General features: G+C 39.9%; 2 protein-coding genes across 5 annotated transcripts; both read right to left on the bottom strand.

Annotated features, from left to right (window-relative positions):
* Window positions 1–4,832: 4,832 nt before the first annotated feature.
* Window positions 4,833–53,471, bottom strand: LOC135089528 (uncharacterized). 2 transcript variants are annotated; one of them, XM_063985171.1, is made up of 6 exons: window positions 53,142–53,471; window positions 39,379–39,523; window positions 21,061–24,616; window positions 16,371–16,442; window positions 15,446–15,527; window positions 4,833–5,833 (listed from the first exon to the last, which is right to left on the bottom strand). In XM_063985171.1, exons 2-6 carry the CDS (start codon window positions 39,519–39,521, stop codon window positions 5,730–5,732), a joined length of 3,957 nt encoding a protein of 1,318 aa, XP_063841241.1. In that variant the 5' UTR covers window positions 39,522–39,523; window positions 53,142–53,471; the 3' UTR covers window positions 4,833–5,729. The 2 variants fall into 2 exon arrangements, with proteins under 2 accessions (XP_063841241.1, XP_063841243.1); XM_063985173.1 differs by lacking the exon at window positions 53,142–53,471 and adding an exon at window positions 34,178–34,363 and having other exon boundaries at window positions 39,379–39,512.
* A 39,960-nt stretch (window positions 53,472–93,431) lies between these two features.
* Window positions 93,432–139,668, bottom strand: LOC135089529 (uncharacterized). 3 transcript variants are annotated; one of them, XM_063985176.1, is made up of 7 exons: window positions 139,616–139,661; window positions 139,074–139,221; window positions 128,234–131,044; window positions 123,587–123,747; window positions 122,545–122,707; window positions 96,754–96,948; window positions 93,432–96,631 (listed from the first exon to the last, which is right to left on the bottom strand). In XM_063985176.1, the coding sequence occupies exons 3-7, from the start codon at window positions 130,948–130,950 to the stop codon at window positions 96,601–96,603; spliced, it is 3,267 nt and encodes a 1,088-aa protein (XP_063841246.1). In that variant the 5' UTR covers window positions 130,951–131,044; window positions 139,074–139,221; window positions 139,616–139,661; the 3' UTR covers window positions 93,432–96,600. The 3 variants fall into 3 exon arrangements, with proteins under 3 accessions (XP_063841246.1, XP_063841244.1, XP_063841245.1); XM_063985174.1 differs by lacking the exons at window positions 93,432–96,631; window positions 96,754–96,948 and adding an exon at window positions 101,648–104,331 and having other exon boundaries at window positions 139,616–139,668; XM_063985175.1 differs by lacking the exons at window positions 93,432–96,631; window positions 96,754–96,948; window positions 139,616–139,661 and adding an exon at window positions 101,648–104,331 and having other exon boundaries at window positions 139,074–139,253.
* Between the last annotated feature and the right edge of the window lie 4,511 nt (window positions 139,669–144,179).

Genomic DNA, 144,179 nt, shown 5'->3' on the forward strand with positions numbered 1-144,179 from the left:
ACATGCACATGCTTATATTTTTTCATGTGTATTGAGTACATACACTATCTTTTGGCAAGAATGGAATTCAAGTAAAATTTCTAATAACAAAAATACAAATACTGCTTATGTTTACATGCTTTGAAAAAAGAATCCAGCAGTGTAAGGGTTAAAGGGGACGTTATACCCAAAATTCAGTTAACAGAGGTTTGCTATATCAACAGTTTACTGTATTAAAAAATATGTAACAAGTAAGTTGTGGCAGTTTTCTAGGAACTGTAACGGATTAATGGCATTTAAATTAATTTCAATGGTCAAAATTTATTTAACATACGAGCAAATTAAGTTACGAGCTCTTTCATGGAGCAAATCAAACTCTACAGTCAAAGTAATACACACACACACACATATATATATAATGTATGTGTGTGTAATTGGTACCTTGACCACATACTGTACTTTCATTTCCTTAACCCATCTCAGTCTGATGTGCAAAGCTTCATACACTGGTTAACACCAAACAAATCAATATATATATATATATATATATATATATATATATATATATATATATATATATATATATATATATATATATATATATATATATATATATATATTGATGTTTTGTCAGATTTCATTCCCAATATATATATATATATATATATATATATATATATATATATATATATATATATATATATATATATATATATATATATATATATATATATATATATATATATATATTGGGAATGAAATCTGACAATACATCAAGTGCATATCACATATGTAGAGCCAATAGAACTGTATATTTGCTGCTATATATATATATATATATATATATATATATATATATATATATATATATATATATATATATATATATATATATATATATATATATATATATATATATATATATATATATATATATATATATATATATATATATATATATATATATATATATGATGTGCACCTGATGTATTGTCAGATTTCATTCCCAGCCTCATCCTCTTAGTCATCTTAATATAAATGTATCCTAAGCATTTCCAACACCAAAAAATCCTGGAAATCCAACATTGTGAACTCAAGAACAAGCCATATCATGGTACATTTGTATAAAAGCTTGCTGTGGTATGAAAAAGATGGGAAAAGAACATTGACTGCTGTCAGTAGCTGTACTGCCTCAGTTTATATTACAAGTACAAAGAAGGAATGAATGAACTTAATTTTTTAATTGGATTCATTGATAAGGTAGTCTTTTTTTTTTTTTTTTTTTTTTTTTTTTTTTATGTAGGAAGGATACTGGCCAAGGGCAACAAAAATCTAATAAAAAAAATGCCCACTGAAATGCCAGTCCCTAAAAGGGTCAAAGCAGTGGTCAAAAATTGGTGGATAAGTGTCTTGAAACCTCCCTCTTGAAGGAATTCAAGTCATAGGAAGGTGGAAATACAGAAGCAGGCAAGGAGTTCCAGAGTTTACCAGAGAAAGGGATGAATGATTGAGAATACTGGTTAACTCTTGCGTTAGAGAGGTGGACAGAATAGGAGTGAGAGAAAGAAGAAAGTCTTGTGCAGCGAGGCCGCGGAAGAAGGGGAGGCATGCAGTTAGCAAGATCAGAAGAGCAGTTAGCATGAAAATAGCGGTAGAAGACAGCAAGAGATGCAACATTGCGGCGGTGAGAGAGAGGCTGAAGACAGTCAGTTAGAGGAGAGGAGTTGATGAGACGAAAAGCTTTTGATTCCACCCTGTCTAGAACAGCAGTATGAGTGGAACCCCCCCAGACATGTGAAGCATACTCCATACATGGACGGATAAGGCCCTTGTACAGAGTTAGCAGCTGGGGGGGTGAGAAAAACTGGCGGAGACGTCTCAGAACACCTAACTTCATAGAAGCCGTTTTAGCTAGAGATGAGATGTGAAGTTTCCAGTTCAGATTATAAGTAAAGGACAGACCGAGGATGTTCAGTGTAGAAGAGGGGGACAGTTGAGTGTCATTGAAGAAGAGGGGATAGTTGTCTGGAAGATTGTGTCGAGTTGATAGATGGAGGAATTGAGTTTTTGAGGCATTGAACAATACCAAGTTTGCTCTGCCCCAATCAGAAATTTTAGAAAGATCAGAAGTCAGGCGTTCTGTGGCTTCCCTGCGTGATATGTTTACCTCCTGAAGGGTTGGACGTCTATGAAAAGACGTGGAAAAGTGCAGGGTGGTATCATCAGCATAGGAGTGGATAGGACAAGAAGTTTGGTTTAGAAGATCATTAATGAATAATAAGAAGAGAGTGGGTGACAGGACAGAACCCTGAGGAACACCACAGTTAATAGATTTAGGAGAAGAACAGTGACCGTCTACCACAGCAGCAATAGAACGGTCAGAAAGGAAACTTGAGATGAAGTTACAGAGAGAAGGATAGAAACCGTAGGAGGGTAGTTTGGAAATCAAAGCTTTGTGCCAGACTCTATCAAAGGCTTTTGATATGTCCAAGGCAACAGCAAAAGTTTCACCAAAGTCTCTAAAAGAGGATGACCAAGACTCAGTAAGGAAAGCCAGAAGATCACCAGTAGAGCGTCCTTGACGGAACCCATACTGGCGATCAGATAGAAGGTTGTGAAGTGATAGATGTTTAAGAATCTTCCTGTTGAGGATAGATTCAAAAACTTTAGATAAGCAGGAAATTAAAGCAATAGGACGGTAGTTTGAGGGATTAGAGCGGTCACCCTTTTTAGGAACAGGTTGAATGTAGGCAAACTTCCAGCAAGAAGGAAAGGTAGATGTTGACAGACAGAGCTGAAAGAGTTTGACTAGGCAAGGTGCAAGCACGGAGGCACAGTTTCGGAGAACAATAGGAGGGACCCCATCAGGTCCATAAGCCTTCTGAGGGTTTAGGCCAGCGAGGGCATGGAAAACATCATTACGAAGAATTTTAATATGAGGCATGAAGTAGTCAGAGGGTGGAGGAGAGGGAGGAACAAGCCCAGAATCGTCCAAGGTAGAGTTTTTAGCAAAGGTTTGAGCAAAGAGTTCAGCTTTAGAAATAGATGTGATAGCAGTGGTGCCATCTGGTTGAAGTAGAGGAGGGAAAGAAGAAGAAGCAAAGTTATTGGAGATATTTTTGGCTAGATGCCAGAAATCACGAGGGGAGTTAGATCTTGAAAGGTTTTGACATTTTCTGTTAATGAAGGAGTTTTTGGCTAGTTGGAGAACAAACTTGGCATGGTTCCGGGCAGAAATATAAAGTGCATGAGATTCTGGTGAAGGAAGGCTTAAGTACCTTTTGTGGGCCACCTCTCTATCATGTATAGCACGAGAACAAGCTGTGTTAAACCAAGGTTTAGAAGGTTTAGGACGAGAAAAAGAGTGAGGAATGTACGCCTCCATGCCAGACACTATCACCTCTGTTATGCGCTCAGCACACAAAGACGGGTCTCTGACACGGAAGCAGTAGTCATTCCAAGGAAAATCAGCAAAATACCGCCTCAGGTCCCCCCAACTAGCAGAGGCAAAACGCCAGAGGCACCTTCGCTTAGGGGGATCCTGAGGAGGGATTGGAGTGATAGGACAAGATAAAGATATGAGATTGTGATCAGAGGAGCCCAACGGAGAAGAAAGGGTGACAGCATAAGCAGAAGGATTAGAGGTCAGGAAAAGGTCAAGAATGTTGGGCGTATCTCCAAGACGGTCAGGAATACGAGTAGGGTGTTGCACCAATTGCTCTAGGTCATGGAGGATAGCAAAGTTGTAGGCTAGTTCACCAGGATGGTCAGTGAAGGGAGAGGAAAGCCAAAGCTGGTGGTGAACATTGAAGTCTCCAAGAATGGAGATCTCTGCAAAAGGGAAGAGGGTCAGAATGTGCTCCACTTTGGAAGTTAAGTAGTCAAAGAATTTCTTATAGTCAGAGGAGTTAGGAGAGAGGTATACAGCACAGATAAATTTAGTATGAGAATGACTCTGTAGTCGAAGCCAGATGGTGGAAAACTCGGAAGATTCAAGAGCGTGGGCACGAGAGCAGGTTAAGTCATTGCGCACATAAACGCAGCATCCAGCTTTGGATCGAAAATGAGGATAGAGAAAGTAGGAGGGAACAGAAAAGGGGCTACTGTCAGTTGCCTCAGACACCTGAGTTTCAGTGAGGAAAAGAAGATGAGGTTTAGAAGAGGAGAGGTGGTGTTCTACAGATTGAAAATTAGATCTTAGACCGCGAATGTTGCAGAAGTTAATGAAGAAAAAGTTGAGGGGGGTGTCAAGACACTTACGGTCGTCGACGGAAAGGCAGTCTGACCTGGGGACATTTATGGTCCCCTCCCCAGATGGGGACTCCGAGGCTGGTGTAGGAGTCGCCATGATTTTAAAATTTTTTGAGTGAAGGGTGTGTGTGTTATTAGGTGCTTGTAGTTTTGTGTGGAGGAAGAGAGTTGTCTTTAGTGCCTTCCTGTCTTGAATCTTCCTCAAAGTTACACCGATTTCATTTAGGACTGTAAAGATTCTTACATTTTTATATCTATCAACAATATATTAGGAACAATAATCATTAAAAAGGCTTTATCTTTTAATAATGAGATTTTAAATCACTGATGAGTCTCCTTTCATTAAAAATATCCATGTACAAGAATTCAAACAACTGAGCTGTTTTAATCTTAGTAAAAAGAAGCAAATGCATTTCATCTTTACCATTTATATGACAAAAAAGACATTCAAGAATACAGAACCTTATAAAAAAAAAAAAAAAAAAAAAAAAAAAAAAAAATATATATATATATATATATATATATATATATATATATATATATATATATATATATATATATATATATATATATATATATATATATATATATATATATATCAGCAGATATATGTATACAAGATTACATACCAAATTATCATGAAAACTAATGTAAAGAAAACTGGGATTTTATAATAAACTTTGCAAAACTTTTGACTCATTCACTGATTTGAGATAAGAATCACATTTCTAAAGAACTATCAATGACACAACTTTTCTAAATTTGAAAGAGCAGAAAATCTTCCTTTAAAGTTATAATTAATGAAATATCATCTGTTCATCACTACCTAACATACTTGGCTGCCCCACACACACAGGGGCTGAGATAAGGCTCCCCACTCCCCCATACATGCTAGTTCACACTCAGGCAATGGAAAGCATTACCAGTACAAGTGGTGTTTGCAAACAATATATACAAATTTAAGGAAAATATGACAATCTAATTTTTATAGAGAAAATATGGTGAGCATGACTCAATTTAAAATACAACCAAGCAGATACACAAGAATTCTTCAGGCATAAGCTAAGTGCACTTGAATAAAATGTAAGAGCGATAATGACATTATTTGAGTAAAATAATGTGTGGTGCATCAGGTATGCTGAGAAAAAAGCTCCAATAATAAATAAATACATAAATATGTAAATGAATAAATAAATAAATAAATAAAAAAGTAAATAACAAATAAAGATGGATAAAAAAAGAAAAAATGAATAATTACTACTACTACTACTACTATTACTATTACTAATGATAATGATAATGATAATAATAATAATAATAATAATAATAATAATAATAATAATAATAATAATAATTATAATAATAAGGAACAGACAAGAAGTACAAAAGTGTGTAGTTGTAGTTAGTGGACAAATGTTTCCTCATTCCTGTCTGTTTTACTTGTGTTTCCAGATATACAGTTAGAAAACCTGTACAATGTATCTGTGTGCATATGCCAATTAATCACTGTAGACAGCCTGGTGGATGGACACTTCCATCAGTGAGGTACGTCCACTCTGTCGAGTCTGGGAGGCACTCTGGCACTTTGCGACCTTCAGACGACCTGTAACGCAAAATATAAAAGAAAGTGATAAGCAACTCCACTTTAATTAGGAATTTCCAAATAATACATCCTCCTCAGTTAATTTTGGATAAGTTTCACTATATGCAACATTTTTATAAATGCACAGCAGAAATTATTGTCTCTTATAATTGAGAAAAAAAAAATGGATGCTGATTTTTGTAACAGGCAACACTGAAACTGAAGAAAAAAAAAAAAAAAAAAAAAAAAAAAAAAAAAAAAAAAAAAAAAAAACTGGTGTTCTGACACTGCTTTGGGCAGACATGATATAATGAAAAATAAGAAGACTAGAACCCTTCTGAAGTTGACTTTTCTCTTGATTTTGTCAACTGTAAGCCAGTTACACTAATATTTACGAGTACATATAAATATTAAAATGAATGTGGAAATAAAACAAACCCTGATTACTAAATGCTTTGAATAAAGATTATGAATAAAAAAGGAAGGAGTAATATGTCTGCTTACTGAGAAGCCATACTAATCCCATCACCACTGTATGCTCAGTTTGGGCACTTGGTAACTATCCAACAGCTGACCAAAGGTGTTCTCCCCTGGGCAATGAGTCAGCAAATCACTAATGCTGCATATGGAATGTATACATCTCAAACATGTTCTGAGCAGCCATGACACATCATCCAATCAGCAGTGCAGTGCAAATAAGCGGCAGGTGGTGACACCTGACTGGTGCCACAGTCCAGCTGAATGGCAAACACCATCTTCCACCTGCCTGCTGGCAAGCACACCAGTCAAGCCCCACCTCAGTGACCCAGTGTTGCTCAAGCTGCAAGTGTTTCCTGCACTACCTATATACTCAGCATTTCTCAGACTTACCTGCTATTAATCTGATATACAGGGTGAAATATGTGGAGAGAAAACTGGGTGTAGCTTGAACTTCATCATTCTTTCTTAATTTCTGTTCACTCTTTGCACATCAAGGATACAAACCACACCTTCAACAACTACATTCTTAACTCTAGTATTTAGGTCAGCCTACAACAGACTAATTACATTCTTTCTAAAACCACAAAAGTTACAGAAACTCAGTGACATTCAGGAAGATTTCTATCCTTTTCATTCCTCTCACTACCAGATCCATTTGCATTCACAAATGTCCATAGTTCATGACTCAACAACACATCATGAGGATGAAGTCTCCTTCCATTCCAACACACCTTGCTGTATTTCAGGATCACCTACAAGCCACTTTCTCATATTGCATATCTTGATTTCATACTTTTCCATTTTCATCTCTCAAATATTTTCCCAATCTCCCCTTTTAACATCACTCATATAGTGATGGCAATAGCTATTGCAACCCTCTCACTGGAAAACATTGCCAATGCAATCACAATTTGATCCACCACAAATCACTGATGCTCTCACCACCACTGAATGGTGAGCACTGATAACTCTCAAAGAACTGTCTCATCACATGATGGTAACGCTGGCACATTGCCTTAGGATACCTCTTTTTGTAACCATGTTTTCTCACATTCACGTATATAGCTTGTAAAGTGTATTTGTCCCTATTTTTTTTTATCAAAAACTTGAAGATGGCACAGCTACCACAAGTAAGGTAGAAAGGGCTTGTATCATTGCCCTGAAACAAGATGGAGTGAAAATAAATGACCTTGCTGCCCATCTTGCTCACCATAGTTACTGTGCTATGCATTCTTGCTGTTGGCCCAAACCTGGATAAGAACAAAATTCCCCACCAAAAACTGCACCCTGGCAAGCAAAGGAAGACTCCAAAAGATTGATGCACTTATCCAGAAAAGTAACAGGCAAGACCTTAATGTTGATGTAGCCTTGGTATCCTCATTCATACTTAGGAAAGAATTAAAAGCTGTATGCATTACTTATGAATCTAGAGAACACATGTGATAGGGAGGATGGCTAGGAAAGCCTTTTCAGCTGTTCTTAAAATTTATGGTATAGGAGGGCAGTTGCTGGAAAGAATGAAGATTTTTCTTTATAAGGATATGAATGTGTGTGTGAGGATGGAAAGAGCTTGCTGTTTTACTATAGGAACAGATAGAGAAATGGATGTGTGATGTCATGTCTCCATAGTTAATAATTTTATGGACAGCTATATTAGAAGGATGAAAGCTAAAGTAGGGTATGTTGGTATAAGGGTGAAACAGAAGGGAGGGTTGGGTTCCAAAGTGGTGAATCAGTGCCATAGTGTATGTGTGGTAGAGAAACTGACCATTTATGTTGAGAAAAGTAAGGTGATGGTATCTGAGAGGAGATAATGGAGATATGTGACTCTAGGATACCTTATATGTAGAATGTGCATCCCAACTGTAGGAAGATTTTAAATGTTTATTATAGTAGGAGAGAGAATCGAGGGGAAGGACAAGTACTTGGGAACAGTACTGAGTGAAAGGAAAGATAAGTGAGAAGTTTGTAAAAAGACAGGTCACAGGATAACTTGCAAGTTAGGAAAGGCCAAAAAAATACCCATGGATATAAAGAATGATTTGAGGAATAGTTTTCTCATGCCAAGACTGACATATGGAACAGGGCACGACAGTGAACATTGCATACTGTGGAAATGGGTTGTCTGAGCAGGATATGTGAAATTACAAGGAGGGAGGCTGAGAGCAATAAAAGTGTGTATGAGAGATGTGGTATGATGGCCAATGCAAGCAGTGTAAATGGAGTGGTGGAATGAGTGAAAAACAAAGATAATGTGGCCATATTTAAAGATGAAGCATAAAGAAAGTGTAACTGAATGAAGCTAAAGGTGCTACTAGTTGAGAAATGCCAGCTGGAAAATGGAAGGATAGGCTAAAGGAGCACATGTGTGAAAGAGGTGTTCGTAGAGGACATGTGCTTGAAGTGGAGGTTCTTCTGCCATGGCCACCCTCCTCAGAGGGAGTGAGGCATCAGATACTGGCCCATATTTAGAAACGCTCTACTTTCTTACCACAAGTATTTTCAAAGGCCACAGGAATGACCGGCCAGGTTCTCAAGTGTTTCTCCTGTTAATAATGTAGATTTTGTCAACTGTCACTAGAACCATAAAAACAGCTTCAAAAACATGTGCCATTTTAACTAGAGCTTTTTGAAAATAGCAGAGGAGCAGCACAAAAGTATTTCACAATATGGTTCATAGACAGATAAAAAAAAAAATAGATGGAAATTTTACCTCCAGATCACAGCTTATAAACACTACAAACTTGAAGATTAAAATCAGTAAAAGGTGTGAAATTCAGTCTATAAAAGTTCTCTATCATTATGGTCTGAGAAAGTGAGATGGAGGGATGGAATTGCAGTAGAATTATAAGAGTCATCGAAGAACATGCAAGGGACAGAAACAACTGGAGACTGGAAGTGCTAACCCGTCACTCTGGGGAAATGGCAAAAGATGAGGAAGAGGGCTTAGAGCAACAGAGCAAGGAAACAATGGCCTAACTCCGTGCAGAGGCACAATTTTATCACTACAGCTAGAAGTTCCATCCATCCCAAATGTACCACTATTGATAGTTGCTTCACACACATTATATAGATAGGTGGAAACATTAGATCCTAGTTCATGAGGCAAATAATCATGTACATTCTTTAGAAGTATAATAGGTATTGTAATCATGAGGATGCCAGAGAAAGGCAGCTATCTAAAGACATGACTGAAAGATGGATAGTATTAAGGAATATCATTACAAATGAAGAAATTAGTTAATATTATTCACATGCATCTACTCTCAATATGTAACATGTTAAAGAGTCATCTTTAAGTGTGTGTGTGTGTGTGTGTGTGTGTGTGTGTGTGTGTGTGTGTGTGTGTGTGTGTATTTACCTAGTTGTGACATATGGGAGAGGAGCTAAGCTCATACTGTCCAGTCTCCATAACTGTTTTTATCAAACTTTTCCTTAAAGTCATGAATATTTGTAGCACACAACACTTCCCCTTCCAGTCCATTCCATGTCTCTATGCTTCTACGAGGGAAGCTAAACTTCTTTATGGCCCTTCTGCAGGTGGTTACTTTTAGTTTTCTTCCATGTCCTCTTGTTTCTCTTTCATTCATTATAGAGATGTTTCCTATCTAGTTTTTCCATCCCACTCAGCAATCTGTACAAAGCAATCAAGTCACCTCTCTTGTCTCTTTTCCAGGGTTGGGAGTTGCATTCTAGCTAGTTGCTCCTCATATGACAAATCTTGCAATTCTGTTATCATCTTTGTTGCTGCTCTCTGTATTCCTTCCAACTTTCTTATGTGCTTTTTTTCATGTGGTGACCAAATTACCGCTGCGTATTCTAATCTTGGACGTATCATTGTGATGGTTATTTTCTTCATCATTTCTATATCCAGATAAGCAAAGGCAACGCTTATGTTTCTTAGTAGGCTGAGAGTTTCACCTGTTATCTTGTTAATATGTTTTTTCTGGTGATAAATTCTCTGAGAAAATCACTCCCAGATCTTTTTCTCTTGTCTTATTTATTATTTCATTTCCCATCTTATAGTTACAGCTACACCTTCTGTTATGTAACATGTTAAAGAGTCATCTTTAAGTGTGTGTGTGTGTGTGTGTGTGTGTGTGTGTGTGTGTGTGTGTGTGTGTGTGTATTTACCTAGTTGTGACATATGGGAGAGGAGCTAAGCTCATACTGTCCAGTCTCCATAACTGTTTTTATCAAACTTTTCCTTAAAGTCATGAATATTTGTAGCACACAACACTTCCCCTTCCAGTCCATTCCATGTCTCTATGCTTCTACGAGGGAAGCTAAACTTCTTTATGGCCCTTCTGCAGGTGGTTACTTTTAGTTTTCTTCCATGTCCTCTTGTTTCTCTTTCATTCATTATAGAGATGTTTCCTATCTAGTTTTTCCATCCCACTCAGCAATCTGTACAAAGCAATCAAGTCACTTCTCTTGTCTCTTTTCCAGGGTTGGGAGTTGCATTCTAGCTAGTTGCTCCTCATATGACAAATCTTGCAATTCTGTTATCATCTTTGTTGCTGCTCTCTGTATTCCTTCCAACTTTCTTATGTGCTTTTTTTCATGTGGTGACCAAATTACCGCTGCGTATTCTAATCTTGGACGTATCATTGGGATGATTATTTTCTTCATCATTTCTATATCCAGATAAGCAAAGGCAACGCTTATGTTTCTTAGTAGGCTGAGAGTTTCACCTGTTATCTTGTTAATATGTTTTTTCTGGTGATAAATTCTCTGAGAAAATCACTCCCAGATCTTTTTCTCTTGTCTTATTTATTGTTTCATTTCCCATCTTATAGTTATAGCTACACCTTCTGTTACTTTTTCCAAATTCCATCTTTTTACACTTACCAGAGTTAACTTCCATTTGCCATCTGTTGCTCCACTCCCACACCTTGTCTATATCTCTTTGTTATTCTTCACAATCTTTCATTCCCTTCACTGTTCTCATAAGTTTCGCATCATCAGCAAAAAGACTCACATAGCTGGATACATTCTCCACCATATCATTTATATACACCACAAACATTATTGGTGCCAAAACACTGATCCTTGGGGGACCCCACTTAATACTGGGCTCCATACTGATGTCTGGTCCCTAATTACTGTTCACATCTCTCTGTTTTTAAGGAAATCGTCCATCCATTTCAGCATTTTTCCATTTACACCACCTATCTTTTCCAGCTTCCACAGCAGTCTATTATGTGGCACTTTATCAAAAGCTTTTCTTAAATCTAGATAAATACAGTCTGCCCAACCATCTCTCTCCTGTATGATATCAATTACTCTTGAATAATAGCATAAAAATTTGTGACACAAGATCTCCCTTTTCTAAAGCCAAATTCACAAGTTGTGAAAATGTCCTTATCTTCTAAAAAGTTGGTCCATTTGTTCTTTATTATCCTTTCACATATTTCTGCAACCGCAATTGTCAGCGAAACATGTTTATAATTTAGTGGGTCTTGTGTGTCTCCTCCTTTAAATATGTGTACAATGTTTGCCCTTTTCCAATCCTGTGGAACTATTCCTTCTTTGATAGAGGTACATATGATACTATGTAATTTATCAGTAAGTTGGTTACTGCATTCTTTTATTACCTATCCCCACACTCCATCTGGTCCTGTGGCCTTTCTCACTTCTAACATTTTGATGATTTCATCAATTTCCTCTTTTGTTACTTGAATTTCCTCTATTTTTCCATTTTCAGGTGTGCACAATGGCCTTATAAATTCCTTTTCCTTTGTAAAAACTTCCTTAAAACTCTTATTCATCACTTCTGCTATCTCTTTCAGGTCTTCATAAACCACTCCATCTACCACTAGCTTTCTTATACTCATTTTGCTTTTCAGTTTACCATTCACATATCTATAGAAGAGTTTTGGCTCATATTTATACCTGTCTATTATATCTTTTTCAAACTGTCTTTGTTCATCCCTCAGAATCTTCACATAATCATTCCTTGCTTGTTTGTAATTATTCCACAGGTTAATTCTTTTACTTTTCCTCCATTTTTTCCATGTATCCTCTTTTGTCCTTGCTGCTTCGCAACTTTTATTAAACCACTCTTTTTTACCAGCTATTACTGTCTGCTTTATAGGCACAAACTTTTCTTCACCTTCTTTATATATTTTAAGAAATTCATCCCACTTCTCTTGGACCTCTGTAGCCTTATGGAATCTATCCCATCTCTCCTCTTGAAAGAGGAGAGATAGGATGGGATAGGATGAAAGAGGAGGAAAGTGTGTGTGTGTGTGTGTGTGTGTGTGTGTGTGTGTGTGTGTGTGTGTGTGTGTGTGTGTGTGTGTGTGTGTGTGTGTGTGTGTGTGTGTGTGTGTGTGTGTGTGTGTGTGTGTGTGTGCTTAATTAGTTGTACTGTACAGGGCATGAGCTAGAGCTCATTTTGTCCTGTCTCAATAACCATATTTATCCAGTTTCTCTTTAAACATGTGTACACTGTTTGCCACACCCATCTCTTCCTTCAAATCATTCCAGATTTCAATGATTTGGTATGGGAAGCTGTATTTCTTGATGTCGCTTGAACATCCACTCTTCTTTATTTTCTTCCCGTCCCCCCTCATCCGTCTCTCTCCCTCCTCCATCTGTGGTACCAAGTCATTTCTGTCTATTCTTTCTATATTGTTTACTAATTTGTAGTTTGTTATCAGGTCTCCTCTTTCTCTTCTCTCTTGTAGTGCTGGTAATTCCATCTCTTTAAGTCTTTCTGCATAGCTTAAGTCTTTCAATTCTGTTACCATCTTTGTCGCTATCCCCTATATTCTTTTCAGTTTTCATATATATATTTTTCTATGTGGAGCCCAAACTACTGCTGCATATTCCAATTTAGGTCATATCATGCTTGTTATAATTTTCTTCATTTCTTTATCTAAATAGTTAAACGCCACCCTAATAATTGTTAAAAAGCTGTATGTAGAGCCAAATATTCTGTTTATGTGCCTTCCAGGTGATAGTGTGTCCTGGATTACTATTCCCAAAATTTTCATAACTTTTTGTTATTATTTCTCCTCCCATTCTGTAATTCCATTAAGGTCTCTTTTTACTTTCTCTTATTTCCGACACATGGCATTTTCTAGCATTGAATTCTAGTTTCTATCTTTGACTCCATGCATGTATCTTGTCAATATCCTTTTGTAACTGTTTGCAGTCATTTTCATTATTTTTGCATCATCAACAAAAAGGTTTATATAACTATTTACATCTTCTGTCATATCATTTACATGCATTTTAAATATAACAGGCGCCAACACAGATCCTTGCGGTATCCCACTTGTCACTTCATGCCAACTTGAATTAGTGTCTCTGATTACTGTACTCATTTCCCTCCCTTGTAAATAACCCTCTATCCATCTCAATACTGCCTGGGAATTTTATCAAATGCTTTTTTGATCCAGATATACCACATCAACCCATCCATCCCTCTCTTGTACCCCATCTATTACTCTCATATAAAAGAGCAATAGACTTGTGACATAGGATCTCCCTTCCCTGAATCAAAATTGCTTTTCTGTAATTGTCTTTTCATCTTCTAAATCTGTATATCTCTGTAACTTCATCTCAAGTTTCCTTTCTGACCATTCCATTGCTGCTGTAGTAGACGGTCACTGTTCTCCTAAATCTATTAACAGTGGTGTTCCTCAGGGCTGTGTCCTGTCACCCACTCTCTTCTTATTTTTCATCAATGTCCTTCTAAACCAAACTCTTTGTCCTATCCACTCCTATGCTGACAATACCACCCTGCACTTTTCCACATCTTTTCATAGACATCCAACCCTTCAGGAAGTAAACATTTCACGCAGGAAAGCCACAGAATGCCTGACTTCTGATCTTTCTAAAATTTCTGATTGGGGCAGAGCAAACTTGGTATTGTTTAATGCCTCATAAACTCAATTCCTCCATCTATTAACTCAACACAAAATTCCAGACAACTATCCCCTCTTATTCAATAACACTCAACTGTACCCCCCTCTTCTACACTGAACATCCTCGGTCTGTCCTTTACTTATAATCTGAACTGGAAACTTCATATCTCATCTCTAGCTAAAACAGCTTCTATGAAGTTAGGCGATCTGAGACGCCTCCGCCAGTTTTTCTCACTCCCCCCAGCTAACTAACTAACAAGGGCCTTATCCGTCCATGTATGGAGTATGGTTCACATGTCTGGGGGGGGGTTCCACTCATAGCACTCTTCTAGACAGGGTAGAATCAAAAGCTTTTCATCTTATCAACTCCTCTCCTCTAACTGACTCTCTTCAGCCTTTCTCTCATCGCCACAATGTTGCATCTCTAGCTGTCTTCTACTGCTATTTTCATGCTAACTGCTCTTCTGATCTTGTTAACTGCATGCCTCCCCTCCTCCTGTGGCCTTGCTGCACAAGACTTTCTTCTTTCTCTCACCCCTATTTTGTCCACCTACCTAATGCAAGAGTTAACCAGTACTCTCAATCATTCATCCCTTTCTCTGGTAAACTGGAACTCCCTGCCTGCTTCTGTATTTCCACCTTCCTATGACTTGAATTCCTTCAAGAGGGAGGTTTCAAGACACTTATCCCTCAATTTTTGACTACCACTTTGGTCCCTTTTATAGGACTGGCATCTCAGTGGGCTTTCTTTTTTACTGAATTATTGTTGCCCTTGACCAGTGTCCTAAAAGAGAGAGAGAGAGAGAGAGAGAGAGAGAGAGAGAGAGAGAGAGAGAGAGAGAGAGAGAGAGAGAGAGAGAGAGAGAGAGAGAGAGAGAGAGAGAGAGAGAGAGAGAGAGAGAGAGAGAGAGAGAGAGAGAGAGAGAGGAGAGAGAGAGAGAGGAGAGAGAGAGAGAGAGAGAGAGAGAGAGAGAGAGAGAGAGAGGAGAGAGAGAGAGAGAGAGAGAGAGAGAGAGAGAGAGAGAGAGAGAGAGAGAGAGAGAGAGAGAGAGAGAGAGAGAATAAAAAAGCAAACAAATTACCAAGTGATTACTTGATGTTATATTGTGCGATTAATAATGCCTTTTTCATTTTGCTCATTTGTATGCACTGCATGTTTCCACAAACCAACATGTTTAATTCTTACCTGCATGTTTTATCACCTTCGCTTTCACTGTGGGGGTAGTCTTGCAACACGGGCGTTTAATATTAATTAAACAATATGTTTAATTCTTACCTGCATGTTTTATCACCTTCGCTTCCAATATGGGGGTAGTCTTGCAACACGGGCGTTTAATATTCTCTTTGTTCTTCTTTTCCTAGAATGTGAAAAGTCAATAAAAATCTGAAACTAAGGAAGATAAAAGAATGGAGATGAAGGTTATTTAGAAGACCTATCTATTCTATTTCAGTATGCAATGTATAAGGTTAGACACTTTATAACTTTGGTGTGTTGTGTATTTGCTCTCTCTCACTTTATCTATATGATGACGTACATGTTGGCTCATTCCTATCACTTTTACACCATCAACAGCAAGAACCACAAGTCTTGCACTTCTACACACCAGGGCGACTTTGATATCGAGTCACTGCTTAGTACAGCTTGCTGGCCTTAGGTGTACATATGTGTTAGTGTTATTGTGTACTTAGTGACTGAGAGAACAAGACAAAATTGGTGGTTATGTTGTTGCCACCAGCCTTTGTGGTTATTACTATTTGGTGACCGATAGAATGATGTGCACTGATGAATTACATGCTACTGAAGTATATATTTTTAAAGTTATCATACATACTTAGGCTTGGTAGGTTTTGTCCATGTGTTATGTGATTTTGTGTGCAGATCTATGCTTCCCTTATGATTTGTTGGCACATGTCACAAACTCACAACATAAACTGCACTGAAGCAATCCATGTCTCATTCACTTATCACCCACTCCATACACACACTAAATTTAGGTTGAGAAAAATTTAGAGATGAAAATAAAACTCAGACAATAATTCAGTTGAATATCCCAGTACACAATAGTGCTAACAAAACACTACTAGTGGAATGAAGAGCAAATCAAGTACCAGCAGAAAATTTGGATCATGGAAGACTGAAATAGAATTACTCATCTTACAGATGCTCACCTTTTGTGAGATGTGAGACACAGACAACTTACCAGGATAACTGATTTTCCAGGCTTGTAATTTGTTACAGGGAGAACCTGGTCATCTTCTCCATCAAGACTCATCTGTAGGAACAATGGTTTCTATAAAAAATTAAAGAAAAGTCATACTATACATACAAGACAGGAGCATTTATATGGAAAAGTCTTTATTTGTTTTATCTCTCTTTTTCCTATGTTATTCATTCATCCTTCAGAATTCCAAGTTTCCTTACTTCGTGACCTGTGCAGAAACTCTATTAAATTCTGTATATATTTGTCCTTGCAAATACTTGTCATCAGTTGTATGCAATATGGTATATAGGGCACATGTCATCTTAGGTGCCACTTTCTCCTGAATCAATGTTAAGTTATCTCCTACTGGCCAGTTTCCAGAAAGACCTTGAGTATGGTCTTTTTCCACCTCTGATGATGATAATCTTAATCCATTACTATCTAGCAATCTATCTACCTACAGGGTAGGTTCCCTAAGAGCAGTAGCTCCCAAATTGGTGAGAAATTATCTGTTAGGGATAATATAGCAATATTTCAGGGGTAATATAAAATTTTTTCAGGGGTAATGGAGAGATAACAGAAAAGTGAAGAATTTTGGATATCAAGAAAACATTGTGTGTTATGTGACATCTACATGATATGGCCAGTGTATATAAGTGCACAATAGGAAAAGATGCTTTAGGAAGAAAATTATGTTATGTAACATGTACATGACGTGGCCAGTGTATACAGTAGGGTACGTGACAATGAACATGATTCATTCCAACATAGCGTTCGTTATGGTAGATGCGCATTATGGTGAATGAAGAACCTAAGGGAAAAAATTAATTGGTTAAAAAAATAAATAAAAATGAGCACATCTGCACTACCACACTTGAGATAACACAAGTACACATAGTACCTTCCTGAGTTTTGCGCCTAGTCCCTAATTCACCCCAAGTTTCATACTGCTTTGACAGTATGGGCCATAAGAACATAAGAAATAAGGGAAGCTGCAAGAAGCGACCAAGCTTACACATGGCAGTCCCTGTATGAAATATACCTACCTATTTCCATCTATTATCCCCATCCATAAACCTGTCTAATCTTCTCTTAAAGCTTTCTAGTGTCCTAGCACTAACAACATGATTACTGAGTCCATTCCACTCATCTACCACTCTATTTGAGAACCAATTTTTTCCTATCTCCTTCCTAAACCTAAATTTTTCAAGCTTGAACCCGTTATTTCTTGTTCTACCCTGGTTGCTGATCCTAAGAATTTTGCTTACATCACCCTTGTTATAACCCTTATACCACTTAAAGACTTCTATCAGGTCCCCTCTATCCGTCTCTATAAAGAATGTATATTTAACAACTTCAATCTTGCCTCGTAAGGAATACTCCTCATCTCCTGTATCCTTTTAGTTGTTCTCCTCTGTACTGATTCTAATAGACCTATATCTTTCCTGTAATGTGGGGACCAGAACTGCACAGCATGGTCTAGAAGAGGTCTGACCAGCGCCAAGTATAACTTTGATATTACTTCCAGCCTTCTACTTTTAACACTCCTGAAAATGAATCCTAGTACCCTATTTGCCCTGTTTTTGGCCTCTATGCAGTTTCCCTAGATGGAGTTCAGAGCTAACTATAACTCCTAAATCTTTCTCGTACCCTGCACCTACCAGAGTTTGGTTGTTTAATGTGTACCTACTGTGTGGGTTTCCTCTACCTATGCTAAGTGCTTTGCATTTATTGATATCAAACTGCATTTGCCATCTGTCCGTCCATTCATTCATTCTATCTAAATATGCCTGCAAGGCGATGGCATCCGATTCTGATCTAATTAATCTATCTTTGTGTCATCCACAAATTTACTAACATCACTACTAATTCCACTATCCAAGTCATTGATATATATTAGAAATAACAATGGCCCTAATACTGATCCCTGTAGCACCCCACTAATTACATGACCCCACTCGGATTTTGAGCCATTTATTACAACTCTTTGTTGCCTGTTGCTAAGCCATGACCCTATCCAGCCTAACACCTTCCCATCTATCCTGTGTGCCCTAACCTTTCTCAGGAGCCTTTTTACCTACTATCAGCATCACACATATACATACAGTAAAACCCCATAGGTCAGAGCCATCTCTCTCTCTATCCCTATTCCTTCTCCTTTTGGACTTTTCAGAGAACTATTTCATCTCTCTCTCTCTCTCTCTCTCTCTCTCTCTCTCTCTCTCTCTCTCTGAAAGTAAGAACAATCTGAAGGATTACTAAGTAGAATGAGACTGATTGAGAATGACAATGGAATTACATATACTAGAGTGAGAAAGAGTAAGAAAGGATAAAGTGAAAATGACAAAATGAATGAGGGAGAGAGATAAAAAAAAAGATATCACTCCCTAATCCCTTATCTCTGACAGATAAGGGGGAGGGGAGGTGACAAGGAGGGAGGCTTGGGACAAAACAAAAGAAGGGAGAGGAAAGGAAAGGAAAGAAGAGAAAGGCACAGGATAGGTGAGTAGCAGCTTGCACAGCTGGTGAGTTAGTCTTGTGAGTTTTAATTTGTTATTCCGATTAAATTTTTACTAAATTTCAGTGCTCACATGAATGGCAAGTTTGTCTTGCCAGTTTTAGTTCGTTATTCCGATTAAATATTTATTAAAATTCCAGTGCTCACACGAGTGACAAGTTTGTTATGCCAGTTTTGGTTCATCATTCTGATTAAATAGTTATTAATATTTCAGTGCATTATTGTAGTTGTACATTATAATGACTGTGACTTGTCACGTATCCTACTGTACATGTATGAATGTTTTATGAAGAAAATTGTATGTCATGTAAGAAATTCATTTAAATTCAGATTAAAGTATAACAAATTTTTGTGTATTAGTATATTATGATCAGATGCTATTCATGCCTCACAGCTTTGAAATATGATAGTTTGTCTTATACATTCAGCACCTATATAACTATTATTTAGGACTAAATGGCAATGATCTATATTTGCAATAGACTTAATACTTTTTTAATACATTATCAGTCTTAAAACTATAGAAAAATGTGAAACATTCATATATTTTTTTGTAATTGTCTAGGCACAAGGGTGCATGAATTTTGCAAAAGCCCACAGAAAGGTGCACAAACTTAGAAAAGATGGAGAACCACTGCTCTATTTCAGTCAGTTTCTCTGTGAGCATCAGCCAAGGTAGATGTAAGCAGGTATGTAGGTGTACTGTGCTGTGCAGTATATTAGTTACATTTTATGTTACATATTATGAAAGGAGTAACATGCCTAATATGGCAGGTTAAATTGGGTAATGAGCTGAAAAAAATTTGGAACTAGTCTTAGGCCTTCCTCTCTTTCTCCAGCTGGACAGCACCATATTAAGCATCTGCCTCCCACACACTCATTGTCTCTCCTCTTGACATGCCCAAACCACCTCAGCCTCAGCTCTCTAGCTTTGTCCCTAACCAATGTACATGCATTGTGCCTCTGATGAATTCATTCCTGATTCTGTCTAGCCTTGTCACTCACATAGAATATTGCAGCACCTTCACTTCAGCTACTTCCAACTCTACCTATAGTCTTTTTGTCAGTGGTACTGAATCCATAATGTGTGCAATATGGCTGGCCTCAGTTCTGTCTTGTATATCTTCTCTTTTTCTTTTTGTTGATGCATTCCTGTCACCCTTCTTCTACCCATTCCAGCCAGCCTGTACTCTGTTTCGAACCTCTACTACAACCTCCATTATAGACCACAGACATCTAAAGTGTTATCTTAAGTGGGAAGGGAGGCTGCTGAGCTGCTCCTTATTACTGTTTTGCTGTCCACTGCCTCTCCTGATGCTTTCCTGAGTTCTGTTATATTTTCCTTCCCAACAAAGCTAGAAAAGTCATAGGGAATGTCACTAGTAACTTACTTATGCTCTTTTGTCCTTCATTGCCATCAAGATTTGGTAAGCTTCCCCAAGATCATGGTATTTGTCTAATTATTTGTTTTTCTGGTAAACTCTGAAACTTCCTGCCTGCTTCTGTATTTCCTCCTTCCTATGATTTGAATTCTTTCAAGGTGGCTTAAAAACAATTATTCTCCAATTTTAGGTAATCCTTTTGAACTTTCCTTACAGACTGGCACTCAAAAAAAAAAAAAAAAAAAAAAAAAAAGTAAATAAAATAAATAAAATAAATAAATAAATAAAATAAATAAATAAATAAATAAATAGATAAAAAAACTCATCTTCTTTTACTTCTTCTTTGCATAGGTATCAATGAACTGGTTTAACTTCCACAGTAAAGATAACATTCCTCCTAACTTCACTGAGTGAGGTGAGAGACTGAGGAAAGGCAGTGTGAAAAAAGGCTAGAGGACAATGACATCACAAATTTGGCCAAGAGGATGGCTGATTTGAATGAAGCAAGCACCCCAGATTGTTTTTGTTTGATTTTTAAACTTCCTTGTTACATATGAATATGAGCAAATTTGCTAGATGTAAACTTCTCATATTTGGGACTGCACTGTATGATGACATATGTGGACATACTGAAAAAGGCAAGGTAACAAATGGTCAAATCACAAAATACACCACTAGTCCAATATCACAGCATATGGTTCACTGTTTCTGCACCAATCTGTCCCTGTCAGTGTGTCTAAATAAAGGCTTCAAAGAAAGAGATACCTCATGCTGACAACTGTCTACTTACATGAGGGCTTAAGGTTCCTTCAGCTGTAACCTTCTGACTTCTCCCTCCCTTTGAAAAGTTGTTTGATGAGGCATGTGGGGGCTGGATGCTGGACTGGCAGGAATGGGGGGTTGATGGTTGCCATCTGCCTGAGCTACATGAACTAGACTTTACATTAGTGATAAAAGGTGGTGGAGGGTTGTTTCTTAACTCCTTAGCTAATGGGCTGGCCACACTGTTGTGCCACACTGCCCGGCGATCATGTCTGTCCAGGATTGAGGTTTGGGTTTTTTTAGGAGCAAAATGTCCAACAACACCCTTTCTTTGCGGATGTGGAGGGAGGCCTGGAGCTCGAGGAGTTAGGGTTACTGTAGGGCTATCTAGTTGAAGCTTGATTTGTGATGCTTGGGATTGTTGCATCCTGGAGGTGGTTGGTGTGTGGCTGTTGGATGAAGATTTAACAACCTTAAGAGTGGGAGTTGTCTTCATAGTGGTGATTCGACCCTCCCTTGCAGGTTGTGAATGAGGCTGACTAAGTGGGGCTCTAGAGGTAGGTGTGACTCTTTGGGTGGGCTTGGTCAGTCCTAACTGGGCAGCAGACTTAGTTAAAGATGGCAGACTCTGCACATTACTGCCATGCCGAGTTCTGGATCTTGACGTTGAGCACAGAGTGGTCCCTTCTATCTGTAATGGTGTCCCACAGAGTTCCTTTCTTCCTAAAGCTATTCCACATGATTTTTTGTCCTTGACATGCACCACTTCAACAAAGTTTGTCGAAGTTTGATTAAACTCTAGTGATGACTGAAATTCATTAGAGCAAGAACTATGAGTTGGGGTGGTACGTTCTTGAGTTCCATGAGAAAGAAAAGTGTCTTTCTCTTCATGGTCCATTCTATACTTCTGGATTTGCTCTACTTCTACACTGTCAATGAATTTGGGAGAAACAGAGAAGGAAGTTGAAGCATTGGGCTCCTTATGTCCATCACCAGGCTTTTCAAGACTAGCAAGAGGTTCCATGGAGTAATGGTTTGGCTCACCATGACTGCTAACAGACTCCACAGGACAGATAGAAAGACTGCTATCTGGCTCAATGGTTTTATAGTCAAGCTCACTAGAGCTGTAATGAGATTCTTTGGAATTACCAGAAGGCTTTTTCAGATCATTGGGAGACATACTAGGATTACTGAAAGCTTCTTTGGGTATACAAGGAGGTTCTAGATTGCATTCAGGATCTCCAGAAGTATGGCTTGGAGGGGTATTGTATCCTTGATATCCGTGCAAGGGGGATGTCCCTTCCTCACCATAATTCATCCCATATTTCAGGAAGAGTTCTATTTCCTCAAGGGTGTCATTGAATCTAGGAGAAGCTGGGAAGGTTGCCAAAGCATCACAGTCCATGGAACTGTCATTAGTAATCCTGGCACTAGTGAGAAGCTCCATGTGATTATTATCCAGTTCTTTCTTCACAGGTTCTTTAGGACTACCATCTGGGTTATTCAAACTAATATGTAATTCAGTTAAACTACAATCAGGGCCTCTGGGATTGCTAGGAGGTTCTTTAAGGTTGCAATCAGTCTCCATGGAACTGTGCTCAAGCACCTTTAAACTACAGTCAGAGTATGTGGGGTAGCATTCAGGCCTACTTGAGCAACAGTTAGGCTCTCTAAGAATACCATCACTGGAAGTGGTACTAGACTCTCTGGGAATCCTGGGAGACTGACTTCCTGCAGCATCAGCCTCTGTGGAAATGCTGGAAGACTGACTGCCTGTAGCATCAGCCTCTGTGGGAATGCTGGGAGACTGACTGTCTGTAGCATCAGCCTCTGTGGGAATGCTGGGAGACTGACTGCCTGCAACATCAGCCTCTGTGGGAATGCTGGGAGACTGACTGTCTGTAGCATCAGCATCTGTGAGAATGCTGGGAGACTGACTGTCTGTAGCATCAGCCTCTGTGGGAATGCTGGGAGACTGACTGCCTGCAGCATCAGCCTCTATGGGAATGCTGGGAGACTGACTGTCTGTAGCATCAGCCTCTGTGGGAATGCTGGGAGACTGACTGCCTGCAGCATCAGCCTCTATGGGAATGCTGGGAGACTGACTGTCTGTAGCATCAGCCTCTGTGGGAATGCTGGGAGACTGACTGTCTGTAGCATCAGCCTCTGTGGGAATGCTGGGAGACTGACTGTCTGTAGCATCAGCCTCTGTGGGAATGCTGGGAGACTGACTGCCTGCAGCATCAGTCTCTGTAGGAATGCTGGGAGACTGACCGCCTGCAGCATCAGTCTCTGTAGAAATATTGGGAGACTGACTGCCTGCAGCATCAGTCTCAGTGGAAATGTTGGGAGACTGACTGCCTGTAGCATCAGCCTTGGTGGGAATGCTGGGAGGATGACTGACTACAGTATCCAAGTCTATAGAAATATTAGGAGACTCGCTGCCTGTGGAATGAGCATGTTTAGCAAAGTTAAGAGACTCACTGTCTGTAGCATCAGTCTCTCTAGAAATGTTGAGATACTCACTACCTATAGCATGAGGCTCTCTAGAAATGTTAGGCAACTTACAGACTGTAGCATCAGGCTCTCTGGGGATAGGATATTCATTTCTTGTGACATTAAACTCTTTGTCAGTGATGCAGGACTTACTAACTCTGCAGTCTGGTTCTCCAAGAAAACTAGGTGGTTCATTCTTCAGGCAGTTGGACTTTCTCTCATTGTTAGAAGATTCACAATGATTAGAGTAAGACTCTTTTGGAATGCTAGAGATGTCTTTGCTATCAGTTTCTCTCAGTGTAGAGAGAAACTTGCTGACATTGCAATTAAACTCTTTGGAACTGCAGGAAGTCTCACTCATTCTGGGAGGAGACTTTCTGAGATTGTTGGACACCTCACAGTCATCAGATTTCCTAGGACTTCTGAGACTTCTGACACTGATTTCCAATGAGTCATCAGAAAGCTCATTGAAGCAGGCAGATGTTTTTAGGTCAGCTGAGGCTGAACAGGACAGTGAGACTAGCTTCTCAGTATCAGCAGCTGGCCTGTAAACAGAAGACTGCTCACAGTGGTGGGATGAGAAATTCTCTTGTGCACTTTCTTCTGGCATGATAGGAATCAGAGAATGACATTGCAAAAGGTTTTCTTTGCTGTTTGTAGTAGGAATCTTGGGTGATACTGGAAAGTGAGAATGTGATGTGACAAGGTATGGTTCATGCCTCTGTGCACCTCCTGATGTTTCAGACTGTAGAGATGAAGACTGACTTAATTTTGTGCTGGAGATACTCCTTTCATCATCAGCAAAATTATCAATGCTGCTATAACAAGAGCTCTCTGTCAAGGAGAGGAAACTCATCCCTTGATGACTTCCCTCAAGTGAGTCTCTCACAGATTTACTTGAAATTCTTGAGTGATCACTATCCCTTACATCATGTGACAACAGTGGTGACTCATCAGTGCTCCTTTGGCATTGACTGGACTCATGAGGGTGGCAGTGTTGTGGTAGGGAGTCTGAGGTACTATCTGAGTTGGAGGGAGAAGTCAGTACCAGGTCATCCTTTCTTGCAGTAGGAGCACTAGGGATGTGTCTGTAAAAAGAAGACAATGAAGTTTTAAATCAAGAAGCAGGGGTGCTGAAGTATACCATTCATTAACTAACAAACAAATCATATTTATCCAAATTTTTTCTTCAAACACGTGATCAGCAACATTGAGTGAAAGAACTCTATTAAAATGTGAGTGATAATAAATGAGTGGAAAATTATTTATCCACCACATAAGGCAGCCCTGTGTAACCTGCAGCCTGGGGACTGCAAGCACCCCTCAAGATCTTCTGGTGCAATCCAATCCTTAAAAAAATACATACAGTGCTGTTCAACCCTTCAAAACTAGATATCATACAGTGGGGCCATTGGGACCAACTACTGATCTAAAAATATAGAACTGAATCCTAATTACTTAAATTCCTATTATATCAGTTTGTAAACACACATACACTGGGCTGCTGAGAGAACTGAAATGTGCCAGTGCAAGAATAGTTTAGGGCCCCCAGCCAGAAGGTAAAGGTAGAGATGGGAGGCCTCCATCTCTACCTTTGGGCCCCCCAAAGACATCATGGGTCCTGGTGCAATGCACCGGCTGACCCATCCCTCCTCAGTGGGCCTGTGCATGCAGGTGTACAAACACACAAGTTTTGGTAAATTGTCAATTTGGATTTAGATGGGGAAGATCATGCTCTATGAACTTACTGTCCTTTTATTCAAGGATAGTCGATATTGTGCAGGAGAAAGATGGATGGATGGATGGTGTCTACTTAGACTTAAAAGAAAGTGTCTGACAAAGTACCACACTGAAGATTGCTATGGAAGATAAAAAAAAAAAATTCTGGAAAGATTGGAGGAAGACTGCTGGAATGGATGGCTTATCTGGATGATAGTGAGATGAGAACAGTAATACAAGACCAAAATTCATCTTGGCTGAAAGTAACTAGTGGTATCCCACAGGGGTCAGTGTTGGGACTGATAATGTTTGTAATATATGTGAATGACATGAAAGAAGAAATAGACAGTTATATGAACTTATTTGTGGATGATGCTAAGCTGATGAGAAGGGTAAAAAATGTAAATGATCATATGGGACTACAAGATGATTCAAATAAGATGAATATATGGAGTAAAGCTTGGCAAATGGAATTCAATTTAAGTAAATGTAAAGTAATGGAGTTTGTTAAGAGTAAAAAAAAGGAATACAATATCATTATGAGATGGATGGTGTGAAGTTAAAGGAATCAAAAGAAGCAGGCAGGGAGTTTCAGAGACTACAAGAGAAAGGGATGAATGATTGAGAATATTGGTTAACTCTTGCATTAGAGAGGTTACTGAAAATTTGACTCTGGACAGACACAATGACAAAATTACTGGAGAGATGATGAATTTGTCGAAAAGAGTGAGGGTGGCATTCTCATATTTGGATGAAGGAACGATAAAAAAGTTGTTGATTTCCATGATAAGACCAAGATTTGAATATGTGGCAGTGGTGTGGTCTCATCATACAAGGAGGAATATTATAAAATTGGAAAGGGTACAAAGAGCAGTCACTAAGATGGTTCTGGAGTTGAATAAGTAGACCTATGAAGAGAGATTAAGAATGTTGGAAATTCCTACCCTTGAAAATAAGAGAGAGAGAGATTTGATAAACATCTATAGAATGATAAATGGCATGGAAAATGTGGACAAAGAATGTTTTATAAATTTAGACACAGTGTCCCATTGAAGAAAGTTAACTGTAGAAGAGACATCAAGAAATATAGTTTTCCTCACAGAAGTGTGAACAAATGGAATGAACTCAGTGAAGACATTGTCAATACCATAATTGTCCATGCTTTTAACACCAAACTGGATAGATATAGAAACGGATACTATGAGATTACTCCCCTCCCGTAAACCACAACTAGATAAACACACACACACACACACACACACACACACACACACACACACACACACACACACACACACTCTTACATGGATGGAGAGATGATGAAAAAGTTGATGGAATATGTGATTCGACCAAAACAAGAATATGCAACAATTGTTTGGTCACCCCATAATAAAAAGGAAATAAGGAAAATAGAAAGGATCCAAAGAGCTGCAACCAAGTTGGTACCAAGTTTGAGAGATTTAACCTATGAAGAAAGATTAAGGAAATTGAAACTTCCATCATTACAAGAGAGGAGTAAGAGGGGACCTGATAGCTATATACAGAGCTTTAAAGGATAAGGATCAAGTTGACAAAGAAGACTTTTGTGTGGGACTCAAGAGATACAAGAGGACATGGAGTGAAATTGAGGAAAACAGCAAGTAGAAGAGATATCAAGAAATATGGTTTCCCAAATAGAAGCATAGATATATGGAACAATTTAGATGAAACAGTGGTACAAGCAACAAATATTCATGAATTTAAAGTTAAGCTGGATGCTTATAGATATGGAGACAGGACAGCATGAGCATAGCTCTTTTCCTGTAAAACACAACTAGGTAAAACTAGATAACTAGGTAAACACACACACACACACACACACACACACTAGAATTTAGAAACTAGAAACTAGAATTTAATGCCAAAAAATGCCACATGCTGGAAATAGGAAAAAATAAAAAGAGACCTTCATGGAAGTACAAAATGGGAGGAAAAACAATAAAAAGTAATGAAGAAAAGATTTGGGAGTAATGATTCAGGATACACTATGAAGGGAAAATTCAGCTATACATACAGACTGCTAGCAAACATTAATATAGGATTTAACTACTTAGAAAAAGAAATGACGAAGAAAATTATAACAAGCATAATACATCCTAAACTGGAATACACAGCAGTAATTTGGGATCCACACAGAAATAAAGATATACAGAAACTGGAAAGAATACAGAGGATAGAGACAAAGATGGTACCAGAATTGAAAGACTTAAGCTATGAAGAAAGACTTGAAGAGATGGGATTACCAACACTATAAGAAAGAAGAGAAAGAGGAGACCTGATAACAATGTACAAATTATTAAACAATATAGAAAGAATAGACAGAAATGACTTGGTACCACATATGAAGGAAGGAGGGAGACAGATGAGGGAGCATGGGAAGAAAATAAAGAAGAGGGGATGTTCAAGCAACATCAAGAAATGTAGCTTCCCATATAGAACTATTGGAATCTGGAATGATTTGAAGGAAAAGGTGGTTGCGGCAAAATGTACGTGTTTAAAAAGAAACTGGATAAATATGGTTATGGAGACAGGACAAAATGAGCTTTGGCTTGTGCCCTGTACAATACAACTAGATAAATACACACTCTGTTCATCAAACAAAAGTTTGAAGATTATGTATACTAATGTAGATGGTTTGCTGTTGAGCCTATTGGAACTTAAAAGACTACTTAAAGAACAATAAACCAGATGTGGTATGTTGAACAAAATCCAAATAAAAGAGGAAATAAAGTTGGGATTTGCAAAGGAAGGATACAGCACATGGAGGAGAGACAGAACAGGAAAGGGAAGAGGAGTGACGATACTGGTAAAAGAGGATATTGTTGTTGAGGAAGTGGAATATGGTGATGGATGGCAAAAAACATTGTGTTATGATTAAGATCAAAGGAAGTGAAAAAAGAAAAATTATTGTGACATGCATACCATCAAAACCAATAAATTCAAAAGTATGCAACTAGAAACAAAAACTGTATAGAGGAAATGATAAGGAAAAGTAACAAAGTACTCTTAGTAGGCGACTTCAACACTAAAGGAATTAACTGGGAGGAGATGGAAGTGAAAGAAAATGTTGGGTCACTGAGCAAAGAACTTATGCATGATAGTGAATACAACGAGACAATGGGTGAACGACTCTACAAGATGTCTAGAAGAACCATCACAGCTGGGCTTAGTGTTTACAAAAATCCCAGAAAGTAGACCAAGTATAGATTGTCTGAGTCCAGTGGGAAGAAGCAATCATTTGATAACAGAAACAGTACAAGAGAAAAAGTGTTGCACAGGAAAGAACAATACAGAAATGGGAGACAGAACTATGCTAAGGCAAACTTTGCAGTACTTAATAAATTTTAGGGAAAAATCAACTGGAAAGAACTATTTGAAGGTAAAGTAGTGCAAGACAAATATGAGATATTTTTGAGCAAGTATACGAGTAGAGAGGGAGTGCAACAGTCTATGCCAAGTTATAAAGTGAAAATCGGTAAACATGAATGGCATAATGCCAGTTGTATAGAAGCAAAAAAGAAAAAGGACAAGGCATGGAAGAAAATGATGAGACAACTGAACAGAAATGCTAGAGAAGAATAAAAAAAGGCAAGGAATGAATATAGTATAATAAGAAGAAAAAAAGAAACTTTGAAAGTGACATAGTAAGAAAATGCAAGGAAGAACCCAAACTCTTCTACAGATACATAAATGAGAAAATGAAACATAAGGAAGGCATAAATAAGTTAAAAAGGAAAAGAAGAATTTATGAAACTACTGAGGAGATGAGTGAATAAATGAGTTTTCAGTCTGTGTTTACAAAGGAAACTGAATTTGTAACACTGAAAATGGTATCACAGAATGAGGGAACACAGGAGATACAAGTAAAGAGACAATAAATAAAAAAAACTGCTGGAAGAGCTGGATGTTAAAAAAAGCTATGGGACCATATCAAGTAAATGGATGGATATCAAAAGAATGCACAGAACAAAGGGAACAACTCATATGGAATATAATTAAGAGCTTGTTAAGAGAAGGAAAAGAACAAACATAATCACAATATACAAAGGGGAAAATAAAATGGAACCATTAAATTACAGACCAGTGTCACTAACAAGTATTGTAAACAAGCTTTGTATTTTTTTTTTTTTTTTTATGTAGGAGGGACACTGGCCAAGGGCAACAAAAATCCAATAAAAAAAAAAATGCCTACTGAAATGCCAGTCCCATAATAGGGTCAAAGCAGTAGTCAAAAACTGATGGATAACTGTCTTGAAACCTCCCTCTTGAAGGAATTCAAGTCATAGGAAGATGGAAATACAGAAGCAGGCAGGAAGTTCCAGAATTTTCCAGAGAAAGGGATGAATGATTGAGAATACTGGTTAACTCTTGCATTAGAAAGGTGGACAGAATAGGGGTGAGAGAAAGAAGAAAGTCTTGTGCAGCGAGGCTGCAGGAGGAGGGGAGGCATGCAGTTAGCAAGATGAGAAGAGCAGTTAGCATGAAAATAGCAGTAGAAGACAGCTAGAGATGCAACACTGTGGCGGGGAGAGAGAGGCTGAAGACAGTCAGTTAGAGGAGAGGAGTTGATGAGACGAAAAGCTTTTGATTCCACCCTGTCTAGAGGAGCAGTATGAGTGGAACCCCCCCCCAGACATGTGAAGCATACTCCATACATGGACGGATAAGGCCCTTGTACAGAGTTAGCAGCTGGGAAGGTGAGAAAAATTGGCAGAGACGTCTCAGAACACCTAACTTCATAGAAGCTGTTTTAGCTAGAGATGAGATGTGAAGTTTCCAGTTCAGATTATGAGTAAAGGACAGACCGAGGATGTTCAGCGTAGAAGAGGGGGACAGTTGAGTGTTATTGAAGAAGAGGGGATAGTTGTCTGGAAGGTTGTGTCGAGTTGACAGATGGAGGAATTGAGTTTTTTGAGGCATTGAACAATACCAAGTTTGCTCTGCCCCAATCAGATATTTTAGAAAGATCAGAAGTCAAGTGTTCTGTGGCTTCCCTGCATAAAATGTTTACCTCCTGAAGGGTTGGACGTCTGGGAAAAGACGTGAAAAAGTGCAGGATGGTATCATCAGCGTAGGAGTGGATAGGACAAGAAGTTTAGTTTAGAAGATCATCAATGAATAATAAGAAGAGAGTGGGTGACAGGACAGAACCCTGAGGAACACCACTGTTAATAGATTTAGGAGAAGAACTGTGACCGTCTACCACAGCAGCAATAGAACGGTCAGAAAGGAAACTTGAGATGAAGTTACAGAGAGAAGGATAGAAGCTGTAGGAGGGTAGTTTGGAAATCAAAGCTTTGTGCATGACTCTATCAAAAGCTTTTGATATGTCCAAGGCAACAGGAAGTTTCACCAAAATCTCTAAAAGAGGATGACCAAGACTCAGTAAGGAAAGCCAGAAGATCACCAGTAGAGCGGCCTTGACGGAACCCATACTGGCGATCAGATAGAAGGTTGTGAAGTGATAGATGTTTAAGAATCTTCCTGTTGAGGATAGATTCAAAAACTTTAGGTAAGCAGGAAATTAAAGCAATAGGACGGTAGTTTGAGGGATTAGAACGGTCACCCTTTTTAGGAATAGGTTGAATGTAGGCAAACTTCCAGCAAGAAGGAAAGGTAGATGTTGACAGACAGAGCTGAAAGAGTTTGACTAGGCAAGGTGCAAGCACGGAGACACAGTTTCGGAGAACAATAGCAGGGACCCCATCAGGTCCATAAGCCTTCCGGGGGTTTAGGCCAGCGAGGGCATAGAAAATATCATTGTAAAGAATTTTAATACGTGGCATGAAGTAGTCAGAGGATGGAGAAGAGGGAGGAACAAGCCCAAAAGCATCCAAGGTAGAGTTTTTAGCAAAGGTTTGAGTGAAGAGTTCAGCTTTAGAATTAGATGTGATAGCAGTGGTGCCATCTGGTTGAAACAGAGGAGGGAAACAAGAAGCAAAGTTATTGGAGATATTTTTGGCTAGCTGCCAGAAGTCACAAGGGGAGTTAGATCTTGAAAGGTTTTGACACTTTCTGTTAATGATGGAGTTTTTGGCTAGTTGGAGAACAGACTTGGCACGGTTCTGGGCAGAAATATAAAGTGCATGAGATTCTGGTGATGGAAGGCTTAAGTACCTTTTGTGGGCCACCTCTCTATCATGTATAGCACGAGAACAAGCTGTGTTAAATAAACCAAGGTTTAGAAGGTTTAGGACGAGAAAATGAGTGAGGAATGTACGCCTTCATGCTCGACACTATCACCTCTGTTATGGTCCCAGCACACAAACACAGGTCTCTGACATGGAAGCAGTAGTCATTCCAAGGAAAATCAGCAAAATACCTCCTCAGGTCCCCCCAACTAGCAGAGGCAAAATGCCAGAGGCACCTTCACTTAGGAGCCTGAGGAGGGATTGGAGCGATAGGACAAGATACAGATATGAGATTGTGATCGGAGGAGCCCAACGGAGAAGAAAGGGTGACAGCATAAGCAGAAGGATTAGAGGTCAGGAAAAGGTCAAGAATGTTGGGCGTACATAAGAACATAAGAACATAAGAAATAAGGGAAGCTGCAAGAAGCGACCAGGCTTACACATGGCAGTCCCTGTATGAAACACACCTACCTATTTCCATCTGTTAACCCCATCCATAAACTTGTCTAATCTTCTCTTAAAGCTCTCTAGTGTCCTAGCACTAACTACATGATTACTGAGTCCATTCCACTCATCTACCACTCTATTTGAGAACCAATTTTTTCCTATCTCCTTCCTAAACCTAAATTTTTTAAGCTTGAACCCGTTATTTCTTGTTCTACCCTGATTGCTGATCCTAAGAATTTTGCTGACATCTCCCTTGTTATAACCCTTATACCACTTAAAGACTTCTATTATGTCCCCTCTTAACCTACGTCTCTCTAGAGAATGTAAATTTAACAGCTTCAACCTCGCCTCATAAGGAATACTCCTCATCCCCTGTATCCTTTTAGTCATTCTCCTCTGTACTGATTCTAATAGACCTATATCTTTCCTGTAATGTGGGGACCAGAACTGCACAGCGTAGTCTAGATGAGGTCTGACCAGCGCCTAGTATAACTTTAATATTACTTCCAGCCTTCTACTTTTAACACTCCTAAAAATGAATCCTAGTACCCTATTTGCCTTGTTTCTGGCTTCTATGCATTGTTTCCCTAGACAGAGTTCAGAGCTAACAATAACTCCTAAATCTTTCTCGTACCCTGTACCTACTAGAGTTTGGTTGTTTAATGTGTACCTATTGTGTGGGTTTCCTCTACCTACGCTAAGCACTTTGCATTTATTGATATTAAATTGCATTTGCCATCTATCCGTCCATTCATTCATTCTATCTATATCTAAGTCTGCCTGCAAGGCGATGGCATCCGATTCTGACCTAATTAATCTACCTATCTTTGTGTCATCCGTAAATTTACTAACATCACTACTAATTCCACTATCCAAGTCATTGATATATATTAGAAATAACAATGGCCCTAATACTGATCCCTGTGGCACCCCACTAATTACATGACCCCACTCGGATTTCAAACCGTTTATTACCACTCTCTGTTGCCTGTTACCAAGCCATGACCCTATCCAGCCTAACACCTTCCCATCTATCCCGTGTGCCCTAACCTTTCTCAGGAGCCTTTGATTAGGTACCTTGTCAAATGCTTTACTAAAGTCCAGATATAAGATATCATAACTATCACCATTATCTACTGCCTCGTACACCTTACTGTAAAAACTTAACAAGTTTGTCAGGCAAGACTTCCCCTTTGTGAAGCCATGCTGTGACTGATTTATCAAGTTATGTTTGTCTAAATGTTCCCTAATGTTCCTCGCTATTATTGACTAACATTTTACCTACAACTGAAGTTAAGCTGACAGGTCTATAATTAGACGCTAAAGTTTTATCTCCTTTCTTAAAGATGGGTACTACATTAGCCTGCATCCACATTACTGGTACCTCATCCGACTCCAGTGATTTCCTAAAGGCAGAAACTAACAGCTCACTAATAATCTCTTTACATTCCTTAAGTACTCTGGGATATATTTCATCAAGTCCTGGTGACTTGAACTTTTTTAGCCTATCTATCTCCTGTTCCACTATCTCCCTAGTTATGGAAATATCTGTCAGCTTCTCATTCTCATCTGCTCTAAACACCTGTTCACTATCTGGCATATCCTGCATGTTTTCCTGGGTGAAGACTGTTAAAAAATAATCATTCAGAAGTTTACTTATCTCCTCCCCAGAACTAACCAGCTCCCCATCTGCTGCCTTTAATGGACCTACAGTATCCTTATTTTTCGTCCTGTATACCTGATAAAATCCCTTGGGGTCCGTCTTCACCTGGCTGGCTACCTTTAATTCATAATTGTCCTTAGCTTTCCTCGTTAACTTCCTCACTGTTCTAATTCATTATATTGTGTCCTTAAAACTTCTTCACCTGCCTTTAATCTCTTACATATACTTCTCTTATACCCTATATAATGCTTTAACCTAGCAGTCATCCATTTAGGGTCATTTTTTTGTGATCTTATTGTTCTATACGAGATATTTGCTAACTGACTTGTATGAACTTTACAAAATATTTATACAATTCATCTATATTTACTTTACCTAATCCCCTCATCTCGTCCCCTACCATCCTCTCCACTCCCTCATCTATTCGCTTCGACCTCACCTCTCTCATTTCAGCATGACCTGACATTCCAACATACTTACACTTATCTCCCCCCTTCCTCTTTCCTCCTCCCTTCCAGACACATCTTCCCTCCTCTTGTCCTACACCCTCAAGCCTCACCTCACCTCTCTCATCCTGCCTTATCTCTCTGAACTCCGTCCCTGACCTGACCTCACCCTGCATCCTTTGCCAGTCCACTCCTTGGAGGTACCTTTTTAATTCTTCAAAATCCTAAAGTCATCTCCAAAACGGTCAGGAATATGAGTAGGGTGTTGCACCAATTGCTCTAGGTTGTGGAGGATAGCAAAGTTGTAGGCTAGTTCACCAGGATGGTCAGTGAAGGGAGAGGAAAGCCAAAGCTGGTGGTGAACATTGAAGTCTTCAAGAATGGAGATCTCTGCAAAAGGGAAGAGAGTCAGAATGTGCTCCACTTTGGAAGTTAAGTAGTCAAAGAATTTCTTATAGTCAGAGGAGTTAGGTGAGAGGTATACAGCACAGATAAATTTAGTTTGAGAGTGACTCTGTAGTCATAGCCAGATGGTGGAAAACTCGGAAGGTTCAAGAGTGTGGGCACAAGAGCAGGTCAAGTCACTGCGCACATAAACGTAGTATCCAGCTTTGGATCGAAAATGAGGATAGAGAAAGTAGGAGGGAACAGAAAAGGGGCTACTGTCAGTTGCCTCAGACACCTGAGTTTCAGTGAGGAAAAAACAATGAGGTTTAGAAGAGGAGAGGTGGTGTTGTACAGATTGAAAATTAGATCTTAGACTGTGAATGTTACAGAAGTTAATGAAGAAAAAGTTGAGGGGGGGGGGGTGTCAAGACACTTAGGCTCGTTGACAGAAAGGCAGTCTGATCTGGGAACATTTATGGTCCCCTCCCCAGATGGGGACTCCGAGGCTGGTGTAGGAGTCGCCATTATGATTTTAAAATTTTTGAGTGAAGGGTGTGTGTGTTATTAGGTGCTTGTAGTTTTGTGTGGAGGAAGAGAGTTGTCTTTAGAGGGCAGGCTGTGACTGCCCCCTTGTGTTGTGAGACACAAAGGGAAATGTTCAGTGAGGTCACAGCTGGGTTTAATGATAAATTCACAGCAGCCCCTGAACAGTGCTTTAGACCTCACTGGGAGTAATTATCGTTTTGGCAGGTGTCTACTGCCTCCTCCTTATTGTCTACTGCCTCCTCCTTATACGATGATGAACACTTGGAGAGCACCCAACATGTTGTCACATCAGCTCTTCAATTTGATACTGACTAGTTGGTCTAACAAATGCAAAGCATACTACATAAGGTTTTCATTTAGTTGTGTTGGATATGCCTATTAATTCAGTACATTAGTTCATATCTCATAAGCCTTGGGAAATATCCATATAAGACGTGAAAAATCAAAAGCATTTTGTTTTGATAAAGGAGGGTTAATTTTTTCTATAATTTTGTATAATATACTATATTCACGCATCCTGTTAAAGCCTGTTATACCACACAATATTTTTCCTATATTCAAAAAAAGAACTTTTTTTTTTCAGGCTCAGTGCACAACCCTACATTACATACAAAATACATCACAAGAAATTGCAAATTTGAAATTTTCAGAAAGTCATGTACCATCATAACTTATGTCACATGTAAAGTGCAAACAGGCTATCACCTCAAGCTAAATATTAGTAAACTATTATGTTGGCTCCTGAGAAAATAAATACAGTATTAGGAAGAAAAATTTTATCTAAAGAAAATTAAATTTAAATTGTAAATATAAGCTTTCCTTCAGTCTCTTTAGAACTCATCCTATCTGACTCTCAGAGTCTACACCTGTTTTTAAGACAATAATTTTCTATGAAGACTGATCAATCCCCCAAAAAATTCTGAGTCAAAATGTTCGGCCAGCTGTGGTCTGCGCTTTGCTTGGATGGAATGACACACTTCTCTCACAGTTCAGTTTTGTTTAAATGAATGCTGCTTCATCATATCAAGTAATCATGGGAGCAATATGATAAATTTCTGACGAGGAGATACACTCAAATACTGCCAAACTCAAGATGAATACCATCTTTTTTATTTGTCTGTGTCTGATATTGCTATAATAATAATTCCTTACTGGTGGTCTACTTTTATCAGATCCCCCACTTAACCTAATGTTCTTTAAAAAAAATTGTTAATTAGAAAGCTTCAATCTCCTTTTGTAGGGAATAGTATTTCTTATCCTTTGTATTATTTTAATCATTCTCCTTTTTACTGATTCAAACCTATCACCTTCCTGTAATATAGGAACCAGAACAGCACAGCATAATCTAGATGAGGTCTGATCATTGCCAAATATAACTCAATATCACATTGGAATCTCTACTTTTAATGCTCCTAAAGATGAATACTAGTATACAATTTGATTTCTGGCCTCTATGCACTGCTTTATCTGACAGATATCAAAGCTAACTATAACTCCAGAATCTTTTTCATTCACTGATCTTACCAGACCTTTATTCTTTATTTTAATGAGTGAATTTCCTGTACCTACATTAATTATTTTACATTTGCTAAAATCAAACTGCATCTCCCATCCATCTCTCCATTTGTTTATCCTATGTAAATTTGTCTGCAGAGTGGCTGCATCTGAATCCGACCTAATCTACCTTATTTTTGTGTCATCTGCAAGTTTACTATCATCACAACCATTCCTGCCATGTCAGAGATCTTTTGTGCTGAGTGCATAAGAGGTGACTGTCTGTCATGGAAACCTACATTCCACACACTTTCTCTGATCCCAAAGCTCATAACCTTGGTTCAACTCAGCTTGCTCTTATGCTGTCTATGATAAACAGGCAGTTCACAGATGATATATTAGCCTTCCACCTCCTGAAACTCATATTCTTTTATTTCTGCATGAAATAATATCAAACTGTACTTTAACTTGTAAAACTCTTTTATCAAAAACAAGTATCAAAATCTTATCAGATCCTCTTTGTGACTTCTAACATCAAAGCTAAAACATATAGTAACTGCAGAAAGTGTGTGGAATATCACCAGTTGTCATCTTGTAGAACCACTCCATAATTTATCAGAGACCCTGGCATTATCCTACACTCATACCTCACTACTACGGACCTCGCCTTAATGGATTCTGGAGGCAGCGGACAAAATCTGGAGCAGCCAACTCAATTTGAAAGTCCCGTGCATTATGGATGGAGTTGTGGCAACACTGGACACATGCCACTGCTTCACTGCTTCAAGTACTGACTGCTTGTTTGCAGGCAGTCCCTTTGTTTACATCAGTGTAACAATGTGTAGCTCATTGCTCTGTAGTTTTTGCCCTTTTCATGTGCTGTGTTTGAATTATCATAATTTTCTATAAGCATGCCATCCCATGGTATCCATGATAATCATGGTTGGTACCCAGGAGAGCAGCAATAGTGCCAAGGAAGACAAGATGCTGGTGACATTGCCAAAACTGTCAGAGGCACATAGCTGTATGGACACTGCTACAATTTGTGGAACACACCAAGAACAGAGATATGTGTTCATTATGGAAATCTCAGAATTCTTTCAGAAGCCATAGTTAAAGAACAATTTCAAAGTGACAAGCAATTAAAATTAGACAGCTTTTTCAAATCAGTGCAGACTCCACATTCACCTGATGCACCAGCAGTACCAGCCAGCTTTGCAGCTCCAATGATGTACTAATGGTTGTAGGCTGTGCAGGTGGTATAGATGTATCAGTAGTATGTGAATAAAGTGAAGTATATGCTGGTGGTTCGTTAGGTGATGGTGTAGGTGGACAGGCTGGTACAGCTAGTGCATCAAGTGATCACAGTCTGTACTGGTTTGAAAAAGCTGTCTAATTTTAATTGCTTGCCACTTTTAAATTGTTCCTTAATTATGGCTTCTTGAAGAATTCTGAGATTTTCATAATGAAAACTGATATCTCTTTTCTTGGTGGGTTGCACAAATTGTAGCACAGTGTTCATACAACTATGCACTTCTGATAGTTTTGGCAATGTCACCAGCATCTCGTCTTCCTCGTCATTGCTGCTACTCTCCTGGGTATCAAACATGATTACTACGGATACCATGGGACAGCAAGGTGTGCTTGATTAAAAGTACAGTACAGTACTGTATTTATGCCTCTGTCTTTCGTAATGTAATTGTTGATATTAGCCACTCCTAACGTAAGCTAATGCTTAGTGTCAGTACATATGGACAAACAGCTTCATTGGACTGATGTTCCACCCTTTTAGTCTGTAGTACCAAGGTATTAGTGTATTTCTGTCAAATTATACACCTGGTAGCTCACTGGTGTTTATAGGCAGCTGTAATATTTATAACATCTCAGTGATGCCTCAGGCAATGAAGGAAGGGGGGGTGACAATGTCTGTCCTCCATCTCCTTTCACATTTCCCCTAATATTTTGCCTCCAAAGCTTCAAGATGCTAAGCAAAAAGCTAACAACCAAGGAGAAGGTGCACCTTACATGAGGCAAATGTTGGATGGAAAGATATTTGTGTGAGGACAAGATGAGGAAAGGTTTCTAATTACTGAGGCATGCAGAATCTTCTACTTGGTTGCATACCACCCTGCAAACCAGTTCCTGGCTGTCCAAGCATGACTACTGCTGCCACCGAAAAGTTGATTTGCTGAGTGGTGATCACATTACTATTATTATTATTATTATTATTATTTATTATTATTATTTTTTTTATCCCTTAAATTATTCCCCCCCTTTTTTTTATCCTTAAAACCCGTAAATGCGAACTGTACCCGGTTGTGGACAGCATATGTTGCCTACTTGGCCATTCCACACACTTTGCATGGTTACTGTACCTCCAACTACTTTCTTAATCATCTTTTTCTCCTCTATTTCATTCAAATGGCTCCTCTGTCTATAAAGCTGAATTCTTCTCTCACACCTTTGCTGACAACTTTACAGTGAATGATTCTGGTCTCCTTCCTCCTTCACATCTCCCCTGTAATAATACTGTGCCTGTTATTGAAATTGTTCATAGTAATGACATCTGTGCCATATGAGTGCCACGAGCTCTCAAAAATTTACTTTCTGATGCAGTGTTCGAGGAAAATTTTAATATTGATTTGCATTTATTTAGATGCTTCCCTTTAGGCTCAGGTGGTACCTGTATATGTCATCAACTGCAAACCAGTTTGAGCTATTGATGTCCAAAGCAACGAGAATATTTACTATGTACAATTGTCCCACAAGAAAATCCAAACAAGAAAAGTTTAGCACCTACTTAATATTTTGTCTTTATCAGCATTCAGTGAATTTAAACATTCGCTAAACAATATCATGTTTCCTTGATTTTTTTAAAGATTTTTTACCACCTCTTTATCTTCCTTACTCATCCTGTGTAGCCAACATTCTATTCCCATTCTTCTTTTTATTTTCAAGTACAAGTCTCAATGCCTTACGTTGTGGACCAGCGACGATAAAGGGGATTACGCTGCGGCAGTATCAGGGTCTTCCTTCCGTGGTATCTGGCAGCAATACGCTTCTCCTTAGTCGTGACAGGACCAAAGAAAACCTCATCTTCGCTGCTGCTGTCATTGTCCATCACTGCAATTAAAACCCATTTTCATCAAAGGGAATATTAAATTATGAAGGTAGTGGAAAGGTATAGAGGTTTTGAACATTTTGCCTTAGATTTGTTCAGGGGACACTGCATGAAAATTATAAACTGTAGAACCATAATCACACAAAGCTAAGCTGATCTAGAAGCCAAGTCCAATGCAGAGCAACAAATCTATTTATTTTCATTATGCTTCACTTAGAGTTTATGTAACCCTTACAATTACTGTATTTTTGGGACATCTATGGCATTCTCTTTTTCCAAAAAAATTTCCCAGAAAATCAGCTGGTGTCTTACGTGGTGACAGTGAGGCTCTGGACGGGCATAAGTATTGACAAGTGATAGTTTCTGTCCTGTGGTGGGTCTACTGCTACTGTAAATAAACTTCAAATATCTTACAAAAGTGATTTCCCAATTTCTTTAGAATGATAATTTTGTATATAACAAATAAACTTTTACATAATATGTAATTATGGTAAGTATTTCTTTTATGTAAATGGAGCTCTGTCCTCGGGTAGAGGAGAGAGAGCGAGGAAGAAGAAAAAAAAAAAAAAACACTGAAAGTGCAAGTCTCTAAAGAGCAGTTAAAAGGAATAATAAAAATTATTAGCAGTGTTTTGAAACCCTTCTTGAAAGAGATTAAGGCAGAGGCACAGCAAATGAAGAAGTAGGCAGGCATCTCCAGAATTTACCAGTGAAATGGATAAATGATTGAGAATACTAGTTAACTTTTGCATTAGGAGTTAAACAGAATAGGGATGAGAGACAGTGCAGTCTCATGCAGTGAGGCAGCAGGAGGAAGGGGAAGCATGCCGTTAGCAAGGTCAGAAAAGCAGTCAGTGTGACGTGAAAGTAAGTAGTGAATGAAGACAACAAGCGATGCAACCTTGTGGCAAAGAGACAAGCTAAAGACAGTCAGCTAGAGGCAAGGAGTTGCTAAGGCAAAATGTATTTCATTCCATCCTGTTCAAGAGAGTGGAACCCCCATACATGTGAAGCATGAGGTGGATGAAATAAATTGTGAGATGGCTCAGAATGTCAAGCTTTATAGAAGCTCTTTTAGCAAGATGAGATGTGAAGTTTACAGCTTAGATTTTTAATGAAGGAATGAATGAAGATGTTTGGTGTAGAATAGGATAGTTGAATGTCACTGAAGAAGAGGGGATAATCATCTGAAGGTTATGTCAAATTGATATATGGAGGAATTGGAATTCTGACGCTTTCAAGAACATAAAAGTTTGCTCTGCCCTCACACACACACACACACACACACACACACACACACACACACACACACACACACACACAAAAAAAAAAAAAAAAAAAAAAAAAAAAAAAGTGCAGCATAGCATCATCTTACACCAACCTCAGAGTTCCCATTTGGGGAGGGGACCACAAAAGTCCCCAGTTTGGAATGCTCTTTTGGTACTGACACTGTCTTGAGACCCCCCTCAACTTTTCTTCATTAATTTCTGCAACATTTGCAAACTTAGATCTAATTTTCAATCTGAAGAACACCACCTCTCCTCTGCTAAACCTCATCTTCTTTTCCTCACCGAAACTCAGGTGTCTGTGGCAAATGACACTAGCCCCATCTCTGTTCCCTTCTACTTTCTCTATTATTTTCTATCCAAAGCTGGATGTTGCGTTTATGTGCACAATGACTTAACTAATCTCATGCCCACGCTCTTGAACCTTCCAAGTTTTCCACCATCTAGTTATGACTACAGAGTCACTCCCAAACTAAATTTATCTGTGCTGTATACCTCTCACCTAACTCCTCTGACTATAAGAAATTCTTTGACTACTTAACTTCGAAAGTGGAGCACATTCTGACTCTCTTCCCTTTTGCAGAGATCTCCATTCTTGGAGACTTCAATGTTCACCACCAGCTTTGGCTTTCCTCTCCCTTCACGGACCATCCTGGTGAACTAACCTTCAACTTTGCTATCCTCCACGACCTAGAGCAATTGGTGCAACACCCTAATTGTATTCCTGACCATCTTGGAGATACACCCAACATTCTTGACCTTTTCCTGACCTCTAATCCTTCTGCTTATACTGTCACCCTCTCTTCTCCATTGGGCTCCTCCAATCACAATCACATATCTGTATCTTGTCCTATCACTCCAATCCCTCCTCAGGATCCCCCTAAGCAGAGGTGCCTCTGCTAGCTGGGGGGACCTGAGGAGGTATTTTGCTGATTTTCCTTGGAATGACTACTGCTTCTGTGTCAGAGACCCATCTTTGTGTGCCAAGCGCACGACAGAGGTGATAGTGTCTGGCATGGAGGCGTACATTCCTCACTCTTTTTCTCAACCTAAACCTTCCAAACCTTGGTTTAACACAGCTTGTTTTCGTGCTTTACATGATAGAGAGGTGGCCCACAAAAAAAGTGATTGAGCCTTCCATCACCAGAATCTCATGCACTATATTTCAGCCCAGAACCATGCCAAGTCTGTTCTCCAACTAACCAAAAACTCCTTCATTAATAGAAAGTGTCAAAATCTTTCAAGATCTAACTCCCCTCGTGACTTCTGGCATCTAGCCAAAAACATCTCCAGTAACTTTGCTTCTTCTTTCCCTCCTTTATTTCAACCAGATGGCACCACTGCTATCACATCCATCTCTGAACCTGAACTCTTCGCTCAAACCTTTGCTAAAAACTCTACCTTGAACGATTCAGGGCTTGTTCCACCGTCTCCTCCACCCTCTGACTACTTCATGCTACCGATTAAAATTCTTCGCAATGATGTTTTCCATGCCTTTGCTGGCCTAAACCTTCGGAAGGCATATGGACCTAATGGGGTCCCTCATATTGTTTTCCAAAACTAGCCCTCCATGCTTGCACCTTGCCTAGTCAAACTCTTTCCACTTTCTATGTCAAAATCTACCTTTCCTTCTTGCTGGAAGTTTGCCTACATTCAGCCTGTTCCTTAAAAGGGTGACCATTCTAATCCCTCAAACTACTGTCCTATTGCTTTAATTTCCTCCCTATCGAAAGTTTTGAATCTATCTTCAACAGGAAGATTCTTAAACATCTATCATTTTACAACCTTCTGTCTGATGACAAATATGGGTTCTGTCAAGGCTGCTCTAATAGTGATCTGGCTTTCCTTACTGAGTATTGGTCATCCTCTTTTAGAGATTTTGGTGAAACTTTTGCTGTTATCTTGAATATATCAAAAGCTTTTGATAGAGTCTGGCACAAAGCTTTGATTTCCAAGCTACCCTCCTACAGCTTCTATCCTACTTTCTGTAACTTCATCTCAAGTTTCCTTTCTGACCATTCTATTGCTCCTGTGGTAGACAGTCACTGTTCTCCTAAATCTATTAACAGAGATGTTCCTCAGGGTTCTGTCCTGTCACCCACTCTCTTCCTATTATTTATCAAAGATCTTCTAAACCCTATCCCTATTCATCCTATGCTGATGATACCACCCTGCACTTTTCCACATCTTTTCGCAGATGTCCAACCCTTCAGGAAGTAAACAGTTCATGCAGGGAAGCCACAGAATGCCTGACTTCTGATCTCTAAAATTTCTGATTGTGGCAGAGCAAACTTAGTATTGTTCAATGCCTCAAAAACTCAATTCCTCCATCTATCAACTCAACATAACCTTCCAGACAACTATCCCCTCTTCTTCAATGACACTTAACTGTCCCCCTCTTTTACACTGAACATCCTCAGTCTGTCCTTATCTCATCTCTAGCTAAAACAGCTTCTATGAAGTTAGGTGTTCTGAGACATCTCTACCAGTTTTTCTCACCCCCCCGCTGCTAACTCTGTACAAGGGCCTCCCCTCCTCCTGCGGCCTCGCTGCACAAGACATTCTTTTTTCTCTAACCCCTATTCTGTCCACGTTTCTAATGCAAGAGTTAACCAGTATTCTTAATCATTCATCCCTCTCTCTGGAAAATTCCGTAACTCCCTGCCTGCTTCTGTATTTCCACCTTCCTATGACTTGAACTCCCTGAAGAGGGAGGTTTCAAGGCACTTATCCTTCAATTTTTGACCACCATTTCAGACCCTATTCAGGGCCAGCATCTCAAGTGGGCTTTTTTTTATTAGATTTTTGTTGTCCTTAGCTGCTGTCCCTCAAAAAAAAAAAAAAAAAAAAAAGTTTTCAGCCTGTGGGCCGTATGGAAGGAAGGAAGGAAGGAAGGAAGGAAGGAAGGAAGGAAGGAAGGAAGGAAGGAAGGAAGGAAGGAAGGAAGGAAGGAAGGAAGGAGAGAGAGAGAGAGAGAGAGAGAGAGAGAGAGAGAGAGAGAGAGAGAGAGAGAGAGAGAGAGAGAGAGAGAGAGAGAGAGAGAGAGAGAAGGGGGGGAATGGGGGGTGGAGATGACTGTACAAGGTAAGTTTGTTTCACATTCAGTAACAGTCCAGAGCAACCTTGCTGTCAGGTTACTCACATGGCTTCCACCAATGAGCCTTGAGTCTGCTCAGTGAAGGTGCTTCTCTAACTGTTAGTAATGCTACTGTAATGGATTTAATTCAGGAGAGATCCAGTGAGTACTTAAAATACATTACAAAATACAAAAAAAATACAGGTTTTATTGTGCAGACAGAGCAAGGATGAGCCAGTCACCATACAAGGTATGTCCGTATTAAAAGGGAAAATGTGCAGCTCAATTTCTTTGCAGATGCATGCCTGTGACTCATTGCATAAATTATAAAGTACAACAAATTAAGAGTTTTTGAGTGTGCTTTACAATGATCTTATCTTCACTGCACAATTCTGATGGAGAGTGGAACAGGAATATTATGGGGTGCCAAAAGTGGGCCATGAGCACAAAAGGTTGAAAACCCTCTGGGATAGGACAAAAAGGACATTAATATTTTGTGTACTTATGTAATGTTAAGGATCTGTGTCCTTGAGAAGATTGCATGTACTGCACAATGGGGTGTGGGAGGGGAGGAGGGCCTTTCTTCCAGAACACTTGTTTTGTTGACAGTGATGACAATGTATGTGCTGAAGGAGGAAGCAGAAATTAAATATATGATGATGCCAGCCTGTCTTATTATCATTTAGTTTTTTCTTTAGGAGGAAAAACAGAGTAAAGTAGTAACCATGCACATATGACTTGTTCTTTATTTGCATAAAGAAATAGGGGGCCCATGGATGTTTTAAAGATAGGATGCAGAAATCCACAGCTTTTCAACACCAATATGTGCTTCTGTCACCCATAGAACCCCTGCTGATGTTTAGGAATTACTGTATAATGTCCATGACCTGTACTATTCACATATTGTGACACATAAGTAATCATCCAAGAATTCAATGACATACAATTATGAACAAATTTTAGATTGTGACACTTAAGTACTCCTTTTAGAATTCACTGACATACAAGTTATCATAAACAAATTTTTACGTCAAATTTGAAAAATTCATGAGAATTAACCCTTAAGATGCAGCTTGAGCATGGTTGCACAGCAAAGACTGATGTGCCATGAGCAAGGCTACGCAGCAAACCCTGATGCACTACGTCCATGGCTTCATTCAAAGTTCATGCTTTCCTAAGGCTGTAACGTCATGTTTCTCTCGGAATCTGTGCCTCTCACAAAGAGTTACAAATGGCCAAGCCTTCCTGCCTCTTTATCCCACTGTCCAGTCAGAATTCTCCTTTTAAGTGATGAATAATGACAACCAGTGCAAGCCTCCTGGGCACAAGGTATGTAAATGTAAGTGTTGCTGCTCTGTAATTATTCACTTTATTTTTTATTACTGCTTTTGTTCTTTTCGTACTTCTTTACCTCTTTACTACTTTCATGTTTGTAAGGCAATAGAAGCTGACAATACTCTGAATGAGATGGCCTTCTGCAGTTAAAATAGCAAAATAAATAAATAAATAAATATAAAAAATAAATAAATATATAAATAAATAAAATAAAATAAAAATGAATAAATAAATAAAAATGAATAAATAAATAAAAATAAATAAATAAATAAATAAATAAAAGGCATTTTGACCGTGAAATATGGAAAGCTAGGCAGTTACTGCACTGCAGTCAGTACAGTGATGCACATGAAATGAAAAAAAATTCCAATAGGGAAGAAAAGAGACTGCTGCCAGACATGAAAAATGGCTTTGATCTTGTTACTACTGTCCTCAGTGTAATGTGGGCCTCTGCCCAGAATACTACCCAAAATACCATAAGAGACTCAAAATGCTCAAAACGAGCAAATGAACTTTGTCTCATTACAAGGAAAATGTTCAGAAATAAGAGGAACATCCATTAGTGGCTGCCAAACATTAACACAATGCTGTATTCAGTCCGTCAAGAAGCCAATGACTTGCATGTCAAATGTTGGAAGACCTAATGCTGCATTCAGTCCGTTAAGACATGTATTAATGGGGATAAGGCAATGCCAAACAACTGTTTGTAAGTCATTGTATCTAGTACATGAAGGCCAGGGTTTCATAATGAAATAGTCTTTCCTTTCTCTCTTCTCTGAGGAGGGTTTATTATATACACACACACACACACACACACACACACGAGTATATATATATATATATATATATATATATATATATATATATATATATATATATATATATATATATATATATATATATATATATATATACGAGTATATATACACACACACACACAGAAGGATGAATACTTGAAAATAACATCATACAAACATGCTGAATAATCAATTTGAAAGCAAATGTTGAGAACCAAACAACATACACAAACAAATAAATACTGTTTGTTGTAAAATAATAATGTGTTGTGAAGAATGTATGAATGTAAAATGAAGAAAAAAATATATATAGAATTTGTGTTTAGAAGCAGAGTGAATATGTTGTGTAAGAGAAAATGGAATGAAAGGTGTATGAGAGAAAATGGAATGACAGGTGTGAGAAAATGGAATGAAAGAGAAAAGACGTATTTGTGCATGTAAGTGTAGGGTAATGTAAGTGTGTGTACTACATGCTAAACATCTATTTTCAACTGAAATATGCAACTTAGCTTTTTTGTACATTTTATTTATATTGATAAATATTTTCCTATAACACTCTGTAATACCTGGTTATTTTTCTTTCCAAATTTGCAAAGTGCAACTAAAAATAAATTACACACACACACACACACACACACACACACACACACACACACACACACACACATATATATATATATATATATATATATATATATATATATATATATATATATATATATATATATATATATATATATATATATATATATATACACACACTTCGTTCTTAGCGTACTGTCAAAAACTGAAAAGATGTTGTTACAAACACAAGTTCTGCCCCTCTCACAGACGCCTTTATTTCAGCTCACCTCCCCAAGTCAACACCTACGTAACTCGGTGCTGGGCTAGCCGATTAGATATAAAAATTCAAAACTATTCTACTATCACAATCAGATATAATGAAGAGTTTTAAACCAAAGTGATGACACTTGGATAGGATGTACTGTTTGAATTTTACCCTTCCTTTGAACATTAGCGATTTATCAACCACCAGTTTCTTATAAGGTTTGAAGAATTTCCTGAATTTTTCTTAGGTTTGTCAGCAGTAACCTGATTTTCCAAAGTGGATAATTTTTATCTTCATCTTCTGTTATTTGCAAAATGAAGGAATCTAAGAATACTTTTATACCTATCTCTTGTGAAATATTCAGCAAATAATTATAGGAGGAGGCAGTAGACACCTGCCGAAACGATAATTACTCCCAGTGAGGTCAAAAGCACCGTTCAGGGGGTGCTGTGAACTTATCATTAAACCCAGCTGTGACCTCACTGAACGTTTCCCTTTGTGTCTCACAACACAAGGGGGCAGTCACAGCCTGCCCTCTAAAGACAACTCTCTTCCTCTACACAAAACTACAAGCACCTAATAACACACACACCCTTCACTCAAAACTTTTAAAATCATCATGGCGACTCCTACACCAGCCTCGGAGTCCCCATCTGGGGAGGGGACCATAAATGTCCCCAGGTCAGACTGCCTTTCTGTCGATGACCCTAAGTGTCTTGACACCCCCCCCTCAACTTTTTCTTCATTAACTTCTGCAACATTCACAGTCTAAGATCTAATTTTCAATCTGTAGAACACCACCTCTCCTCTTCTAAACCTTATCTTCTTTTCCTCACTGAAACTCAGTGACAGTAGCCCCTTTTCTGTTCCCTCCTACTTTCTCTATCCTTATTTTCGATCCAAAGCTGGATGCTGCGTTTATGTGCGCAATGACTTAACCTGCTCTCGTGCCCACACTCTTGAATCTTCCGAGTTTTCCACCATCTGGCTACGACTACAGAGTCACTCTCATACTAAATTTATCTATGCTGTATACCTCTCACCTAACTCCTCTGATTATAAGAAATTCTTTGACTACTTAACTTCCAAAGTGGAGCACATTCTGACTCTCTTCCCTTTTGCAGAGATCTCCATTCTTGGAGACTTCAATGTTCACCACCAGCTTTGGCTTTCCTCTCCCTTCACTGACCATCCTGGTGAACTAGCCTACAACTTTGCTATCCTCCATGACCTAGAGCAATTGGTGCATCACCCTATTCGTATTCCTGACCGTCTTGGAGATACGCCCAACATTCTTGACCTTTTTCCTGACCTCTAATCCTTCTGCTTATGCTGTCACCCTTTCTTCTCTGTTGGGCTCCTCCGATCACAATCTCATATCTTTATCTTATCCTATCGCTCCAATCCCTCCTCAGGATCCCCCTAAGCGAAGGTATCTCTGGCGTTTTGCCTCTGCTAGTTGGGGGGACCTGAGGAGGCATTTTGCCAATTTTCCTTGGAATGACTACTGCTTCTGTGTCAGAGACCCATCTTTGTGTGCTGAGCGCATAACAGAGGTAAAAGTGTCTGGCATGGAGGCGTACATTCCTCACTCTTTTTCTCGTCCTAAACCTTCTAAACCTTGGTTTAACACAGCTTGTTCTCGTGCTATTCATGATAGAGAGGTGGCCCACAAAAGGTACTTAAGTCTTCCATCACCAGAATCTCATGCACTTTGTATTTCTGCCCGGAACCATGCCAAGTCTGTTCTCCAACTAGCCAAAAACTCCTTCATTAACAGAGAATGTCAAAACCTTTCAAGATCTAACTCCCCTCGTGATTTCTGGCATCTAGTCAAAAATATCTCCAATAGCTTTGCTTCTTCTTCTTTCCCTCCTCTATTTCAACCAGATAGTACCATTGCTATCACATCTATTTCTAAAGCTGAACTCTTCGCTCAAACCTTTGCTAAAAACTCTACCTTGGACGATTCTGGGCTTGTTCCTCCCTCTCCTCCACCCTCTGACTACTTCATGCCACGTATTAAAATTCTTCGTAATGATGTTTTCCATGCCCTCGCTGGTCTAAACCCTCGGAAGGCTTATGGTCCTGATTGGGTCCTTCCTATTGTTCTCCGAAACTGTGCCTCCGTGCTTGCACCTGGCCTAGTCAAACTCTTTCAGCTCTGTCTGTCAACATCTACCTTTCCTTCTCGCTGGAAGTTTGCCTACATTCAACCTGTTCCTAAAAAGGGTGACCGCTCTAATCCCTCAAACTACCGTCCTATTGCTTTAATTTCCTGCTTATCTAAAGTTTTTGAATCTATCCTCAACAGGAAGATTCTTAAACATCTATCACTTCACAACCTTCTATCTGATCGCCAGTATGGGTTCCGTCAAGGCCGCTACACTGGTGATCTTCTGGCTTTCCTTACTGAGTCTTGGTCATCCTCTTTTAGGGATTTTGGTGAAACTTTTGCTGTTGCCTTGGATATATCAAAAGCTTTTGATAGTCTGGCACAAAGCTTTGATTTCCAAACTACCCTCTTACGGTTTCTATCCTTCTCTCTGTAACTTCATCTCAAGTTTCCTTTCTGACCATTCTATTGCTGCTGTGGTAGACGGTCACTGTTCTTCTAAATCTATTAACAGTGGTGTTCCTCAGGGTTCTGTCCTGTCACCCACTCTCTTCTTATTATTCATTAATGATCTTCTAAACCAAACTTCTTGTCCTATCCACTCCTACACTGATGATACCACCCTGCACTTTTCCACGTCTTTTCATAGACGTCCAACCCTTCAGGAGGTAAACATATCATGCAGGGAAGCCACAGAACGCCTGACTTCTGATCTTTCTAAAATTTCTGATTGGGGCAGAGCAAACTTGGTATTGTTCAATGCCTCAAAAACTCAATTCCTCCATCTATCAACTCGACACAATCTTCCAGACAACTATCCCCTCTTCTTCAATGACACTCAACTGTCCCCCTCTTCTACACTGAACATCCTCGGTCTGTCCTTTACTTATAATCTGAACTGGAAACTTCACATCTCATCTCTAGCTAAAACAGCTTCTATGAAGTTAGATGTTCTGAGACATCTCTGCCAGTTTTTCTCACCCCCCCAGCTACTAACTCTGTACAAGGGCCTTATCCGTCCATGTATGGAGTATGCTTCACATGTCTGGGGGGGTTCCACTCATACTGCTCTTCTAGACAGGGTGGAATCAAAAGCCTTTTGTCTCATCAACTCCTCTCCTCTAACTGACTGTCTTCAGCCCCTCTCTCACCGCCGCAATGCTGCATATCTAGCTGTCTTCTACCACTATTTTCATGCCAACTGCTCTTCTGATCTTGCTAACTGCATGCCTCCCCTCCTTCCGCGGCCTCGCTGCACAAGACTTTCTTCTTTCTCTCACCCCTATTCTGTCCACCTCTCTAACGCAAGAGTTAACCAGTATTCTCAATCATTCATCCCTTTCTCTGGTAAACTCTGGAACTCCCTGCCTTCTTCTGTATTTCCACCTTCCTATGACTTGAATTCCTTCAAGAGGGAGGTTTCAAGACACTTATCCACCAATTTTTGACCACTGCTTTGACCCTTTTATGGGACTGGCATTTCAGTGGGCATTTTTTTTTAATTAGATTTTTGTTGCCCTTGGCCAGTATCCTTCCTACATAAAAAAAAAAAAAAAAAGTCAGTGGTAAAACCCTGGAACTCCCTTCCCATCAATGTGGCAGAAGCAGATTCTCTTGATGGTTTTAAGAAAATATTGACTAACTTCTTGGGTGACTGCCTATTTGATTTCTGCTTCTAATCTGCCTGACATACCCTTGACACTTGCTCTGGGCTTATAGTACACTTTTTATTGCTATACATTCCTTGGTGATTCTCTTTGGAGCTGGCATGCTAGGGGTGCTGGGATTCCCTCTTGGGAGCCCAACCAGGTAAGAACCAGTAACCCAAAGAATGAGAAGGGTTTATGGAAGCCACACAATGCTAATATGTCAGCACACAAAAGATCAAGCAGACAAAAAAAAAAAAAAAAAAAAAGATAATGATAGATAACAACAAATAGGCTGGGTAGTGCATCATATGCAGCTCAGACATATAAACAAAGGTTGTAGTGCAGTTTAACACAATATACCCATAGCACTTACTATCATGCTCAACTTGTTGATCACATCATTTGGAGCATTTCTAATGGTTTCACCATGTGGCACAAATAACAAACAACTTGCAAACAAATTTTCAAAGTTTAACTCGATTCCCTTGCTCTCGTCCTTTCTCTCAACCCTGCACTGGCTCAATCAGTACTGCACGTGTGTTAGTATACTGGTATGCAGGTAATGTGACTGCATTACATTGCCACAGTAACTAGTCCTGCGGCAAGTATTTTATTCACCACTATATTATTAACTGGTATTTTTGCTGCACTAGATGAAAATTGTCATATTAATGTGTAATCAAATAAGGTTTTATACGTGACATATTTGTACTGCACGTAGTGCCACTAATTCAAATGGCCTACATAGTTTGGAATTAGTCCACATGTATTCCCCCACAAGGGTAGGAAACGCAGCAGGGGAGCTGCCATGTCAGTTCTACCTTCATCATGGCATCAGACAGGTGAACAGATTGTGATCTGGGTCTACTTGACTTTTTCCTGCACTACATTGGGAAACCCAGGGATCTGCACACCTTAATTTTGTGAGTACTTCCAAATCATTCTGGTTAGTGAGGCGGGCTGGTGTAATATTAGATTAGATTCATATCCATAAGATGGGTCCAGCAGAGACAAAACCCCTCCTACTAGTTTAGGTTAGGTTTGATTTGATTAGGTAATGTTAGGCTAAGTTACATTATGTTAGAATCCTTTTAAGGGGGTGTCCAGGGAGGGCAAAGCCTCCCAGATAGTTTAGTTTTGGTAATGTTGGGTTAGATTAGTGACCTTAAGAGGTGGATTCAGGGGGGGGGGAGGGGGAAATTCACCTCCATCAGGTTGGATTAGGTTAGGGTAGCGTAGAAATTTCCCATTTTCAAAATATGCAGTTTCTCTTCATTAGACTTTTTCAATAATGTCAAAAATGACTCATTTTGTTTTTTTCCCACCCAAAAAAACACACTTTTCTACAAGGTCCCCAAGCTTGTTGGGGATAAGGGAAGAGAAAAACAAAATAAGGCATACTGTGTTAAACTGCAATTTTACCTACACAAATTTAAATAAGCTAGGGTAAGAGGTGGACAAGACAATAATATTATGTATGTATACATACCAGAAATGTTCAAATAAGGTACTTGGTAAATGCATATATATTTTATCTAACTTGAGTACAACTCACCTGCAATCCCTAAATTTGTACTCAATAAAAGGCCACCTCACTTGAGCTGCCATGATTACAATTTGGAAAAAAAATGAACTCACTCAGCTGTCTCCCCTCCTGAAATGTCTGACCTTAGTATAAACCACATCACCACAGGACATCACTACAAAATTAAGGTACCACATTGTATACTGAAACCAAACGTTGATTTTTCTCAATAAAAAAACTAAAAGCACTTCACCACGCATTGTGCAGTTTTACCCATAATGCATAATTTCAGTGACAAACTTTCCACCACAGATTAAAACATCATAAACTGGCTTCAGTTGAAGGCCCTCACAACAATCACCTTACTTCTTTAGTTAGGTTACATGGAAATAACCCTAGCCTACTAACTTCGAGTGACTAACTACTTATTTATGGGCAAATGTATGGTTTTTTTTCTTTATCATGATCTACGCACTGAAGGGGTTAGCAATGAAAACAATGAACTGAATTAATATACTTCTAATTTAACCTAGCATAGTTCTTAGATGAAAACGCAAATGTTATTTTAATATTATCAATTTATTCTCCCACATCACAATGCTGGAAGGCAAACCTGGTCAATAGACCTGAGCAAACCTGACTGGTGGCTTGCCCTGTTCTATTCAGTCACCTGACACTACTGCCCGCCCGTTCACCTGTGGTTTACTCACCCTATTAATCTGGCTAGTCCAGCTAGTAAAGGGAATTGTCTAAAAAATACTGGAGTAGTTCATGTCTACAGATACGCCAGTCCATTGGTAGTAATATTTGTTTAAGGTTTGGTAGAGTGAAGAATTGAGTTATGTAGTGTACCTCGTGCAGAACCAACGGATAACAATAACAGCAAGGTGTATTAAGCCACATACAACCTCTACACATGATGCTTTAGGTCCTCATAAGGTGACGCAAAGCCTGACATCATATCAAATAATTCAAAACAACAATAAAAATTCAGGGACAACGATTACCTTCACCTGGGAAGATTCAAACACACAGTACAAGGCAGCGCCACCACACTGCCTGGGACCCTGCAGTGTTGCCGCTTCCTGGTCCCTAACAGTGCACAAATTGTTGCTGCTTGCCACTGTCACATCACCATACGCTGCCGCCTCCCCTCCTCTGATTTTAAGCCTATCAACTGACATCTTAGCCTTGAAAATGGAGGGGTTTACGGCAAAACATCCACTAAATTCAATGAGCAAAACTTAACATTCTTAAGGTGGTGTGCACCCAACTTGGACCATTCACTATCACCGACACGCCCCACCTGGTGAACCAACTCGGACCATTTTGAAATACAAATTCAGATCATCAGTTCGATTTAACTATCACCGATCGCAACCAACCGACCCAGCTCATCCAAAATATCACGGGCAACACGCGCATTAACACATTGTGAACAGCGGCAGAAGCTAAGTAAAATAATCAATCAGTCAAGTAGCAACACGCGCAATTAGCGTAAAAAGAAGAAGAAGAAAAAAAAAAAAAAAAAGCGCTTAAATCCTGAACACAATATTAAGGCACTAGATTTACTAAGTGCTAGATTTACGCGCGGAAAGCGCTAATTTGGCAACTTTGCGGCAACAAACTCGAGGCGGGAGATATGAGTTTGTAGTGCTGTTGTAAAACCTCAGTGTATACATGTGCTGTGGTTGATTGCACGAACATATCAGGAAAGAAGAACCGAGGTGTGAAAGGATGGGTTGTATTTCCAAAGAAGAAATTGGAACCTCAGGGAAGACACTGAGAGACACGATGTAAACAATCTTCAACAGTGTCCCGCTAAGATTTAGCACCAAAACATGGTTGTTTCTTTTGTCGTCTTTTTCAGTTCTCACAAGGGCTTAGAATTTTAGCTCCTCGGAGCTCCGCTCACTTGACCACTGAAGAACAGACTAGCGGAGTTGCATGGCGTGCTGCCAGGGGAAAAAAAGTGTCATACAGTTCATTGCTCCTTTACAGAGACAGCAGCAGCCTTAACCACTCGCTCCTTGAAGTTTATGCTATTAAGAAGTGAATTGCTAGTCTTCCAGGCCTTGTGATATAGTCAGTGGAATAAAAATAAACATATAGGGTCGATTCTTTGCATTTTTTTTCTGGTCGAAGAAGACAAGCAGACACACTGATTATTTTTGTTTAATGGTTGTTACATTTAAAGAACAGGCATATAATAATATGCCGTGGCCTAGTTAAGACATTCCGGGTCAAAATGGTGACTAATGTTGGCCAATATGACTAGTAAAACTTATTGCATAGTACTGTAAGTATGTCAGTTATGAAATGAAATGTCAAAGCGTCTCTTTGTTGGTATTTTCACAGTATTTCTGCGTTTTGGGTGCGTTCATCTCTTAGATATCCCTGTCTATTATCCAATTCTGTCTAGACAGACTGCAATTATTATAATATAACAAAATATGCTCTATTATTAGCGATTATGGAATGGAGCAAAGGGATGCAGGAAGCAGGTCTAGCAGCGCTCCATGTCACAGGTCATCCCAGGATGACCAGACCTTGGAATTTTTTCCAAGATCTTGAAATTTCATACTTTATCTTGGGAATTTTTTTTTTTTTTTTTTTTTTTGCAGAAATGCCTCAAATCTTGGGGTATTTCATGTCTAACTTTATTTTCAAGAGTTGCGCTAGGTACGCATTTATGAAACAGCGGTATTTTTCTAATGGAGGTATTAGTTTCTTAGGCAAAACCTTGAAATTGCAATAACAAATCGAGCGTTGGGCAGCCAGGTCTATTCTGATTGGTTAAGGATGGAGTTATGGTCCTTATGTAGAACAGGTAGCAAGGTGACACTAACGGCAAAGGAACTGCTGAAAGGGGTGGGGTGGGGGGAGGAGTCATTGGATGGGAAGACAGATGGTAAGACATGGATCCAGAGCGGAGGGGATGGGGAAGCAGATAGGGGACAGTGGCGTACCCGGGATTTTCCTGGAGGGGAGGCATAAACTTTGAAATATGTCGGTCAGAATTTTGAGTGGAATTATAAATATGAATGAAGCCTCTTTGATTTTTATTTTCTCGTTGGGTAACTCAGAAAATCAATATGGAACCGTGCATTGTTATCTCATTAGCAATGCTGTGTTATCGGTTAAAACGTTTGTGGCTGAAATAATGAATTTTGATATTTAGGGATTATAGAGAGGGCCTCTCCTCTAGATACGCCCCTGATGGAGATGAATCTTGATCGTTAGAGAGAGAGAGAGAGAGAGAGAGAGAGAGAGAGAGAGAGAGAGAGAGAGAGAGAGAGAGAGAGAGAGAGTTAAGTTCAGGTTAATGTAATACGTGATTACCATTAGGAATCTCTAGGTAAAGAAACACAAACACATACGCAGTAAAGGTATGTATAGATTGCATATTGTTAAGCCATCACTCCTCCAGCAGGGTAGGAGGTGAGGATGGACTGTGTATGGCGCAAAGACACGAAACCAGACAAAATCTTTCCCTAAGTTCGGCTCACACTCTAACCCTCATTATTTAAATAAGACTCAGGAGAGAATACAACAAGTGTTTTTTTTTTTTTGTATAACTAAATGTATAGAGAACACTTACATCTAATATCCTTAACCTAATACATGGAAAAACACAAAAAACACCATCACCATTACGCGCAATTCACGCAGTCACACCTCAACTCGATATCACCAACTGCCAACAGGTTTTGCAGGTACAACTTAAGTAAAGCAATTTACCACCAATATACCTAATCCAGTTACAAGTACACAAAGTGCTAAATAACTCTATATAGAAAAACCCCAGCCAGACCCTACACTTGAGCAAACTTATCTTAACATATAACACCTTAAAGTCCCGTCCTCGGTGCGGGGAGCACTATCTGCACCACCACCACCACCAGTCCTGATCTGCTTCTGCTAGTCAAAACCGTCAGGCGAACAAAGTAGATATCAAAATTCCCAATTCCCATATTAAATACACCAAATTAATTCCACTACGATAGTTCCCCACTGAACACAATAGCAATCATTACCCAGAATTAATTGTTACTTTCCTCTAAGGGCAGTTACCTGGTACCTCGAAAATCATAATTATATTTACAATAAGTCTTAAGGAAGCTCCCTATCACAATATTACATTTACCGGACACGTAGCCAGACCCGAACGGGGGAGCGTGGGACTGGAACTCGTAACAGACATGGCATCAGTCGTCCTTACACTGTCATGGAATAGTAGTTTTCGAGGGGCTCGCGAGTCAAGACCCACATTTCATCAAGCGTAACTCTGGGTGGGCTTCTGTTACCTCATTTCGTGGTGCATCCTGAGTGATAACCCGGGGACGATGGATGCAGTACCCAGCCTAAAAAGAGGAAGAAAATATGGTACCAGCAATCTTTTAATGCAGAACAGCTGAAAAATCCTGAACTTAAGACTAAGTGAAGCCAGATCCAAATGACAACTACACAGTTGTCTGCAGTGCGTGCGACTTCAAGTAAAAAAAAAATGTAACAAATCATCTCTCATGCAAAAAGCTTTTGCGAAGCACGTAAAAGAATATAATGCTAAGAAAAATGTTGTTAGAATTCAGTCCTACCTAGGAAAAAGCCCAGCAGAAGACGATCTAGATAACGTTTAAAAAACCGAACTTTTATGGGCAGGGTACGTAGCCGAACATGGCGTGCCTTTCAGGCAAGTTGATCGATCACCTGGTGGAAACCATGGAGCAAATGTTCCCCAACTGTGGAGTGGCGCGTAGTCTGAAAGCAAAGAGAACAAAAATTTTGTATCTGCTACAAGACAGTATTGCATGGGAAAAGAAACAATGGGTAGCAAAAGCTTGCAGTCAAAATTGTTTTTTTCTTATATTAGATGAGCGTACTGAATCATCTGTACCGCAAGTACTTGCAGTGATGGTGCAATTTTATGATGCACAAAAGTGTAAAGTTACCGACGCACTATTGAACAGTGTTGAAGTAGATGGAACAGCAGAAAGACTCTATAAGTCAATGAAAGAACTGCTAAAATGTAAAGGTATACCTTTGGAAAACATTACTAGATTCTCCAGTGACAACTATGCTGGGATCCAACAAAGGATTTCAGGAACTCTTTATAAAGGATTGTCCATCTGTTTTCATACTGGGATGTGTTTGTCATTCGTTTGCTCTGTGCTCGAGCCATGCTAGCAAACACTTACCATCACGGCTCGAAACATTTGTAAGAAATGTATGCTGCTATTTCGAAGGCAGAAGTAAGCATCAACATGATCCAGGACATTGTTCATGCTCCCAAGCATAAAATGCTAAAATTATCAGAGACTTGTTGGCTTTCAAGATCAGAAGTCACTGCCAAGATACTCGAACAATGGGAACCACTGCTATTTTTTTCCAAAGTGAAGCACCGAAAAATAATATTGATAGAGTTGCCAAAATATACATGACCATGACTTCTCCTGGAACCAGGCATATGCTGCTATTTTTAAACTGTATCCTCCCTAAAGTGGACAGCATGAACTTAGAATTCCAGTCGGAATAATCCAGACTTGCATCGCTTTTCGTTCACGATGAAGTGGTAAATAAAAAAGTTATCTCTCATTGACGCAAGAAATAATTCTTTGTACTAGGATATCAGTGATATCAACCTTGGCTGTAGGTGCGTTGCATTGCTAATCAGAGAACCTTTGGGAGACCAAGACAGAAGATTTCGTCTCGACTGCCGAGAGTTCCTGGTGGAGCTGTGTCTGTAAATGCAAAAAAAGATTAACTTTTCATCGCGACAGTGTGCTTTCTTTGCTAAGAATCATTGACCCTAAGGAATCTTTATCCCCCCAATAAGAACTCCGATGACGTACTGGAATTAGTATTCCTTTTTCCAACACTTGTGAAGGTGGAAGAATTGGACGTCTTGCAAGATCAGTGGAATGATTTACTGTATGTTAAAGAAGCACTCAGAAATCTTAATGAGGTGGCAACTACCTTCAGGCTTAATTAAAAGCATTGAAGGATGGGAACAATGAGCTACGACTTGACTATTTGTCAAGATTCATGTGTGACTTGCTAGCTCTTCTACATTCGTCTGCATGTGTGGAGCGAGTATTAACAAGATAAAAACAAAACAAACAAACAGACTTTGCATGCCCACCTCGTCTAACAGACTTCTTGCAAAAACAAGCGATCAGTGGATCGTCATGCTATCAATGGCAACCCTCAACAATCCTCTTCAAAGGTGTGAAAAGTGGTCAGTGCTACCGAAGGTCCGCTGAGCGAGAACGAGGAGGCAGAGAGGAGAGGGTGGCAACACTGTATCCAGTTGCGGAGTATGCCATTGAGGACGAACCAAACGAACCCCTATCCGTGTATATCTGAAATAATATTGAAAAGTAAGATTCCATCTTATTTCAGACAAATTTCTGGTAATTATTTATTGTTTCTCATTCTTGGAAATTTCTGGTCGATCTTGGATTTTTTCGGTAACAGTCTTGGGAAATTTGTGAAATTTGTCACTGGTCACCCTAGGTCATTCATAGGGATGAGGGCAAGGTCCCTTGCGCTGCTGTTCAGATTCAGCCGTGTTAAGGAAACGTTCTCTTCCCGTGTATCGCTTCTTTAGACCTGTCTTACTTCACCATCTGTGCAAATACAAGCCACACTGCAGAGTATTTTAGTGTGAATTGGTTGTATCAGTCATGACCTCACACTGCATTATGGCATTGTACCTGAACGCAATGATATGTTGGAAGTCGTAGCCCAAGATAGGAAGGACATTTAGACACCTTTACCTGCCGTGCCAGAATGGCGCACGCCACTGAAAGGCTTGACTGTTCCGCGCTCATTGAAAGCAAATGTTACTATTAACTTAATTTGAAACAATTCACGCTATGCAGTTTTGATAATGGTTTCCACTCATAACTGACTTGTATGCAAATAATTATGTATGTTTGAGATTTTATTGAAGACAATACACATACATCGGCTTGTTTTCACCTAAGATGTTTGCATCGCTGCCCGCGAGAGGCTGTCTTTCGTTTCACCCCACTACCCGCCTGCGATTCTAGCAAGCATTTAGAAAGCTTGTGGTCCGGCTAATTGTAAGGTTCCGTAGCTCCCACCCTGCGCAAAAGGAATAAATCAGAAAATGCCTATTTCCGAGGCGTTTGAGAAGAACTGAATACGCCTAAAAATAATAATTTATCTTCGATTCTGTAAGGATATGAATGCATAAAGGGGCGATTGTTCTCAGTGTTTCCTGCCACTAAGCTCTTAATTGGTAAAATTAACGTGTGGAGAAATAACAACAATGTAGGATACTCTAGTTATGAGTAGAACTGTGGCAGTAAGCATTTACACATATTCCATTGTAAATCTACTCCCACAAGAACCTATTCTTATTGCAATATATAATATGTATATCAGGTGCATAGATCCTCTTAATTGCTGAAATACTTCAGTTACTCTTCATTTTAAAGATGTTTATTTCTAAATATTGTCCTGTAAAATTTGCAATGAATGTAAGAATGGCATGGAAAATGTGTGGTTCATCTCACGTGCGCATCCAGTGTACATAAGACTGGCTGACGCCATAGACAGGGTTTCAGATCGATGCTCTGGCTTGACTGGTCTTTGTTGAGTTCCCACATCTTAGTTATAAATTGGATGAGTCATATTTCTTTGATATAATCTCAGATTAAGATTACCTCTTGACTTCAGTTCCTGACTCTACATTTAAGAATATAGTGATAGGTAGTGTAAGAAATCTACCTTGTGTCAAGCACCAGTTCTTGCTTTTCCAAATTTCGAGAAAGATTTAATCTTATACACTGATGCTTCTGGCTTTTGAATCGGTGCTATTCTCATGCAGAAAGACTGACTTGATAAACATCGTGTATTAACACATGGTAGCAGACTTCTCAACAAGGCGGAGCAAAATTATGATGTCACAAAGCTTGAAAGTTTCGCCGTGATCTGGGCGTTACGTCATTTCCGTGAACTCATCTTAGGCTACAAGATTCATGTCCACACTGATCATTATGCTGACACAGAGACCTTCAAAGGCAACAACTTCACAGGTCAACTTGCTCGCTGACATTTCACGATTCAAGAATTTAATCCTACATTTTCATATATTCCTGGTAAGGTAAACTCAGTGGCAGACGCACTATCCCGCAGTGTTGCCGCTGTCTCCGCCATCACAGACAATCTTTCCATGCCAACCATGGATGAGATAAAGAAACATTCAGACACCTTCTGTTCTGGTGTTGCTTATTACCTCGAATATGGTGATGAAACAAATCTTCCTAAGTTGCAAGTGAGTGCTGATACGTTTTTCATGTAAGACGGTCTCTTGTACAAGTCGAGTGATGTCTCGACTGACGATTCTAGTGAGCTCGTGATACCTCAGTCGCTAGTGAGTACCATACTTCACCACGTTCACGACTCACCTCAAGCAAGATATCCGGGTCAGGATAGATGCCTCGCACAAGCAAAACGATCATATTTCTGGCCGACTATGAGGAAAGATATCTTTCAACACTGTGCGCTCTGTTGTCAGTGTGCTTCACACCGTCCCTCACTGGTTCACGACAGTCCTTCGCTTCCATACCTCCATCGCTTCCGCTCCTTGGGATTCAGTCTGTTGATCTGGTCAAACTTCCACTTACAGAGAACGATTATCAGTATCTTCTAATTTGTGTGGATAGTTTCACTTGCTTCATCATTCTTGTTGCTCCTAAAGACAAAACTGCTACTTCTGTTGGTCGTTCCATCATTGACAACATAATTTGTCCTTTTAACTTTCCTCATGTCATCTTATCTGACAATGGCGCTGAATTCAATAACTCTGTCTTACAGGAGATTTGTAAATAATTTCATATAAAAAATGTAACATCGTTCCTCACTCACCCAGTTTAAACAGCAAAGTAGAGCGTTGTAATAAACGTATCCTTGACGTTCTGCGTTACATAACAGAAGCAAAGCACTCATGTGACGAATGGCTTCCTCAGATAGCCTGCTCTATCAACTCAGCAATCCACTCCACCATCAACGAGTCTTCACATTTCGTGCTGTTTGGTACTGACAAGCGTCTTCCATATGAATTTCTTCACAGCGCGCCGCGTCCTGTCCACAGCATGGATGACTACGTCAAATGTCGTCTCCTCGATTTTCATTCCACTCATAAGCTCATTCACAATCACCTCACTGCATCGCAAGCTGAGATGCTGCGGAAACAATATCGAAGAGGGACAAATTCTTCCACTGAAGTCGGCGATATAGTCTTCGCCAGAATTCACGATCGCAACTCAAAACTAGATCCATTGTTCTTTGGGTCACACCGTGTAATCAAATGTCTCCACGGCCACAAAGTAAAAATTCCAGATCTCAAAACCTTAAGTGAACAGATCGTCCATGTCGATCATTTGAAGAGTGTGAACAAGGGATTCGATGAGGAGTGTGCACATCAGGTATCATTAAGTTCTGATTTAGCAGTTCCTTCAAGCGACTCAAGCTTAACCACACACACACCTTCTTACAGACTGAAACTTCCCATTCCAAGGTTTAATCATCCAATTTCAATATCATGTATATATGTGTATACTTATTACTTATTTGTGTTGTACATGTATTATATTACATTATCATGTCTGTATGTTATTATTAAGGTTCTCGTTCCGCACTCTCTCCCTGATGTTACGTATTATCTGTTAATTGCTCCCATCTTTATTGTTATATCCAAATGCGAGGGTGCATTTTTCGTGGGGGAAGGCATCTGGATCAATCTCAATTATTATTATTATTATTATTATTATTATTATTATTATTATTATTATTATTATTATATTATTATACATGTATATTCACCATTTCATATATCCATCCCACATGCGTGTGTTCATATATCCCACATGTGTCCATGTCCAGCCAACCTATTCTATTTTAACCTTTCTCCTCCTTCTCTACCTCTCAAGGGAATTTCACACCCACTTCCAGTCCTTAGGGAAAATACCTGTGTTGCTCTCAGTCCTTCTCACTGGTCATTGGCTAAAATGAAGAGATCTCACATTGGCTGTTTCACCTCATTTCATGGCACTTCATTGGTCATTTCTTCTCCCAAAAAAACTCCAAAAATACAGCTCGCATGGTAGCGAGCAAGGAGTCCCGTCCGAGAGTCAGTCACAAGCAGTCAGTCTTGGTCTCTCACTCATTTCCGCTGTCACAGTCAGTCTTGAGAGACACTGCTCAGTCATCGTTTCATATCACTTCAGAGAGAGAGAACAATCAATCGTCATGTTACAATCTCGTCTTGCATTAAGTGTGTACATTCTCTATTATTAAATCAAGAAGAACTCTCATCATATGTGTCTTTTACTTGCACACACCAACTATATCTACTTATACCCACGACCTCCAAGCTAGCAGAAATACCAAGCTCACTACTGGTCCTCCACGCTACCAACACACCAAACTGATACAGCAGTGGCAAGCATCATCAACTGGACAAGTACTTCATCTAATCTCAAAACAGTAAAGAAGAGGAGAGGTAAAAGATAATCTAGAATAAGTGGTGATCGTATCAAACATCAAAACATCAAAACACAAATACTGATCGGTCCTCAAGTGATGAGGACACAGATGGTGCACTATAAAAGACCTTGGGCCTCGTCTAACGAGGACAGAAATACCAAACGGGGCTCAATCAACAGGGACAAAAACACCAAATGGGCATCAATCAGCGAGGACAGAAAACATTAAACGGGCATCGATCAACGAGGACAGAAGGACCAAGCGGGCATTGATCAGCGAGGACAGAACCATTAAACAGGCCTCAATCAGCAAGGACAAAAACACTAAGTAGGCCTCGACCAGTGAGGACAGAAACACCAAAATATGCCTTGTCTAGCGAGGACACAATACGAGAGGAATGTGCAGGATACAGACAGGCTTTAAGGAAAGCTCGAGCGCATCCACACAAAGAAAGTCCTAGAGTGATGAGGATTAGTTACCGGACACCGGTTGAAGGCGTGCTAGTCGCTAAAGGACGAGGAATGGACGTAGAGTGCGCCACAGCAAACCAACAAGTCGACAACACATACAGAAGGAACAGGGCTTGAGTGATGTTCTGCTCGAGACGGTCAGGCTAATGCATGCTGAAAACAACAGGGAGAAATTATGGATCTGAATGAGTGATGCTAACCACAAATAATGACTAGAGTGTGAGGTTTCCTTGTAGTCCACTCCGCGTCCAAAGGGGGGAGTGTAGTCACCAGTTGTCGCCTCACGATGTTTTGTGAGGCTGATCGCGAGAGACTCATGTGAATGATGTGTAACAATAATAAAACTGAGTTAAGTAGAGTAGTTAATTGGAGTAGTGAAGTTGTATGAGAGGAGGACTAAACTGTAGTGAGGGTCGTGTTTACGTGGTGAAGTTGATGACGATGCGCGAAGAGTAGATAAAACACAGAGAGTGTGATGACTCTGTAGAGGAATGGGTCGCCTTTGGTTACATATCTGGTGCAGCAGCCTCAAAATTGGGCAGATTGTTCCCAGTCTTCAGAGAGAGAGAGGTGTTACGGACTCAATCCTGATTTCTCCATAAACTCGCAAACATCGTCCTTCATAGTCATAAGTGTTACATTGTGGTAAAGTCTAAGTAACCACTGAAGATTAAACGTACTCTTAGAATTATCATCCATGTATTGCATTTGCGTTTGTTATTATTATTATTATTGTTTCAACCACTATATATTATGGTAACCACATTGCCCTTTCATTATTACGGAACGAAACTGTGTTCTTTGTATTATGTGCATGTACATGATCTGTTGCAGTTAAATTACTCTTTTGGCTGATGTTAAAATAACTGTCACTACAAGTTAACCGCATTAAAGCGAGTAAATGACTGGGTCGTTTGTTATCCTGAATCCCTACAGACATGACGTTGTCTACATCATATCTATATCTTGTGCTATCGCTCCAATCTCCCAAAGCAAAGGTGCCTCTGGTGTTTTGCCTCTTCTAACTGGGGGAACCCGAAGAGGTATTATTCTGATTTTTCTTGGAATGACTACTGTTTCCTTATCAGAGACCCATCTCTGTGTGCTGAGCACATAATAGAGATGATAGTGTCTGGCATGGAGGCGCACATTCCTCACTCTTTCTCTCAGCCTAAACCTTCAAAACCTTGGCTTAACACAAACCTGTTCTCGTGATTTATATGATACAGAGCTGGCCCACAAAAGCTGCTTGAGCCTTCCATCACCTGAATCTTATGCACGTTATATTTCTGCCCGGAATCTTGCCAAGTCTGTTCTCCAACTAGCCAAGAACTCCTTCATTCATAGAAAATGTCAAAATCTTTCAAGATGTAACTCCTCTCGTGATTTCTGGCACCTAGCTAAAAACGTCTTCAATAGCTTTACTTCTTCTTTCCCTCCTTATTTCAACCTGATGGCACCACTGTCATCTCATCTATTTCTAAAGCTGAACTCTTCGCTCAGACCTTTACTAAATGCTCCATCTTGGACGATTCAGGGCTTGTTTCTCACTCTTCTGCACCCTCTGACTACTTCATGTTACCAATTAAGATCCTTCGCAGTGATGTTTCCCACGCCTTCGCTGGCCTTTACCTTCGGAAGGCTTATGGCCCTGATTAGGTGCCTCTTATTGTTCTCTGAAATTGTGCTTCCATGCTTGCACTTTGCCTTCCAACTCTGTCTGTCACCATCTACCTTTCCTTTTTGCTGGAAATTTGCCTACATTCAGCCTGTTCCTAAAAAGGGTGACCGTTCTAATCCCTCAAACTACTGTCATATTGTTTAAATTTCCTGTCTTTCGAAAGTTTTTGAATCTATTCTCAACAGGAGGATTCTTAAACATCTACCACTTCACAACCTTCTATCTGATCACCAGTATGGGTTCTGTCAAGGCCGCTCTACTGGCGATCCTTACTAAATCTTGGTCATTCTCTTTTAGATAATTTTTTTAATCCACTTCCCAAGTTTTCATGTACTGAAGCGTGGTGTGAAGATGGTTTTAGTGTGTAATTACCTGCCATAGTGTGTTACCTCACCTATCAATATTCAAGCCCACTCTGAAAAATATCTAATATCTTGCAGTATATTTAAGTATTCTGATAAACATTTCATATGTAGAAGATTTACGTCAAGATACGATTTCCAGACATGATCATTCATATCGCATCAGATAACCAACCAGATCAGCCTAAGAATGCTGACTCCCTTATATTTTGTCCAAACCCCCATGTCATTTTTTATGACTTATGACCCAGCCTTGTGATTAATTATCAAGTAAGCAAGCAATGATAGAGTTTTCTCAGTGATTTAGATAACACTGAGTATTATTTCAGGAATGAATTATCAAGAGATTACACAAGGGAATTACAGCATTCACAGTGCTACCTTTAATTTAGGGATGACATCATGACTTGTGTTGTTAAGCAAATCCACAGATGAGCTTCGGGAGATGATTTTACGGTTGTACAGAGATACAAAGATGAGGTCGAAGATGAATATGAAGACAACAAAAATGTTCAACAGCTTTATACCTGACAGTTAAATTAGAATTGAGAACGAGGTCATTGAATGTGTTCAGGAATATACAATATTTATTTAGGGTAAAAAAAAAAAAAAAAAAAAAAAAAAAAAAATATATATATATATATATATATATATATATATATATATATATATATATATATATATATATATATATATATACGAGTATATAAAGATCCAGGATGAGGTCATTGAATGTGTTCAGGAATATACAGTATTTATTTAGGGTAAAAATATAAATATATATAAAAAAAATGATCCGAGACCATGGAAGGGGAATCAACAGAAAAAAAAAAAAAAGGAATAGGATGGAGTGCCTTTGGGAAACCAAGCAACGTAATGAAGAGTAATAAAGAAAAGTATATAGGTAACCATTGCATTTTACCAAAAACTAACACTCTGCTCGCAGAGCTGGAGTCTCACTAAAACCTGCTAATGTACAAGGAATAAATTCTTTGTCATAAAATTATGGAGCTATGAAAGTATACTATAGAAAGATGAGAGATGTGAAGTAGTGTCTTTAAAACAGCAAAGGGAGTAATTAGTATTCATGGAGAAATAATGAATTGTACTGGTGTGCTAACATTGACATCAGTGGTTTTGCCATAGAATGTGGCACAACAGTCTGGAGTGGATGCTGTGGAATTGATTCGTTTGCGATGGATACGTAGACTGATTATATGGGATGATGGTACTGCCATCAGAAAAAAAAAAAAAAAAATGGTGACCGTCTCTTGGCAGCAGAGTGACCTTTAAACATTCACTTATTCTTCACACAAGATTTACTTAGCAGCAGGAAGAAAGCTTTCGACAGGGAGGAAGGACAGCGAGGGGAGGGATTCAGGAAGGAAGGAGGCAATAGATACCTGCCGAAACGATAATGACTCCCAGTGAGGCTTCACAGGCACTGGATCATATGGTGTATTGGTTCCTCCACTCAGCTGTGACCTCACAACGTTTCCTTGTGTGTCTCACAACACAAGGGCGCAGTCACAGCCTGCCCTCTAAGGACAACTCTCTTCCTTCACACAGCTCTATATGCACCTAATACACACACACCCTTCACTCAAAATTAAAAATTTATTAATAGTTTTCGTTAATCCTTCTGGTTCTTTTGCTTTGGTGCCTAGCCTCTCTCTCTCTCTCTCTCTCTCTCTCTCTCTCTCTCTCTCTCTCTCTCTCTCTCTCTCTCTCTCTCTCTCTCTCTGTCTCTCTCTCTCTCTCTCAATATATAGTTGTCCATTTTAGAAAAAAAGTTGTCCATTTCACATAAAAAAAAAAAAAAAAAAGAGGAGAGGGTAGGGGGACCAAGGGTGGCCGATGTTGTGGGTTCTTCCTCTGATGATGTTGCCGCTTCTTTGTATGTTGCTTCTTTCTCCAATGTTATTATTTCATCTTCTTCGTATGATGTTTCTTCTTTCTCTGACGGTGCTTCTTTCTCTTTTGCTTCTTCTTTCTCTTCTTCTTCTGCCAGCTGCTGCTTTTTCTTTTTCTGATGTTGCTTCTTCTTTCTCTATTGCTGGTGGTGGTGGTAGTGGTGTTGTTTCTTCTTCTTCCTCTGCTGGTGGTGGTGGTGTTGCTTCTTCTTCCTCTGATGGTGGTGATGCTTCTTCTTCCTCTGCTGATGGTGGTACTGCTGCTTCTTCTTCCTCTGATGGTGGTGGTACTGCTGCTTCTTCTTCCTCTGATGGTGGTGTTGGTGCTGCTTCTTCCTATGATGTTGGTGATGCTTCTTCTTCCTCTGCTGATGATGATACTGCTGCTTCTTCTTCCTCTGATGGTCGTGTTGGTGCTGCTTCTTCATATGATGGTGGTGATGCTTCTTCTTCTTCCTCTTACTGTTAGAGATTACTTACCATTAGTGATAGTTAAGAGTCAAGGGAGTCAGTCGTCATGAAGGGTGTCTCTTCTCTGTTTTCTAGTTTCCTTATAACTGTCACGTGAATTTTTAAAGGAGTTTACACTCTGGGTCGTTACTATATTTTCTGGGAGACTATTCTGGTGGTTGATGATTTTTGTGTAAAGAAAAATAGTTTTCTGTGTGGTCCTATGTCTGAGTTTAGATAGCCTAAAGCTGTGTCCTCTGGTTTATAGTCGATTTTCTCGTTTCAAATTGCTGGAAACGGTTTCCCTTATTAACTGTGCCTAAACTATGGACGTTTATGTCATCCTGTATCCTCCTCTCTTCCATTGTGGTAAGGACAAGGAGAACAAGCCTCTCGTCATAGGGTAGGTCAGCCAACTCTGAGACTAACTTAGAGGCTCTCTGTTGTATTTGCTCTAGTTTTTTAATGTCCCTTCGTGTGTATGGTGGATGCAGTATTCCAGTCGATGCCTGACTAGTGACTTGTACAAAGGTAAGAGCATCTCTGCATTTAAGGTAGGTGTAGGTTTTCCTTATGAGCCTCTCCATGGAGTTATCACTGGTTACTGCCTAGGCAACTTGAACTGTTGGCTTCAGGCTAGGGAAAACATGTGCTCTGAGGTCTTTCTCTCCTTCTATTTTGGTCAGTGGAGTGTCGCCCATGTGATACTGGTGCCTTGGATTTCGTCTTCTTATGCGCATGAGGCGCACTTTTCTTTTGGTTGAATTTTAAAAGCCATCTTCTGCTCCACTCTGGTAATTTTGAGATGTCTTCCTGGATTGATTGATTGATTTAAGTTATGGAGCCGCAACATCGCGGTCATATGGTGCCGCTGCAAATCTTTAAAATCAACAAAGGTTGCAGTTTAAAATATTGATATTAAAAACAAAATTATAGATATGGTAAAAATGTTAAAAGATCACAAAAAGTAAACATAAAAAAGGAAAAATAGAGAATCATAAAAAAAAAAAACAGTGCTAAAAATGAGAGGGTTGGTATATTAGTAGTTTAGTTAATTAATGTGATTTAAAGTGAGGGGGTATTGACCCCACTGAGCCAGACCACTGTGTTTGGCATTGTTCGTTCCATATCCAAGATACTGACCCCACTGACCCAGATATCTGGTGTTGCTCATTACGTACCCAAGACACTGACCCCACTGATCCACGTCCCAAAACCCAGCGTTGTTCGTTACGTGTCTTCCTCACTTGCCTCCACGTTTTCCAAATGCAAGGATAAGGTTCCACCTAATACTATATTACTAATGAAATGAATAAAAGAACCACAGTAAAAAGGTAACCTATAGTTTGTTTAAAAGACCAGCCTTCTCCACAAACATAAGGACCTCATGTCCCGTGGAAAGAGCCCTCTCGCCAAGTGTCAGCGACATCTGGAAAGTCCCATCCTCATTGCAACAACAGAAAAGATATCGCTCCCGCAGCTCCACCAGACTGGAACATTCCACTAGAAAGTGTCGCACTGTAAGGGGAACTAAGTCATCACAAAATGGTTGCATTTCCCGGGACATGAGGTAAGACGCATATAACCCGTCCAGAAAGGACCAATGCAATCTCTGAGCGGCGCTCATGCACATTGACATACGTCAATGGATGGAAGGTTACAGAAGTTATCTCACCCATTTCAGTGGTGGCAACCAAATCCTCTCACCTGCTCTGCCAACTGGCAAAAACTCCCACCCTTATACTGGAGTATAAGTCATGAAAGGGAATGGCGGTGGAAGGAGCAACCCAAGTTGCCGCCTCTTTAGCCATCCTATTAGCCTTTTCATTCCCCTGAACTCCAACATGTGCAAGGACCCAGCGAAATCTGACGTGGTAGCCTTTATGCTGTAAAAGGCAGAGCCACTCATGAATCGATGAAACAAGTGGATGGAGGGAAGATGGGTTAAAATGTTGAACAGCGGAAAGAACACTGCGAAAGTCGCTAAAAATTGTAAACGATGAGGTGGGAAGAATAAAAATAATTCTGAAAGCTAAAATAATGACAGACAGTTCTGTTGTAAAAACAGAGGCAACACCGAGGAGGCTACCGCACTGAGAGAATGAAGGAAAGATAACACCAAATCAGACTCCACCTTCGGATTTTGAGCAGTTCATAAATACAGGGATGGGGTCGGAATGTGTGGAATAGTGTTCCAAGAATAATGCACGAAACTCAAAATTTGGTAGAAAATGTCTGGGAATTGCCAGTAACTAACTCTAGGATATCTACAGGGACTTACAGAACCGGAAGGGACATTTAATGTCACCATAGCAGACGTAACCCTGACACCAAAAGGTTTAGGCAAACTCAGGTGAGACACATATAAGCGGGAACGTAAATTACGGAAGACAGCCATACAAGACACAGAGTCAAGAAGAAGTTAAACACGATACCAGCACTTGCACCTCAGTAATATAGACTGGCGATGCAAGTCCAGCAGGACTCCAGCATCTAACAGTAAGCTAGGAACTGGGGACGAGCAGAACACAACAGTTGCCAAGCGAACACCGGCATGGTTCACACGAAGTCGAGCCCCAGTAGCAGATGAATAAATCTCACAACCATACTCCAACTCTGAAAAGATAAGAGTTCGGTGCAAGAGGAGGGTCTGTCTGTCAACATCCCAAGAGGTATGAGGCAAGACTCTAAGGAGAGACAGCGCCTTCATACTTATTGCCTTAATATAAAGAAGGTGAAGTATCCAAGTCAGGCGTCTGTAAAATATTAGTCACAGGAAACGAGCTTCCTCCACACAAGAAATTCTTCTATCATGCAGATATAGATCTTGGTCAGGGTGAACATCACGAAGGCGGCAAAAATGTCTGGCTACAGTTTTCGATGCCCAGAAACTAAATCCCCGAGTTGCAGCCCAATGAGAAATTCTATTAATTGCTATTTGCAACTTCCTCTCAATCAAAGGCATTCACGTTGCAGAAAAGGAGATTAACAAGTCATCGACAAATAAACTACTACAAACTCCTTCTAGAAGGACACCAGTGTCACTGTTTATAGCTACAGCAAAAAGGGTGACACTGAGTATACTTCCTTGTGGCACACCATCCTCAAGTGGGCGCTTCAGACAGAATACCCCCAATCCATACCCGTAAAAAAAAACAATGAGATAAAAACTGATGTATAGGGAGTCGGCCACGGAGACCGAATTCGAACAAACTGAGTAAAATGCCGTGGCACCAGGTTGTGTCATATGCTTTCTTCAAATAAAAAAAATGTTGTAAAATGATGCTATTTACTAGCGAATGCTAGTAAATAGCATAATTTTACAACAGGTGTCTACTGCCTCCTCCAGGGAGGAGGCAGTAGACACCTGCCGAAACGATAATTACTCCCAGTGAGGTCTAAAGCACTGTTCAGGGGGTGCTGTGAACTTATCATTAAACCCAGCTGTGACCTCACTGAACGTTTCCCTTTGTGTCTCACAACACAAGGGGGCAGTCACAGCCTGCCCTCTAAAGATAACTCTCTTCCTCCACACAAACCTACAAGCACCTAATAACACACACACCCTTCACTCAAAAATTTTTAAATCATTATGGCGACTCCTACACCAGCCTCGGAGTCCCCATCTGGGGAGGGGACCATAAATGTCCCCAGGTCGGACTGCCTTTCTGTCGACGACCCTAAGTGTCTTGACACCCCCCTCAACTTTTTCTTCATTAACTTCTGCAACATTCGCGGTGTAAGATCTAATTTTCAATCTGTAGAACACCACCTCTCCTCTTCTAAACCTCATCTTCTTTTCCTCACTGAAACTCAGGTGTCTGAGGCAACTGACAGTAGCCCCTTTACTGTTCCCTCCTACTTTCTCTATCCTCATTTTCGATCCAAAGCTGGATGCTGCGTTTATGTGCGCAATGACTTAACCTGCTCTCGTGCCCACGCTCTTGAATCTTCCGAGTTTTCCACCATCTGGCTACGACTACAGAGTCACTCTCATACTAAATTTATCTGTGCTGTATACCTCTCACCTAACTCCTCTGACTATAAGAAATTCTTTGACTACTTAACTTCCAAAGTGGAGCACATTCTGACCCCCTTCCCTTTTGCAGAGATCTCCATTCTTGGAGACTTCAATGTTCACCACCAGCTTTGGCTTTCCTCTCCCTTCACTGACCATCCTGGTGAACTAGCCTACAACTTTGCTATCCTCCATGACCTAGAGCAATTGGTGCAACACCCTACTCGTATTCCTGACCGTCTTGGAGATACGCCCAACATTCTTGACCTTTTCCTGACCTCTAATCCTTCTGCTTATGCTGTCACCCTTTCTACTCCGTTGGGCTCCTCCGATCACAATCTCATATCTTTATCTTGTCCTATCACTCCAATCCCTCCTCAGGATCCCCCTAAGCGAAGGTGCCTCTGGCGTTTTGCCTCTGCTAGTTGGGGGGACCTGAGGAGGTATTTTGCTGATTTTCCTTGGAATGACTACTGCTTCCGTGTCAGAGACCCGTCTTTGTGTGCTGAGCGCATAACAGAGGTGATAGTGTCTGGCATGGAGGCATACATTCCTCACTCTTTTTCTCGTCCTAAACCTTCTAAACCTTGGTTTAACACAGCTTCTTCTCGTGCTAAACATGATAGAGAGGTGGCCCACAAAAGGTACTTAAGTCTTCCATCACCAGAATCTCATGCACTTTATATTTCTGCCCGGAACCATGCCAAGTCTGTTCTCCAACTAGCCAAAAACTCCTTCATTAACAGAAAATGTCAAAACCTTTCAAGATCTAACTCCCCTCGTGATTTCTGGCATCTAGCCAAAAATATCTCCAATAATTTTGCTTCTTCTTCTTTCCCTCCTCTATTTCAACCAGATGGCACCACTGCTATCACATCTATTTCTAAAGCTGAACTCTTTGCTCAAACCTTTGCTAAAAACTCTACCTTGGACGATTCTGGGCTTGTTCCTCCCTTTCCTCCACCCTCTGACTACTTCATGCCACCTATTAAAATTCTTCGCAATGATGTTTTCCATGCCCTCGCTGGCCTAAACCCTCGGAAGGCTTATGGACCTGATGGGGTCCCTCCTATTGTTCTCTGAAACTGTGCCTCCGTGCTTGCACCTTGCCTAGTCAAACTCTTTCAGCTCTGTCTGTCAACATCTACCTTTCCTTCTTGCTGGAAGTTTGCCTACATTCAACCTGTTCCTAAAAAGGGTGACCGTTCTAATCCCTCAAACTACCGTCCTATTGCTTTAATTTCCTGCCTATCTAAAGTTTTTGAATCTATCCTCAACAGGAAGATTCTTATACAACTATCACTTCACAACCTTCTATCTGATCGCCAGTATGGGTTCCGTCAAGGCCGCTCTACTGGTGATCTTCTGGCTTTCCTTACTGAGTCTTGGTCATCCTCTTTTAGAGATTTTGGTGAAACTTTTGCTGTTACCTTGGACATGTCAAAAGCTTTTGATAGTCTGGCACAAAGCTTTGATTTCCAAACTACCCTCCTACGGTTTCTATCCTTCTCTCTGAAACTTCATCTCAAGTTTCCTTTCTGACCGTTCTATTGCTGCTGTGGTAGACGGTCACTGTTCTTCTCCTAAATCTATTAACAGTGGTGTTCCTTAGGGTTCTGTCCTGTCACCCACTCTCTTCTTATTATTCATTAATGATCTTCTAAACCAAACTTCTTGTCCTATCCACTCCTACGCTGATGATACCACCCTGCACTTTTCCACGTCTTTTCATAGACGTCCAACCCTTCAGGAGGTAAACATATCACGCAGGGAAGCCAAAGAACGCTTGACTTCTGATCTTTCTAAAATTTCTGATTGGGGCAGAGCAAACTTGGTATTGTTCATTGCCTCAAAAACTCTATTCCTCCATCTGTCAACTCGACACAACCTTCCAGACAACTATCCCCTCTTCTTCAATGACACTCAACTGTCCCCCTCTTCTACACTGAACATCCTCGGTCTGTCCTTTACTTATAATCTGAACTGGAAACTTCACATCTCATCTCTAGCTAAAACAGCTTCTATGAAGTTAGGCATTCTGAGACGTCTCCGCCAGTTTTTCTCACCCCCCCCCCAGCTGCTAACTCTGTACAAGGGCCTTATCCGTTCATGTATGGAGTATGCTTCACATGTCTGGGGGGTTCCACTCATACTGCTCTTCTAGACAGGGTGGAATCAAAAGCTTTTCGTCTCATCAACTCCTCTCCTCTAACTGACTGTCTTCAGCCTCTTTCTCACCGCCGCAATGTTTCATATCTAGCTGTCTTCTACTGCTATTTTCATGCTAACTGCTCTTCTGATCTTGCTAACTGCATGCCTCCTCTCCTTCCGCGGCCTCGCTGCACAAGACTTTCTTCTTTCTCTCACCCCTATTCTGTCCACCTCTCTAACGCAAGAGTCAACCAGTATTCTCAATCATTCATCCCTTTCTATGGTAAACTCTGGAACTCCCTGCCTGCTTCTGTATTTCCACCTTCCTATGACTTGAATTCCTTCAAGAGGTAGGTTTCAAGACACTTATCCATCAATTTTTGACCACTGCTTTGACCCTTTTATGGGACTAGCATTTCAGTGAGCATTTTTTTTTTATTAGATTTTTGTTGCCCTTGGCCAGTGTCCTTCCAACATAAAAAAAAAAAAAAAGATCGAGAGAGAGAGAGAGAGAGAGAGAGAGAGAGAGAGAGAGAGAGAGAGAGAGAGAGAGAGAGAGAGAGAGAGAGAGCTATGGTTGTAAAAGTATCGGTTTGGGTATGGAAATGGGTCATGTCCCCATAAAAGAGGCAAGTTAAAAAAACACAAGGGTTGGCAGCGTCATAATCCTACAAAGGATGGCGACCACTGAAGTCTCCCAATAAAAGAGGAAAATGAAGAATATTTAAAAGGTTATCAAGTTCATTTTTTTTTTTCATTAGAAACATTTGGAGGCAGATAGTGGCTGCACAATGTATAAAAACGATTTATAAAATCCTTAACAACAACAACCTGCAGCGGCAAGTGAATCTGTAGGTGGATAAAAGGAATATCTGTGCAAACAAAGATGGCAGTGCCACCATGGTGGCCCTGAGTGGAGTGGGAAAAAAAAACATGATATCCAGGAGGACTAAAGTGAGTGGAGTCTCCAAGCAGTATCTTTTGGAAGCAAATGCAAACAAGAGAAAACCTTGAGATCAACACTCGGAGTTCCCTCAAGGAGATAAGCAAACCGCAGCAATTCCACTGTAGAATCTTGAATCTTACTATTTTGAGGGGGTTTTCTGAGAAACCCTGGAGAGAAGCTTCCCTTTTGTCAACCTAACTAGGTACTTTACTTGGGCGGTGTGGTTTGTAGGCGCAGAAACCTAAGATTGATTAGACACAAGTCTCTGAAACTCCCAAAAAGACCGGAGGAGGAGGTTTCCTCGATAAAGACGGATTGGTATCGGTCTTGGAGGAGAACTTATTAGGAAAATGGTTAGGAAAATCCTCTATGTCCATTTCGGATGTGGAGGAATCACTTTGATTAATAACGTCTGGCTCAGGGTCATCTGACGCTCCCAAAGGGATCTTTCTAGAGGGAACGTCCGTTGAGTCTAGGGACACAGCAGACCCCCGGAAACATTTCTGGTGGGACTGAGGAGGAAACGTGGGAGGATTGTTAGTATGTGTCTCTGGAGGCTTAAAAGTCTTTGAAGTCATTCAAGGTTGGGAATCCATGGGGGGCGTGGACTTTGGCAATATGAAGTTTTGTACTAGGAGTCTTTGATGTAGTTGGTGAAGATGCAGTGGAGGGCTTTGCTGATGATGTAGTGGAAGGCTTGGCTGAAGATACAGAGGAGGTGACATCTTCCAAAACAGAAAACTTGTTGCACACGGTAACTGAAGGAGCGACATTGTCACAGGAACGGGAGGAAACAATTGGTGGATGAGAAAGGCGGGAAGGTGTTACAGCCTTATTGTTTGTAGTTGTGATCGAACTAGAGTGTAGGGAACAGGCGTAGGTCTTTGCCCCACCATCCTTTTGTCTAAAAAGAAATTCCCACCTGGCGCTACCGAAACTAATGAACTGAGTATTAGCCAGGTGAAGAATTCTCAAGATGGTACTTCTTACATTGTCTAGAACGTAGTGGGTGAGCGTCCCTGCAGTAGAAGCAATAGGGTTCCGACTCGTCGAGGGCTGAACAGTGGCCGCACCGGGGACAATTCAGTTCCGGAAGGACAGTTCTTCCTTCTATGACCGGACTCATAACACTAGTAGCATTGTAAAGGACGATCGATAAAAGCCTTTACTGAGAGAGATCTTAACACGGTCAGGAAGAAAAAGAAACAAAGTGAGCATAATCATGCTACTATTTCCTCTAATTCTGGCTATTCGTTGAACATCATCGGGACATAGCTGAAGGATGTCTCCTCTGAGAATTCGTACAGGTCCTGGTTGTAAATGCGTCCTTTGCAGTGTGGCTTTCATGGATTCGAAAGTCCCATCAGAAGGGCAAGATAGATGGAGAAGCATCATTGCCTGCGTTAAATCTTTACTCTGATCAATACACCTTTACCATATTTCTTGATGTTATTTCTAGGGAGGACTCCAATCTCCCTTACAAGATACTTGGCAGCATGAATAAAGTTACCTAGACTTTCCCTATAATAAGCTACAAACCAGTAAGGTGTAGGTGGGTGGAGAGCTTCAGGAACACATTCCTCAGCATCATCAAACACATTAGGACAATAATCATTCTTGCTGTCAACTACAATGCCTGATCGAATGACTTCAGCAATTAAGTTGTTGTCTATAAGATGCAGAGACCTTATTGCCTCAAGAGCAGCTTTGGCAGCAACGTCAGATGTAAATGTCACATAGTACAGATCAGAGAGACAATTCCCATCATATTTGAGACGGATAAGGAAAAAAAAAAAAAAAAAAACTGAGTAAATAGCACGGTATGACATGGGAGCATAGACATTAATGATCATGAGAATGTCAAGACAAGACTCAACAACTCACCTAAGGCGTCTTCCACCATGAGAAGGAACAGCAGGGGGAGTACAAGCCTGCACATCACCATCACGACCAGAGGGTAATTTCTCGAGGGCCTGGTCGACTACCGCAGAGGAGATTTTATATTTACCTATGTGAATATTATAAAAATTAAATGGCTCCAGGAACCAAGGGAAACCGCTTGCTGGGGCTACAAAGGGAGCGAACGCTGGCCGTCGTGAACAGGGTACAATGTGCTCATGGGGGCCACTTGTTTGAAAAAGTGGCTCCCCATGATCCGAAAATTTGCCACGATGGAGCTAAGACCTCACCCCACAACGCATCCCAGCTCAGACACCCAACCATCTAACACAGGACGACCTCAAAAGGTGGCCCCTCTGGTGAGCAGCACTGTTGACCTGTACTGGCAACCTACCTCTGGGAACCATTTAGTCTGGTCCCTCACAGGCGACCTTGCTAGCATGGTAGCATGGGCAGCCTTCTCCCCCTCAGTAGAATGGAAGATGGGCCAAAGCTCCATCTAGTCTCGCTCGCCAGCTCATAGGGACACGCAAGCTCCCCACACTTAAGACGGGTGTCTTCCTGGAGCATCTCTCTGCTGGGGTGTTTATTCTTCTGTATGATTTGGCATCGTCTGTGAAAAGTTTTTTTTGTTTGATTGTACTGAATTCATGAGATCATTTAGAAGAGAATCGGTCTCAGCATATTATTCTGGGGGACCCCCTCCAGACTCCTCACCATTTTGAGTGTTCGCCCTTGATGGCAACACGTTGGACTCTCCCTGTCTTAATGTTTTCAATCCAGGTTAAGATGTCTTCTGAGATTCCCAAAGCCTTTAATTTGCTGAATAGACGGAAGTGTGGAACAGTGTTGAAGGCTTTCTTTACAGTCAAGGTAAACCACATCGACAGCATTACTGTACTGGCGGAATCAAAGTCGAACCACTAGCCACAACGCTTTATTTGTCTTAGCGTTTGACCAGTAATCTATCATTGCCGGCATGTCAATAAATAATAAATCATGGCATCGACAATAAACATATCCACCACAATAACACCACAGTTGATAAACCCAACACCCAAAAGAGACAAAATCATACACGTACAGAAACAAATAAACGAAATATAGCAGTAACCAATGTAAATATATCACACAAGAAATATTGGCAACTCTTAACACCATAAACCTGTCACTCCCAGCTGGCCAGGCTGGTCACCACTACAACCAGGCGTTCAACAAATGCTATCCAAAAGCGCACCGCATACGTGGCAGGCCTCTCTGGCCAATAAAATAAATATACAATACAATAATCACAATACAATACTGGCCAATACAATAAATATACAAATAATAATCGCAATACAAAATATCATGCTAATGATAATTACCATCGTCTAGAGCAGTGATTCTCAATGTGTGTGCGACTGCACACTATTGTGCCGCCATTATTTCCTTGTTGTGCTGTCAAACTTTGGGTAGAATTTTGAATTGTGTACATAATATAATGAAACTATTGTAAATTGTAATTTATATTTATCAAGGGTGACTAATTGTGTGTGTATATATATATATATATATATATATATATATATATATATATATATATATATATATATATATATATATATATATATATATATATATATATATAATAAAAGGGTAGGTGTGCCGCAAAAATATTAGTTGTTTCTTAGTGTGCCGTCATACCAAATAGTTTAAAAACCACTGGTCTAGGGTATCTTCAAGTTCTCCTAAGTACTCTATCTTTTGGGTCAGATACGACCTTCTCAATCTAAATTTATGTTATGAACTGCTAAGGAGATTGGTGGATTTTTTTTTTTTTTTTCACAGAGAGTTTTCCTAAATAGTAACTGGAGTGGAGGTGCCAGTGTGGATGCACACGTCTTTAGTAGTTTGGGTGAACACCGCCAGGTCCAGGTGCTGAATTTTCTTTGAGGCATTCTGTAACTCTCCTCACACTGGTCACAGTGAAATCGCAACGCCTTGGTTTTTCTCTTTCAAATTGTTTCTTTGTTTCTGGGGATGGTGGTTATGAACTCTTCTGTAAAGACCTTTTGAAATTTCTTGTTCAGTAGTTCACATGCTTCTAGGGTGGAATTTGTTAGCATTCCACCTGATTGTTTGAGCCTAGGCAGTGATTCCTTAATGCTCGTTTTGCTATGAACATATGCAAAGAAGGCCTGTGGTTTTTCTTTAACTTCTTGAGCAAGAAATTTTTCAAATTGGTAAACAGCTTTTCTCACTGCTCAAGTAGACTCATTCCTACCTTGGCAGTATGCTCTGTTCCTTGATCGGGTTCTCCCCTGACGGTAGCTTATCCAAGCTGCCTCATGTTTTATTTTGTTCAGTATTCTCTCGGTCATCCATTTTGGTCTAATTTTCATTTCACAAGGTGAATTTGTTTTCACTGGGACGCAGACTTGTGTTACACGGTGGTATGCATCCATGAAAGCCTCCAAGATCTCAACTCTTTTGTCCCTTAGTTCATTCAGTCCACATCTCTGAATCACTTTTGTGGTAAAGTTTCTTACTATTAGCACTGTTGCACTGTTTTGCACTATCCACAGCCATCTGAAAAATTATCGCACTATGATCACTGGCTCCAACCGTAGCTTTGTACTCTATTTTGCTTACATCTAGTTCAATTTTTGGTCAGACTGAGATCCGGTAGTGATGGGGTATCACTTCCTCGGGCTCTAGTGAACTCAATTATATGCTGAAGGAGGAAAGCATCTTGGCAAGTCTCATAAAATTCAGCCTGTTCACTTTGTGGTCCTCCTTATATGTAGTGATTTTCCCGGTCTATTTCCATAAAATTAAAATCTCCACATATCAATATTTGATTAGCTCTAATATTACTGACTTAAAGTAAGGTCTGCCCGATACTACTGTTGTGCACCTCTGAAGAGCTCGGGGGTCTGTACATAGAAGCCAAAACTATTGCCTGCTCCTCACGATTTACTTCGCACATTACAGCCTCGATATTATCCTCAACAATATATGAACAACCCCATTATCTCCCATTACTCTGTCCTTTCAGCATACTGTGTAAATGTGACAATTAAAGTACCAGACAGATGATTCCCCTGAGCTCAACTTTGTATAATAAAAATAATCTGAGGTTGCACCTTATTGGTAACTAATTCTAAGAGATAATGCTTGTTGGTGATATCAATACTATCAATCTTTGTGTACATACGGGTGAGTTTTTCTATTGTGTGTGTGTAGCGTTGGTTTTTTCAATTGGTATGGTTCAATTATGTTCGTTTCAGTTCGAATGCTTTAGTTCGAACCAGAGTTGACTTATGGGTTACCAAGCGAATAAACGGGATTGCGGGCTTCCTGACGGTTGTACAGGCAGTGTCTCTCCTTACCTTCCCGGCCTCACGACCAGACTCTATATTTTGGCGCAGTGAGTAGGATTCTCACCTACAATGGAGGCCACCTGAATATGTCCGCCTCCGCCATTTCTGCAGTGTCCTGGGAAGCCCTCCTGCGCCTGGACGGACTGGGAGCGCCAGTTTGAGACGTTCTTCGTAGCTGTCCGGGGGAAACGACTACACGGCAACACGGAAGAAGGCGTTGTTACTTCACAGCGTGAGGCGCAGAGGGTGTTCCATAGCCAGCCACCGGCTATTAAGGCTACTGGTGAGGATGACTACACGACCACGATGCGGCAGCTAAGGTTGAAAGGTTTAACTTCCGATGTAAAAGCGGCGCGTGAGTCAACGGCTAAATATGTGGCCAAGTTGCGGCGATTGGCGCATAATTGCCAATTCGGGGCACTTGCTGAGGAGATGATTCGAGACCAAGTGGTCGAGAAAACTGTTCATCTGAGACTACGCGAACGGTACCTCCAGAATAAAACAAGCTTACGTTGAAAGTGGTTGTGACGCAAGCGGAAGCCTACGAGCGCTCCATGCGGAATCACAGGAGATGGGAGAACCAGCTTGCAACACTTCCAACTTCACGCATGAGGAGGCTTCATGGGAGGTGCAGAAAACTAGAGCTTTACAAGGAAAGGGTACTGTGAAGTGTGATAACTGTGGGAAGAGAGCAGTTGGCCGGTAACACCCAGTCCCTTGCTCGTCAATCGCAGTGCTGGTGTTGTGGGAAGCTGGGCCATTGGGCAGCGTCGTGTCATTCCTCGGGGTTCAAGAAGGTCCAGAAGTGTGAAGAGGAGGAAGCTATCCTGAGTTGCAGGAACAAGAAACGCCTAGGACGGCTAAGATGTCAAATTGTGATTAGTGTAGAAAGACAGGAAAGGACGCTACGCCTGCAAGTGGATACCGGTGTGTCCATTTCGCTGTTCTCCTCGTCTTTTGCAAAAGAACATTTCAAGGGCGCCAGAGTGAAGGCGACTACAACCAAACTCTACGGGGTAGGGAGGATGCCACTCGTCGTCGTTGGCACCCTACCTGCTGCGTTGAGTGTTAACGGTCGTCAGGTGACGATGAACTTTTACATCGTTAATTCAGGGGCCACCGAAGCATTAATGGGACTGTATCTTTTGACACAGCTTGGGCTCACCATCCACCCAGTGACGGGCGAAGTGTTTGCTGTAGAACACGGGCCTGTTACAACTCCGCTCCGTGCTCTGCTAGCCATTAAGGGGTACCAGCATAAGATTATATTAAAGACCAACGCTACCCCGGTTCTCCACAAGCTGCGGAAGCTTCCTCTCTCCGCTAGAGAAGAAGTGTCGACAGAACTACAAAACTTCGTTGAACAGGGAGTTATCGAACGCATCGATGAGTCGGGAGTGGGTGATGCCAGTGGTGGTCTCGCGCAAGAAGTGTGGTAAGATTCGGTTGTGTGTTGATCTCCGGGGACCTAATAGCCAGCTGGTGTCGGAGGTGCATCCTCTCACTACGATAGCAGAGCTACACACCAAGCTGCATGGAGTCGTTTCAGCCAGATCGACTTAAGGTCTGCCTACCATCAGCTTGTCCTCGAGAAGGCTTCCCGTCCCATAACAGCTTTCATCACTCATGAAGGTCTTCAGTTCAAGAGGGTTCCATTCGAGTTGGCATCGGCGGGGGCAGATTTCCAGAAATTGCTTAACAGTGCGTACTGGACGGAAGCAACAGGAGCACGACGAACGCTTGAGGGTGGTGATGAAGAGATTGCGGGACGCACAGGTAACTGTCAACGTAGAAGAATCTGTATTTTCTAAGAGATTGATTTCTGTGGGTACCGAGTATCGGGGGAGGGAATTTCCCCACTCCATTCTCACATGCGGTCTGTCGTGGATGCACCGCCTCCTACCAACATTAAGGAATTAAAAAGATTCTTGGGGTTGTGTGGCTGGTTTTTCCAGTTTGTACCTGGTTACGCCAACGCTGTCAGCTCAATGGGGCAGCTACTGAAGAAGGACACGCCGTTCGAGTGGACATCAGAAGTGGATCAGTTCATGGCGTTGAAACGCAAGATTTCCACGTGCCCGTCCCTGATGGCGTACAACCCTCAGCTCCTTACTATTGTAACCACCGACGCCAGTGACAAGGGAATCGGTGCAGTACTATCACAGAAGCACTATCACCCGGGGAAGGAACGAGCAGTTTTGTTTTGGAGCAGCCAACTAACACCTAGTAAACATAAGTAATCTGTTACAGAGAGGGAGGCGCTGGCGGCAGTGTGCGCGGTGGAGCGGTGGAAACTCTATTTATGGGTTATGTTTTTTAAGTTGAAGACTGATCACTCGACAGTTATTAAGATCTTTTCTTCAAGGTATTCTGGGCGTGCAGGCGCTAGAGTTGCTCGGTGGCAAGCTCACTTAATCCCATACTCATATGAGGTGGAATATGTTCCAGGAAGTAGACTCTCCGGGGCAGACGCTCTGTCGCGCCTTCCTGTGACCGAGAACGTTGAAGAGAGGGAGGAAGAATATGAGATTGTAGCGCTCCTGGATGACGAGGACGCCATCACGGACCAAGAAATTCTAAGAGGTAAGAGGCAGCTTCTACTGATGAGGAAATATTAACATTAAAGGAATATCAGGGGCAGGGGTTTCCAGAGTCAGCCAAGCAGTGTCCCCAAGTAATTCGGCCCTATTTCCAGTTTCGTCACGAACTGAGTGAGGTTAGTGGAATCGTCCTCTGCGGCATGCAACAACTTATTGTGCCAACAGCACGTCCTGGGCGCTGGTTACAACTTGGCCACAACGCTCACCACGGAATGGTGAGAATTAAACAATTCTTCCGCAGGTTGGCTTGGTGGCCTGGTATGGATCGTGATGTTGAGAACCTCGTTCGGGACTGAAGCGAGTGCCAGGCGAGCGACAAGGTACTGGCACAGAGGATGGCTGCAGCATCCCTTCAACCCGTGTAACTACCAGACAAATGCTGGGCGAAGCTGGGAATCGACGTGGTCGGGCCGATTGAAGGAGCACCTACATCACGCTATGCTATTACTATGGTAGACTACCGATCTAAGTGGGCCGAGGTCGGCACGACAGGTAGTATCACTACGACTGACATGGTTTCCCTTCTCAGTTCCGTATGGTTGAGGGAGGGATACCCAGATGAGCTAGTATCTGACGACTCTCGGTTCACCAGTTCAGAATTTCAAGATTACCTTCGACGTTGAGGTGTCAAGCATGTACGTTCGAGCGCATACTGGCCGAGGCGAAATGGACCTACAGAACGGTTCAATCGCACCTTCAAGTCGTGGATCTCTGGTCTCGCTCCCAGGGAGAGGCTCCGAGAACGGATACGTCACTGCCTGGCTCACTACTGCGCCACATCCCACTGCACTACAGGTGTGTCGCCGGCCAATATGCTGCACGGCCGGGTGATGCGTCTGGAGTTACCAGTCTTTACACCTTGCAGCACAGATGAACAAATGCTGAAGAAGCGTGTGAAGCGACAACATAACGTAATAGGAGGCTCTACAGTGGCCGGTATAGCGTAAGGGCGCCGACCTTCAGAGCAGGTGATTATGTACACGTACGGCGCCAAGGTCACGTTCCTAAAATAGCCCCTCAGTACTCCCGGCCACTGATGATCCAGAGATAGGTGGGCCAATCGTCTTAACCAGCTTGCGGACGGATCAACCACGAACGCCGCGCACCTAGCGTTAGCAAGGGGGCAAGCCAGCCGCGATGTCTACGCTGAGGTGCCTATGGAGATACAGAAGCGACAGCGACAGAGGACCCTAGGCCAGCAGTACCACGCCCGATCTCACCAACAGTTCAACTGGATGACGAATCGTTGCCGCTAGAAGGTCAAGACTCGCTCAGGAGCAGTCGTGCGCTACCACCTACAAGCAGTGGCCGCAGGAGGTTGCAGCCTGACATACTTGTGTTATGATTTCATGTTACTGTACTTCGTTCTTATGTACGGTGTTGCGAATAGTACGGTGTTGCGAATATTTCAAACTGAATAAGTTATATGAATTGTTTTAAAGTGGGGGTGATGTAGTGTTTGTTTCCGTTGGTATGGTTCAGTTATGTTCGTTTCAGTTCGAATGCAGAGTTCGAACCAGAGTTGATGTACGGGTTACTAGACGAATAAACGGGATTGGGGGCTTCCTGACTGTTGTACAGGCAGTGCGCCTCTCCTTACCCTCCCAGCCTTCCGACCAGACTAGTGTGTGCGTGAGGGATGCAGGCTCCTGGCCCTGGGGTGGAAGTGGTGGTACTGTGTATGTCCTGGGAGGTCCCACTGTTTGTTCTACTTCCCAGTCTGTCACTGTAACCACCTTTAACCTCCCACTCACGACAATGTACTTCCTTGTGTTGCTCTGTTGCAACAGTACATTTTTTTTCATCCCTCTCTTTGGCCAGCTTACTATGCAATTGCCTTTTCTTGAATGTACGGTCTGGCATAATCATTCTGATGTTATTCCTGTCTGGTCTGGTCATCATTCTTTGTTGGTAGATTTCCTTTAGTATTTTCCACTTTGTTTCCTCTTTTCTCAGATTACTTTAAGGAGTCTAGGTCTCACCTTGATTGTTGTAAACGACCGTTTATTCTGACCACTGTATTGACCTCGACCTCTTCAGCAATACGAAGATCCTTAACTATTTCCTTCAAGGTTGTAACATCATCGTTTACTCTGTCATTAGGATATGTGGCTCTAGATTCAAGTAACCCTGACATAATTTGGTTAGGTCTTCTGTATTCTTTCTTTTTCGTCCTGGGCTAATTCCTGTATCTGTTTTTGTACTGCTTCCCTGAACCCCTCACTTTCCTGATCAGTTTTTTATTCCAGAAATTATATTTTATCCTTCATTGTGGCCACATCTTTTTCAATTTCCTTAATTTTGCTCCCTATGTCTCTGAGAAAGTTGGAGGTCCATGCACGCGATCATGTTTGTATCAGTATTCTGAAGTATATATATAATCTTTGGGAGCTTGTAGCTTCGCTCGGCCCTGCACTGGTGAAATGCATGCAACACCTAAAACTTTTCTTCGTCTGTCATGAGTGCTATATCTTTACACTTCACAGCATGGATGTCAAATCTTAAAGGTGTCCTGACGTGGCTTGTAGAGCTTTAGATGAAGATACTTGGCCTTTAAAGTGTCATCATAATAATGCCAGGTACATCGCATCTCATCCGGCTCATTTTTCTCAAGTCATACCTCATACAGATCACACATCTGCTTCTTACTTAACATATCAGTGTCAAGATAACGTACATTAGGTGATTTTTTCAAGCGAGTTGTGGCCTGTAAGAGAAAGGAAGCTTTCAATATCCTTTCAGTATGCACCTGGCCATGACTGCTTTAATTTTCCTACCCCTCCTATCCGTTATAGGTACACGATGCAGTTATGCTAATCTGAGCCCTATCAATGCGTGCCTTTTAAATACCATGAATATTGATAAACGCCAATTTGTACACCATCACGAGTATGGTGTTCACAGTAACGTTAACTTCTGGTGCAACTATTTTGCATTTCAAGGTTATCTGTTTTACTGTCTGAACTATTGCTTGTTCTTGTACGAGTTTATACGTACATAATATGTGTATCCCAACTGTCTGAAGTCCAGACTCTGTAAATATTGATACCTAAGTTAACTTTCTTTTATTATTATTATTATTATTATTATTATTATTATTATTATTATGGTCATTATTATTAGTATACCCATTATTACTATTCCCATTTTATCATTTATTGTTTTTATTCATCTTAGAACGCTTCTTATCCCCCTTACATTTTGGCATAATCTTGTGTGGCGTCTCCCGCGCACCTCTCTGTCACAGCCTACCCTCTAGAGGAGTTAGTCATGCGAGCTGTATCGTGGATTCTTTTAATATAATGAAGCCGCTTGACGCAGTGTTTACTGTTTCCTTAGCGCCCGGACAATCCTTCAGTAACTTGTTATGCCCCCTAACATAGCTTCAATATTGATTTGACCAACAGCATTGTAAAAGCAGTGTCACACAGGGTGAATTTCTTCCACCGTGTTGGGCGTTTTCGTTGGAGATATCGCGATCACAATATGTTTGGGAATGGGGCCGGATGTTCAAAACTCTCCCTTAGCGCGCCTCTAAGGGATCTTCCGCTACGATCGCCTAAAGGGTGATCTCTAAGGTCGATGCTCAAAACTCCCTTTAGCGTCTCGTTAGCTTAAAGGGAGCGTTGTGTTGGGGGGTACAGATATCATGGCATCTGATGACGTCGTTGCGTCTCGGCCAATCAAATACAGGCATTACAGTGACGTGCAATCACATTCGTGGAATTTATTAGCTGTGTTTGTAAACATGGACACGAGGAAAAGCATACCATGGCAAGGTAAAGGCTTAGAAAAAACAAGTTCAGGCAGTTCAGGCAGAGAAAGGCAGTCCTATTGGGAGCGTCAAGTGCTCCTGTAATCACCGAAATCAATGGTTGCTGTTGCTATTGATTCTGTCTTTCCTAAGTTGCATGTTCCCTTGTCTCAGTTTTCCCTTGCTGGTGGTATTTTATGTAGTACCATGTCAGTTCATGAGCAAACAGTGATGAAACTTGTCATCCCCATTTTTTTAGTTCTTCATTGCTTCAGCTCATTCATGATGCTCCCCAGTCCAGTCATCCAAGACGTGACAAATCTTTAACTATGGCTAGTAAGCGTTATTACTGGCCTACAATGAGCCTTAACATCACGAATGATGTAACGCAGTGTCTTTCTTGTGCATAACCCAAAAAGAACACATACACAATGTTTCTTTGTTAGAATATCCTACACCTTTTGGTCCTTTTGACACTGTTGCAATGGAATTTATGCATTTAACTCGCAGTCACCAAGTATCTTCCATGTTCTAGTCTGTGTTGATCATTTCAGTCACTTTGCCATTCCTGCACCTTTGCCTAACAAATCTGCTCCAGTTGCTGCCTATGGTTTAGTGTCCTATCTCCTTTGTCTATTTACTACACCTCCAGTTTTGCCTTCTGATAATGGGACAGAGTTTAAGAATGGGGTGCTCCATACCATTTGCCTACAGTAAAAAATCCCACAATGCTTTATCACAGCTCATTATACAGCTTCTTATGGTCTTGTGGAACGGAATAATAGAAAAATTTTGGAGAACCTTCAGCATGCTGCAAGTAAACTTCATGAGTCATGGGAGGACTGACCTCCACACTTAGCCGCTTCAATTAATGGTTCTGTAAATTTGTCTCTGGGAAAGAATCCTCACTATATTTTGTTTGGCGAGTGTATTCTGCCGATGACTTTGCACAGTCTCATATCTCAGACTATTTATGCGTCTCTGAGAAAGATTTCAAGCTTCACGCGTGGAGATGACTAGTTAGCATCACAGTCACACCTGTGTCCTTTGGTGTTGGTGAAACTTTCTTTAAAGCCTCACCTCTGCGCCAGTCAAAAACAGACCCTAAATTTTCAGGCCCTTTTCTTATTACTGAAAACCTTTAAGGTAGGAGGAGGCAGTAGGCACCTGTCGAAACGATAATTACTCCCAGTGAGGTCGAAAGCACTGGATCAGGGGAGGGGGGCTGCAAACTTATTAAACCCAGCTGTGACCTCACTGAACGTTTCCCTTTGTCTCACAACACAAGGGGGCAGTCACAGCCTGCCCTCTAAAGACAACTCTCTTCCTCCACACAAACTACAAGCACCTAATAACACACACACCTTTCACTCAAAATTTCAAAATTACCATGGCGAGTCCTACACCAACCTTGGAGTCCCCATCTGGGGAGGGGACCACAAATATTCCCAGGTCGGACTGCCCTTCTGACAACGACCCTAAGTGTCTTGACACCCCCCCCTCAACTTTTTCTTCATTAACTTCTGCAGCATTCGCGGTCAAAGATCTAATTCTCAATCTGTAGAACACCACCTCTCCTCTTCTAAACCTCATCCTTTCCTCACTCAAACTTAGATGTCTGAGGCAACTGACAGTAGCCTCTTTTCTGTTCCCTCCTACTTTCTCTATCCTCATTTTCAATCCAAAGCTAGATGTTGCGTTTATGTGCGCAACGACTTAACCTGCTCTCGTGCCGTGCTCTTGAATCTTCCGAGTTTTCCACTATCTGGTTATGACTACAGAGTCACTCTCAAAATAAATTTATCAGTGCTGTAAACATCTTACCTAACTCCTCTGACTATAAGAAATTCTTTGACTACTTAACTTCCAAAGTGGAGAACATTCTAACTCTCTTCCCTTTTGCAGAGATCTCTATTCTTGGAGACTTCACTGACCATCCTGGTGAACTAGCCTTCAACTTTGCTATCCTCCACGACCTAGAGCAATTGGTGTAACACCATACTCGTATTCCTGACCGTCTTGGAGATACGCACACCATTATTGACCTTTTTCTGATCTCTAATGCTTCTGCTTATGCTGTCACCCTCTCTTCTCCGTTGGGCTCTGCCGATCACAATCTCATATCTGTATCTTGTCCTATTGTTTATTGTTCCAATCCCTCCTCAGGATCCCCTTAAGCGAATGTGCCTCTGGCGTTTTTCCTCTGCTAGTTGAGGGGACCTGAGAAGATATTTTGTTGATTTTCCTTGGAATGACTACCGCTTCTGTGTCAGAGACCCGTCTTTGTGTGCCGAGCGCATAACAGAGGTAATAGTGTCTGGCACGGAGGCGTACATTCGTCGCTCTTTTTCTCGACTTAAACCTTCCAAACCTTGGTTTAACACAGCTTGTTCTCGTGGTATGCATGATAGAGAGATGGCTCACAAAACATACTTAAGCCTTCCATCACCAGAATCTCATGCACTTTATACTTCTGCCCGGAACCATGCCAAGTCTGTTCTCAAACTTGCCAAAAACTTCTTCATTAACAGAAAGTGTCAAAATCTTTCAAGATTAACTCTCCTCGTGACTTCTGCCATCTAGCCAAAAATATCTCCAATAACTTCGCTTCTTTTTCTTTCCCTCCTTTATTTCAACCAAATGGCACCACTGTTATCACATCTATATCTAATGCTGAACTCTTTGCTCAAACCTTTCCTAAAAACTCTACCTTGGACGATTCAGGGCCTTCCCTCTCCTACACCATCAGACTACTTCATGGTACCTATTAAAATTCTTCACAATGATGTTTTCCATGCCCTCGCTGGCCTAAACCCTCGGAAGGCTTATGGACCTGATGGGGTCCCTCCTATTGTTCTCCGAAACTGTGCCTCCGTGTTTGCACCTTGCCTAGTTAAACTCTTTCAGCTCTGTCTGTCAACATCTAATTTCTTTCTTGCTGGAAGTTTGCCTACAATCAGCCTGTTCCTAAAAAAGGTGACCGTTCTAATCCCTCAAACTACCGTTCTTCTGGTTGTAATTTCCTATCTAAAGTTTTTGAATCTACCGTTAACAGGAAGATTCTTAAATATCTATCACTTCACAACCTTCTATCTGATCGCCAGTATGGGTTCCGTCAAGGACAATCTACTGGTGATCTGGCTTTCCTTACTGAGTCTTGGTCATCCTCTTTTAGAGATTTTGGTGAAACTTCTGCTGTTGCCTTGGACATATCAAAAGCTTTTGATAGAGTCTGACACAAAGCTTTGATTTCCAAACTATCCTCCTACGGCTTCTATCCTTCTCTCTCTAACTTCATCTCAAGTTTCCTTTCTGACCGTTCTATTGCTGCTGTGGCAGACGGTCACTGTTCTCCTCTTAAATCTATTAACAGTGGTGTTCCTCAGGGTTCTGTCTTGTCACGAACTCTCTTCTTATTATTCATCAATGACCCTGTAAACCAAACTTCTTGTCCTATCCACTCCTACGCTGATGATACCACTCTGCACTTTTCCACGTCTTTTCATAGACGTCCAGAACTTCAGGAAGTAAACATTTCATGCAAGGAAGCCACAGAACGCCTGACTTCTGATCTTTCTAAAATTTCTGATTGGGGCAGAACAAACTTGGTATTGTTCAATGCCTCAAAAACTCACTTCCTCCGTCTGTCAACTCAACACAACCTTCCAGACAACTATCCTCTCTTCTTCAACTGTCCCCCTCTTCTAAAATGAATATCCTCGGTCTGTCCTTTACATATAATCTAAACTGGAAACTTCACATCTCATCTCTAGCTAAATCAGCTTCTATGAAGTTAGGCGTTCTGAGACGTCTCAGCCAGTTTTTCTCATTCCCCCCCAAGCTGCTAACTCTGTACAAGGGCCTTATCCGTTCATGTATGGAGTATGCTTCACATGTCTGGGAGGGTTCCACTTATACCGCTCTTCTAGACAGGGTGGAATCAAAAGCTTTTCGTCTCATCAATTCCTCTCCTTGAATTGTCTTCAGCCTCTCTCTCATCTCCGCAATATTGCATCTCTAGCTGTCTTCTACCGCTATTTTCATGCTAACTGTTCTCACTAATATTGCTAACTGCATGCCTCCCCTTGCCCCGCGGTCCTCCTATTTTGTCCATCTCTCTAATGCAAGAGTTAACCATTATTCTCAATCATTTATCCCTTTCTCTGGTAAACTCTGGAACTCCCTGCCTGCATCTGTATTTCCACTTTCCTATGACTTGAATTCCTTCAAGAGGGAGGCTTCAAGACACTTATCCTTCAATTTTGACTACCGCTTTGGACCCTTTTATGGGACTGGCATCTCAGTGGGCTTTTCTTTATTTTATTTTTGTTGCCCTTGGCCAGTGTCCCTCCTACGTATAAAAATAAATAAAAAAATAAATAAATAAAAAATAAATGGATAAATAAATAAATAAAATCTTTAAACCAGCTCCTAATTATTCAGAAATTGTAGACAGGTTGAAGAAAGCTCGGGTCCCCATCCCTTCCTCTTCTGATTCTCCAACGTCTCAGTCTCCACCTGTCTCTCATACATCTGTTCCTCCTACCCACTCCTATAATCTCCGTAGTAGGGCTGTATGATTTTTTTTTTTTGACGTATTTCATATTTGTAATGTGATTTTTTTACTTGCTGTTCCAGGGCAATCTATATATATATATATATATATATATATATATATATATATATATATATATATATATATATATATATATATATATATATATATATATATATATATATATATATATTGTCTTGCAGGAGGGATATTTTCTCTGAAGTTTTTGTGTGTTCCACATATTTTTTCTGTTATGTTATTATTTGTATTAATTCTCGTGTGACTTATATAGATAAGCAAACTTTACACATTTGTGTGTATATATATATATATATATATATATATATATATATATATATATATATATATATATATATATATATATATATATATATATATATATATATATATATATATATATATATTTTTTTTTTTTAATTTTTCTTAATATTGTTATAATGCTTGCAGTATATTACCACACTAATATTGTAAGTAATCCAATTCTTACCGACGACTTTGAGGTTTATACACTGCGCATAAGAGATAAAGTGAAATAAATAATAAAAATAAAGCACAACTTCCATTATATATTCACTTCTTACATTCCTTTGTTTAGTATGCAGTATATGCCATGGGAATATGCTGTCAGTTAGTATTCTCACTTCACAAAGGAGATTAAATAAAATGGTAGAGGGCAAGGGGTTACATTTAATGATAACACTCTCATAATAAAATACTTGTGGCATACTTTGAATAAAGACATGATAATAAATGATAATAATATGATAATAACATCAGTATATACTTTTACAGTTCACAGCCAGTTCAACTTCATTCTTTCTATGTTTTCATAGCTTTTCATCATGATAAATCAAGATCTTTTTTTTTTCTTTTTCATTGCTTTCTTACTGTCTTGTTTTGGTATATTTTCTTCCTTGACTACTCAGTTATTATTATTATCATTTATTTTTTTTTAATGAACATCGCGGGCGGCTTGAACCAGCAACTGACTCTGTGTTGGTACTTAACATGCCATGGCTTAACACAGACTGCGTAATGCCGCAATAGACCTCGAACCCTCGCCAACGCACTCTGTGACGTCAGGGCATGTGCAGTTCACTGAATTTTGGCAGGCCCGTGATAAGAGCATCTTTTTCTGGGGCTGTGATACTTACCTCGGCCATAACTTGCGGCATCGTAAGACTTTTATGGCGCTACTAGACCTAAACTTTTTAGTTAGCATTTACCAGTAATCAATCACTGGTTCCCATCTTACTAGTACAGGAAACATATGTGTCTGTTAAAGTCAGTACAGAAAAAATTAAGTAAAAAGATACAAAGGATGAAATGTGTTCCTAACAAAAGGTGATTAAGGCCTTGTTCACACGGTGTGTTTTCATCCGCGCCTGAAACGCTGTAATCCTTCATACCAGGCATTTCTAACTGCTGTGGCTACCGAGGCGTTTTTGTGTGCGTGTGCCAGTCAATGCACATACAGGTCTTTTATCTTTATTATTCAAATAATTTTCATGTAAAAAAAAACAAAAAAAAAAAAAAACAAAGCATCGGATGAGTGTAGTGCAATCTCACAACAGTCTCAATGTGGAGTATCCCAGGGGGTTGCAATGGTAACGCACATTTTCTCTGCTGATTGGTAGCGTCGCATCCAATGAGGTAGCGCGGTGCTTTTCAACTGTGGCGGCTGCCGCTCTTTGTGAACGATGTCTTAATCATCAATGGATCTCGAACCGCCTGCCAACCAAGCTTTTGCGAGGGGTATGGCGGTACTGTCGCAGTTACATGTGAACGATCCCATAGGCTACCATTGCCTTGGCTACCGCGCGTTTGCTACCGCGTGGTTGAAAACGCCTCGTGTGAACAGGTCCTAAAATTTCTGAATTTATATTGTCTAGAAAGATGTAGATCAGAAAGAAAATTAACAGAGGTATTTGAGTGGTACATGGGATATAACAAGGGTGATCTTAAGGAATCGGTGATAATAACAGGTTCAAGATAGATGAAGTTACATATACGAGTCATTTAAAGAGCTTTCAAAGATGATTAGATAAATTTATGGATAGGGAAGACAGTGGATATGGTACGTATACGTTTTTTATAGGAACTGCCTCGTGTAAACCTGATGATTTCTGGCAGCTTAAAAAAAAAAAAAAAAAAAAAAAAAAACATTTAGAGGATTTAGAAATGCTGAAGGAAATAAATTACATGTGACTGTTTAGTAGTGACATATCACGAATGATAAGCGTAAATAAAGGTATGGTAAGTGTCATAAATGTTTTATGACCGACTGCTTATATTCACTGCTTGGGTCTGTGTACTGATAGTTATATACTTCTCAAATGTTTTAGATATGAGTCGGAACAGCGTTGGGTGGAGAGAAGCCTCGGAGGACTAGGGAATGACATGAGACATGGTGGGTTCGTTCCCGAGCTGACCTTGGGTATATATATATATATATATATATATATATATATATATATATATATATATATATATATATATATATATATATATATATATATATATATATATATATATATATAAATAAATATATATATATATATATATATATATATATATATATATATATATATATATATATATATATATATATATATATATATATATATATATATATATATATATATATATATTGGCCACACACTACACCACTCCTCCAGTAGACAGGCACACACTGGTGAAGACGGCTGCGGCTACGGTCCTTAAGCATCACCACACTGGTGAAGACGGCTGCGGCTACGGTCCTTAAGCATCACCGTGAAATTCCTGCAGTACACCCATGGTGCACTCTAATCATCCTCTCTCCCGCCCCCTACATTTCATTAACATCCAACACTTTGACCAACAATATCTTCACACTGAAATACACTAACTATCACATACCTGCTATGCTAGGGTTGCCATATATGAACTATCAAAATTCCGGACACCTTCACTAACACTTGATTATGGTCCTGATATGATACTGGAAAACATGTAAATTAATTAAAAGAAACTCAACTTATTTACCTTTGCATATATATGGCTGATAATCTTGAATTCCGTTTTTCCACTTAGCTTAGTTGCTGTCTTCTAACTCTTCTTCAACCACTGCGTGTGTTACTTGATGTGCCGATGCATATTTTTCTGTAGATCTTATATTTTTAAGTAGTTCCTTGTTGGACTTTAAAAAGTTGAAGAAGTCAACGCAAGAGGTCTCTCGGTACTTGTACTGTACAGTCAGAATACCTTTCATTGTATCAACACTCAGCTTGTTCCTTTCCTTCGTCCACTGACTTTGCATCAGCGAAAAGACTCGCTCCACATTAGCATTGTGGGATGTTACAGCAAAAAAAAAAAAAAAAAAAAAATGTGCAATTCTGAGCAGTTCTGAGTGGCATTCAATATTCTTTGATGCTTCAAAGTATCTGGTCCATTTTTTATGTGCTGGTAATTTACTGAAGTCTTCATCAATCTTGTTCCTTTCTACAAACTGCCTCAAGTTACAGACTTGGTCAAAGCACTTTACATCATCAAGCTCTATTCCCTTGTCTATCAAGTATACAACACAAGGTTCCACATCAGTCCAGTTTGGCATTTCACTCAAGACCATCCACTTGAAACAAGAGAACTGTTCCAGTGGTTTCATCCACTTAGCTAAGTACTCCGAGCATCTGTTGTACAGGTTAACTACTTCAACACAGAACCTGTTACACTCTTCTTCTTTTCCTTCTGTGCGCTTCTGAGCAATTAGTCCTTTAACTTTTAGACATGAAATGCTGGTTCTTTCTTTCTGCAAGTACTTTACACACAGACTCCAAATTTGTCAGCACTTCTACAACAGAGTTACTTTCCTTTTCAATTGTTTGAATGTGTGTGTGAAATACAGCCATTATAGAGTGCATGTGCCAGAGGTAAATCTCACTCATTTCATTTTCAAAGAATTTTTTTATTACTGTTGGTGGTTGCTCTTGTGAAAGAAAAGAAGGACTTAAGAGCAGGAAACATCTCTATCAGCCTTGTGATGCCAGGAAATAGTGACAGCCAACGACTCTTACCATGAGAGAGAAGTTTCCTGTACTCAACCTCAGCAAATTCAAAATACTCCTTTAGTTTTTCAGAGCGAACTGTGTAGATATGAAAATACTGATAAATCTTATTGATAATATTTTCAATATCGATCTCCATTCTTTCTGCTCCATGATGAACACAGTTATTCAGAATATGTGCTGGGCAACCTACTCCAATCAATGACTTTTCCAACATCTTCAGATGTGCAAACACATTATTCCCTTCTTCGTTACGCTTGAGTCCTCCAAACATTGTATTGCAGTTGTCACCTGTAAATGCCACACACTTTTTTAGTAAGCCCATGTTTATCTAGGGTTTCTTTCGCATATTTGGCAATAGTGTCTGCAGTCTCATTTGGGGTGTTCTTAAACTCAATCAGTTTTGACTGCAAACCACCATTCTTCCAGTCAAAGTACTGAATAATTACAGGAAACAGCTTTAATGCATCGTGATTACTACCATCTGTAGCAATTCCACAGTATACTACTTCATTTTCTTTTAGGCTTTTTAAGGCAACATCAACAGAATGAGGTGCAAGCACAGCTTTTATAATAGCTGCTGTCTTTGTTTGAGCACTAGAAAACTTTGCCACTTCAGAATCAAGAAAAGTTTTTTTTTCAGCAAAACAGATGAACAATCTATGGATAAGAAACTACCGTGATGTTTGACAGTGTGAAATGCATAAGCACCTTCTGCAGCATTAATATCTTCAGTTTCACTTCCTGGTTTAACAAAATAATGTGTCATCTTCATTGATGAACCCTCTTCTTGCACTGCTCTCTTATGTTTCTCAGAGCTCACATGTGACTGTAAGTCATTAATGCCTCTATGTGCCAGTGAGACAAATGTTCCTAGTTTACACACCAAACACTCGGCTTCCCACTCATCCCTGCCTCTTTTGAAGCACGGGAGTTTGTTCTGCATCTCTGCAGTGAATTTACACTTTCGTTTGGGCATCTTGACAAGAACAAGTAATAGTTGTAATGACGAGGTCACAAGGCCGCAAACAGTAATCCAAACTGATCCCTACCAGAGCTGGTGAAAGACTGGGGCGCGAGCGCGACGTCAAGTGAGGCGGCGTTGGGAAGGCTGCGAGCACCGACTTCATACAGGACCCATACACGTCAGAGTCTTGACCGAAACCAAACCAAAGCAGCTGCCACTCGGTGAACCCCTTTCTCTCTCTCTCTCCCATCATTTCAACCCAAGGAAATTTAATAAATGTGATTTTTTAACAGTTAGTAATGATGGAAGATGAAATTCCGGACATTTGAGGGATTTTCAAAAATCCTCCCGGACGCAGATTTCGTTATCTGATTTCCGGATATGTCCGGGAAAATCCGGACGTATGGCAACCCTATGCTATGCAAACAAAGCCACACAATCCAAACCTCTAAAACAACGCCTCAAGTGTCCGTGTTCCGCGCCGAAATCCCTCCCGTTCCAAAAAAACGCTTCCCATCAAACCCCACGCTAAGCGGCTGAACATCGCGATGCGTCTAGCTCCGCCTGACTTCTCATACTTATGATTGCGTTTACGCTCGACGACACTTACAGGACACACTGCATAGTTTGAAAATCTAGTAATGTGCAATTTTAGTACAAAAATATGAAGACATTATACTGATATTTTAAATGAAGAGTCATCTGGTAAGTCAATTCAGGAACAGATTCACATTGACAGGTAAGTCTCCTTCAAAAAAGCCAAAGGTTTTGATCATCTGCTCTGTAAAAAAAGAAAAAAAAGTAAATAAACATAAATACATTAAATAGATAAATAAAGTAAATTAAATATTGTCAGTGTTATATCAAAGTATAATTAATTATATAATAATCACAATGATGTACCTTCCAAATTCACAGCCAAGCCTGGCTGTAGCGAGAATGTTCAGTTGATCATCTTCACATATTTCTTCAGTTTCATTGTTACCCGTCACGAACACACTACCATTCACTCTGACGCCTTTCTCAGCCAAACTTTCCAGCAGCTTTCTCCATCCTCCGCACGACGCTGAAGCTCGCGGAAATATTATTGCCTCGTACCTGAAAGATTTGGTAATGGTTGAATTATTTTTTATTGCTTTCTTTATTTCTTATTTTTTTTCTTATTATTATTTTCATGAATGCCTAGTAATATATATTCATGTTGGCTTGCCCATTGTTTTTTATTTACGCAAATATTTATCACTGTTTCAAGGTTGAATTAAAAACAACATAAAGAGTCTTGTTATTAGATATCATTATGGAATATGAAATATACATTTAAAACATTCTGCCACACTGATCAGCCTGAGAAAGGTGAACTGTTTCATGAAACTCAATTCTCAATGAAATTCAATTGAAACTCAATTCTCAATTCATGAAACTCTCTGCACTTAGTAGTTTGGTAGATTCACTATTAATTGTGTATATATGTTGCAGTTATCACACAAAGGAGGCACCTGTATTCAATGACTCAATGATTCTTAACTATGAGTACAAGACCAGTTTCTATAAGATATCCTCAATTTGATGGAAGAAAAAAGTGAACATAGAAGTGTTTTTAATTGTGATAATAATAGTCCGGAAAGAGCAGAAGAGTGTGAAAAAACTGGTAGATATTTCCCTAACTAAAGAGATAGTGGAACAGGACGTACATAAGCTGAAAAAAAGTCACCAGGACCCCCCCACCAAAAAAAAAAAAAAAAAAAAAAAAAAAAAAAAAAAAATATATATATATATATATATATATATATATATATATATATATATATATATATATATATATATATATATATATATATATATATATATATATATCCCAGTGCAGAGTAATAAAAAACGCAAAGAGGTTATTAGTGAACCGCTAGTGACTATCTTTAGGAAATCACTAGATTCAAAAGAGGTACCTGTAATATGGAGGCAAGCGAATGTAGAACTCATCTTTAAGAAAGAGATAAAGCGTTAATGATTACCTATAGACATGTCAACTTAACTTCAGTAATAGGCAAATAATGGATACAGTAACATAGAGGAACACAGATTAACATAGGAAGCATTTACACAAGCATAATTGAATAAATCAGCCCCAGCATAACTAATATCAGGCATTTAGACAAGCATAATTTAATAAATCAGCCCCAACATAATTAATATCACGAAGTGTTTTCATAGTAATGTTTATGAGGTGGCAGATAATGGGGGATAGTTATGACATCCTCTACCTGGACTTTAGTTAGGCGTTTGACAAGGTATCCCATCAAATTCTCTTGAGATAGGTTAAGGGACATGGAATAGATGAGGTATTGGGTTGGATAAGGTTAGGCAACTGAAGACAGTCATGAGTAATGGCGCTAAATCTGATTGGGGGTCAAGAAATTAGTGGGGTGCCACTGAGATCAGTTTTAGGGCCTTTATTATTTCTAATATATGTAAATTATCAAAATAGTGGGATTAGTAGCAATGCTCGTAAATTTACGGATGTCATGAAGATATGTAGACAGACTTGGATAGGATGAACGAATGGACAGACAGATGGCAAATGCAGTTTAATATTAACAAATGTAACGTACTTAGTGTAGGTAGAAGAAACCCACACAGTTTGTACACAATAAAGAACGAAGTTCTGGTAAATTTAGAGAGAAAAAAAAAAAAAAAAAAAAAAAAAAATATATATATATATATATATATATATATATATATATATATATATATATATATATATATATATATATATATATATATATAGTTATAGCTCTGATATTCCTCTGAGAAAACAATGCACATAGGCTAAAGATAAAGCAGGTTAGTTACTACAATGAATTTTTAGGAGTGTTAAAGGTATAAATCCCAGAGTAATATTGAGGGTATATTTGGCGCTGATCAGATCTCATCTAGCTTATGCTGTAAAGTTTTGGTCCCCATATTACAGGAAAGATATATGCCTATTACAATACAGTACAAAGGAGAATGACTAAAAGCATACTGAGGATGACGAGTATTCATTATAAAAGGAGACTAAAGGTTTTAAATTTACATTCCTTAGAGAGGCGTAGGTCAAGAGGGGACCTGACAAAAGCAAAATTCTCAGGATCAGTAATCAGGATAGAACAACAAATAATGCGTTCTAGCTTGAAAAGTTACATTTGAAAAATAGATAGAAAGGAACTGGTTCCCAAATAGACTGGTAGATATGTGAATTGGACTCAATATCAGTTTGTTAGGAGTGAGTCATTAGAGAGCTGAATAACGAATAATGCGTTCACACTTGAAAAAGTTACATTTGAAAAATAGATAGAAAGGTGTGATGTGACGCTTCGCCGGCCACCCACATTCCATTCGCCTTTCCCTTGGGATCTGGTGCCAGCTAGAACCCGATATTCCTAGTATACATAAAAATGGTGACAGTGGTGGGATGGAGTCGACGGTAGAAGTCCTCCTGGCTCACGTGCTCTGCCTGCTCATCGCCAGCTACTCCACCTACCTTCATCGCCTCCGGTTAACCTGCTAAGCTGTCACCGACGCATTTTTATTAAGCCGTCAACGACGCAAACTGCAATGCTAGTACTCGTTTGCAGTGCCTTATTCAAGCTGCTTTCCGGACCTCCTTCAAGCTTTTTATGCTGAGCCTGCCCAGCCAGCCTGTGCCTATACGACTTCAAGCCATCACCGACACCGTTCCTGTTTCAAGTCTGGACTTTTTAAGCCGTCACCGACGCAACTCGACTACTTTGCTGCTGATTCCGTCGTTCCAAGACCTTGGATTCCACTGCCATCAGTCTTCTGCTGCAAACTATGGTGTCTTCTTGTCGCCGTCTCTGCATCCAACGCGGGCCGATTATCCACCACATTTGAAGTTATTATCACCGTCATGTGTGTTATTTGTGCAGTGTTATGATTTTTGCAGTTTATTTTTATTATGCAATTTATTTGGCCTTGCTCTTTTGTTTTACGGCCTCTAGTGTTGTTCTAGTTTTTCTTGACCTGTGATTCGCTGTGCTGCCACAGCTAGTATGAATTTTGTATTTGGCCACTGTGCACTCTTTTCTGACATCTTTGCTATGTGAGTTTTGTGATTCGCAAAGTGCATATTCACTTTTCTGACGTCTTTGTTCTGTGAGCCTTGCGATTGGCGATAGTGGATACATCACGTGTCTTACACAGATAAGAGCGTATTTATTATGTGGATTATGTGTTTTAATGTGCTTGTATCACCCCATATGGTTTGTTCGCTGCGAGGACGCAGCGAGATGGGTGGCCGAGCAGTGTGAAGGGACGCTACGCCTGCTGCCCATATTCCATTAGCCTTTCCCCTGGGACCTGAAGCCAGTCTCCAGCCAACAACCACCCCTACATCATCCCCAGTCAGTGTCCGCCCAGCCTTACTGGTGCCTTTCCTCGGTTGCGGACATATGGCACTTGGTAGCTTCATTATTTATTATTTTGTACAGTTTATTTTATTAACATAACGCAGCAGCATTACCAAAGTGTTTTTTTGGTTACCTACACACAGTACTAAAACCAGATTTGACTAGTACAAAGGAACTGGTTCCCAAAATAAGAGTAGTAGATAAACGGATTGGACTTTAAAAAGAATTGGCTTTAAAAAGAAGATAAGAAAAAAAATATGGATGGGGATGATAGATGGAAAAAGGTGGGTATGTTTTGTATAGGTACTGTAATGTGTATGTCTGATGGCTTCTTGCAGCTTCCCCTATTTTTTTTTATATCCATACGTAACTACATGACCAAAACAGCTAATCTACTAACCAGTCTGCTCCAGCAAATGATAACCATATCCAATAGTTAGTGTCAAGAATTCATCTTGCCACTACGGTAAAGTGGGTGACTTGCGTAGAGGAGGGTGAATGGGCACGTCTTCCTGTGTGAAGTGTGGGAGCAGCTGGCTTGCGTGATGGATAATGGGGGGTTTGGGAGGGGTTCTCTGATAGTGGCGAGGATGGAAGCATAGCTGGTGCTTCAGTTTAGGGGACGCTGTCTTCTAGACAGTCTTGTAGCACAATGACCCCATTGTTCGTGCCTGCTGTGAAGTAGGAGACGTTGGGGTGGACATGAGTTGGTGTTGGAACTGCTGGTAATGGTACAGAAGAGTGAGATTGCTGAAGGATGGAGCTGATGTAGCTGACTATTTATTTTAGGAAGGGGCATCCGTTTACCAGCTAGCTTGGTGTAAGTCTCCTGGGTAACACGGTTCAAGGGGCAGTATGGTGACCTGGGACCTGGGACTATGGGGTCCACCACACTAGAAACAATGGAAGGGTTTTGTCGCAGGTCTTTTCTGTGCCCTGGTAAGGGTGGAGACCACTACCGGGTGAGCAGCGCGAATAGGTCCAGCAGGTATTGATGGAGTGTCCCGCTCTCTGACATGCCGGGCAACGTCGAAGAGGGAGCTGAGCGATGGACACTTTCTGTGGCAGAGGGCCAGTCACCTTAATGCGGAGCCACTTACCCGAGCTGTAGCATGGGATATGGCAAGGGTGGATCCAGGGTTTGGTACATTTTGGCACGGCCGTTTGGGCGCGACTGTTTTGTAACGGCCTTTTTGACGTCAGCTGATTTAGCGCTAGTCTATTTGGCGACGGACATTTTGGCTTTAATATCATTTCTTTATTTGTAAACCTGTCTGTGTCGACACCTGTGGTGGATCAGAATTACAACATATCAGTTATGAATTGAAAAAATGATATACATATTTAGATTTTTTAATTACTATGTGACAGTGGACCAGGGTCCATATTAATAAACACTTTGAAAGCTAAAAGTTACTCTCAAAGTCAAGATGACTTTCCAAGTTGCTCCTAACTCCCAAAAGGACTCTCAAAGTTGCGAATTTGCTCCTGGAAAGGCTTTCAAAGTGGGGGAAAGATAAATTTTTTTTTTTTCAATAAAGGCGGAATATACGTACTACATATAGAGGTACTACATAGAGGTTACCATGTCAGGTTTTGTTGGTTCCCGGCACACGTTGCAATTCCGGGAAATGAGAAGGCATGTTACCTGCACTAGTCGTTGATTTCACCGACACAGATAGCATATACCTTTTGAGGCACCAGAAGAAGGCAGGGTCGTTGACTAACTGGCGGGGTGATGACAAGAGGAGTGATGGGTGATGATAAGAGAACTCGACAGGTAATCTGGTAGGCAATTAGTACCAGAGGTAGAAACTTAAGGAGCTGCAGCGGTCAATAATTTATATTAGGATTTAGTTTGTGGATAAGTACACTCCAGGTATTGTGACTTACTTAAGTCTATTAAATTATTAGTTTATACAATTTATATACACAGGAGGAAGAAAGGCGAGTCATTAAGTGTTCAAACACTGCTGGGAAGTCTTTCACCAGTTTAGTTACCACGAAAGTTACCAATCACACAAAGTCACGGCTCACACTGGTCAACGCTACGCCACCCGTAAGAGATCTGAGGTGCCGCTCCCAGTAGGGACCGTGAGGCGTGGTGGTGGTGTTGCAGGTAGTGACACGGAAGTCACTTACACACTTAATTTTTATGGTTAGTAAGGTGTGTTAGTGATCAGATGTATCTTTATTAAAGTGGTTTTATTTTTAGTTTTAGTACCTGTCAAAGTGAGAGATTCCATACATATGTTCACTGTATGGCAACTCAAAGAGACGCGTATCTAGTCCAACAGGACGGGTATCAAAACTGTATGAGACGAGACGATACGTACATAAGATGCACAAAAATACAGTATCAATCAGAATATATAGATATACCTTTACCTAATCAGTGCGCCTAACAGAGCTCGGTCACCTATCACATCGCGCCCTCGCGATGGCCTAGACATTTACCTAACCATGTTGTGTGTTCACAGTGTCAACCCTAACGATCCCGTCGAGATGATTATAGAAGGTCAAGGCTTTCCTTACAGAAAAAAAAAATAAATAAATAAGAGGAACCACAATAATAATGGTCAGGAAAAAAACAGGAGCAATGATAATGTATTGGAGGACTCAGGTACACTGGTAAGGAATCTCAAACAGGGGTGATTAAGCCGGAGTTATTAGAAAATTTGAACTCAGAGAGAATATTAGTGACATATTTGATGCTGGAAAAGTTGAGGTTTCTGAGAGTCTCCATAGGGATAATGAAAGTGGGGAGGTATGCAGTGAAACCGTAATGAAGTTTTGATGGATAAGTCGACAGTTGGGTGGACCATAAGTAATACGCTATGAGAACCGCAAGATGCTCTGAGATTTCCCTACATTCGGTATGATTAGAATAAACTACTGATACAGCTTGTGCAAAGTAAAAGTAGTGAAAACCGAAGAAGTGCCAACTGAGTGTAAGGGCATAAAGACAAGGCCTAAGAAGCATTGGTCTGGGTCAGCACTACTTTACAAATTCCGTCGGCAATAGGTAAGAAAGTGAATAGATAAGCTGGACAATGATACGGACGACGATACTTAGTTCGACCTGTAAATCAGACAAATGACCAACAGCATACAATGAACATTCCTTTGCAATCAGAACCACTAATGGCGGCAAGTTTAACATCATTACAGTTCCACTTATGTCAAAAGGGAACAGTTCAATCTGATGAACTTCAAAAGTATCCCGCGACCGGAAAAGAACATGTATAACTACCGCGTCAGATCTCAGCCCAGATTCCAGTAAGGGATAGTAATGTTGAATACTCCGAGTCAAACAAGGTGCTACATTAAAATTCTGTTGTATAAGGTGTGGAGAAGATCTTTCCCCAGGAAAAGAGAGAGAGCCACCCTACCTTGTGCTGCATCGACTAAATTTTGAATAACAAAAAAAGTAGAAGAGAGTTAACTGTATTCTCTGGAATAAACAAAACTTGATTCATTGTTAAGATATCCTGCATGCTAGTAACCTGTTTTAAAACATTGCTCAAGGAGGACCTCATGGCATTAGAAAATAAAGCAAGATCCTGCTCAAGCAATTCTAGTCTGGCAATATTCATGCAGTTTAGACCAATTGCTTTAATGTTTATTGAAGCTATGGATATCAATTGATCATATTTCTCCCTTAATTCCTCTACATCTTCGTTCATTGCAGTTCCAGATAACATGTGAGATAAATGCCCAATACCATAAATGAATCCTCGCTTCGTGCAATTAGAAGCATCAAATCCATAGTAGCTTTCCAAGGCAAGAGTGATGCTGACATACAGCTATATCAGCCTCGAGTGCATAAGATCCAATAGAACTGGGATGAGTGTCGGGGCTGCTTGTAGATCCTCTGGAGCTGCATTCAGTTGCTCTGTGACCTCTGTCAGTCTGCTCGGAAGTTTTGAGAGAGAAGTATAGAGGTATCTGACCCAAATGACATCTTCTGCCAAGGAGACTCTTCCCAAATGGGCGGTGAGAGCTCCGGGCTTGAGATGAGCAGGGTCCTGAGCCAGAATAAAGCCCGGGATGAAGAGAGATATGTAGACATGCATGTCTACAACAGAGGAAAGAAACTTGTTATTTTCGAGAACGAAAATGAAAAGTATTAGTTTGTGAGTTTGAGCTGTCAGTGTCAAGATGAGTGGCATTGCTCAGTCTGGCTTGTCACTGGTCTTTTTTCAGACGATCATTGTGTACTACTTCTAGAGTATTCAATGAAGGATCAGATAGCTCTAATTTCTTTTAATTTATTTGTTTAACTACCAGGCGTGGTCCCACAAATTTAGGAGATAATTTCGAATTTCTCTCGCGTACCATTACAGTCACCAACATTTGTTTTGACAGGTGAAGAACGCCTGTGTTGCTGCAAGTTCATGTCAGCTTTTGACGCATGTAGTCGAGACAGCATTTTTTGGTGTATGTCACAGAAAACCCGTAGCTGCTTTTTGGCATAGTCATCAAAGTTATAGACGAGGTTTTGCGGACTACCTGATAGGTCATAACGAAGCCTCTTCTCCACTCAAAAAATTATGAAATGAGGGAACTGTCCTGTTGATTCATATGGACTATCATTGATGCTTGCGGCAACATGAGGTAATCAATCTTCCCATGACTCATATAAGCTACTAACAGTCGGGCGCAGGATCTGTAAGACTTTCCTGTTTGCGCGCTCTACAAGACTTGAGGGATGATAGGCTGTTGTAAAGGTGTGTTTTATACTGAACTGCTTGCAAATTTCAATAAGGATTGCGTTAGGAAATTCCGCTCCATTGTCACTCACCAACGTTCTAGGAGTTGTGAATAGATAACATAGGTTTGCTATGAAAGCGTGCGCTATCTCATCGGCAGCTTTGTTTTCTAGTAGAGCCAGAGCAACGTACCTAGAAAAGTGATCTACGGCCACTAAGAGGTACTTAGAGCTCTGATGGCTAGCGGGAAGTTGAAGTAGGTCTACAGCAATTACGTCCCAAGGTCGTTCAGGCGGAGGATATTCCAAGATAGGTGCTGGTTATGGTGCTAGACGCATTTATACACCTAGCTACATATGCGTCTATGTCCTAGCGCATGGTCAGTCAAAAATAATTCCTACGGTCCACAGAAGAGTACGCTCTTTTCCTGGATGACCAGCTATAACCGTATCATGAGTTAGTTCCAGTACTCTTGGTACATATGACTTGTCCAACCTTGGACAAGAAAAAAAAAAAAAAAAAATGGGCAATTTTGGTAAGTTAGTGTCATCGCCTGAGTCCAGAGCATATATGACTTTAGTCCAAACATCATGTTGACTTTGAGCACTGGGTAAATCATGCACAGTGAAATTTTGAATTAAAGATCAGGTCCATGTTCATGTTCTGGTGATGCTTCCGTCACAGCTCCAACAGGTACATTCCTAGAAAGGACATCGCCAACTAAATTTGCTTGGCCGGGTAAGTATTAGAATGTTGGGCTGAACTCCTGTATTGTTAATACCAACGTGCAGTTTACCACTGAGATTTCTATTTTTGAAGAGGTTAGTGACAGGTGCGTAGTATAAACGGTTATGGGATGGCCTAGGATCACATCACTGAATTTGTTGAGAGCCCAGAGAACAGTGCCTCCTGATGAGTTACAGAATAGTTTAGTTTAGGATCACTTAAAGTTCGACTCGCAAATGAAATAGAGTGATTTTTACCATAAGTGTCTGGTTGCATTGAAACTGCACCATGCCCCAAGCCCTTTGGCAGAGGATTCCGTGCATAGGATGAAGGGAACCTCATAATCTGGGAAGGCCAATAATGGGGCACTGGTGAAAGCTTCTTTTAACCTGGAGAAGCTCGTATTTTCAGCTTCATTCCAGTGGAAGGGTATTTCCTTTCAGGAGTTTTATTAAAGGTAAGACTATGGTTGCAAAGTTTTTTAATGAAAGACCTATAGACCACACAACCCAGTGGAAATTTATTTATTGCATGGGTTTTGTCCTGCAAGGTGTCAACACAGCAGCCTAAAAAGTAATTGTCTCCTGAAAGAATTCACATTTTGAGATTTTTACTTTGAGACCAGCTTCTTTGAGCTTTAAGAGTACTGCTTCTAAGCATTCAAAGTGAGATTCCGGGCCTTTGTTACAAATTATCACATCATCTAGATATGCATGGACATTTCTGCCTAGCATATCGGAAAAAAAAAGGGCATTTACTATTGTTTGGAATGTGATAGGGGCTGGTTTTAGTCCAAATGGCATAGGTAACCACTCAAAATGGCAGCTGGGGGTACTGAAACCTCCCTGAACATGGGCGCAATTGGCACCTGCCAGTATCCGCTAAGTAAATCAAAGCTACTAAAAATATTATTCCCTCGCATTAGAGACATTAGTGGGTCAATTAGGACTGGAAGAAGATACCTATCATCCTCATTTACTTCATTTACACGCCTGAAGTTAATTACAGGTCCGAAGTTTCCATCCTTTTTGGGAACAAGAAACAAAGGCGAGTTCCAGGAGGACCTGGAATGTTATAATATACGTTCTTCCAACATTTCCTCAACCGCTTTGTTAACTACTTCCCTTTGCTTATAGGGTAGGCGGTAGGTTGGGATATACACACGCTGGGTACCTGGTTTTAGTTTTATGTGGTGTTCTATTTTATCAGTAACACCCAGAATTTCTCCAGGTAAGACAATGATGTCTCTATACTTCTTCAGAAACTCCGACAGTGACACCCTTAGCGCACGATAGTCTGCCATAATGACAAACAATTCAAGTTTTTGTGTCGCAGTCACCTTGTCGGTTTTTGTTCCGTATAAGGAGGACGTGAAACCAGGGGGTATATCCAAAGGTTTAGACACAAATGCTTTGTCATAAGCTATTGCTTAACTCCTTGTTTAAGTTTGACTGGATCTCCGGCGGTGTTTGCCACAAGAGCAAAAGTCCTATGTCCCTCATGAATTGTGTTCATGTTGACTCAACAACTAGTCGTTTTACTTGACTAGAGTCTTCAAGAGAGATGTCACACCCAACAGTGGCATTTGGAACTGACACAGGGATGTGTGTCACTGTACAGCCATATGGTCTGGAATTGTGTGATTCCCAATTACCGTGTCATTAACAACGTTCCTCTTCCCATCCTGGTCATTTACGTTATTATTTTGTTTTATTTGGGTAGGAGGCTAGTTTAGAGCAGTTGTTGGATTAGACTGCTTTCCTGAAGCAGGTGATGTTTTTTTCTTTAACAAAACTAGACACCGGGGGAGTAGCTGGTTCAGTAGACACGGCCAAAGATTGAAGAGTACCCATCAAACCCTCATGTTCCCTTTCCCAATTTGAAGCTATGGTTACAGATTGATCCAAAGCCCTGAAGCTTCTTCCCTGGAATTTCACGGTACTGTACTCCGGGTATATCGCCATATGGTTGACTGTCATTGACGTGAGCTCCAGCAAGCCATCTGAAGGCAGGGTAAAATTAGATGCTACATAAAAATCCATCCTAATGGTGGAAGTACCCCAAAATGTCACTTGTGGCATCCATTAGATTCAGGTTATTTGGATGCAACGGCCATCAGTTTCCACACGATGCTTGTTTAAGTGCACGGTACGCCTTTTCAGACAGCACATTAACCGTTGCACCGCTATCAACAGTAAAAGATGCCCTAATAAGTCCTTTTTTTGTTGACAAAGCCATGATGTTGGCTTGGCTGCAGGCGGCCACTAAAGACGCAATGACAGTATCGTCGTCAGACTCTACTGCAGCATTGTTTGTCGGAGTTGCACACCTTCCTACCATGGTTTTTGCTTTGTAGGGCGCGCGGCTTCCCCTGAAGAAGAACCACCTGTTCCACGGCTCATGTTGCTTTTGAGTTTGGTGACGGAATAACAATCATCAATGGAATGGGTTGTACTGCCATGTAATGTACAGTAACGTCTTTCTCCAGAAGTACCACGAGGTGAGGAAGAGGTAGTGTTGGAGGCAAGGGTGTTGCCCGTCCTTGCAGGTTTACGCAGTGAGCCCATCTTCTTCCAGCGCAGTAGTTTTAAAGCTCCACCAGAAACAACTGATTTATTTTTGAACGCTTTATGTTGAATCTTGAGACGTACATAACATTTTCCAGCGGTACGTCCTTTTCGCTGACAATACATACAAGTGTAAGTGGTTTTACCTGAAACTGCCATGGCTACAAATGAAGTTCCTAAGGTTTCATCACCTGGGTTGGGTGCAACGGCAACCATTAACGAGTCAGTCAAGCCATCCGTTTCCCCTAGTTTTCTCACTTTGGTAACAAACTCGTGAAAGTCTGTCGTGGGTTGGTACGTGTGAGAAAGACAACTCTTTCTAAGTCTAGATTTAAGGCATGTCATACTCACAAGGAATTCAGGGAACTGGAATATGCTGCAACTGGCATGCTGTCTTCTTTCAAACAACCATTGTCTCTTAGAGACTGGACGAAGTCAGTGGCGGTGCGGTATCCTACCATTTGTATTTCACGAAGGTCCTTGCAGTGAGTGACCTTCATTATACATGACCTCTACTACTGAGATTAGTACTGAGATTGTACTATGTTACTTGTTGTATTTTCGCCAAATTCCGCTAAAAAGATGCTGCGGAAGGCTGCATAGGCCTTTTTTCCCTGGGGTTTCGTGAATGCACCAGCCTGCATTGAGAAGCTGCGGAGCCCGGTTGAAGGACAGAGCGCAGGAATGAGATTTTGTTCTTGTCAGCAACTACGCTGCATTGGCTCATGGTGGCCTCGCAAAGGGCTACATATTCCCTGACAGGAAAACTTGGATCACTGCCTGAAAATTCACGAATGTTAGAACCCATTGTTAGTATTTTAAAGGGAGGAGGAATTTGTGCGGGAGTTGATTACTAGCTTGCTTGACTTGTAGAAGTACTAGGTGCAGTAGTAGTATTAGGATGTATAGACATGGTAGCAGTTGATGCAGTTAACAAAGTAACAGAAAGGTTAGTTTAGGTAAGAGGAGTAGGAGGAACGCAGAGGTGTTGGTTACCACTTCTCAACACACGAGTATTATTATCAGTTTCCGCAGTTAAATTATTTACTCCTCCCCTACTGTCACGGCTTACGTCAACAGCGGCAGTTTTCCTCTGTTTTATCCGAAGCGCGTAGCTTGTTAAATGCGTCAGCTAATTCAAGCAATTCAGAGTTAGTATTTTATTCATGTATGGTCACACATTTATTTATTTATTATTTACTTATATTTAAGTGCTGTACCCTTGTTCTCCGATGCTTTTAACGCAATTAGAGATACAGGTATAAAGAAATAAAGATGAGCACTGAAATCGGCATAGAATTACTACAAGAAAAAACATTAACATTAAGAAAAAAATAAACATCTGTGTAGCTGAGAAATAAATTTTACACATATCCTCCATAAGGCTGTTTGAGCATTAAAAATGTGAGAGGTAATTTAAATTACCATTAACAATTGTGTTAAACAAGTGGTGTAATTAATGTGTTGATGTAGTCACCTAGATTCTTATCTCACCTACTAAGTTAATGTTTGGAACTGGAAGCCTCACCGCTCGGTGAAGCGGGGCAGACAGGACAGCTCACTATTTGCGTAGATGCGTACATCTTTCTAGGGCCTTACCTCTTGTAGGCAAGACCGTAACCCACGTTGTAATTGGTTGCTCTATACAAGATTGAGTTATGGTTTTACAACTCAGCACAATACTGGGTTGTAGGCAGTTACGGGTGTGGTGATGTGTGTGTGTGTGTGTGTGTGTGTTTGGTGCTGGGTTGTAGGCAGTTACGGGTGTGGCGGTGTGTGTGTGTGTGTGTGTGTGTGTGTGTGTGTGTGTGGTGTTGGAGTGCCGTGGGCGGTGGGGCGAAGGTAAAAAAAAAAAAAAAAAAGGACTTAAATAGAGAATTTATAAGGGTTAGTCTCGTCACGCGAGAGAGGTGGGAGTGGGGCACTCGAGCTGTAAACATGGCCACTGTTTTGGTTTACGTTTTGCTACGACAGCGGAACAGTGCAGCTCGCGGGTTGATACTACCACTTCTCTCCTCACTTTCTCTAATGCTTCGTTCATTCGGTCTGTTCCACAGTGTTTGGTGTTTTTCACTCACCCACATTTTCACGTAGTTTTTTTTTAGTTTTCAGGCACTATTTTTTGCACACAGGTTTATCCCAAGCTGCAAACCATTATGTTACCTGCACCATTCGTGGATTTCGCTGACACAGATAGCATATACCTGTTCAGCCACGAGAAGAAGGCATGGTTGTTGACTCACTGGCGGAGTGACGACAGAAAATTCCACAGGTAATCTGGCATGAAATCAGTGCCAGAGGTAGAACTTCAGGATCAGCAGCGCTAGTGGTCAAATGATCAATAATTTATATTAATTCTTAGTTTGTGGGTAAGTACACTTCAGGTGTTGTGACTTAAGAGTACTAAATTATTAGTTTATACAATTTATATACACATAGTGAAGAAAGGCGAGTCACTAAATGTTCAGGCACTGCCGGGAAGTCTTTCACCAGTTCAGTCATCTTGAGAATCACCAGAGACAATCACACACACAGAGACGGCTCACACTTCTCAACGTCACGCCACGTCACGCAAGGGAGATCTGAGGTGCTGCTCCCAGCAGGCACTGAGGCGTGGTGGTGGCGTTGCAGGTAGTGACACGGAAGTTACTTAGACATTTAATTTTAATTATTGTGGTTAGCAAGGTGTGTTAATGATCGGATGTATTTTATTAAAGTGGTGGAAAGTTATTGTTAGTAATTTTAGTATCTGTATTACATACATAAGTTCACTGTATGGCAACTGAAAGAAACGCATATCCAGTCCAAGAGGACGGGTATCAAGCCTGTATGAGACGGGACGATACGTACATAAGATGCATAAAAATACAATATCAATCAGAATCCATAAATATATCTCTACCTAACCAGTGTCCCTAACAGGCAGATAGGCCAGTTAGCCAAGGAAACAGCAATCCGGGCCGCTTCTTCTAACCCCATTCCATTTCACCACCCCTACATAAGGGTGGCAGTTCATGCCATTTGGCAGAGCAGGTGGGAAGCTTTGGTTGCCACTACGAAGATGGGGGAGGTTACTTCTCTTGCTTCCTGTCTGTGGACGTATGTCCTTGTGTGGGAGCATCGCTCAGAGACTGCACTAGCCCGTCTCCGTCACACGCGTCTCATCCATGGTTACCTCATTTCCCGGGAAACCCAACCATTTTGTAATGTAGTTCCCCTTACAGGGCTGCTTAGTTCCAATTACAGTGCAACACTTTCTAATGGAGTGTTCCATTCTGGTGGAGCTGCGGGAGCGATATCTTTTCCGTTGTCGCGATGAGGGTGGGACTTTCGAGATGTCACTGATACTTGGAGAGAGGGCTCTCTCCCAGGGACATGAGGTTCTTATGTTTGTGGAGAAAGCCGGTCTTTTAAACAAATTATAAATTACCTTTTAACTATTCTTTTATTTATTTTATCAATAATATAGTATTGGGCAATAGTTTATTCGTGCACTGGGAAGAACATGGAGGCAGGTGAGGAAGACACATAATGAATAACGCTGGGCTTTAGGGTCTGGGTGAGTGGGGACATTCAACGAGCAACGCCAGATATCTAAGTCAGTGGGGCCAGTGTCTTGAACACGTAACGAACAACGCCAGATATCTAGGTCAGTGTCTTGGATACGAAACGAGCAACACCAGACACAGTGGTCTGTGTCAGTGGGATCAGCACCCCTTCGCCTTAAATTAAATTGAATTAAATTAAATTAGATTAAATTAAATAATACATTAAAATATCAATCCTCTCATTTTTAGCACTTAATGTTTTGATGTTTCATCCCATTTCCTTTTTTGTTTACTTTTTTAGTGGTCTTTTAACACTTTCACCATACCTTTGATTTTGTTTCTAATATCAGTATTTTAAAATGCAATCTTCGGTGCTTTTAAAGTTTTGTAGCGGTGTCCTATGACAGCGATGTTGCGGCGCCATAACTTAAATCAATCAGTCAATCCCACCTGATCGCACTGGAATGTGACACTTCCTCTGTATGCACAGCGACAAGTGGCCCTCCCTTCCCTAAGGTGAAGGTGTCCTCCTGCTAAACCGGCACCTTGGAGATGTGCTCCCACAACACCACAACCAGGGCAGAACCATTGCCCATGCAACGGTTACTGCCTTCAGTGATGTACTTCCCAAGTGGGGAGGTGTGAAGGGTGTGGGAGCTCAGGCTTGAAAACACCTGGGTCTCAATGCAGGTCCTGATCAAGAATGATGCTTCGGTGGGGTTGTCAGGGGGGCAGTTCCTGGGCAATGCCGGTGCGAGGGACGTTGCATTGTTCCGAGGTAGAAGGGATTGCACTCCCCTTGCTGGTGCGAAATGGATTGCTCAACATGTCGGTGTTCATGTTGGCCATGGCCAACATGGAGTTGGAGGAAGACACCGCTAATGGACCAATGGGTCGGATAAACACAGTTGAGAGGATGGCAATGAACGTGGTCACAGAAAACTAGGTTAAGCAGGACACCGGAGTGGCCGAGTCAGAGCGTTCAATTTGTATATCAGTGCGTCAGAGCGTTTGCCAGCAAACCAAGAAGAGACAATAAATAAGATAATAATTCATTCTTTTGAAATAAGGTAAATGCAATCCTATAGAAGCGCCTTGATGTAAACAAACACCGTTTCAGAATGGTGTTATGGCAAGGATGGCTCCCTCGACAACCTCTAAGGCCAGCACTACTGCACAACTATATTTTCCCAGTAGCCTTTCCCAGTAGCAAGATATCTTAAGTGTTATGATTATCTTTATTTCGCGGGTGAGTGGATTACTCCTTTTTGAGTCACTCTGTAAGGCTCCCATCACTAGATCGATAACAAAGAGAATACCTGCACAGTATGAACAGTATTTGCTGATGAGTTTTTTGTCACCAAGCTCATTCAATACGTCTTTTCTGGGTAAATAATTTGTGGGAACTATTTGACCTAATTACTCACCCAAGTGTCTCCCAGCTAACACAGTCACAGAAAGCATCGCTAAATATAATTATAAATAACTGATAATTTAGCTGTGGTTCGAGCCAAAGAGTTGGAGTCATTAGTGTCCCAAAGCCAGAGTCTGGCCGTGTTTTTTGCAGTCAAGACAGGTTCGTTGGGATTATTCAATGGTTCTGAGCTTCCAAGTTTTTCTTAACTTAGTGAATTTAACTACAGGCAACCGGTAGAGTGTCGAGAATACGTCTCAATAGGAATGTTAATCTGGTGGTGGCTTGTTGGCAACTGCTGGCGAGGCAGGCATGCTCGCGGCTTCATGGGCCCCAGCTTGCAAAGCCAGAAAGAAAAGCTTTACGCTTTCCGCTATCTTTTTATCAGATTCTTTTATTCATTTGAATTACTAGTACTTATTTGTACTAGATTAAGCTTAATTACCCTTTAATATAACTTTACAATTTACATATAAATCACAACACAAGCCAATAACGCCCTGATATTTGTGCGTCATACATTTCCACATCCTAGGGCCGGCCTTTACCTGAATCTTTATTCAGGTAATATTGGCTAGGAAACCCGAGATCTTCATTCGAGTTTGTCCTGTTATTAGGGGCTTTAAGGCTCACTTATGAATCTTTTCTGTGCTCCCGTGCCGAAAAGACTTTGGACTTCATTAGTCATTGACCGCTAATTTCTACTTCTACTATAGCAGCTGCTGCGGGAGAGATAGGATGTCTATTGTTGGTTTAATCATATGAAGGGTTAGTTTAGTATCATACCCTATCATCTCACATAGAGCAATATGATGTATACCTCTCTTACATATAGAGCACATATGCAGGTTAGTTTTATAGTCTTTCATTTGATGTGACTCATTTAGGCCTTAACTCTACAAGTCTATTTACTCTCCTTTCTAACCCTTGGTAATTGCCACAGTGTACTAGGTTATTCTGTTCGGAACAAAACGCACATTTCTTCATTGTTGAAGTTTTTAGGTTTTGCTCCCTTGTTATTATAATTAGTATGGGGTGGTATCTCAGACTTATTCAGTGATAGAAAAGATATTTATTGTTTCTGTGTCTCCATAACTTGGCTTGGTTTTATTGACTGGACAATAGTTTGTTTTGAATTCACTTCCTTTCATTTTATAGGGTTGGTTCTTACATCAGTTCATGATAAGTTTTGTTATTAGAATCTGTTTTATTTGGTTTAGATGTCTCGTCATTACTCATGTTCTTACACATTTCCAGCAGTGACTCATCTATTTCCTTAAAGGCGAAGTGTCTCTCTCAGTATTTCTCAGTATTTCACTTCTAGTGTTTTCTTGTTTAGTTTCCTTTGTATTATGATGTTTATGAGCCAAGCTGCTTCTTCAATATTAATATTTGATTTTAGGGATTATAATATGCTATTGACACATCCTGAAAACTTGCAAATTCTTGTAATTACGATTAGGAATGGTTAAATCTAACAGTTTATCGACTAATTTGGAAGGTGTTTGCTCCTTATCATCATAAGTCTCTCTTAGCAGCTTTGTAGCAATGTCATTTTTTTTCAGTAACGGATAATTAAAAAAAAAAAAAAAAAAAAAAAAAAAAATATATATATATATATATATATATATACTCGTATATATATATATATATATATATATATATATATATATATATATATATATATATATATATATATATATATATATATATATATATATATATATATATATATATATATATATATTAAGTAGGTAGTACCCTTTAGTTGACTCAACATATAAGAAATTTTATCTTTAGCAAGAAGTTATTACTTGTTATTATCACTACGTTATTATCACTATATATATACACTACACATTATCACTACGTTATTATCACTATATATATATATATATATATATATATATATATATATATATATATATATATATATATATATATATATATATATATATATATATATATATAGTGAACAATTAACTAAATTTTAAGATGAAATAGTTCGGAGAAGTAATCTAACTAACTAACACCCCTCCTACTTCTACAATGAGAGACCAGCCCAATATCATACAACCAGCTATAACGTTGCAAGTTTTCAGGAAGCATAACTGAGTGGCCTTCATTCTGAGATAAGTATAAGACTTCAGAATCTTCCTCTGTCAACAAGTTAGCCTCGAAAATATCCTGATAGTTACTCTGCTTTTCCCTTAGGGAATCTATAACCCTCTGCAATTTACCTTGGCCCTTGTTTCCAAGGATTTAAAAAAAAATTTAATGTACATGTTTGTGGATTTAGTTTTAAGTTGTTCCAATTTTACTGGTTAAAGTCGACGTTTGCTCACCTGTTGTTTGTTGTGGTCACTTGCACCCATGGTTCAACTGAACTCTATGGGTGTTTAAATTTGTTCTCAGGTTGGGGTTAATTTAGTAATTTCTTATATATGTCCTCATGACATCATTCCCAATCTTTCGGTCTATGAACTGTCTGAGATGGTAACGCACGTGTCCCCTGCCTGTGCAGTTCCAGTGTACATTATCTCTCGGCAGATGTCTTTTATAAAGGGGGGACCGACACTTTGGAAGTGGTTATTAAGGTCCCTTTTTAATGACATGTTGATGGACCTGCTAATCTGGTCATATGCCCTTTGATTCATTCCCTCTGGCCTCTGTTCTGTTGTAATTCTCGGCTCTGTTAATTTTGTAGTGACAAGCTCAAAGGAACAACAGCTTTCCATTTTCCGGACTATGCCTTTTTGATTATGTTCTTTTATGTCCCTAGGGTCCATTTCCCGGTTTATGTCATTACTCACCAGAAACAAGATGGTTAGTTCGTGAGGCCACTCTAGCACCTGATTTAACCTTCTGTCGTAGTCAAAGATCTCAGCTCTGGCCCCAGGACGCCGAAAATCCCAATCTCTCATCCGACAATTAGCGGGATTGCCGTGGGGGTATTATTGTGACCGACCAGTGCCACACGAAACATCTAACATAAATCCTCTAGAACATTCGGTAATCGACAAAGAATCTTGTCTTCCTCATTCGGGTTACCATCAAACAATTAAGATGTGGGAACTATTTGACCTTATTACTCACTCAAGTGTCTCCCAGCTAACACATAATCGCAAAGAGCATCGTTAAAAATAATTATAAATAACTGATAATTTAGCTGTGGTTCGAGCGAAATGGGAGTGGTGGTGAGTTGGAATCACTGGTGTTCCAAAACCAGTGGCTGGCCATGTTTTCGTAGCTAAGACAGCTTCCTTGGGATTGTCCGATGGTTCTGAGCTCCCATGTTCTTCTTAACTTAGCGAATTTTGCTATAGGTAACCGGCAGCGCGGCGAGAATACGTTTTAATAAGACTGTTTATCTGATGGTGGTTTTTTGGCGACTGCAGGGGAGGCAGGCAGACTCGCGGCCTCGTTGGCACCAACTTGCCACGTCAGAAAGAAAAGCTTTACGCTTTCTGCTATCTTCTCGTCATTCTTTTATTTATTTGAATAACTAAAACTTAGTGGTACTACGTAGATTACCCTTCATTACCCTTTAACATAACTTTACAATTTATAAGCAAATCACAACACAAATCAATAACGTCTTGATATTTGTGCGTGATACAACTGGAAATTTCCATATAATTCTTGAGCTAGGTGTATTGTGGGACGGCCATCTTGACAGACTGTCATAATCCACAAGAAGACAGGTTGAACCAGTCTTAGCATTCCGCGCTGATGTATTACAGACGCGCGCAGTTTATGACAACTATTGTAAGTCGTGATAAGACTGTGGATTTTGTCTTCGCTTTGACAAGTTTCGTAGTTAAGACACGTTAGGGCCGCTTAGTGAATACGATCCCAGCTGAGCGCCACCAAAATTCTGTTCTCCATGTAGTTTGAAAGATCAATGAGGAAATGTAACAACCACAGCAAGATGTATTTACATATATTGGACATTATTATTATTATTATTATTATTATTATTATTATTATTATTATTATCATTATTATTATTATTATTATTATTATTATTGTTATTCATATTGTTATTGTTATTATTATTAATATTATTATTATCATTATTATAATTATCATTATTATTATTATTATTATTATTATTATTATTATTATTATTATCATTATTATTGTTAATATTATTATTAATACTATCATTATTACCATTATTATTATTATTATTATTATTATTATTATTATTATTATTATTGGTATTAATATTATTATTATTATTATTATTATTATTGGTATTATTATTATTATTATTATTATTATTATCATTATTATCATTATTATTACCATATTATTATTATTATTATTATTATTATTATTATTATTATTATTATTATTATTATTATTATTATTTGTTGTTGTTGTTGTTGTTGTTGTTGTTGTTGATGATGACGATGATGTTGATGTTGCTGTTGTTGTTGTTGTTGTTGTTATCATTATTATTATCATCATCATTATTATTGTTATTATTATTATTATTATTATTATTATTATTATTATTATCATTATTATTTATTATTATTATTATTATTATTATTATTATTATTAATAGTAGTAGTACTTCACCACAAATGTCCCCAGGTCGGATTGCTCTTCTGGTATCGACCTTAAGTGTCTTAACATACCCCTCACCTTTTTCTTCCGTAACTTCTGCAACATTAGATTTAATGTTCAATCTGTAGAACAGCATCTCTCCTCTTCTAAACCTCATCTTCTTTTCCTCACTGAAACACAGGTGTCTGAGGCAACTGAGACTAGCCCCTTTTTGTTCCCTACTGCTTTCTCTATCCTCAGTTTCGATCCAAAGCTGGATGTTGCGTTTATGTGAGCAATGATTTAACCTGCTCTTGTGCCCATGCTCTTGACTCTTCCGAGTTTTCCACCACCTGTCTACGATTACAGAGTCACTCTCAAACTAAATTTATCTGTGCTGTATACCTCTCACCTAACTCTGACTATTAGAAATTCTTTGACTACTTAACTTCTGAAGTGAAGCACATTCTCTCTTCCCTTTTGCGGAGATCTCCATTCTTGGAGACTTCAATGTTCGTTACCATCTTTGGCTTTCCTCTCCCTTCACTGACCATCCTGGAGAACGAGCCTTCAACTTTGCTATCCTCCACAACCTAGAGCAATTGGTGCAACACCGTACTCGTATTCCTGACCGTCTTGGGGATATGCCCAACATTCTTGACCTTTTCTTAATCTCTAATCCTTCTGCTTATGCTGTTACCCTCTCTTCTCCATTGGGCTCCTCCGATCATAATATGTATCTTGCTCTATCACTTCAATCCCTCCTTAGGATAGGAGGTGCCTCTGGCGTTTTACCTCTGCTAGTTGGAGGGACCTGAGGAGGTACTTTACTGATTTTTCTTGGAATGACGACTGCTTCCGTGACAAAGACCCGTCTCTGTGTGCCGAGCGCATAACAGAGGTGATAACGTCTGGCATGGAGGCGTACATTCCTCACTCTTTTTCTCGAACTAAAGCCTCCAAACTTTAGTTTAACTCAGCCTGTTCTCGTGCTATTCATGATAGAGAGGTGGCTCACAAAAGGTATTTAAGCCTTCCAACACCAAAATTTCATGCACTTCATATTTCTGCCCGGAAACATGCCAAGTCTGTTCTCCAACTAGCCAAAAAACTCCTTCATTAATATAAAGTGTCAAAATCTTTCAAGATCTAACTGCCCTCGTGACTTCTGGCATCTAGCCAAAAATATCTCCAATAACTTTGCTTCTTCTTTTTTCCCTTTGTTTCAATCAGATGGCACCACTGTTATCACATCTATCTCTGGAGCTGTACTCTTCACTCAAACCTTTGCTAAAAACTCTACCTTGGATATTCAGGGCTTGTTCCTCCCTCTCCTACACCCTCTGACTACTTCATGCTACCTATTAAGATTCTTTGCAATGTTGTTTTTCATGCTTTCGCTGGCCTAAACCCTCGGAAGGCTTATGGACCTGATGGGGTCCCTTCTATTGTTTTCCAAACTCTGCCTCCGTGCTTGCACCTTGCCTAGTCAAACTCTTTTAACTCTGTCTGTCAATAACTACCTTTCCTTCTTGCTAGAAGTTTGCTTACATTCAGCCTGTTCCTAAAAATGGTGACCATCCTAATTCCTCAAACTAACGTCCGATTGCTTTAATTTCCTGCCTGTCTAAAGTTTTTGAATCTATCCTCAACAGGAAGATTCTTAAACATCTATCACTTCACAACCTTCTGTCTGATCACCAGTATAGTTTCCGTCAAGGCCGCTCTACTGGTGATATGCTTTTTCTTACCGAGTTTTGATCATCCTGTTTTAAAGATTTTGGTAAAACTTTTGATGTTGCCTTGGACATATCAAAAGCTTTTGATAGAGACTGGCACAAAGCTTTGATTTCCAAACTACCCTCCTACGGCTTCTATCCTTCTCTCTGTAACTTCATCTCAAGTTTCTGACAGCTCTGTTGCTGCTGTGGTAGACGGTCACTGTTCTTCTCCTAAATCTATTAACAGTGGTGTTCCTCAGGGTTCTGCCCTGTCACTCAATCTCTTCCTGTTATTCATCAATGATCTAAACCAACCTTCTTGTCCTATCCATTCCTAAGCTGATGATACCATCCTACACGTCTTTTCACAGACGTCCTACCATTGAGGAAGTAAACAGTTTAAGCAAGAAAGCCATAGAACGCCTGACTTCTGATCTCTCTAAAATTTCTGATTGGGGTATAGCAAACTTGGTATTATTCAGTGCCTCAAAAACTCAATTCCTCCATCTATCAACTCGACACAGCCTTCCAGACAACTATCCCCTCTTCTCTAATGACACTCAACTATCCCCATCTTCTACATTGAACATCCTTGGTCTGTCTTTTTCTTATAATCTAAACTGGAAACTTCACATGTCATCTTTAACTAAAACAAGTTCTATAAAGTTTGACATTCTGAGACGTCTCCGCCAGTTTTTCTCAGCCCCCCAGCTGCTAATTATGTTTAAGGGCCTTATCCGTCCATATATGGAATATGCTTCACATGTCTGGGGGGGGTGGTTCACTCATACCGATCTATTAGACAGGGTGGAATCAAAAGCTTTTCGTCTCATCAACTCCTCTCCTCTAGCTGAATTTCTTCAGCCTCTTTCTCTTCGCCCTAGTGTGTCATCTCTATTTATCTTTTACTGCTATTTTCATGCTAACTGTTCTTCTGATCTTGCTAACTGCATGTCTCCCCTTCTCCCGTGGCCTCGTTGCACAAGACTTTCTTCTTTCTCTCACTCTTATTTTGTCCACCTCTCTAATGCAAGAGTTAACCATTTTCTGGTAAACTCTAGACTTCCCTGCCTGCTTCTGTTTTTCCACCTTTTTTTATGAATTGCACTCCTTGAAGGGTGAGGTTTCAAGACACTTATCCTTCAATTTTTGACTACTTCTTAGGATCCTAACCGGGGCCAACATCTCAGAGGGCTTCTTTTTATGTTTTTTCTTTTATTAGATTTTGTTGCCCTTGGCCCATGTCCCTCCTACTTGGAAAAAAAAAAATAAAAAAAAAAAAAAAATAATAATAATAATTATTATTATTCATTTCTACGGTTGGATAACAACAACAGCAACAACAACAACAACAACAAAAGCAACAACAATAAGAATAATAATGATAATAACAATCTGTGAGAGTGATCCCCATAAAGTGAGGGCAGTAGTATCTTCTCCTCTCCGTTGGGGGCCAAGCTAAAAAAGTGGCGTGAATAAGTGTGACCGTGAAAGTTTTTGTGCCTTGTTTTGGCTAACTCTACTGTTGGGGGGAGACAGCTTTGGTATATGTATGTGTGTATCATTTTTAAGAAGGAATCAATCGAGAAAAAGAAGTGGCGTTTTGAAAGAGTTGGCTTGATGTGCAGATTATTGTATGTTAAGAAAGTTTGGACATGTGGAGAAAAGGGACGACAAGAAACTGGTAACAAGAATAAGGTCAGGAGTGTGTGGTGAAAAGTTAAGAGGAAGGCCACTCTTGAAGTGGATGAACTGTGTGAAGAGAATAATAAATCTAAATGAGAGAGGGATTACTGGGCAAGGAGCAAGTACAATTGTGCGTGATAGAGGTGAATGGAAAGTTACAGTGGTGAGTGTATGAAAATGACGCAGTCTCATTGGTATCGGGTGTCGGCGCATCAGGTGGAATCCATTGGTGTATGGACCCAGTTGGGGTGTAAAGCATTCCGTAGGAAGTACCTGTATCTGCTGTGGTCTAAGGATTGGAGTAGGTACTGGGTAGGGAAGAGTCTCGTTATGAAGGGGCAGGGATAAACTAGTGTATGCTGCCTGGCCTTGCTGTGGAAAATGCCAGCTGTGCTATGCCTAAACTCTTGTGGAATAGCAGGGTGGTCCCCGTGGTGACCCCACACCACAGTATATACTGTACTGTTACGAAAGAGGAAAAAAAAAAAAAGGAAAAAGACAGAATAAGGAAGAAGAAAGAAGAGAAGACATAATAATATATAAGAAAAAAAAATGGAGAAAACTGATGAAGTAGGGAGAAAACAAGCCGTAACCCGACATGGAAGATAATTAACACTTGATATCAAGAAGGAAGCAACTGAGAAGCTAAACATGAATGCAGGACATAACAGGAAGAAGGCCATAAATTGTCTGGGCGAAGGCAGCCTGAGACAAAAGGGGATTAACGGTAATAATGTAGAAGACAAGGCCGAGAAAGCGATAGAAAGGGAAAGTAGGCCAAGAGGTGTGAGGCACCAGAAGAAAAGAAGGTTAGCCTAAAGAAACATACCATCGCCCACTTAAGCTCCACCTCCAAATTGCGCCTATAATCTAAAATAATGAGTTTCTCACTCGTCATTATTTCTGAACCCGCCTTTGCTAGGACCACACCTGAGATGGTATAATTTTTTAACATCTACTCGAGCTGAGTTTCGGCACTTCTCTTTCGGCTTGTAACCTGCCCTGACTTTACTACCAACTTCTGGTGGTGGAGGCAAGAGCAAGGGAGGGGGAGGAAGTTATATCGTGTAGAACTAAGGACGACCTTTTATAAGTAAAAAATAAATAAATAGATAAATAAATAAATAAATAAATAAAAATAAAAATATGGACTGGATGTGTACTTGATTAAAAATAAGGTGATTTTATTTCTGAAAATGCAAGTTTAATCTTTATGACCATTCATGTAGCCTAGTCCCCCACCGAAAAAAATAAATAAATAAATAAAAAAAATAAAAAAGTGTTCCGTATTGACTACAGCGGAATTCAGCATCTCACACTCCAATAAGGAACGAATGTAAGAACTGGTAACTCTACTCACCCTGTGCGGCACTGCAGAGCCTTAACCACACGACACGCTTCCTCGATCAGCTGGTCGTTGACGCCAGAAAGAAAGAGAAATATTTTGATAGTCTTATCTTCACCGCCGACTAACACAGGGTTTAGGGATGAGGACGTCACTTTGGCCACTGGAACATGGATACCTGCAACACAAATAGTCTTTGAGGTCACAAACAGAAGCACTCTTTGTAGAGCGAGTTATACGTATATAGGTAAAAGTATAACTCCCTGAAATATAATAAAATATAAAGAACACTTGATTAACATAGACATTATCACGAGGAAGAACAAAATCCCTTGTAGGGCCATGACAGCCTCCTCGCTGTTTACTGGGATCCCAATAGATGCATGCGCCTGTTCCGTGATCACTGTACCACAGAAGAACGTTCCTGAGTATAGTCCCTTCATAAATATACTACCAAGAACGAAGAAATATGTATATTTTTTTTTTTCAAACATTGGAAATACGCAAGCATCGGTGAAGAGGGTAGCTGTTCAGGGAATGCTGGCCACCATGTACAAGCCCCTCGCTCATTCCTGGACTCCTCGCACGATTGTGTGCCTATTATGTGAGCATTGAGCTGGAGAAGGGCATTCCTGAGTGTAGTTCCTTCAGAAATATACTACTAAGAACTCTTTTCTTCAATCGCTAGAAATATGCAGGTATCGGTGAGGAGTGAGAGGCTCGCGTTTGTCATCGAACATCAAACTCTTCTGTTTTCTAGCTTATTCAGGCTACAGAAATATGCTTTACTTCAATATTCAAGACTCTTTCAAACTTCTTAAGTCATTTTAATGTGAAACAGCGATACATATTACCATTCAAGTCTATAGACTTGCTGGAGCCGCCCGCCTTCGTGTGGAGTAACCGCCCGACGAGTTTTGTTCAATGTTCCACTATTTTGCCTTATTTTTTTTTTTTTTTGTAAATATCATTGATCTAGAATATCACGAAAAGAAGCGACCGTTGGTAGATGGAGCCTAGAGATACAATTCATAATTATATGTTATATGTGACTTACGAAAATCCAGCAGAGAAGGCAGTTTGTGAAAGTGTAGAGCACTCAGGATACCAGCTATGTGGTCATCCCCTGTAACAGCCAAGGACAGGGTTTGTAGGCTAGGAGGAAGTAGTCTTATGCTGTTATCAGTTAGGTTACCAATGAATCCTTCCAGCTGACATCTGTGAAAAGAAAGAATGCACATCTTCAATATTATTGAATTATGATTGTCTCAAGAATAAATACATAATAACTAAATAAAATAAAATGAAAAAAATCAATTTTATTATCGCTTCCTAAAAGTACACTGCAGAATGGAAGAACACTATTAAGCAGGAGATAGTTGGTGCATATTTTGTTTCTTATTTTTGCATTTATGATATGAAATTTTGTCTGGGTAAGGAATCTCTCTCTCTCTCTCTCTCTCTCTCTCTCTGGAAGACGGAATAGTGAATGCAACGATGCCACTCTTAGGTATGGTATTATTCATGTGGTGACTTGTAATACGTAGATGTAAAAAAAAACACTGTTAAAGAAAAAGCTGAAAAAAAAATCTTGTATTATTATTATTATTATTATTATTATTATTATTATTATTATTATTATTATTATTATTATTATTTATTATTATTATTTTTGTTTTCATGCTTTAGGAATAGGTCTTCAATATTAGATATATATATATATATATATATATATATATATATATATATATATATATATATATATATATATATATATATATATATATATATATATATATATATACATCATTATCTAATATTCAAAACCTTGTTCATAAAGCATGAATATATATATATATATATATATATATATATATATATATATATATATATATATATATATATATATATATATATATATACACACACACACACACACACACACACACACACACACACACACACACGTCTTGCATAGCAGCAGACATTTGTACTCAGAAAGGCTGATCATGACCAAAAATAAATAAGGATACGAGCATCACCTTTAGCTTTCCTCTCCCTTCACTGACAATCTAGTGAAATAGTCTTTAGCTTTGCTATCCTCCATGACCCAGAACAACTGGTGCAACACCTTAATCGTATTCTTGACCGTCTTGGAGATACACCCCAAATTCTTCATCTTTTCCTAACCTCTAATCATTCCGCTTATGCTGTCCCCCTAGCTCCTCTGTTGTGCTCCTCCGATCACAACCTCATATCTGTATCTTGTCCTATCGTTCCAATCCTTTCTCAGGATCCCCCAAAGCGGAGGTGCCTTTGGCATTTTGCTTCTGGGAGGACCTGAGGAGGTATTATTCTGATTATCCTTGGAATGTTTACTGCTTCCGTGTCAGAGATCTGTCCGTGTGCTGAGCGCATAACAGAGGTGATAGTGTCTGTCATGAAGCGTACATTCCTCACTTTTTCTCTCGACCTAAACTTTCCAAACCTTGGTTTAACACAGCCTGTTCTCATACTATACATGATAGAGAGGTGGCCCACAAAAGTTACTTAAGCCTTCCATCACCAGAATCTCATGCACTTTATATTTCTCTCCGGAATCATGCCAACTCTGTTCTCCAAAAACTCCTTCATTAATAGAAAGTGTCAAAATCTTTCAAGATCTAGCTCCCCTCGTGATTTCTCGTACCTGACCATAAACATCTCTAATAACTTTGCTTCTTCATCTTTCACTCCTTTATTTCAAACCTGATGACAACACTGCCATCTCATCTATTTCTAAAGTTGAACTTTTTTACTCAAGCCTTTGCCAAAAGCTGCACTTTGGATGATTCAGGCCTTGTTCCTCTCGTTCCACCCTCTGACTATTAAATGCTACCCATTAAGATCCTTTGCAGTGATTTTTCCATGCCCTGGCTGGCCTTAACATTCGAAAGGCTTGTAGACTTGATACGGCCCCTCCTATTGTTCTCCAAATCTGAGTCTGCTTTCTTGCACCTTGCCTAGTCAAACTTTTCCAACTCTCTCTATCAGCATCTACCTTTTTTTCTTGCTAGTAGTTTACCTACATTTAGCCTGCTCCTAAAAAGGGTGACCACTAATTCCTCAAACTACTGCCCTATTGCTTTAAATTCCTGCGTCTCTAAAGTTGTTGAATCTATCCTCAACAGGAAAATTCCCAAACATCTATCACTTCACAACCTTCTCTCTGATCAGTATTGGTTACGTCCAGTATGGGTTACTTCGAGGCCACTCTACTGGTGGTCTTCTGGCTTTCTTTACTGAGACTTGGTCATCTTCTTTTAGGGATTTTGGTGAAACTTTTTGCTGTTGCCTTAGAGATATCAAAAGCTTTTGTTAGAGTCTGACACGAAGCTTTGATTTCAAACTACCCTCCTACAGCTTCTATCTTTCTTTAACTTCATCTTAAGTTTCCTTTCTAACCGTTCTATTGATGCTGTGGTAGATGGTCACTGTTTTCTCCTAAATCTGTCTTTTCTCCTAAATCTAAATCTGAGGAACTGTGGTGTTCCTCAGGGTTCTCTACTGTCACCCACTCTCTGCCTATTATTCGTCAATGATCTTCAAAATCAAACTTCTTGTCCTGTCCACTTCTACGCTGATGATACCACCCAGCACTTTTTCACGTCTTTTTGTAGACGTCCAACCCTTCAAGAAGTAAACAGTTCATGTAGGGAAGCCACAGATCGCCTGACTTCTAATCTCTCAAAAATTTCTGATTTGGCCAGAACAAACTTAGTATTGTTCAATACCTCAAAAACTTAATTCCTCCATCTATCAACTAGACATAACCTTCCAAATAATTATTCCCCTCTTCTTCAGTGACACTCAACCCTCTCCCTCTTCTACAATGAACTAATTTAAATTAGGAACTTCACATCTCATCCCTAGTTAAGACAGCTTCTATGAAGTTCTGAGTCTTTTCCGCTAGCTTTTCTCACCTCTCCCCACATCGCGCTGCTAACTCTGTATAGGGTCTTATCCGTTCATGTATGGAGTATGCCTCACATATATGGGAGGAAGTTCCACTCATACCTCTCTTTTAGACAGGGTGGAATCAAAGGATTTTCGTCATATCAACTCCACTCCTCTAAATAATTGTCTTCTGCCTCTTTCTCATTGCCGCTATGTTGCATTTCTTGCTATCTTCTACCGGTGTTTTCATGCTAACTGCTCTTCTTATCTTGATTACTGCATGCTTCCCCTCTTCCCGCGGCCTCGCTGCACAAAAATTTCTTCTTTCACTCCTGTTCTGTCCACCTCTCTAATACGACTTAATCAGTATTCTCAATCATTTATTCCTTTCTCTAGTAAACTCTGGAACTCCGTTCCTGCTTTTGTATTTCCTTCTTCCTATGACTTGAACTCTTTCAAGAGGAAGGTTTCAAGACACTGTATTTTTTTAAATTTTGATGTCTGCTTTTGACTCTGTTCGGGGAAGTGCACCTCAGTGGGTCTTTTTTTTTTTTTTTTCTTTAAATTTTGTTATCCTTGGCGTATCCCTTTCACATGAAAAAAAAAAAAAATACTTGTCACACATTTAAGATTCTCGTCACGACAGCGCCGATAATAGCGGTCATAGCTCTAACGTGACGCAGTTTTGTGATTAGTCGTGATGAGTCTTGACAGTAGTAGGTCATTATGGGGCCATCAAGAATTTTTTATACATGCTTAGAAAAAAAAAATCGTGGAGCTCAACGACTATTCACCTATCATAGTGCTGTCTGACTGACTGTCGTGACGTTGTCGTGACGGTCATAGGTTTGTCGCTACTCAATCATGATAGTCATATGTCCGTCGTGACGCAATCACGATTAAAATACCGTTATGACAGGTCACAACAGAGCTATAACTGTCATGACTGCATCACGACAAGCTTAATAGTGCGTCATGACAGAGCTAATAATTCTGACTGTTTTTTGACAGTTCAGAATACTGCGTCACGATAGTCCTAAGAATGCGTCACGATAAAGCTATATAGACGGCACATCCTTCAAGACAGACCTACAAATGCGTGACGACAACATTACGACAGAGATAATAGTCATAGCTTTGTCATAGTCTTGTCCTCGGTGATCAGCTCCTGCAACAGGTGTTCCCACTGACCATAATGTGTTCTTCTGGCTATCTAGGGACGCATCCACAAAGATCTCTTCTTTCGTTGCCTTTTGGTGGCCTCATCTTTTTTTTTTTTTATTGCAGGTGAGTTCTATATTTCACTAGCAGTGTTTGGTTATGGATAGTCTGCAACCTCAGCTCACACAGCAGCACCAACTTCGCACGTTGTCATCCGGTAGCAACATACCATTGAGATCCACTGCATAGATGTTAGGGTGTTGCAGAATGCGAGTCATGCATGTATTCGTACAACTATGGGCTTTTGTGGCCGTCTCATTTTATAAGTAAAAATCTCCCGCGCTGGCTCAGCAGGGATGTATTATTGTGATGCTATCTTCACACCATAATGACACCGTTGTGACTGTCATGACTTTATCACTTTATCATGACGAGAAAGATGACCGTTGAATTTTGAAATTCTACAAATCGTGACGTTGTCATACTGCTGTTGTGATGTTGTCGTGACGCTGCACCAAAAATGCTATTCTTTGCACTGTCGTGATTAGAATCTTCAATCTTAACTCTTTAAGAGAGATAATGAAAACCTTGAGAATTTTTAACTCACCTCGGTAACACCTGTCTCATGAGATAGTCGGAGTTGACAGCAGGATCTGGTTCCTTGAAGTGAGACATCACTGTCACCGAGATACACGTATGACGGCTGATGGCGCTTAGCAAGCTTTCCATGTGGAGTCCAGGGTCTTTTTCGAATTCTATACATACGTCACAGGGTGGCAAGAGGGGCAGTAGGGCAATAAGTCTCTCAAGACGAATGTCACCTATCAGCACTGGAAGAATGTTGCCGTCTTTGTCACTGTAACTTTCCTCCATTGTTTTCTTTTTCATCCCATCTTCTTTTACATAATAATTGTCTTCTTTCATTTCCATTTCTTCTATGTTTTCCTTTTTCTTCCCTTTCTCCTCTTTCCTCTCCTTCATTTCCTTTTCCTGCTCCTCCTTCTTCTTGTTCACATTTATATGCTCTTCTTTTACTTCCATCTTCTTATTCCCAGTCTTCTCTTCCAACTCTTTTTTTCTCATCTCCTCTTCCCTTTCTTCTTCCTCCTCTTTCTTTTTCCTCTCTTCTTCTTGCCGCTTCTGTTCTTCCTTCTCCTTCTGTCCCACTAACTTTTCCTCTAATTGCTCAATCATGTACCTTTCAGGAATACTAGCAACAAAGTAAGGAGCTACTCGATGCAGTACAGCAATATTACCTCTAGTATCTTCCACAAGATCTAGCCATTTTTCCCTTACATTCATGCCGGAGTCAAACAGCATATCCAACACCTCGTTTGTTATTGTCTCAGACACTGTATTTGGTGGGAGGTGGAGCATCCCAGCAACATGGTACAACACGTTTTGTATTCGTCCCAGGTTTTCATCTAATTTTCCAAGGGTTTCTTGTAAGACACTTCTGATGCTGGCTGAGGATGTTTTTAATTTGGGATGAGTGGCAATGTGCATCGCTGCGTAAAATTCTTGCAACCCCTTATGAGGTGCGGAATACTGTATAATTGTTCCTAGATGTGTTCTGTTGGCCTTCAGAGTGAGAAAGGCCGAAAGTAACTCGTTCGGCGGAATATTCTGCTTTAAGCAAGAATTGCGAATACGAACTTCAGCCTCATGGTCGAAGGTCACCCGAGAGCGCCACAGTGCCAAAAGGGATTCCTTTTGGATTGCTCCCATCGGTTGTTTTAGGTCGGTTTCAAGAGTTTGTCGGTCAGAATTGCGTGTAATCGTGTTACAAGCAAGTCTATTTAATAGTTTTTGCAGACACAGCTGATAAGTGTTGTGGTAAAGCTGTGTCTGGGTGGTAGTGGTGGTGATGGCACAGGGATCGTAGATGTAAACCCAAGTGAGAAACACCATATTTAAGGGAAGTCTGAAATGTTCTTTCTCTAACACTTGCTGGACATTTTCCACTAGTTTTTCAGTGTTCTGAGTGTCACCGATTTGGTGTTTGATTTCCTCATGATATCGACGAACGAAGGCCACACGGCATGCTTCAGGAATACCAATAAGTTTTACGTATGACACTTGATAATCCAGAGGGATTTTATTTTTGAAGCTAGTAACACCTTCAGGCCTAGATGTAAACATTAGAGTGCATCCCTTTACAGTTTTCATCTGAGTTAGGATGTCATCAATGAGTTTCTCTGAATCTTCATTTGACTCATCGAGTCCATCTACAAGAATTAAAATTTTGCAATTCTTGATAAGAGGCAGAATGAGAGTGCGGAATTTCAGGAACACATCCGGCACCTCGTTCTTAAGAAGGCAGTTCAGAGAAGTGATTTTCCTCTCCCGACACTGGATACGCAGCAGAAGATCATAGTAGTCCAGGCCAGTAACTATGCGATCTTTGCTGTCTTTCAACCACTCACCAGTCACCAATGTGACAAATGTAGTCTTTCCGCTTCCTGCTATGCCCTCCACGAGCAGTATCTGTGGCTGAGATGATTCAGGCCCAGACCGGGCGTCTTTGATAAGATTTTCGTACCTCAGATATCGTCTTACACCTGTGGATGCTCGAGTCACTATTATCTCCGTGAACACTTTTTCTACATGAAGTTTTAGTTTAGTGTCGGTTAAGAAAGACATCGGATCAATATTGAGGGAATTCAAAAAGTGTTTCCTCAGTACTTTATTGGTCTCCTGTATGAGGTCTTGTCTTAACTGGGCAATGTAGAAAGACAAAAGATCCTCCTCCCCAAGAACTTCAAGCATTGCTTTATCAAGTTTATCGTTTATGTTCTTGATTTTGCCGTTAAGCTCTGCATCGGATATTTTGTACCTCATCTTTGCAGTTCTGAGAGCCTCGTGGAAGAGCGTCCTCAGTTTGGCGGCCGTGTTCAGAAATTCTTGGGTGGTAATGTCTCGCATACCATGCATAGAGTTATTGCGCTCATCTTTAATGGCGGTGATGTAATATTCCATAATATTACTAGGAGTCTTCCAAACACTCTCATCATTGTAGTCTCCCACGTTTTCACACGCTAGCTTAATAGCCTTATAGAGGAAGGAAATATCGAAAGTGGCACAAGTACTGTCGCTTTGAATTTGATGGAGTTCTATATTACTGAAGCTCCTCTGCTTACAGGAAAGCTTTGGAAAATTTGCTGTCGAGCTTGGTGGCAATTGTTTCAAGTATTGATCTAGAGGTGTTGCATCAGATTTATTAGGTGTCCCCCAGGTAAATATACTGAACAACACATCCTGTCTGCCCACTTCAAGAAAGTTGTTCACTCTGTCACGATTGAATTTACAACACTTATCTGACATTCTGATGAAGGCCACAATTCATGCTTCACGGAAGTGATTTGGCTTGGCAGCACTGGGATGGACAACCACTCCTACTTGTTATTCGATGGCCCACCTGTGAACAAATACATGTTTTATATATATATATATATATATATATATATATATATATATATATATATATATATATATATATATATATATATATATATATATATATATATATATATATTCTTTTTTGCACGAGGCACACTGGCCAAGGGCAACAAAAATCCAATATACAAAAAGAAAATTCAATTCATAGTCATAGGAAGTGGAAATACAGAAGCAAGCAGGGAGTTCCAGAGTTTACCAGAGAAAGGGATGAATGACTGAGAATACTGGTTAACTCTTGGATTTCAGAGATGGACAGAATAGGGGTGAGAGAAAGAAGAAACTCTTGTGCAGCGAGGCCGCGGGAGGAGGGAGGCATGCAGTTAGCAAGATCAGAAGAGCAGTTAGCATGAAAATAGTGGTAGAAGACAGCAAGAGATGCAACAATGCGGCAATGATAGAGAGGCTGAAGACAATTCGAGGAGAGGAATTGATGAGACGAAAAGCTTTTGATTCCACCCTGTCTAGATGAGCGGTATGAGCAGAACCCCTCCAGGCATGTGAAGCATATTCCATACATGGACGGATAAGGCCCTTATATAGAGTTAAGAGCTGGGGGGATGAGAAAAACTGGCGGAGACGTCTCAGAACACCTAACGTCATAGAAGCTGTTTTAGTTTTAGGACAGAACAAGGATGCTCGGTGTAGAAGATGGGGACAATTAAGTGTCATTGAAGAAGAGGGATAGTTGTCTGGAAGGTTGTGTCGAGTTGATAGTTTGAGGAATTGAGTTTTTGAGGCATTAAACAATACCAAGTTTGCTTTGCCACAATCAGAAATTTTAGAGAGCTCAAAAGTCAGGCGTTCTGTGGCTTCCCTGCATGAACTGTTTATTTCCTGAAGGGTTGGGCATCTATGGAAAGACGTGGATAAGTGCAGGGTGGTATGATCAGCGTAGGCGTGGATAGGACAAGAAGTTTGGTTTAGAAGATCATTGATGAATAATAGGAAGAGAGTGAATGACAGGGCAGAATTCTGAGGAACACCACTGTTAATACATTTAGAAGAACAGTGACCGTCTACCACAGCAGCAATAGAACGGTCAGAAAGGAAACTTGAGATAAAATTTGAGAGAGAAGAATAGAAGCCATAGGAGGGAAGTATGGAAATCAAAGCTTTGTGTCAGACTCTCAAAAGCTTTTGATATGTCTAAAGCAACAGCAAAAGTTTCACCAAAATCTCTAAAAGAGGATGGCCAAGAGTCAGTAAGGAAAGCCAGATGACCAGGAGAGCGGCCTTGACAGAACCCATACTGGCGATCAGATGGAAGGTTGAGAAGTGATAGATAGGATAGAAGTGATAGATAGAATCTTCCTGTTGAGGATAGACTCGAAAACTTTAGATAGGCTAGAAATTAAATTAATAGGACGGTAGTTTGAGGGATTAGAAGGGTCACCCTTTTTAGGAACAGGCTGATTGTAGGCAAACTTCCAGCTAGAAGGAAAGATAGATGTTGACAGACAGAGTTGAAAGAATTTGACCAGGTAAGGCGCAAGCACGGAGGTGCAGTTTCAGAGAACAATATATTGTTAGTAATAGAATTTAGCAATGGACCTTACAAGAGATGAACTAAAAATGCAACAACACTGAAAGAAGGGCAGCAGTAGCAAATGAGAAAACATTGTAATCATTATCTAGTTTCATATTTTTAAACATGAATTTACATTTGCTAACAGTTTAACTTGTCAGCAGTTTAATTTGCTCGCAGTTTGCTCGTAGTTTTACTCGCAGGCAGTTTTACTCGCACGCAATTTTACTTGCAGGCAGTTTAACTTACACGCAGTTTTACTCTCACGCAGTTTAACTTGCTCGCAATTTTATTCGCACGCAGTCTAACTTGATCGCAGTTTTTTTCTTTCATGTAGTTTAACTCTTACGCAGTTTAACTTACTCGCAGTTTAACTTGCTCGAAGTTTTACTCGCACGCAGTTTAACTTGGCTGCGGTTGAACTCGCTCTGCAATGTACCTCGCTTACAGTTCATTTGATTGTAGACATTTAGGTTAACTCGCTCTGCTGTTTAACTTACTCCGCAGTTTAACTCGCTCGCAATGTAACTCACTCCTCATTTCATTAGACTCATGACAATCAAACTCGTTTGAAGTTCATTTTACTGAAGAAAGTTTAACTCGCTCGCAGTTCATTTGACTCTACACAGCTTAACTCGCTACAGTGATGCTTACCTATTGTTCTGAAAACATAACATATGTATTTTATTTATTTATTTATTTTTTTACTTCAGATCATGCTACAAGTGCTGTGGTACTTCATGTGTCGCACTTTCCCCAGGAAGTCCTCAGTCGTCGACCCCATACTCGTAAGCTATCTCTACAACAACATGCCATCTGCCTCTCTACTTATCATGTTTTTTGCCTCTCTGCCCATCACGCCCTCTGCCTCTCGATCTGGTGATGCACCATTAGCCTCACAAGTACCTGCTACACCAGCAGCAGGAATGAGCAGACACAACTTCCAGGTCTGGCACAAAGCTTTGATTTCCAAACTACCCTCCTACGGTTTCTATCCTTCTTTCTGTAACTTCATCTCAAGTTTCCTTTCTGACCGTTCTGTTGCTGTTGTGGTAGACGGTCACTGTTCTCCTAAATCTATTAACAGTGGTGTTCCTCAGGGTTCTGTCCTGTCACCCACTCTCTTCTTATTATTCATTAATGATCTAAACCAAACTTCTTGTCCTAACCACTCCTACGCTGATGATACCACCCTGCACTTTTTTTTCCACATCTTTTCATAGACGTCCAACCCTTCAGGAGGTAAACATATCACGCAGGGAAGCCACAGAACGCTTGACTTCTGATCTTTCTAAAATTTTTGATTGGGGCAGAGCAAACTTGGTATTGTTCAATGCCTCAAAAACTCAATTCCTCCATCTATCAACTCGATACAACCTTCCAGACAACTATCCCCTCTTCTTCAATGACACTCAACTGTCCCCCTCTTCTACACTGGACATCCTCAGTCTGTCCTTTACTTATAATTTGAACTGGAAACTTCACATTTCGTCTCTAGCTAAAACAGCTTCTATGAAGTTAGATGTTCTGAGACGTCTCCGCCAGTTTTTCTCACCACCCCCAGCTGCTTACTCTGTACAAGGGCCTTATCCGTCCATGTATGGAGTATGCTTCACATGTTTGGGGGGGGGGTTCCAGTCATACTGGAACAGGGTGGAATCAAAAGCTTTTCGTCTCATCAACTCCTCTCCTCTAACTGACTGTCTTCAGCCTCTCTCTCACCGCCGCAATGTTGCATATCTAGCTGTCTTCTACCGCTATTTTCATGCTAACTGCTCTTCTGATCTTGATAAATAAATGCCTCCCCTCCTCCCGCGGCCTCGCTGCACAAGACTTTCTTCTTTCCCTCACCCCTATTCTTTCCACCTCTCTAACGCAAGAGTTAACCAGTATTTTCAATCATTCATCCCTTTCTCTGGTAAACTCTGGAACTCCCTGCCTGCTTCTGTATTTCCACCTTCCTTTGACTTGAATTCCTTCAAGAGGGAGGTTTCAAGACACTTATACATAAATTTTTGACCACTGCTTTGACCCTTTTATGGGACTGGCATTTCAGTGGGCATATTTTTTTTTTATTGTATTTTTGTTGCCCTTGGCCAGTGTCCTTCCTACATAAAAAAAAAAAAGTACAGAGCCACCCAAAGAAAAGGTTAAGGTCAATGTTTTTTTCAAGATAAACGTTATGGAGATTCCATGGAAAGACAGGAACATTCACTGAAATAATAGTCAATTTAAAACTACAAAGAAAGTGTCTTGAAATGGAAAAAAAGAAAAAAAAATCAACTTGAGAAAAAAGTCAACTTCCTCACACACACACACACAAAAAGAAAGAAATGAAACTTCTGCTTGATAATTGGCTTAAAGGAAGAATTCAAATAAAAACTGTAAATAAATAATGTGTGTGTGTGTGTGTGTGTGTGTGTGTGTGTGTGTGTGTGTGTGTGTGTGTGTGTGTGTGTCACGTTCTTCAGAAATGTTTATTGAAATAATTTGCAATGTCTGAGCAATAAGGTTCTAATTCGATATGGTTTCCTGAGTGAAAATTACGGCCAAGAATTGAGTTAACTGATTTCCTATGAGCTTTAGGATTACCTTGATTTCGTTTTAAAAGATCTTTGTAATATTTATTCTTAGCAGCTCTTAATAATGACATTAAAACTTTTCTATATTATTTGTACATATTCCCATACGTTTACGTTGGTCACGTACCAACCGTTCCAATCTATTTCTCCTCTTTATGCTGTTTCTTAAAGCTGTTGTGACATTTGGACTCCGATCATTCTTAATATTTACTCTTTATCTTATTTCAGGCTTTTTTTTTTTTTCCTGAAATAAATAGACAAATTTATTGAAAAAGAAATCATACGACTCATTAGGGCAATTAAATTCTAAAACACTGCTACTTTAGAAAGATCATTACTAAACACATCTAGCGCTGTGAGTGTATTTATTCGTTTAGTGATATATTCTGGCTTAGGTATAAGAGTGTGATGGCTTGTTAACAGTGAAGTAACTGGAAAATGATCATAAACATCAGTTTGTACGATGTAATTGTTATCTTCTGGTTTAGAAACCTAAATATGATCAATTAGTGTTGCAGCGCTATTGATTATTCTAGTTAGTTTAGTAATCGAAGGAAAAAGAGTAAGAGTACATTAAATTTATAAACTCGAAGACCGGTGAATGATATTGTTTTAGTAAATCTATATTAAAATCATCAAAAACAAATAATACACCTTCATAACTTTCGTCAAATTATTTTCTTTAATAATTATGTTCATAGAACTGTAAACATTACCACTAGGTGGTAAATTCTTTTTGTTTGCGTGAACTTACAACACCTAAACACTCCATGTACTGTAAAATAAAGAAAAATTCATCTGATATGCTGGAATTATAGTCACTAGAAATGCACATTGCAGTACCACCATTCCTGTTTCTACAGCTGGGTAAACATGTTGTATCCTGGTAATTGATATAATAGAATAAGGTCCTTGTCTAAACGAGTTTCTGTAAATCCTATAACATTGAGGTTTATAAATATATTAGTTAAAATCAAATCAATAAAGAATTAAAGGTTAGTGGGAACATAACGAATGTTCATAGTGAATAGTGTAGTAGTAGTAGTAGTACTAGTAGTAGCATTATCTGTAATAGTAGAGAAGGCCTTGAAAAATACAGGGTGTAACTCAAGCTTCTGCGGATATTGCTGGAGACGAAAATATAGGTTATTCTAAGAGGAAAATATTCTATGCGCATATGTATTTTGAGGCTTTGTTTAGCAGTAGTATGAAATTCATATGTGGGCGGGTGATATTTTCATAACGGAAAGGCCGGGTGGGTAACCAAGCCGGAGAAACACCATGTCCGCATATTCCACATAACTGTGAGTGTATGGCATTGCCAATAGTGATTTTCTCAAACGTATGTAATACAATCTAAACACTATCTCGACGAGAAACTGAGTATGACAATCAGTTGATTTGTTGCCTGTGTGGTGACCCCACGTCACAGTATATACTGTATTGGGACGGAACAAGGAAGAAGTAAAAAGAAAAGAAGAAGAGAAAATATAATAGATAAGAAGAAAGAGAAATGGAGAAGACGGATGAAGTAGGAAGAAAACAAGCCGTCATTCCAACCGGGAAGGTAATTAGCACTTGATATCTAAGGAGCCAAGAAAACAACAAACATAGACACAGGACCCAACCAGTACAAAACAAAGAAAGTCATAAACCACTTGGGAAGGCAGCCTGGTTCAAAAGGGAATTAACTGTAACGATGTACGGGACAAGGCAGAGAAAGCGATAGAAAGGGAGCGTGAGGCTCCAGAAGGAAAGGTCAGCCTATACAGAGATACTATAACACCTACTTAAGCTCAACCTCCAAACCACTCCTATACCTTGACTGGCGTTCTGTATCAAGTACCACGTCTGTGGCCAGATCATATGCGTAAATGAGAAATGTGGATGTTAAATATGTTAAATGTTATGAAAAAAAAAAAAAAAAATTCTGAGGAAAACAGGTAGTCTCAAAGAACTGTATATGAGTAAAGTGACAGAGAGAATAGCAGTAGCAGACAGAGAATAGGAGTAGCAGACAGAGAGGCAGAGATTCCAGAGGACCTGACCAAAGAGGGGTCGAGATGGACTGAATAACTTAAAGTAAGTTTAAAGCGTAATGCGGTCTAAAAATCAAGAATCCTATTAAAGGAGGAGCAGGATGTTTACTTGATGTTTTATGTTTGGTATGATAGGTTTGTATGGTGTACGAATATTATATAAATAGCAAAAACATATAGTGAAGAGAGAGAGAGAGAGAGAGAGAGAGAGAGAGAGAGAGAGAGAGAGAGAGAGAGAGAGAGAGAGAGAGAGAGAGAGAGAGAGAGAGAGAGAGAATTAAATTTTGTTTGTAGAATAAATAAAGTAAGCAGACATCAGTTACTTATAAAATAATCATAACAATGTTACTGAACAAGGGCCTTATCCGTCCATGTATGGAGTATGCTTCACATGTCTGGGGGTGGTTCCACTCATACTGCTCTTCTAGACAGGGTGGAATCAAAAGCTTTTCGTCTCATCAACTCCTCTCCTCTAACTGTTTTCACCCTCTCTCTCATCGCCGCAATGTTGCATCTCTAGCTGTCTTCTACCGCTATTTTCATGCTAACTGCTCTTCTGATCTTGATAACTGCATGCCTCCCCTCCTCCCGCGGCCTCGCTGCACAAGACTTTCTTCTTTCTCTCACCCCTATTCTGTCCACTTCTCTAACACAAGAGTTAACCAGTATTCTCAATCATTCATCCCTTTCTCTGGTAAACTCTGGAACTCCCTGCCTGCTTCTGTATTTCCACCTTCTTTTGACTTGAATTCCTTTAAGAGGGAGGTTTCAAGACACTTATCCTAAAATTTTTGACAACCGCTTTGGACCCTTTTATGAGACTGGCATTTCAGTGGGCATTTTTTTTTTATTGGATTTTTGTTGCCCTTGGCCAGTGTCCCTCCTACATAAAAAAAAAAATAAATAAATAAAAAAAATAAAATAAATAAATGTAGTAGTATTTAGACATAATATGATTTTTAAGTAGTCTTTTAAAGGAGTTTTCAGTTCTTAGTGATTTTACCAAATAGAGTTCCATACTTTGGGGCCTGAATATGATAGTGTGTTGGAATAGTGTTATGTTGGTGTGCTGTTATATCGGGTGCATGTTGGATAGTTGTGTATTGGTTATGATAATGGGACAGTGTTGTTTCTTGACATTTTAAACATATAAATTGCTATCTGAATTTTGAATGAAATAAAAAAAGTTTTATTGTACTAGATTTCTTGAAAAGAGGTTGTGTGTGTTCTAAAAAGTCACTGTAATAACCCTAACATTTTTTTTTCCTTAAGTCTAAATAATGGTAGTACGTGTGTCAGATAAGTTTTACACCATAGGGGTATACTGTAATTGAGGTGAGGTAATGCGTGAGCCTTATAAAGCATTTTGAGAACATGTATAGGCATGAAATCTGAAAAGTAATTGAGGTGAGGTAATACATGAGCTTTATAAAGAAATCTTTTACTTAGTAAAAAGGAGATAAATCAATCAAGAAATTTTCAAACATAATCCTGATATTTGATGTTTAAATGTCATTGCTTGGTCAATGGTTACACCTAATAAACCATGGTGAGATGTTTTTGCAATAACGTATTTTGATAAAGTAGTTGTGGTATTTTTCTTATTGTCTTTTTGGTAAGCAACATGTAATAAGTTTTATTTACTTTATTTTATTTATTTATTTTTTATACACCCTGGGGTAAGTAGCACTAACACTGCCAAAAATGTGTGCATGTACTATTGATCTGTCAGACAGAAGACTGCAGCCCGCTGTGGGGAGTTTTGCCACCTCAGAACGGCAAGCCTGGGGATCAGCATGTTGCTTCCTATTTATTCAATATTGCAATCTAGCAGGTACTCACCCTTGTTTCTCTGGGCTCGCCGAGTCTTCTGAAAGTATTACCATACACTGAACAGTACACCACAGCGACTCGATAAGGCACGGGAGTGATTACCCCGTGATATCTGTAAACACCACCAGGCAGATGGCAGCACTAGCTGGGTGGGTGGCTGATAGCACCAGAGAGCCAGGCAGAAGATGGCAGGGTGTGGACGTATCGCATGTTGTGAAAGGCAAGAATTATGGTTAGTTACCAGACTGACATTAAAAAGCGGCATCTTATCGCGAAGTTATACACGCTTTTCACTGTTGTGTGAAAAAAAAAAAAAAAAAAAAAAAAAAAAAATATATATATATATATATATATATATATATATATATATATATATATATATATATATATATATATATATATATATATATATATATATATATATATATATATATATATATATATATATATATATATATATATATATATATATATATATATATATATATATATATATATATATATATATATATATATATATATATATATATATATATATATTAAAAGGTTACCAAGATAAGCAACACGTGATCTCGTACACTATAATCACATATTAATATGACTGTAACGTATCGGTCTCCGGATCAGTGTGTGTGTGTGTGTGTGTGTGTGTGTGTGTGTGTGTGTGTAGAAGATGATTATCGTACAGTGGCAGCGCTAGGCTGCCAGGGTCTGTCGCTGTGGCCTTGGCGGACGGAGCAAGGCGGAAAGCACGGGAGGTGCGGCCACCTGACAATAACAGAAAAGAAAGATCAACAGTACTAATGTTACTTGTGGGAACAATCTTACTGGTGTGGGCGTCAGCCGTGGTGACCTTGACGGAGAGAAGGACCGGAAACTGGTGGTGAATGGAGTGTGTGTGTGTGTGTGTGTGTGTGAGACAAGTCATCTACGCTAAAAGTGTCAGCGTGAAATAATCTTTTCTCTTAAACTTGTATAATGTGAGCAGAGCGGGACTGTGCCAGTAAAGTAATAAATTAAATGACAGTGAGGGCCCATTAATTTAATGACATTAAAACTAGTAGTAACAACGTAAGTGGCAGGGTGGCTATCGTGATGACTATTGTCTACACAAGTAATGTCGAGACATGCATCGGGGGGAAAGGGGGTATAAGGGAGGAATGGTAGGCATAGCTGTGACACAACATGGGGTAGCAATGACAGAAAATGGATGAAGTACTGTTTGAATAGACAACAATAAAATATTAACTTTATAGTTTATTTAGTTCTTACATAAAGTTTTTGTTACCATTCTAAATGTAATGTTATAGGTTGATTTATTTATTTATTTTTATTTTTTTTGTATTCCTGTGAAGACTTGGTAATAAGTTAATTTTCATGACGATCAAGAATCAATCGATTTAACAATTCGTTGATGAAAAGTTAGGTAGGATGAAAAACTGGTTTAGCAATAGAATTAATGTTTTCTTGCTCTTCATATGGGTTTCATAATTCAGCAAAGTATGATGATAAGGTAGGACAGCTACAACTACAACAATTATAATTATAAAATTCTTTGGGTTCAATCACTACAACCATAGGCGGCGGGTAGGGTGGCCTTTAGAGCTTGAGCCCCAGATCTTTCATCAAAAGCTCCTGATTTTTTAAGATTTTAAGATGTGAAGATATTTTATTTTACTTAATTGTTTATACATTAACTTGGTTTTAAGTGTAGGACGCATCATTAATTAAGTTTGTCATTATATCAAAGTCCCTTAAGTCCCTTGAAGTCAGTTTTTTTTTAATTTTTTTATTTTTTATTCAGGGCAGCATACATCCGGACCCTCACCCCCTCCACGTTGTCAGACCGGTGTAGTAGGTTCAAGTGACCAGCTAGTTTCAAGTGACCAGGCGCGCGCAGTCCCATTTTTATTGTCAGACGTACGACGCATTCACTCTCAGCCACGGCAACGCACAGACAGACGTCTTCAGCCGATACCATATGACAGCAGCAGTAGTAGTTAGGTAAATTAATGCTACACATCATTTAGGTTAGGTTAAGTAATGCCTGGTTAGATTAGTGTCCTATTATCTTAAAACCCGAACCATTTTTAAGGCGCTTTTACCAGCGCATCAGAATATCAAACACTGTTTTTTTTTTTTTTTTTTTTTTTTTTTAAGGGGGGATAGAATAGGTTGGGTGAAAGAAGGATGAAAAGTGGAAGTGGGAAGTTGGGGGAAGGATGAAATATAGTAGGAGTTAAAAAGTAGACGGGCTAACCGTCTTGCTGTTCTTTTTACTTTATTAACTTGTTGATTACTTTGCAGGCATACTCTTAAGTGTTAGTTTTGTATGGGCTAAGGTAAATATGGTAGCATGTAAGTATTACTTTGTTTTTTTCTGAAGATACTTTGCTTGTAAATTACTATGTATTTACTTGTACATGTATTTATATTGTTTTTTCTTTTTTCAGGTTATAAACATGGAGTTTACTTGGTGGTCGACTTAAGGTAAGTGTTTCAATGCTTGCTGGAGGAAGATGTGAAGGTAAAGGTAAGTGGAAGTTTCTGAGGTAAGTATAGTGTTGGACGTTCAGTAGGTCTGCTTGTGTGTAGATGGGCTCTGGTGGTTCTTTGTTGAGTGTTAGGTGAGGTCTTCTGAACCATTGGTGGTTTTTTGGGTTTTCATTGTCAGAAGTCATGAGTTCGATGTAGTGTACATCATTCAGTTCATTAATCATTTTTTCTTTTGTTTTATTACCTCTGTTGTAAAGGGTAATGTTGAGTGGTTTTAGTCTGGAGGCGATGTGCATCTCCTCTATAGTTTTGGTGTAAGGATAACTTTCTGAAAAAGCAAACCGTAGAGCTTTGTTTTGAACATGTTGTAATGATTGCATGGCTGTTTTTGTGGAAGCATTGAGTGGATATGAGGGGTAAGTTAGTTTGGGAATGATGCATGCTTTGATTATGTGTCTTAATTCTTGTTTTTAGTTTGTAGAATCTTCTGAGTTGGGCTAGTGCTATTGAAGCTGTATTTTTTCTTTGGGTTATGTGGCTGCGTATTCCTCTGTTACTAATTTTTATTCCTAGTATAGTACCCTCCTTGGAGTATGGGATAACTGATTCATTAATAGTGATTGGGGGTGGGTCTCGCATGGCTATTGGTATTATGGTGAATTTGTTAGTATTTGTTTTTATTTTCCACTTCTTTTCGTAGTTATTTATTTTTGTGATTTCGTTTTCTACTTTCTTTGCTAGCATGTTTTTCGATTTGCCAGGGTAAGTAATTATTTGTGTTATATCGTCAGCGTAGGTTATGTTTAAGCATCCTGGTGCAGCTGCTGGTAAATCGTGAGTGTAAAGTGCATACAGAGTGGGGGAGATAGAACTGCCTTGTGGGACTCCACTATTAATTGGGAAGGGGGGGGCCAGTTATATTGGTAAGTGCTATTTGTGCTGTTCTATTGTCTAGAAAATTGCATAATATTTTAGATAAAATTAGTGGGAGTCTTATGTTGTTAAGTTTGTATTTAAGGCCATAATGCCAGACTTTATCAAAAGCCTTGGAGACGTCTCTCATGACAAGACAACACCTCATATTGTTTCCTGCTGCATGTGCTATTTTCTCAGATGTAAGGGCAAGGGCTGTGTCAGTTCCTCTGTTAGATCTAAAGCCATGTTGAGTTGGTGGTAGTATTTCGTTAAACTCTAAGTGTGTTCTTAATCTTTTGTTAATGATTTTCTCCAATATTTTTCCAGGTACTTCTAACAAGGATATAGGTCTGTAGTTTGTAGGGTCAGAGGAGGGTTTGTTTGTCTTTGGTATTAGTTTGATAAGTGCCCCCTTAAATGGCTGGGGGAAGTAGCCAGCAGAGAAAGTATGGTTAAAAATGAAAGTGAGAGTTTTTAGGGCTGACTCGGGTAAATTGAGGAGGACGGTTTTATTAATGTGACTTTTACCTGGGGTGGTGTTACCCCAGGTGTTTTTAAAGGACTTTATAGTACTTATAACTTCTTCTACAGTGATTTCTGAGGTAATGTAATGTTCGTTACTTAGTCTGTTGAGGTCTGAGTTATTGTAGGGAGTGATTGTGTTGAGATTGTCAGTGATATATCTGTTTATTTCAGTTTCGTGGTCTTGGTCGAATTGAGCATTTTCCTCAGGGTTTATGGTGAGTATGTTTTCCCAGTAATTCCTGAATATTCTTTCTTTGTGTTTCTCATTGTATATTTTGGTGTTGTTGTGTACTAAAAAGGATGAGTGTGTGTTTTCCTTTCCCTTCAGTCTTTTAAATTTGTTCCAGAAGTCTTTGCTGTCTTTATAAATGTTCTCCAGTTCCTGTATTGCGTCTTCCCAGTTTTGTGTGTATTGCCATTCTTCTTTAAGTGTGGTTTTCAGTCTATTATATAAACGGTATTTCTCGAGGCTCCAGCCCGTCTCTCTTGCTTCGTTTATGTACTGTTTTAGAAGCCATTGAATCTGTTTTATTGTTGGATTCGTTATGGGTTTAAAGATGGTTTTGTTGTTCTTCATGGGTATGTGTGTTGATATTGCATATGTCACTACCTTGTACCATGTATTAATGTGTCTATCGATTTCTTCTTTGGTAAGGTGATTTCTATTTATTTCAGTTATATTGTTATCAATTTTTATTTTAAATGCATCCCAGTCAGCTTTTGAGTAATGTGGCCTTGGAGCTATTGGTGTAGTGATCGGGGACGTAGTAATTTGAAATATCACTGGTAGGTGATCTGATGCTGTAGTAGGTCCTTGTGTGATAGTGTAGTTGTGGTGTGTGTGTTGGTTGGTGAGAATGATGTCTGGTGTTGTCTGTGAATTATGGCTGATGTATGTTGGAAAGTTTGGGCCAAGATGTATTAGTTTGTGTTAATAAACATTTCTATGCCTCTCCCTACTGTGTTTGTAGTGTTGTTGTTGAGGCTTGGGTGTTTAGCATTTAGATCACCGAGTATGTATGTTGGTTCAGAGTTAGATGCGAGTTTATGGAAGTCAGTGATTGGAAGAAAGGGTCTGCGTGGAGGCAGATATGTGGTGGCTATGTGAACAGGGCCAGTTGAAGTGTCCACTGTTACTTGGAGAATGTCTGTGTCAAAATCATTGGTTATTTTGTGTTT

This window comes from Scylla paramamosain, chromosome 33 (genome assembly GCF_035594125.1).
Source record: "Scylla paramamosain isolate STU-SP2022 chromosome 33, ASM3559412v1, whole genome shotgun sequence".
Taxonomy (NCBI): domain Eukaryota; kingdom Metazoa; phylum Arthropoda; class Malacostraca; order Decapoda; family Portunidae; genus Scylla; species Scylla paramamosain.

What these genes read in the sequence shown, in the direction of transcription:
- LOC135089529 (XM_063985174.1), bottom strand. Translation starts at nt 130,950, where the DNA reads ATGTCAGATAAGTGTTGTAAATTCAATCGTGACAGAGTGAACAACTTT. An exon ending in ATGAGACAGGTGTTACCGAG is followed by an intron (nt 123,748 to 128,233) that starts GTGAGTTAAAAA and finishes TTCTTTTCACAG; the next exon opens with ATGTCAGCTGGAAGGATTCA. An exon ending in GCCTTCTCTGCTGGATTTTC is followed by an intron (nt 122,708 to 123,586) that starts GTAAGTCACATA and finishes TTTGTGTTGCAG; the next exon opens with GTATCCATGTTCCAGTGGCC.
- LOC135089528 (XM_063985171.1), bottom strand. Translation starts at nt 39,521, where the DNA reads ATGGACAATGACAGCAGCAGCGAAGATGAGGTTTTCTTTGGTCCTGTC. An exon ending in CTGGAAAATCAGTTATCCTG is followed by an intron (nt 15,528 to 16,370) that starts GTAAGTTGTCTG and finishes TTCACATTCTAG; the next exon opens with GAAAAGAAGAACAAAGAGAA. An exon ending in GAAGGTGATAAAACATGCAG is followed by an intron (nt 5,834 to 15,445) that starts GTAAGAATTAAA and finishes TTTGCGTTACAG; the next exon opens with GTCGTCTGAAGGTCGCAAAG.